The sequence below is a fragment of the Arvicanthis niloticus genome, chromosome 18 (assembly GCF_011762505.2).
Source record: "Arvicanthis niloticus isolate mArvNil1 chromosome 18, mArvNil1.pat.X, whole genome shotgun sequence".
Lineage (NCBI taxonomy): Eukaryota > Metazoa > Chordata > Mammalia > Rodentia > Muridae > Arvicanthis > Arvicanthis niloticus.
The window spans coordinates 11659707-11783127 of record NC_047675.1 but is presented as its reverse complement, the minus strand read 5'-3'; the positions used below and the strand labels follow the sequence as shown (position 1 = coordinate 11783127).

Below are 123421 nucleotides of genomic sequence, written 5' to 3'. Positions count from 1 at the left end.
CCCCAGGATGGAATAAACTGTGGTGGCACAGGCCTGTAAGTGCAACACTGCAGATGTGAAGAGAACATCAGAAATTCAGGGTCATTCCCAACAACACAGTGAGTTCAAGGCCAGCCTGGTCCACTGAGACCCTGTGTCAATAAATCATCTCTAAAAACTGTCCTTATTACTGTCTAAAATCTGTGTTGATGGTGTTTATGGGCTCCTGAGTTTGAAAACTCCTTCCCAGGAGTATGATCAGATTCTGACAAGTTCCCTGGGTAGCCCACTCAGAAGGAAGACCCTAAGGCCCCCAGCCTCCCCTCACCCTGTCTACCCCTTCCCATGGGGTCTGTCTTTGCCCCAGCATGTTCAATATGGAGGCCCTGACTGACTATCCTACCCTGCAGATGGGGGCCGTGCAGGCCTTCCAGACGACTTCTTCCTGCTGGGTGACCTTGGCAAGCAGCTCTTCGCTCTAAGCCTCAGTTCTTCCATCTGAGAAATGGAAAGTAGTTGTCACTGTCATTGTGGCTAGGCTGTGGGGATTTTGCTCTCTTTTAACCCCTCTTTGTAGCCTGGGCTGTCCTATAGACCAGGCTAGCCTCGAACTCACAGAGATCCACCCTCCTCTACCCCCCAAGTGCTGGGATCAAAGGCTTGTGCCACCACCTCCAGGCTAGGGGGCTTTATTCTTTTCTTTCTCCTCCCTTTCTTCCTTCTCCTCCTTCTGTTATAGAAGATGGAATCCTGGACCTCTCTGTGTAAGGCAGCACTTTATCACAGAATGCACCCCAGCCACAACAGTGCCTCCCTTTTTTTTTTATTTTACTTACTTTGGTCTGTGTGTGTAAGTGTGTGCACTGCCACAGTTCATGTGGATGTCAGGTGACAACTTGTAGGATTTGGTTTCCCCTTTGATCTTTTCAGATCTCGGGATCAAACCCTGTCAGGCTTGATAGCATGTTTATGGGCTGAGCCATTTTGCTGGGACCAAAGCAGCGGCTTCTTGAGCCCAGCTATGTCCCACAAAAACGCATCATGAGGGAGTCGAAGATAACTTAGCAGGTTAAGAGAGAGGCCTTGCTGCTAGGGGACCTGACCCCCTCTGTCCCCATGGGTACATGTGATGCACAGACATCTATGTGGGCAAAACATCGAAACACATAAGATAGAAATAAGTAAAGGTCACAAAAAGATTTTTTAAATAGTTTGAAAGGAGGACTAGTGAGCTGGCTCAGGTAGAGACCAAGTAAAAGAACTAAACTGACCCCACCACCTTGCCTCTGACCCCTGCAAACACAGTCATGTGATATAATAATAAATACACCATTTTTAAAATAATACAATAGGAAAATAATTAGTATAAAAGTAGTAGTATGCATGGGTTAAAGACATCATGCTAGGCTTGTCCTATTTTGTTATTGTTTATTTAGATTTTTTTTTGTTCCTTTGTTTGTTTGAGACAGGGTTTCTCTGTGTAACAACCCTGGCTGTCCTGGAACTCCCACTGTAGACCAGCCTGACCTTGAATTCACAGAGATCCAACTGCCTCTGCCTCCTGAGTCGGATTAAAGGTGTGTGCCACCATTATCAGGTTAAGAATTTATTTTTATGTTATGTGTATAGGTGTTTTGTCTCTATGAATGTCTGTGCTTCATGTGTATGCCTGGTGCCTTGGAGGCCAGAAGAGGATGTGACATCCCCTGGAGCTAGAGTTATAGGCAGTTGTTGTGCTGGGAATTCAGCTGGGGTCCTCCAGAAGAGCAGTTGGTGCTCTTAACTCTGAGCTTCCTCTCCCACCCCCTTCTTTTTCTTTTCTTTTGTTTTGAAATAGATCTCAACATGTATCCTAGGCTGCCACTGGAATTGTGACGCTTGTGGCTCAGCCACATGAGTTCCAGGATGACAGCCACACACTATCACACCAAGCTTTCTAAAAATGCTTTTAAATTTGTTGTTTTTGTTATGGTGGCAGGGCATGCGTGTACCACAGCACACGTGTAGATCAGATGACACCTGTAAGAGTCAGTTCTCTCCTACTATGTAGGTTGCAGGAGTTGAACTCAGGTCCCCTGGGTTGGTGGTGATCACCTTTACCCACTATGACAGTAGTTCCCAATCTGTGTGCTGTGGTTCTCCTCCCACCCACCCCCACCCCCGGCAAACCTCTATCTCCAAAAATATTTACATTATTATTCATAACAGTAGCAAAAATTAGGGTTATGAAGTAGCAACAAAAATAATTTTATGGCGTTGAGGGCCATCATAACATAAACTGTATTAAAGGCCACAGCACTGGGAAGGTTGACAGCTGCTGTGTTAACTCAACTCACCTTACTCTAAAAAGTATAAAAACAACATCAATAAAATAAATAAATAAATAAAAAATCCTCTAGGCCAGGCATGATGGTGGCAGACGCCTTTAATCCCAGCATTTGGGAGGCAGAGGCAGGTAGATCTCTGTAAGTGAGTTTGTCCAGGACAGTGTGGGCTATGTTAAAGATTTCAATTTTTGTGCTGATTAGTTGGGTTTTTTTTTTCTATTTTATTTTTTTGTCAACTTGACACTGTAAAGCCCACTCGAAAAAGAACTCACGATCCCCAGAGAACTGCAGACGCACCCCAAATCACTCACGAGAAACACAACTTGATGCAATCGCATGAGGTTTACTGGCTAGCCAGGGCTGTCTTCCCAAAAGCCCACGCAGGGGCAGAGATTCAGCCCCAAACCAAAAGAATTTTACAGCTTTTAAGGGGGAATTTACAAACCAGGTGGGGGTGGAGTTAGGGAAGAGGGAAGGCTGAGAGTGGAGTTAGGGAAGGGGGAAGGAGGGGGAACAGGTCACTAGGTCATCGATACATTTGATCTCAAATTCTTAAGATGGATGGTATGTCGCTTTATAATTGGCTATTTCGAACTAGTTTCACACTATATATCATGAGCTCCAGTTCAAGGGGGTCAGGCTAATCTCGAACTTTTAGCATCCTGGCACCAACTGTCTCAGGGTTGTTAGTTCAAAGCTCAGCCAGGCTAATCTCGGGCCCATAGCATCCTGACACCATACATCTTAGGGTTTGTTTAGTTAGGGCCATCTGTTCAAATGGTCAGCTAATTTCCTGGGACTGAGGCGACACAGTGTTTGACTTACAGGTTTTTATGTCTTTGCTTTTAAGAGTAGGGTTCAGGGGATCAACTTATGATTTTTCTATCTTTCAACACAAGCTAGGAAACAGGAACTTCAACTGAGAAAATGCCTTCATCAGACTGGCCGCTCAACACGTCTGTGGGAGCATTTCTTGGTTAATGCTTGATCTGGGAAGACCCACCCTCTGTGGGTAGAGCCATCCATCCCTGGGCTGGGAAGCCATGGGGAGCAAAGCCCTGAGGAGCACCCTTCTGTGCTCTCTCTTCAGTTCCTGCCTCCAGGTTCCTGCTTTATGTGTCTGCCCTGGTTTCCTTCAATGGTTGACTATGATCAGGACATGTAAGGCAAATAAGAAGCACTCTCCACCCTGAGTTGCTTTTGGTTATGGTCTTTAACAAAGCTATAGAAAGCTAGGACAAGCAAAGTGGCACACATTTTTAATCCCAGTACTCAGGAGGCAGAGGCAGGTGGATCTCTGAGTTCAAGGTCAGCCTGGTCTACAGAGTGCTTTCCAGGACAGCCACAGCTACATAGTAAGACCCTGTCTCAAAACACACAAACAGAAAACCAAAATAAAGAAACAAAGAAACCTAGGAGGACATTCCTGCTGTTGTTGAGACAGGGTCCTGCTGAGGATATAGGATCCCATGGAGCTGGAGTCATAGAGTCGGTGTACCATGTGGGTTCTGGGAATCAAACTCAAGTCTTCTGGGACCCATTGGCCAGTGCTCTTAACCTCTGAGCCATCTCTCCAGTTCCTCCATTGTGTTCCCCACCAAACCCCCCCCTACAACATAGCCCCACTTGAGCAGCCCTGTTTCAAGGGTTCACAGACTACTTACTAGTGGCTATTAGTTGCCACTATGGGGAGGGGCCTATCCAAAATCAACTAGTGGGCCAGTACCAGCGAGTACAGTCTGAGGCCTGGAGCAGGAGACGAGTGAGTTCCTAGTCCACTTCTGGGGATCAGGTTGGATTTTTCCTGCTTTGAGAATCCTGAACACGAAATGGAATCACAGCTAGGTCAGCTGGTTTTTCTTTTAACACCCACTGTATGCTGGGCGCTGTTCTGCGTGCTGACTTGTCTCCCCATGGACATACACACTTGATCCATGGAGATCAGAGTTCAGAGAGACATTTGACAACCTCCTTACCCTGATATATCAGAGTTCTGGAGAATGAGGCAAGAGGATCTTCAATCAGACTAACCCGGGTTACATAATGAGAGAAGGGGTGGGGGAGCTTCAGAGGTAGTGCTGGTGGGGCGTCGAATCCTGGACTAGATGAATAAATGATGCTGGGGAGGCCGCGAGGGTAGGAAAGCACAGGGTTCCCTTAGGTCATGGGGGTGGGATGGGGGAAAGTGACGAATATGGTGAGTGGCTTCCGCACTGTGGAAAATATAAGCTGAGTCGGGGGGAAAAAACCGACTCGAGGTGGGGGATTTGACATGCATTAAGTCCAACTTAATGAAACTGCCACTCTCGTGGGTCGAAATGGGCAATTTCACGTTCATTCCACAAAGCTCGCAGCTCAAGAGGAACTCTTAAAGTTTACAGCCCACAAGCGCATTGCCAGGAAGGCTGTGCTGCCCCCAGTCGGCTCTTAAAGCATCCAAACTGTACCAGTCGCCAAGAGAGGTTACATGAGTTTCTAGGGTCACACAGCCCAGAGAGAGTCAACCCCGGCCCGGAGGCGGCCGGAAGCGACCCTCCGTAAACAAAGCCGTGTGTAGGCGCAGCCCCAGCCGCCAGGTTCGTGGGCCGGCCCATAGGGGCGGGGAAGGAATGTTGTGAATGAACATGAGACCGCCCCGAAACTCCTCACAAGGCCGAGCCGCGGGGTCCCCTCGCTTTGATTGGCTCATACCGCCCCGTGATGGACAGCGACTCTTCTTGCGATCTCTTATTGGATGGCACAGAAAAGACGGACGTGGAGGTTGTCTAATGAACAGCGGCTTCTTGGAGGCGGGTCTTCAAAGTCAGCCAATGGCAAGGGAGAAGTAGGGCGGTGGGGGCGGGGCCTCGGCTGAGGAGGCAGCGGCTGCTAAGACGGCTTCATTGTTGTGAAGAGTCTTAAAGGGGCCGCGTCGTCCGGCCGGCTCGGCCGGATGGAGCCCCCGGCGGCCAAGCGCAGCCGGGGCTGCCCGGCGGCGGACGAGCCCGGGACTGGGGCCCGTCGCAGTCGCCCCGAGCCGTTGCTGGACCTCAGCGCCAAGCGGGTGGCCGAGAGCTGGGCCTTCGAGCAGGTAAGGCCCCGGCCTGCCCCAGGCCTCACACTTCGCCCCCTCCCCAGCAACCAGCCCCACCCCCCCACCCCCGTCCCCGCACCCCGAGTCTGTCTGCCCGCGACCCTCCCGGTCCCTATTCAGACCTCTTTTCTTCCCCAAGAGAGACACCAGCCCAGAGACCCACACTGCTCCATTCCTGCCTTAGGGTTTCCCTGTCCCACCCTCCAGGAAGAAGACCCCGTCTCTCCTGGGCCTATACATGACACCCCTCTATCCCTGTGCTCCAGCTTCCAGAGTCCACCAGTCCTCTCCAGATCCCCCGACTGTGGGACAAGAGGCAGGGTCACTGAGGGAAGGGCTTGTGCCCCTCCTCCACCCTTCCCCCTCCCTCCAACTATTCCAGAGCTAAGACTGGGATACATAGGCAGAGGCTCCTGGAACCCCTACTCTGTGACTTGTGGGTGGAGCCCTGAAAATCCCCTCTCCCTGTCTTAGGGCCCCCCAAGAAGATGGGAAGGGGCGGAGGCTCCTTTCAGCCCCATACAGCTGTCTTAGTCTGACTTTGAGGGTGTTCTTTGCCCCACAACTCTTCCTGAGTTAGGATGGATGGGTTTGGACTGACCGTGGACTAAGCAGGCTCTGATTCATGACCGGAAAATCCCTCCTTAGTCATCTGACAACTGTCAGGAGCCTAATCACTGACTCCCCCTTCTCATAGAAACCTGGGTAGGGCCTCTCTGCTGTTCACCCTGTGTGAATGCACAGAATAACCCTAAAACTGGCTTCAGGACTCACACAGAGCTGCCTTGGCCCAGCCAGGTGCTAGGAAAACTCTGGAAAGCTTCTGGAGCCCTTTGGGAGTTGTTCTCACTTTGAGGAAACTGGGGCACAGAGAGGTTGAGAAACTTGCCCAAGGTCACCCAGCCAGTCACTAGCCAACTCAGATTGGATCACAGCCTTAAATGCTGGTTCTATTCCTTGAAGTCTACAGGGGATGGCAGGTCAGCCCTTCCCTCCATGAGGCTTTTCTCAGGGGAGGAACACGTTGGGGGTGGGGGGATACCCAGGGTGGAACTGATCTTGGGAGTTTGAGCTCTTTGGTTTAGGGATATTGAAGCACTGAGTTCATTTCATCTCTACTATAGTAGTACTGACCCCTCAGGTTCTAAGACTGTCACTCTGACCCCTCAAGCTCTGAGGATGTGACAGTGATCCAGTTCTGTGGTTTCAGCATCTTGTGTTCCTGTGAAGATAAGATGCCATCTCCATAAGGGGCTTAACAGAGGGAAGGCTAGGAACTCACGTCCTTGGTCATTCTTACAGTCCTGTCCAACTTATTCTTGCCCTGCACAGAGCCTGAGCTTAGAAGGGTTTTACCCCAGACCCCTGGGACCTGCCAGTAAACACTTCTAGAGTGCTAACTACAAGCCGGGCACTATTGTAAATAAATATTATTGTATTGAAAAGTATTTTGTTGCTGGGAGTTTCACTGTGTCACCCAACTGGTGTTGAACTAGTTGGCACAAGTACAGCCTCCCTAGTAGTTGGGATTTCGAGGTGCGTGCGCCACCATGCATGGCTCACTTGTTCATATTTTATCCTCCCAACCTCCATAGGATGGTCGGTTGTCGCACTGCTACTTTATACTTGGGAAGACAGACTCAGGGAAGTCAGGTGGTGTCCAAGGTTGTGCTGTTTATAAACCGCACAGCCAGGATTCTATCCCAGGTTTCTAACCCACCAGCGCTTCCCACAGGTGGAGGAACGGTTCTCCCGGGTGCCAGAGCCAGTTCAGAAGCGCATTGTGTTCTGGTCTTTTCCACGAAGTGAGCGAGAGATCTGTATGTACTCATCACTTGGCTACCAGCCCCCAGAAGGCGAGCAGGACAACCGGGTACCATTCACCCGTGGGCTGCACCTGCTACAGAGTGGGGCTGTGGATCGAGTGCTACAAGTGGGTGAGTGAGCACCCACCCTGGGGAGGCATGGAGACGGGGAGGGGGAGGCTGGAGGCTGGAGGTGGGCCAGGGACCGGGAAGCTTCCAAGCACCAGCTCTGAGGCCCGGGTGTGGTTGAGTGAGATACCATGGCATTCTGCAGGTACAGCACTGCAGAGGCAGGGGCAGGTGATGAGAGGCCAGCCTGAGCTTACATAGTAAGATCCTGTTTCAATGGGGGCAGAAAAAAATGTACTGAAGATAGGGATATGGTAGACCTCAGAGAACAGGACTTAGGGGAGACTCAGGGAGAGGAAGGTGAGGCAGAAAGTAGGGGTACAGAAGACCAGGCATTGGCAGGAAGACCCAGGTAAGAGAAGAAGAGAGGGGTGGAGCTAGTGCTGGATCCCAGACTGGGGGTTGCTGTAGGGATTGAGACATGGCTGACAACTCTAGAGTTTGTGCTTTCAGCTGGAGGGAGACAGGATGAGCTGACGGTGAAGAATGCCAGGCAGCTGAGCTGATGAATGAAAGAAAATGTGGAGAAACATGGAGGAAGCAGGGTCCCAGGGAGAGCCAGTTCCTGACCCCACACTGAGGGCATCTGTGATGTGGGGGCATACAAAGCCAAGGGATAAGTCATGTGAAGGCTGGATATGGTGGCACACAGTTATAACCCCAGTGCTTAGGAGGCGGCACCGGAGGGTCTCAAGGTCATGACCAGCCTGACTAAACAGTGAACCCTGCTTTGAAAACCAAAACAGTCTTAGTGTGATGGCATGTGCCTAAGATAGAGGTAGATGGATCTCTGTGAGGGCCAGGCCAGCTAAGGCTTCATAGTGAGACCCTGTCTCAACAACAAATAGAATGATCACAAGACTCAGGTAGAAGCTGGTCACACAACTTTCTGGGAGAGTTTGAGGCTTAGGCAGCCATGTGCTGGGAGAGATTGTGATCAAAGGTGTGTGGCCATGTGTAGAACAGTAGAGTGACTATAGTTGACAAAAATTTATTGTGTATTTTATAAAGAAGTAAAAGGAAGAAGTTGGAAGCTTCCAAACACAGAAATAATCACTGTTGAAGGAGCAGGAAAAGCCAGTTACCTGTTCTGATCACTGTGTGCCGTATTGAGTTACCGCACCATGCACCATGAATGTGTACAATTACTGTGTGCTGATGAGGAAAATGACAGCAAAATAAACAAGTGTCAGGCCATGGGGGCGGGCTCAGACCTCAGGCAGCGGATCCTGGAGAGAATGCTCACATCTGGGGTCAGCTCTGAGAGCTGGTGTCGCACATCAGGGGCCTCAGCAAGGCTGAGGAGCAAACATTGCAGCTAGAGGAGAAAACAGACTCTGAACCCCAGGCAGTGCACCCAGTAGTTCTGAAATAGAAGAAAAGAAAAGGACCAGAAAAGGCTGGATTTGGGAAACAGGGAGGAGGGTGAAGAAAGACCTCAGATGCTAGCATTGAATATGGAAAAGGACCAGTAGTGATTGAGCCAAAACATGAGTCAGACTTTGTCCTTGGCTTTCCATGATAGCTAGTCATGGCTCAGCTAGGGTGACCCTGCTTGGCAGCCTCTGTACCCCTTTTCCTGGGCATAACCTAGTCATAGGCCCCATGGGCACCCCTGGTATGAGGAAGCCATGCCTTGTATGACACAGGTTGCATCAGGCTGCCCAACCAGTCGGATGAGCCTGACAGACACCCAGGACTGCCCAGGACTTGCTCCATCATCCCCTTGCCCTCAAGTGCCACAGACCTTCGGTATGTTCTTAGGAAGTTCAGAGCTTCTAGAGCTGTTGTAGCCATAGCAACCCAGGGGCTGGTGAAAGCATTTCAAGCATTGTGTCTGTGTTGATAACACTGTTTATTGATCATTAGAATAAGGACAGCAGCAGGGGAGATGGCTCATTTGGTAAAGTGCCTGCAGTTCAAGCACGAGGACCTAGGTTCAGTTGCCCAGCATCCATGTGCAGTGTTACATGTCTGTGCCACAGCACTAAGAATGGGAGGATCTCTGTGGCTAGCTGGCTAGCCTAGCCAAGGGACTAACTTCATGTTCAAGGAAAGAACGTGCCTCAAAGAATAAGGTGAAGGCCCAGCATAGTTGCTCACTGTCTTTCTGCTCAGATGGCAGAGTATCCTGGGAATCAGAAGCCCAGGAACCATAAAGCTCTGGGGGGAAAAGATGTGCCAGTGGAAGGGCATCCTGAGACATGGGAGCCCAGGAGCCACGCAGCTCTGAGGTGGGACAGTGTCCCAAGGGACGGGCATCCTGAGACATGGGGGCCCAGGAGCCACGCAGCTCTGAGAGGAAGCCTCCTCAGCAGAGGTGCTGCAGCTCCCAGGGAGGGGGCTGAGCTGAGGAGCCCAGGAGCCTCAGCCATGCTCCACTGGTTTGCTTCTTCCCTTCTTCCCTCCTTCTCTTCACTGCTTCTTTTCTTCCTGGCTTCTTCTGATGAGAGAGTTACACCAGGCAGGAAACCTCCTGAAAGAGATTTATTGGAGGGTCCATGTGTGGATGGATGAACCCAGAGATGGCTGCTCTAGTCCCAGGAGCAGACAACAGGGAACTGAACAAAGGGCAGGGCTATAGGATTTCTGAAGTGGTGGCACTTTTCAGGGAAGAAGTTTCCAGATTGAGGATTGGTGGGATTTCAAGTCCTGAGCTTGGGGAGCTCAAGAATTGATGGGTTCTCCTGTTCAGGCCTTGGTGGGTTCTCCTGTTCAAGGATTGGTGGGTTTTTGTGGGAAGATCAGGAGTTAGTGGATTTTCCTGCTCAAGGATTAGAGCCTTTTTTTTCACCCTGTTTTCACTGCATCAAGCTCGTGGGTTAAGGTGGGAAGTCCTTCTGGGCCACAGGCAGCTTTGGCTGAGTAGCCATCTCTGTGGAGTTGCTTAGGGAGGCTAGGGAGGAGGTGCTGCCACCGTGGACAGCTCCTGCGTGGTGTTTCAGGAAGGTCTCTAGCTGAGACAGGAAAGAAGGTGGTCATTGTGACAGCTCTGGAGGGAAAGCTTCTGCTGGGGGGCAGGGGGGGGAAGGAGATGTGTCACCGTGGACAGCTCCTGTGACTGCTGTATACTGAAGAGCTATAGTGTGCTGCCATTTCGACAGGAGGCGCCATTTTGACAGCTCCTGTCTGGACATCTTACCCTGGCTGTAGGCTGGGACAGGAAAAGGGGGCCAGATGCTGTGTCGATGACTCTTGTAGAGTGCCACTGAGGGACTTTACTCACACCTTTAATTCTGTCACTCAGGAGGCAGAGACAGGCATATCTCTGTGAGTTTGAGGCCAGCTTGGTCTAAATGGCCTGTTTCAGGACACTCAAGGCTACACTGAGAAACCCTGTCTCAAAAACCAAAGGTAAATAAAGAAGGTGAAGAACAACTGAGGCAATCTCCAAAAAAGAGCAGGGGTTTGTCTGGGGCTCAACTTTACCAAGCCATTCTAACTGCTTGTGAGTAATTCATTTAGTTATTAGAACGGCATGAGGAGATCACTGTTACTGTGTATGAACAGATGGTGAAACCAAGGCATGAATAGGTTGATTTGCACTGGGTTTCTCAGCAGGACTGAGCATCAAGATCTTGCTGGGTTGATGCAGTCTCCTTGGTGTGTGTTCTGTCTTAGGGTTCCACCTGAGTGGGAATGTCCGAGAACTGGGGGGCCCGGGGGAGCCTGAACAGCTCTACCACGTCTCCATCAGCTTTGACCGCTGTAAGATCACATCTGTGAGCTGTGGCTGTGACAACCGGGACCTCTTCTACTGCGCCCATGTGGTGGCACTGTCACTGTACCGCATCCGCCATGCGCGCCAGGTGGAGCTGCGGCTACCCATCTCCGAGACCCTGTCACAGATGAACCGAGACCAGCTTCAGAAGTTTGTGCAGTATCTCATCAGTGCACACCACACTGAGGTGCTACCAACCGCCCAGCGTCTTGCTGATGAGATCCTCCTGCTGGGCTCTGAGATCAACCTGGTTCATGGTGAGTAGGGGAAGGAGGGGCCGTGATGCAGAAGCAAGCAGAGTGGGTACCATCACGCCCCACTTGGGGAGGGCTTACACACCGAGAGAGGCATATCCTGAGGTGTCTGACCCCAGGCACCTGAGCAGTTAGAAATAGAGACGTCGTGGTGGCAATGGCCTGTCATCTCAGGACTGGGGAGGCTGAGGTGGATTGAAATTCACATAGTGCCACCCTGTCTCATGTTGAGAGAAAAGGGGGGGCGGAGGGAGGGAGAAAGGAAGTGGGGGGGCCGGGAGAAAGGGAGTAGGCAAGAGTAGAAGGGTCAGTCCCAGGGTGAGATATCCTATGTGGAGTCCCAGGGTAAAGGCTTAAAGGTGACTATCATGATGAGTTACGGATGAGGTGTGGAGTCCAGGAGGTGTTGGGAGAAGGGTCTGCTGCTGGCTTGTTTGGCTAAAATGGTAGAAAGGTAACAGTAGTGGACGGGAGCTAGCTCGGGTCATGGGATGCTGGGATTCCAGGAGGTGATGATGCATCACTAGGTGGGATGAGCTGATGGGTAGCTCCATACGGTGCGGTGCTGGGGACTGATCGCTAGAAGGGCAGCTGGAGAGAGATGGCCTGCACAGGACATTTTGAAAGGCCAGTGGGGCACACACCTTTAATCCCAGCACTCAGGGAGGCTGAGGCAAGTGGATCGCTGTGAGTTCGAGGCTACCCTGGTCTACATAGTGAGTTCCAGGACAGCCAGAACTACAGAGTGAGACCCTGTCTTTAAAAAAACAAAAGAAAGACAGACAGACAGACCAGTAGGTGCACACACCAGGGACCGATGGGTAGGCATTCTGGGAGGAGGTGTAGGAGTGGTGGGTTTGAGGGAAGCATGTTTGTAAGAGTACCTCAGTGAGTGACAGTGCAGTTGATCAGTAGATGAATCTAGGCTAGATGTTTTGAGTGGCAAGACAAGAGGGTGCACAGGTGGAGCCATAGGATGAGTACCCACACTGTAGGTGGGTTGGAGGCAAGACTGGTGAACTAGGCCATACAAGGCATGTGGGTGTGGAGGAACTGGTGTGGAGATGAGGAGATGGAGAGAAACCGGCTTACGGGTGGGTGCTGTCTGGTAAGATGATGGAGGAGGAAGTGGAGGAGTGCCTGGTGTTTAGTGGAAGATGAATGGATCATACAGTTTCCATAGACAAATGGACTGAGTGCCTGACTACATGAATGAAGGGGCTCGTAGTGTTCAGGACTAATATGTGGATGGACAGATGGAATCGTGGAATATTAGGTGGATGAAGGGAACGGTGGATCGATGGTTGGACAAATGGATGGGTGATGAGTTGATAGGTGGATTGCTGGTGTGATGGGGTTGCTTATTGATCAGATGGGATAGATTATTGATTTAAGAATGGCCAGAGGAAGGGTGGACACTTTCTCTCACACTCTGCATGTGTCTGTTCACCCGCAGGTGCCCCAGATCCCACGGCGGGTGCAGGCACAGAAGATGCCAACTGCTGGCATCTGGATGAGGAGCAGATCCAAGAGCAGGTGAAGCAGCTGCTGTCCAACGGTGGCCACTATGGGGCCAGCCAGCAGCTGCGGTCCATGTTCAGCAAGGTGCCAAGGCTGGGGACGGGCAGAGCAGGGGTCCCGTATGCTCTTCCCTTTCTTACTACTGCTCCTCTGCACAGGTGCGGGAGATGCTTCGGGCACGCGACTCCAACGGGGCACGCATGCTAATCCTCATGACCGAGCAGTTCCTGCAGGACCCTCGCCTGGCCCTGTGGCGGCAGCAGGGTGCCGGCATGACAGACAAGTGCCGGCAGCTGTGGGACGAGCTGGGTAAGGCCAGACCCTGGCTCCCATTCATAGCGTGTGTGCCCCGTCTCTCCTCCACCTAACATGACGAAGCACTCCCAACATGCCAGCCACCCTGTTGGGTGCTGGAACTCCCAGAGAGGACAAAACACAAAACTCTGGCTCTCCTGGGATTAATATCCAGTAGTGAGGCTCATGATTAATGTTATGTGTTTAGGGCTGGAGCTAGAACTCAGTGGTTACTGGCTTGCCTCGCATGCATGAAACCCTGAGTTCCAGCTCCAGCAAATGTGGCTGAGTATGTCCATGGTAGATGGGAGGATCCATGCTTATGTAGATGGCTAAGTGCTACACAGCTTTGTCCCACGGTGTCCTGGGAAAATTGGTCCCAGATCCTCCAAGGCACAGACATCTGGGATGCCCAACACCCTGACATAAAACCAGCCAGTGCTACAGAGAATCTATACATACCCTGTTCGGTTTGGTTTGCTTTGATTCAGGGTCTCATTATAGCTCAGGCTGACCTCAGGCTCACGGGGTTGCTAGGGATGACCCTGCGTTCCTGGCCTTTCCTCCTCTGCTTCCCAAGTCCGGAGGGGTCACCCCCACAGATGGCTGGATTAATGGATTGGTTGATTGACTGATCGAGGCAGAAAATAGAACCCCAGGTTTTCCTAAGCATGCACTGCACCCCGAGCTGGGACTCGCTAGGTCCTTGGTCTTCTCAGAGTCACCTCCCGCTGAGTTAAAGTACAAGGTCGGGGCCTCAGAAATAGTCGTCACTGTATTGTTTGAAGAATAATAAGAAAAAGATGGCTGCTCCTATCCAGTAAAGACATAGTTTTTTGTTTCTGTTTTTGTTTTTTAAAGTCCTTTCAATTCAATCCATGGTTCATGGAATCAGCAGATGCTGGCTCCTCTAATGTAGGGCTGAGGACTTTAGGTAGGCTACACCACAACTCACAGTTTCACAAAACTACATAGTGTCTTCAGCTTTGTTGGGCCCCACCAGTGTAGCAGAGAAGCAGCCAGACCTGTGTCCTATCGGGTGGGGTGTAGCCAGTGGTTGTATGTCTGTGTGTTGGGAACAAGGCCTCAGGGTGGTCCGCAGCACCATATGTGCACAGTTACAGTACACGTGGGAAGTTTATAATAAGACATAGCTATGGACACTTCCTGTTTTTAGACAGTCTTGCTCTGTATAGCCCAGGCTGGCTCAGTTCTGCCTAGTGCTTAGTTATAGGCCTGTGCAACCTGTAGCTACTCAGGTTTTTTTGAACTTTGTATTATTTGCACAAATCACAAAATAACCTTTTTTCTTTTTAATATTTTCCTCACCATTCAAAAATGTGAAAATATGGGGGGGGGTAACTGGAAATACCCATAATACTAGCACCTTGGAGGCTGAGACAGAAGAGTGATAAGTTCCGGGCTAACCTGGACTACAGAGTGAGACTCTGCCTCAAAACAAGAGCAAAGACAAACCTTTTTTTTTTTTTTTTTTTTTTTTTTTTTTTTCGAGACAGGGTTTCTCTGTGTAGTCCTGACTGTCCTGGAACTCACTCTGCAGAGCAGGCTGGCCTCGAACTCAGAAATCCGCCTGCCTCTGCCTCCCAAGTGCTGGGATTAAAGGCGTGCACCACCACCGCCCGGCCGGCAAAGACAAATCTTAACAGTCACTTGAAGAGAGATCGCAAGGGAAAAGTAAAGCCGGGTTGTGGATCGAATTTACCGAATGGACAGTATTTTGCCCATTGGCTGCTGTGCCCTGTGTCAGATGACAAAAGGCAGAGTGGAAAAGAAGAAAGAAACAATACAAAATCCCACTAGCACAAACAGGCTTGAATCCTGACTTCCAGTTCACATGCAGTGTGACCTAGAGCAAGTAGAGTCTTTGTCACACTTCAGTTCCCCAGCCCCCAAGCTAACATTTGTTTATGTTGTGTGCATATGTGTGGGCATTCCATAGTGCCCATGTGTAGGTCAGAGAACAACTTTGTGGAGTTCTCTTCTTCTGTGTGCATCCAAGGGACTGAGCTTGAGTTATCAGTCTTAACAGCAAGCACTTTTACCCACTCTGCCCTCTCACGAGCCCTGTTTTCTTTCCTTACCATAATATGAGGAGACCCTGAGCTGTACCCATGTTCAGGCAGCGTGCCCAGGCTGCAGCAGCGGCTTGTCAGCCTGTGTTAGTGATGTTGGCCTGAATACTGAGTCTCTGTCTGCTCTTCAGGGGCTTTGTGGGTCTGTGTCATTTTGAGCCCGCACTGCAAACCAGACGAGCGGTCAGGCTGGCTCCAGCTGCTTGCCACGTGGGACAAGCTAGATGTGTGCCCACTGGAAGAAGGCAACTATTCCTTGGACATCCCCAGCCTACAGCCTGCTCTAACCTCTAGGACAGGTAGGAAGGGGCCCTACTATCTGTTTCCAACAAAACCATCACCACTTGTACCAACTGTAGTGTAGCCTTCTGTCACTGCACTGTGTCCCAGGAGAGAGGGTGAGAGAGATGAGAGGGCTAGCCAGAGGGGGCAAGTACCTAGGGCAAGAGTAATGACATCGTAAGGACATGAGATGCATGCTTACTGGGCCTCCTGCTAGGATAGGGACCCAGCGGGAGGGCCATGATGTGAGTGTGGGCGAGACAAGTAAAAGAGGAGATGGAAGAGAGATGAGAGGTCAGGGAAGAGCAAAGAGACGGACAGAGGCGAGAAGGAAGGGACATCTCGCACCTGTGTGTCAGCACCGTAACAGATGGCAGCCCCACTTTCCTTTTGAAGATTTGCTTCAAGAACTCACATCCATTGCCTGCCTAGGGTGAAACCCGGGGTTGGCACTTGGCGGGAGAAGCTGGCTCCAGTTTGACCGCCAGTACCAGCATTACCACATTGAGCATATCTCCTGCAGGCTCAGAGGATGAAGAGGAGGTGGCAGCCACCAGCCCCCGCCGGACAGTTTTCAGCCGAGCACTGCAGGCTGGAGAGTTGCACTGGAATGACAACCACCTACAGAGGATCCTGGCCAGTGATTCCTGTGGCCCCAGCCTCACTGGCAGTGTGGGAGGTGACAAGCCAACCTTTGACCCTCAGGGCCACCCCATCTGGCTGGGTGAACCTTTTCCTACTGCCTGTGCACGGGTAGATACCTTGCGTGCCCACGGTTATCCCCACAAGGCTCTACGGCTGGCATGTGCCATAATTAACACACTGCGGCTGCAGCGGCGACACCAGCTTGAGAGCTACAAGCAGCAGAGAAAAGGTGAGTGGGGACATAGGAGCCCAAGGCACCACCAGCCCCGTGAGGGTCTGTGAACTGCTACCTCAAGGCAGAAAGGACTCTATCATAGAAAAGCACTGGGTGGTGGGTCAGGTGCAGTTCTGCCTTGGGTCTCCAGAGAAGGCTCAGAAGAGAGAGGGATTGGGTTAAACTGTTAGCAGCCATGTCCAGCTCTAGGGCAAGTTCCCAAGAGACACCACAGTGTGCCTCCGGAACCTCAGTTTGCACCTTGCAGTGGCCACCCCTCCTCATAGGGCCATTGCCTCAGAATAATGATGGCATTCCTTCTGCTCATCCACATGTCATACAAGGCAGGCTGGTTAATGTAGAGGCTTCCAGACCCTGGAGTAGGCAGGTTTCCACTCCATGACCCTCAAGATACGCTTTGCAGGGTAGAGAGAGAGAAGTTAGAAGACTGAATTGTTTGATATAGAATTTGCTCACTTTAAACATGGGCAACAAATTGAGTTGTATTTCAAATACATAACCGTGGGTGAAGGGTGTGGTTTATTAGTAGGGTGCTTGCTAGCGTCCATTTTCTACCTCAGCACTGTATAAGGCAGGCATCACTGTGCCTCTTACCCTCGCCTTCAGGAAGTGGAGGCCAGAGAATCAGAACTTCAAGGTCAGAGGTCAAGGACCATTGAGACCATGTGAGACCCCGTCTCGAATATAGATAGATAGATAGATAGATAGATAGATAGATAGATAGATAGATTAAAACAGGTCTGGGAAGTGGCTTAGTAAAGTGCTGGCAGTCAAGTGTGAGCATCTGAGGTCTGAGTTTGCATACCCTGTTAGCCACATGAAAGCTGGGCATGTTGCTGTCCTCTGGTGCTAGGAGTTGAAGATGGCAGATCACAGGGCATTGCTGGCAGCAAGTCAGGCTCCAGGACTGAAGTTTCACTGAAGAGCTCCTATAAGGAAAGATATAGGTGGAGGGGGACTCCCGACCCTGAACTTTATCCTCAATACATGCATGGGGCATGCACACATGTGCACATGCATACACCACATGGACACAAATCAATACACCAGTCACACTGATCAAAAGGAAAGATGCTGTGTCTAAATCCGGGGGCAGAAGGAAGGCACTGGCTGAGTTCTTGCAGGGAAGCTGATGAAGCTGAGGTGTAAGGGAAGAACAGGCTCTAGAGTGGTGGAGTCAGGAAATCTCCAGGTACCTCACAGTGCTGGCAGAGCTCAGGCAAGGTGCATTGTTCCAAGATCAGTGGGGGTCAGCGGGCGAGCAGCCCCCAGGCCACTCAGGTGTCCATCATAGAACTTCCATATTGCCCCTTGGGAGGCCTCACCGCCTTTGAGCTTGGCTGCAGAGATGGGCAGGGGTTAGGGCTGGAAGAAGAGAGTACTGCCTTGCATGTTGCGGGAAGATGAGGCGGCTCACAGGCTGGCAGGAGGTGTTGGGAGACTGGTGACTGGATGGGAGGGGAGGCATCCAGAGCTTGGGTGGGTGGCTGGATAGAGCCCACCTCTTCCCATCTGCAGAACTGCTCCAGAAAGGTGCTACTGGTGTCACAAGCACTGAAGGTTGGGTGGGCCATCCCCTGGATCCCATTGGCTGCCTCTGCAGAGCACTGCTGGAGGCCTGTCGCCTGGAGGAGGAGCCTCACTCTCTTTTCCCAGGTACCCACCCTGAAAACCCTTGCAGGAGGGCCGGCACGGAACTCTCTTGGGCAGATATTGCCCTAGCAGGCCAGTGCGTGAAGTGAGGGGGATGAGAGAGTTGGGACTCTCTCTGTGAACCTCTCTCCACTTCTGTCACCAAGCTTGGGGCCAAGACAGGAGGGTAATGGGCTAGACCTCAGCAGTGTGGATGTGTTTTCCCCAGACTCAGCCCCAGAGAAGCGAAAGCTGGCCTACCAGCACGTGCCGGTGCCGGGGAGCCCTGGAGAGTCCTACCTGGCGCTAGCACTGGAAGTGGCGCTCCTGGGACTAGGGCAGCAGCGGGCTCTGCCGGAGGGATTGTACGCCCAGGACAAAGTGGTGCGCAATGAAGAGCAGCTGCTGGCCCTGCTGGAGGAGGTGGAGCTAGACGAGCGGCTGGTGCAAGTGCTGCGAAAGCAGGCTGGGCTGCTGCTAGAAGGTGAGCCCACTCTCGGCCTACCCTATAGCCCTGTGGGAACCAGGTATGAGGCTTTGCCGCCTGGCCTCAGTCTACTACTCCGCGGTCCAAAGATGCTATGACCTGTCAACCCAGCACATTGTAAACCCCGCCCCATATCCTAGCCCCGCCCACGGCCTAGCCCTATTGGCTCTTTTCTAAGTCTTTCCCCCAACTCCCACCCCGCTCCCACCCCATCCCCCATTGCTAGAACGAGGGCAGGTGCACCTCATCCTGTATTCTCGTTCTCCCTCACTACGCCGTGTTGCCTAGGGACCCTTCTTTTCTTCTGCTCCTCCACATGGATTTGGAGCGCAGGGATAGCGGAGAGTGAACTCACCCTGTCTCTGTAGGAGGCCCTTTCAGTGGCTTTGGAGAAGTGATTTTCCGGGAGAGCGTACCCATGCACACCTGTGCCCGATACTTGTTCACTGCGCTGCTGCCCCACGACCCAGATCTGGCCTTCCGCCTGGCGCTCCGAGCCATGAGGTAAGGGTGGGAGAAGGGAGTAAGAGGCTAGGAGTCCCACCTCCAAGCCGGGTCTCAGTCTTAATGGGGCCTCCACGGCCCATGCAAAAGGGTGTGTGTTTACTGTTAACTGGAATGTATAATACGGTAAACTTGAGCATGATTAACACTAGGGATCTCAGACAAGCTCACGGTGCAGGCTTTTTCTCGGAGGGTTTGTCCTAGCCTACCTGAGGCTCAGTGGAGACTTGGGTAGCTGTTTTCCTGCGCTGTGGCTATGACTCAGCAGTATTACAGTTGCCCGGATGTTCTAAGGTTGGGGTCAGCGCCCAGCAGTGCCCATGTAACATAGGTGTTTTGTCAGCAGTTATATTTCTATTCGTGTTTAAAATACTTATAGGTTAGTGTCAGCATTAAGTCATTCAACAAATGCTTCTGCCCTAACTGGACAAGATAGTGTGCTATTGGTTGCAAATGCAGCACAAACAACTCAGGTGGAGCCAAGGTGCAGACAAGGACGGCCTCGTGCCGGTGGTGTTCCTGGGCATAGGGAGAAGAGAACAGAGAGAGGAGGGTCTTGGGCAGAAACCTGCAACTTCCCATGTGGGCTTTGAGGGAACCTGGCAGACAATCTTAAGCTAGTGGAGGGAGGAGACAGCCTGTGTGGGAGCTACGGGCACGGAGCTGGCCTGGCCAGCAGAACCTGGTTGGCTCTCTGAGAACACACTGGTCCCCAGAGCATCTGCAGGAGGGGGGGTGTCCTGTCCCCTTCTGTGGTAGGGTCTGTGAAGGAAATGTAGCTTCTGAGCTCCCCATGGGTCTGTGGTTGGAGCCAGCTAGAGGATGGCCTAGTACAGGGGGTATACACCCACACACAGCTCCTCCCAGTCACAGACTGGCCAATTCCCAGGATATCTAAATGTCTGGTCCTCTCTAGTGAGGTTTAGTTTTGTTTTGAAGCAGAGTGTCATATAGCTTAGGCTGGCCTCAAACTCTCTATGTAGCCAAGGCTGACCTTGAACTCATGATTCTTCTGTCTACACCTGGTATTATAGACATGCAGCACCACACTTGGCTAAATACATTTTCTCCCTCTTTCTTTCTCTTTCTCTTTGTCCTTTTTTGAGAGACAGGGTTACTCTATGTAGCCCTGCTGGCCTGGAACTCACTCTATAGACCAGGCTAGCCTCCAACTCAGAGATCCACCTGCCTCAGCCTCCTGTGTGCTGGGACTAATGACACACATCACCACACCTGGCTTAAATACATTTTCTTGTCTTGTTTGTTTGTTTTTTGTTTTCCAGACACAGTTTCTCTATGTAGCTATGGCTGTCCTGGAACTTCCTCTGTAGACCAGGCTGCCCTTGAACTCACAGGGATTCACCTGCCTCTGCCTCCTAAGTGCTGGGATTAAAGGTGTGTGCCACCACTGCCAGGTCGAAGTGCATTTTCTTAATGGTGATAAAGACATGGAAGTGTACTTGACCCGTGATCCAGCTTTCCAGCTCTCAGCCCCGCCCCACAGCAGAAACGCTAATGTACTCAGTGTCCCATCCGTCCCTTTTAGAAGGTCCCCACTGTGTGTCTTTTCTCTCTCTCTTTTTTGGGGTGGGTTCTTTCTGTGCAGACTGGCCTGAAATTCTTTTAAGTAGTTTCTTTTTTAAAATTTATTTATTTATTTTTACTTTGTATGTATTGGTGTCTTGCCTGCATGTCTGTGTGAGGGTGTCAGAGGCTCTGAAGGTAGAGTGAGACAGTTGTGAGCTGCCATATGGGCGCTGGGAATTGAACCCAGGTCCTGTAGAAGAGCGGCCCCTGGCCTGAGACTCTCAACCTGCTGGGGCAGATGTGGGCCACCATGCCTGGCTCACTATCTGCTCCCACTCCTGTTCATGACTGAAGTACTGTGGTGTTTCTCCTTGTGCCTGGCTTATCTCAGCAAACGTCCAACCATGGAGCTGCACCTGGTGGTATTTCATTCCTTCTGCGGTTGAAAGTATTCCTTTGTGTGCAGGTGTTACATTTTCCATACCATTCATTGTGTTCACGTGTATTGACTGTCACATTGTGGCCATTGGGAATTGGGGTATAGTATGTAGCAAGCACCCAGTCTGTTTAACGCACTGATTTACTGTGGACATGTACCCAGCAGTGAGCTTGCTGGGTTGAGCATAGGCTGAGCATATATGTGCATATGTACTTGCATGTGTGGAGGGTGCTTCTGTTTTTAGTCTCCAAGGAACTTCAGAACTTCTGCTTTCTGTGACAGTTGTACTAACTCACATGGCAACCATATATAAGCTTCTGTTTTCTTGTTTGTTTTTGGAGCAGTGGACCAAGTGCAAGGCACTGTGTTTATTAGGCAGCACTCTACTACTGAGCTCAGAGCCAGGCCTCAGGTTCTCCTTCCTCTCCACCCTTACCAGGATGTGTGTATCTTCTCTGCGTGATAGTAGCCATTAAATCCCAGCCATGTTGTTGTTGTTGTTATGGTGCTGGGAATGGAACCCACGGCCTTTGGCATGCCAGACTCTACAAACTGAGCCTGGCCCCCAGCACCTCACTGGGAGATCCTACATGGGGACAGAAGGCAATAGTGACAGCTCACTCTGTGTTTTCTTCTCCCCCCCCCCCCCAGGCTGCCTGTACTAGAGACAACATTCCCAGCTGGAGAAGCTCACCCCAACCCACTGGACTCCATCATGAGTAACCGCTTCCCCCGTTGGTTCATCCTTGGCCACCTGGAGACCCGCCAGTGTGAGCTAGCCTCCACTATGTTGACCGCTGCCAAAGGTGAGGGCAGTGACAGCTGTCCTCCAGTGTCCTGGTGTCCCCTCCCCCCCCCCGACTTCCTCTCTGTCCCGCTTCCATTTCCCAACCTTACTCATCCTTCACTTCTTTGCTGTTTTTGTTCTAGTTTTCTTTCTGTTTTAGGTTTCATTTATTCATGTATATAAGTGTTTACTTGAATGTTTGTCTGTGCACCATGGACCTATGGAGGGAAGCATCCGATCTCTTGGATAGAATTACACACAGTAGTGAGCTTCATTGTGGGTTCTAGACATGGCTTGGATCAAACTCTGGTCCTCTGCAAGAACAGCAGTGCCACTAACCTCTGAGCTGTCTCTCCAGCCTGTTTTTAAGACACGGTCTCACAGTGACTCCCAGGCTTGTCTGCACTGCATGTTCTACGAAGAAGATGTATAATCAGCTAGCCAGGACATGGGGCTCAGTGGTAGAGACCCTGTTTAGCATGTTTGAATCCCTGAGCTCCCCAGCACCACAAAAACAAACAGGTGGCCTGGGGGACAATGGCTCATTTGGTAAAGCACTTGCCACACAAGCATGAGAGAGGACCTGAGTTCAGTCCCCAGAGTCCATAAAAAGATGTGCATAAAAGTAGGTACCCTGCCTTTAATACCAGCTCCTGGGAGGCAGATGCAGATGAAAGCATATGTCAGTGAGTTTGAGGTCATCCTGATATACATAGTAAGTTTCAAGCTGGACAGATCTACATAGTGAGACCGTGTCTCTGAAGTAGAATTAAAAAGGCTGGTGTGGCATACACTTGTCACTCTAGCACTGGGGAAGTAACACAGAGAACCCTCAGGTCGGCCAGCTGCCCAGTCTTGCCTTCATTGTGAACTCTATGCCAGTGAGAAACTGTCTCAAAAAATGCTGGGGGCAGGCTGGAGGGGTGGCCCAGTGGTTAAGAGCACTGTCTACTCTTACAGAGGACCAGAGTTCAGTTCCTAGCACCTATGTATTGACTCACAACCATCTGTAACTCTAGTTCCAGGAGACCCAACACATTCTTCTGGACTCTGCAGGCACCAGACAAAACACCATACACATAAAAATAAAATAATACTGTTTTCTTACAAGCTGGCCAGTGCCTGAGGAATAATACTCTGACTTGACTCTGTATATACATGCATGTATATACTCATGTCTACACTCACGCGCACACACATAAAGCTGTCAGACAACACATAAGGAGAAGATCACCATGCACAAAGGAAGAGGGTACTGGTGTCACATGGGACACTAAAGCCTTGTCATTTTTCCTGTGGTGCTGAGGGTGGGACCCGGGTCTTGTGTAAGCTAGGCCGCACTCTGCCACGGAGCCATGCTCCCTGCTGGAGCGTAAACACACACATATGAGGGCAGAGCTGTGCTCGGCTGCAGTAACACAGTAACACAAGCTGGGCGGCTTAAGTGTGATTCTCATAGATTAAGAGGCCAGAATCCAAGATGAAGGTGTCAGAAGGGTTGGTTGGCAGTGAGGGCTCCCTTCTTGACTTTCGCGTACTATCCTCACTAAGTGGAGGTGGTGGGAGAGGGAAGGAAACAGAAAGTTCTTCCTTGTCTCTGACAAGGGTGCTCAACCCCTCCCAGGGCCGCAGCCTCTGACCTCATCTGAGCCAGCTGTCCAGCCCATCATGGGCTTCCAACAGAAGAGTTTGGGAAAAGGGGACACAGTTCAATCCACACCATCTTTCAAAACCATTTGAGGCAGAAGGATATAGCCAGTGCAGAGGCCCTGAGGCTAGGTCGCAGCTGTGATATCTGAGGAACCAGATGATTGGTGGGGGTCGGGGTACAGCTCAGAGTCCCTGCCCAGAATCCTCCAGGCCGGAGTGTGACGCGTTAGGTTAGGGCACTAACCTACCATGTGATGCCCTGGGTTCCATTCCCAACTCTGTGAAGTTATGACAGTGATAAACAGAAGACTCATGTGCCTGGAGCGGAGTGGGGGGAGTGTAGACTCTATCGCAGCGGTGATAATTTGAGCAAAGCCAGCATATAGACACATGATTAACACACACAATGTCAGTCTATCCCCTAGCCCTGCGGACACAGAGGAAACAGCTATGCAGTTATGCAGCCTCTTAGAGCTCCTTCTTTGCAGAAGCATTGCTGAGTTCCTGCCATATACAGGAGGTCCTGTGTGCAGGATTGCTGTGCCGACTCCAACTGTAAACTCTATTACTCTTTCTGCCCAGGAGATACCAAGTGGCTGCATGCAGTTCTGGGCTCCGTCCAGCAAAACATCCACTCCCCAGCCCTGCTCTTCAAGTTGGCACAGGATGCCTGCAAGACAGCCACGCCAGCCAATGCCCCACCAGACACCATGCTGCTGGGCATCGCCTTGGAGCTCGGCCTGCAGGTATTCCAGCTAGAACCACCAGGAGGGGGCTGTGGCCTGGGCTGGCTGAATGGGAACCCTGCCCCTGGGGCAAAGGCTGACATAGAAGTTACACCTCTGAGGTCAGAGCTATAGACCAAAATTGAGGCGATAAGAGATCTCTGTAGGTCTGATGCTTGTGAATGGGACCCATCTCCAGGACTGTGATTGAAGCTAGTGGAGGGGTCACATGAGGGGCCAGAAGAGGGGCTAAGAATGCTGGTAGAATGCTTGATAACAGGCACTAAGCCCTGGGTTTCAGCCTCAGCACCACGTAAGCTAGGTGTGTTCTAGCATTCGGGAGATGTAGGCAGGAAGATCAGAAATTCAGGGTGAACCTTGGCTACATAGAGAGTTGGAGGCTAGCCTGAGCTATTTGAGACCTTGTCTCAAAAATAAATAAACCCATAAAAAAATGAAAGCAGCCCAGCCCAGATGGCGGGTGTGACTGCAGGGCTACAGGAGGTTGTACTAGGTCCTCTGTTCCATCCCCAGTAAGAAAAGAAAGTGACAGATAGAGTTGTGGCTGCCTCTTGGTGCTATGGTTAAAATAAAAACCATGAGGCTAGAGAGAGATCTCAGCAGTTAAAAATGATTGCTTTTCCAGAAGGCCCATGATCCAACACCCACATGGCAGCTGACTCCAGTATCGGGATCTGGTGTCCTTTTCTTGCTTCTGCTACTACACAGATGTAGTGAACAGACCTAGGTGGAGACAGAACACCCATACACATTAAATATAGACAAACAAAGTAAGGACCCTGAGTGCGGCAGACTCAGCCAATAAGGAACGCCCTGGGACTGGGCATGCAGTCAGGCTAGGAAGGGCTAGGAAGGCTTCCTGGGGTTGAGCCTTGTAAGCAAGAGCTATAGCTCAGCATCATTTCCTGCAATGGCAAGGCTGAGGCCAGCCTTGTGCCTTCCATTTATAGACCAGGCTGCCCTTGAACTCAGAGACCCTCCTGCCTCTCCCTCTCAGATGCTGGGATTAAAGGCATGTGCCAAAGCCAAAAATGTTAAAAGCAACACCTTGGATAGCTCCTGAGTAACGCACCTACTGTTGCTGTCTGACCCCCACATGCAGGCACACTGTGGACATGAGGCATATACATGCCACGGAAGAGATGGTGTAGGACAACTCACACAGTAGGACTACTCATTTCCAGACCTTCATAGCTCTAGGGATCGGTGAGGGGACAACGAGACTGGAGAGGAGAGACCAGAGTGGGGGCTCACAGAGGCAGATTCAGGGCTGGGCCTCGGGACAGGCAGACATGTAAGAGGTTTCTTAAGGTTGCTAGTCACAGAGGGTGGGGGCTGAAGTTCTGACTTGAGGTATGGAACTTTCCAGAATGAGAGCCTGGTTGGTTTGTTATAAGTATGACTTTAGTGAGCCTTAGGTCCCAGCAATGCTGAGAGCCCCAGCTGTGTCACCTTCATTTTCACAGTACTGCCATACAATAGATCCTTCTCTTTAAGGATTTATTTTTCATTTATTTATTTATTTATTTTGGTTTTTCTCTGTGTCGCCCTGGCTGTCCTGTAACTCACTCTGTAGACCAGGCTGGCTTCAAACTCAGAAATCCTCCTGCCTCTGCCTCCCAAGTGCTGGGATTAAAGGCGTGTGCCACCACCACCCGGCTAAAGATTTATTTTGTGTGTGTGTGTGTGTGTGTGTGTGTGTGTGTGTGTGTGTGTGTGTTTGTGTTTATATGCACATGTACAAGCAGGTACTCAAGAAAGCCAGAAAAGAGGGTCTCCCTTGAAGCTGGAGCTGGGACATGGGTGCTGGAGCTGAGCGTGAGTCCTTGGGAAGAGGGACATAAGCGTCTGAAGCTCTGAGCCATCTCCCTCACCCCTGATCTGTGTTTTACATGGACGCTGGGGTCACACCCGGGTTTCCATGCTGGCCTGAGCCACCTTCACAGTTGTTGTTTTTTCCTCCATGGTTTTTCGAGACAGGGTCTCTCTGTGTAGCTCTGGCTGTCCTGGAACTCACTCTGTAGACCAGGCTGGTCTTGAACTCAGAGATCTGCTGGCATCCGCCTCCCAAGTGCTGGGACTAAAGTCGTTTGCCATCACTCCACATTCATTTTTTAAAGATTTTATTTTTAATTTTGTGTGAAGATGTGTACGTGTGAGAGAGGACTTGTGTGTGGATTTGTGCCTACATGTGCGGGTGCCCTCAGAGGCGTTGGATCCCCTGGAGCTGGAGTTCAAGGTGGTTATGAGTTGCCTACCTTGAGTGCTGGGAACCACACTCCCACCCTTTGCAAGAGCAGCAAGTGCTCATAATCACTGAGCATCTCCCAGCACCTCCTCCCATTCTGTGTTTTTATCCCTATTCCTTGGAGCCAGAAACTGAGGCCAAAGATGCCTCACCCAGCTCTGGCATTAGCTCTGCCTCCAGCCTCCTAGGTCCTGAGCCACCAGCCATAGCAGGACGCTGAGGACCCCCTTCCCTTTCCCTCCAGGTGATGCGGATGACACTGAACACGATGACTTGGCGGCGCAGGGAGATGGTTCGCTGGCTGGTTAGCTGTGCCACGGAGATTGGTAAGTACCTGGAGGGGCCGGTGAGGAAATCAGACAGGCACCAGAACAACTGGCCCTGCCTGGCATACTGGGCAGCCCAGCACTCAGGAGGCAGAGGCAGGCGAACCTATAGACTGAGACCTGCCTGGCCTACATAGTGTAGGACAGCTAAGGCTTCATAGTAAAACTCTGCTTCAAAGCAAACAGATAAAAGCAAAATGAAAGCAGGCCCTTCCTTCCCTGTTACCAGCTCTAGGGCAGCCTGGGAGGGAACATCAGGTGGCGTGGATGGAGGTGCAGTCTGGTGGATGGTCAGCCTGACGTAGTTAGAGTCCAGGGAGGCTCGAGATGCTGGCCACCCCCAGGGCTTCCCCTCAGTCCACCCATTCTTGCTTCTTTGAAAAGGGGGAAATTTTCCATCCAGACAATGGCGGTGCACCTGGAATCCGAGCACTGGGAGGAGCCCGTCTCAGGACTCCATGGGCTAGAGCTGCGGCTCAGCGGGGGTAGAAAAAAGGTTGGGTGTAGTTCATTTGACAGAGTGCGGGTCTAGTGTGCACCAGGCCCTGTTCCCTCTGGACATGGTGGTCATGACTAACCCCGCACTGGGGAGGCTGAGGCAGGAAGACCAGAAATTGATCTTTAGCTATGTAGTAAGTTTGAGGGAAGCCTGAGCTATGTAAGAGCTTTCTGGTTTTTTTTATTATTAATTAATCAATTAATTTTATATGCATGGGTTTTTGCCTTCATGTATATCTGTGTGCCACATGTATACTTGTCAAGCCCAGATGATCCCTTCAAGTTATGAATGGTTGTAAGTCACCACGTGGGTGCAGGAATCCAACCCAAGCCCTCTGAAAGGGCAGCCAGTACTCTTAACCACTAAGCATCTCTCCAGCCCCATGAGGCCTTGTCTTTATAAACAAAAACAAAAAACAACTGGGCATGATGACCCACCCTTGTTATCCCAGCTCTTGAGAGGCAGAGGCAGTGGGGTCTCTGAGTTTGAAGCCAAGTGGGGCTACACAGTAAGATTAACCTTCCCCAAAAACACTTGGGCATGGTGAACCCGGGAGGATGCAGTCAGTGGTTGTAGGGTGGGAGGGGAAATGGCAGGGTCTCGCTGCACAGACACACACTCTGCCCGGCCCCCTCTCCTCACGCAGGCCCACCAGCACTGATGAACGTCATGAAGAACTGGTTCTCCTTGTTCACCCCAGTGGAGGCAGTCACCATCGTGGCAGTGACAGGCACCACCCATGCCACTTTGCTGCGACTGCAACTAGACACGGCTGGGCGGGAGGAGCTCTGGGCCTGTGCCCGCACCTTGGCACTCCAGTGCGCCATGAAGGATCCCCAGAATTGCGCCTTGCCAGCCCTGACGCTGTGTGAAAAGAACCATGCAGCTTTCGAGGCTGCCTACCAGATTGTGCTGGACGCTGCCGCTGGGGGCCTCGGCCACGCCCACCTCTTCACGGTTGCACGGTACATGGAGCATCGAGGCCTGCCTCTGCGGGCCTACAAGCTGGCCACACTAGCCTTGGCGCAACTCAGCATCGCCTTCAACCAAGACAGCCACCCCGCAGTCAACGACGTGCTGTGGGCCTGCTCACTCAGCCACTCGCTGGGGCGGCACGAGCTGTCGGCCATCGTCCCTCTCATCATCCGCAGCGTCCACTGCGCACCCATGCTCTCCGACATCCTGCGGCGCTGGACTCTCTCAGCACCTGGGCTGGGCCCACTGGGGGCCCGCAGGGCTACCAAACCACTCGGGACTGACAGAGCGCCGCTTTGCCAGCTGCTGGATGCTGCAGTGGCCGCGTACATAACCACCAGCCACTCTCGCCTCACCCACATCAGCCCGCGTCACTATGGCGACTTCATTGAGTTCCTGGGCAAAGCTCGAGAGACCTTCCTTCTGGCTCCAGACGGGCACCTCCAGTTCGCACAGTTCTTAGAGAACCTTAAACAGACCTACAAGGGGAAGAAGAAGTTGATGCTGTTGGTTCGGGAGCGGTTTGGCTGAGGGACTGCAGAAACCTGGGAGCATGGGGGTCCCCTGGCCCGCCTTCCTCAAACAGGAGGCCTGTGGCTACTTCCAGTTAAGTCACAGAGATGGGAGTCAGAGGGTGATGCCATTCCAAGTGTGTGCCTAGGAGTATGCAGACAAATGGGAGATCTGAGGATCCGAAGCCATACTGCTAACTAGACCCCTGCAGGGAGTGGGAGCCGGGCACCTGACACGTGAGAAGTGGCCTGGCTCTCCCAGACTTACCGCGTTAGCTGGGACTTCCCAGAGAAAGGCTGGGGCACAATGAAGTTAGTCCTCAGATTCAGTGCAGCATACACTCCAGAGCCCGGCCAGGTGCCTGGGCACTTGACATCAGGGTAGTTAAGTCCCACTGTGTGTCTCCCCCCCCAGCTCAGGGCTACTGTCCCACTGCCCTGGGTCCCCAGCCCAAGCCTCCCAGCACAAATGCCTCACCCCCACTGAAGGATATTAAGAGGCCTTGGGCCTCTGCCACATACCTCACCCCCAAATACCCTTGTCAAGCCAGGGCCTATCTTCTCTTGGGCACCAAGGTCACAGGGTAGGCTGGGGACAGCTCTCTGCTGGCCAGACCCCACCACTAGTAACTGGATACACAACTCAGGAACCCGGCTGCCCTCCAGCCTGTAGCGGGAGGCACAGGCAGATAGCCAGGGACCCCGTCCTGTCTTCCTCTTGCTTTACACCTCCGTTTGTTTCCCCATTTCTGCATCTCTCAAGTCCCAGCTACTGACGGAAGCCTTCTTTTATCCCAGGCCTTAGCCAAGGAGCAAAAAAAGGGAGAGCCTCCACCCAAAATGAACCTGTCTTCTCTCTTGTAAGGAAAAAGTTGGCATCATTTTGTAACTTTTTTTCTTATTTATTGAATCCCATACTGTATTCTCCACCCCACCCCCTTTCTCTCTCTCTTTTTTTTTTTTTTTAAAAAAGATTGAACATAACTTCTTTTTAACTGTGAGACTGAGTTGCATTACCACACAAACACGCAGCGCCAGGGCTACCTACCACCTGCTTCATTAACCAAAAAAATTTCCATCTTGGTTTTTGGGCACAGAGTGGAACAGAGGAGCTGCTGGTTTCTTCCAGTGGCATTATGGTGACACAAAGAGCCACCTCTTGCTGGCAGCTTTACTGCTTTACCATTTGCATGTCAATCTCTGCAAGTCAGGAGGCTTATAATGCCCAAACCTACAGACTAGGTTTTAGGAAAGTGCGCCCAGATTGCACTGCCTTGACATCGCAGGCAATGGCCACCAGGGGGCGTGTGGCTCCAGACAACGTCATTCGGAGCTCAGGAGGTCGCGCCAGGTACGGAGGGCAGCTGGGGACGCCTGTGTCCCAAGTGACCTGCCCATTGCACTTTTGGGTTTGGATGACGCTCCCATTCCTTGGATGGATTTATCCAGGGAATGGCTAGGGTTTTCTTCTCGTTCTCGGGTCCTTTGTGTCCTTTAGCTGCGTCTGACTGCGTCATTGTCGAGGACAGTTCTGGAGGCCCTGTGTGTGTGTTACTTCTGTGGGGCGCTGCAGTGCGCGCGAGCTCGGGCGGGCACCAAGGGAGCTGGCCATGACCATGAGTATGGCCATAGTCCACAGTTCGGGCCTCTGCTTAAGGGAACCAATCGGAGGCGACCCGCCTCTCAGGCCCTTCTGGCATGCTCACGTACGTGTGTGTGTGTGTCTGTCTGTGTGTCTGTGTGTCTGTGTGTCTGTGTGTGTCTGTGTCTGTGTCTGTGTGTCTGTGTGTCTGTGCGCGCGCGCGCGCCACGCAAAGCCCTGGCATCTTGTCGGCCAGTGCATCCCAGCATATGCAGAGTACATTCTTGGAACATACTCCCTCACGGAACTGGGGTGCCACACAGGTTTGCCAGTCAGTGCCACCCCGTTAGGCCTAGTGTCTTCTTCATATCACACCTCAGACCAAAATTCTTTTCTACAGTTCATACTCATACATCCCAGGCCTGGGTTATCCCTCCAGTTCAAGCCTCCACCAAATGTCACCTGCTCAGGATCTTCAGGTTGCAGGACACTTCTAACCACAGAAATATATTTACACCTTCCTAGAAGCAGGTGGAGCAGGGTTGAGGATAGGCACAAGTTAGGAACCCAGGGTATGGTATAGTGGTGCAGCTGGTATCCCCAAACCCCAGACACTGAAGGTGAGTTGATTCAAGATCAGCCTGGTCTACACAGAGACCCTGTCTCACAGTAAGAGACATGGAAAAGCCGCAGTACATGTGGGAAGCAGAATGAAGAGACATCAGACCTTAAAGAATGAATCTGGGGAGTTTTTATTTAATTGGAAAACACAACATTTAATACAAGGATCAAGCCCTGTCCCTGCACCCAAGCTTCCATTTGCCCCTGCCCAGAGTGGGGATTGGACACCAGATGGTCTGGGAAGTGTGACTCAGCCCCATGCCAACTGGTCAGCCTCGGTCTCATTTGTGGGTAGTAGGCAACTTTTTAACTTCCAAGCCTGGAGAATACTCCAACAGGCTCAGCATGGGCTGGGGACTGGGGGTGGATCCGATCGTATCCTTAGGGCCTGTGTGGACCTTGCTCCCTGCCTCACTGTCACTAGCAGAAAGCTGCAGGCCGCACGGGAGTGCTCGACACACTGGATCAGGTCAGTGCCTTGTTGCGGAAGCTGGGAGTTGGCATTTAACCGTCAAAAGGCCTAAAACAGCTTCCTCTTGGGTAACTGACTTCAAAGATGGTATGTGTAAGGGGGTGGTGCCTAAGCCCCACCAGACTTAGGAGAAGAAGGGCCTTCAGGCCCTGAGGGGACACAACTGGCTTTTTAACGATTTTCCCCACTCATCCATCTGTCCTTTTGGGGAACCACAGAAATCTCAAAGTGTGGCCATATGGGGTGGACCCCCAGATGCAGGCTTAGAGGAAGAGCCTCCAGCAGATAACTGGGCCTAGGTGGGACTAATTAATTACCCCACTGTTTCCAGGTCTCGTTCATAGCAGGGTTGCCAGCTCCTAGGGGGCTGGACTCCTGTTCCTGCTGAACTGAGCCAGTGCACTGGAATCAACTGTTTCAGCTCAGTAGGCACAGGAGGCGGAGCCCAGGGAGAGGCAGAGCCCTCCCAGTCAGGAGGCAGAGCAGGGTGGGCAGCAAGGGGTCCAGGGGGCGGAACTTAGCCACTGTGAACACGACTTTGCTGTGGACCTTGCTCACAAGCAGCTAAGCCCTGCTCCTCAGGCCGGAGGTCAAGATGCTTCTGTTACCCAGTACCTAAGATAAAAACATCCTTGACAACAGGAGCCCCCAAGGCAGAGCACAGGGTCAGTTGGAAATCCCTGGCAATGTGATTTGTGACTGGCATCAAATCCCATCCCCAGGAACCCCAGCCGGCCGAGGCACAGTGAGGGGACAGCAGATGGGACCGGAATGTAGCACCTACAGGAGAAAAAGAGGAGAGAGAATGAGATTGGAACATTCCTGCTTGCCTGACTATCTTCATTTATTTCAGGCAGGGACTCACATAGCTGCAGCAGTTTCTGAACGCATCAGTTCTTCCTTCCTCTACCTCTGGAGTCTAGGATTATAGGTACACCTCACCACACCCAGTTTAAGCGGTGCTGGGGACAGAACCTAAACTCGGCTTACTGAACCACACCCCAGCCCTCCTCTGCTTCCAAAACGGAAGAAGCCTCCCCCAAAAGAGGTGCATCATCAGTAGGGAGGGTGGAGTGAGCCAGTTGGATGCTGGACACACAGGAGTGCTCCAGCCCCAGCCCTTCAAAGTTGGAGGTGCCAGAAAGCCCTAATAGGCCAAAGAGGCTGCAGCTCCTTCTCGGCTGCTTTCCACTGCTTCTGTCCCCACCCACAGTCCTGAGCCCAAAGCAGGCCAAATGGGGCCATGGAGAGAGGAAGCTGAGGGAGGTGGGCGGTTGGAGGGAGGAAGTGACCTCACCCCAGCTGGCGCCACTTCCTAGAAGCCTGAAGGGCAGAAGGAAACTCCAGGGCCTCCCACCTCAGCCCTCTCCTCCACAGCCAGCTCACCACGACATACCCCACCCCCACCCCACACAACCCAGGGCCCAAGCAAGAAGCAGCCTGATCCACGCCAACAACAATACCTCAGTAAAGTTTCAGTCCCTGCTCCTCAGGTTTCCCAAAGGACTTCCAAACCTCAGTTTCCCCATCTGTAAACAGGCTACAACAGATGCAGTTGATGGCTCAAGTTTATCTCAACATTAAGGAGACTGAGGCAGGAAGGTTGCCAAGAATCAAATCAAAGGCCTGTGTAAGCGACATAATGAGTTTTAGGCCTAACTGGGCTACAGTTTGAGACCCCAGTCTCAAAGAAAAAGAAGAAATGAAAAACAACCACAAAAAAAACAAACCTAAGACGTTCTACTAGGAAAGCCAGTGAAAATTTACTGAGAAGTTATTTGGCACTCAGTACCAGCGTAAGCCACAAAATTTAGGGCCTACCCAATGTAGAATAGCTTCCTGCATGCCAATAAAAGTTTTCAGGGGCCACCAAGATGATCCAGCAAGTAAACATACTTGCCATGGAGCCCAATGCCCTAAGCTCAAACTCCAAGAACCACAAAGTAGAAAAGCATACCAACCCTTCTTTGCCAGTCATCCTCTGATCTCTGCACTTGTGAACACACACACACACACACACACACACACACACACACAATTTTTAAAAACTGTTTTAAAGAATTTCAGTGTTGGAGAGCTGGCTCAGCAGTTAAGAGCCACTGCTGCTCTTGCAGAGGACGAAGGTTTCTTTCCCAGAACCTACAGGACAAGCACAACGTTCTGTATCTCCTTTTCCAAGAGCTTTGGTGCCCCCTGCTGGCCTCTGTGGGTACCAGGCACACGTATAGTGCATATATATACATGTAAGCAAACATTCACAAACATACAATAAAAATAAGCAAGAGTCAGGAGTGCTGGTGCACACTGCTAGCACTTGAAAGGCAAAGCACGTACCTCTGTGAGTTCAAGGCCAGCTTAGCCTATAAGGGGTTTCAGATAAAGTGTGTACTGCTCTTGCAGCTGACCTGAGTTTGGTTCTTGGCATCTATCACAAGTGCCTGTAAACTCCAGCTTCCTGGAATTTCACTCCCTCTCTGGTCTCTGAGGGCACCACACTGATGTACACAAACCCACACAAAGACAAGACAACACACACAATCTTCTTTACAAAATGTCAGGGTCTGCAGTGATAGGTCAATCAATAAAGTGGCTATCATGTAAGCTGTCCCCAGGCATGGTACTTCACACTTGCAATTCCAGTAGTGGGGAGGAGAAGCTCCAAGACACCTCACCAGCTCCACATCCCAGTAAGATACTGTCTCTGAGAAAACAGGGTCAGGGCTGGAGAGACAACTTGCTGCTCTTTCAGAGGACCTGAGTTGAGTTGCCAGCACCTACATACTGGCTCACAATTATCTGTAACTCCTGTTCCAGGAGATTCAATGTCTTCCACCTTTGAGGACATCAGACACACACAATCCTGAGAAACTACACTTGACGTTGCACTCCGTACACTGCACACACAGGGGAAGGAGAGTGAACTTTTCAGACAGCAGGGCCAGGTTTTATATAAGCCCTACAGTGGCGCATACCTGTGATCCCAGCTTCGAGGACAGAAGCAGGAAGATCTAAGTGAGTTTGAGGTCAGCCTGGACTACATATGAGGCCCTTTCTAAAGGGGAAAAAAAGGGAAAGGGAGAGAAAGGGTTTGGCTCAGGGAACTCTGGAGCTTGTCAGCCTGCCTGCCTGCATGTGACCATGCGGCTTCTTTGCTGGTTGACTCTGAGAAAGAACACTGCTCTGTGACACAGTCTCTATCTGCAAAAGAGCAATAATGGATGATTTCAGAGCCTGATATGATGGGACATGATAGCAGACTGCAGACTTGTAATCCCTGCATCTAGGATGGAGGTAAAAAGATCTCAATATAGAGGCCAGCCTGGTCTCAAAGGCAAAGGGTTAGAGATGGCTCAGGGGTTAAGAGCCCTGGCTACTCTTCTGGGGGTTTCAAGCTCAATACCCAGCACCTACATAGCGGCTAACAACTATCTCCAACTTTAGTTCTAGGAAATTTGACACATTTTTCTGGATGCTGCAGACACCAGACAAACATGCAGACAAAACACCTACACACAAAAATAAGTTTTAATTAAAAAAAAAAAAAAAAAGCAACAAAAGGTAAGGCCCGATGGCAACTCCTGGCCTAGCACACTGGCTGGGCTGGGCTTCACCCCCCAGTACCGTATCAAGTGTGGTGGTTTATACACAAATCCCAGCATTCAGGAGGTAGAAATGGAAGGCTAAGAAATTCAAGGTGGTGGAGCATGTCTTTAATCCCAGCTCTCCAAAGGCAGAGGCAGGTGTGTCTCAGGGAGTTCAAGGCCAGCCTGGTCAACAGAGAGAGTTCCAGGATAGCCAGGGCTACACAGAGAAACTCAGTCTAGGAAAAACAAAATTAAAATAAAACAAGAAATTTGTCTACAGAGCAAGCTGCAGGGCAACCTGGGATACACGAGACTCTAAAAAAGACAAGTTCAGGGCTGGACAGATTGCACATTGCTCTTCCAGAGAACCTGAATTTGGTTCCAAGGCTCACAAATGCCTGTGGCTCCAGCTGCATCGGATGTGGCGCCCTCTTCTGGACTCTGTAGGCACCTACACATACAGGCACATATCCAACACATAACCAAAAATAAAAACAAATCTTAAAAAGAAAGAAAATCCCTACTTCTTAAGTAATTGGAAGAGTCCCTGGGTGACATCAAGGACAGAAGCATGCTGTCATATCAGGCAGTGACAGGCAGGACAGTGGATACTAATGTCTAGATCTGGCATTACTGATGTCTGAGCAATAAGGATTGAGATATCCTGCTGCGTCTTCCCGAATACACACGTACGTGTACACACACACACACACACACACACACACACACACACTACCCCTCCTTCCCAACAAGCCCCAACCCCAGCCCACCTCTGTCTCTTTGGGGTCTGGGGGCAGTCCAGGGCTGCAGGCTGACCAGCCTCCCCAGTCACCTCCGGAAGTGAGACAGCATATTCCTCCCAGGGACCAGAACGGGAAGGGCGGCCATTTGGCCAGGCTGGTTTCCTGTGGGGTTTCCCCTACAAAGAGCCCAAGGCTGCGGCCAAGGCCACTCCCACCCTCACACACACCAGAGGTCTGTCTGCCGTGGAGGGGCATTACCACGCAGGTGCCCAGGAACTGGGACACCCTGTACCAAGGTTTGTGACTCTCAGTCTCACAGGGGGACTCAAAGGGACAGAAGTCCTGGAACTGGAGGGCTTGAAGAGCAGGGCGGGGGCCTTGGGCTGTGGCATCCCGGTCGGTATTAGGACACACAGTCTACAAGCCTTCCGCATCCCTAGAGGACCCACAGTGAACCCCAAGAAGGAACCAGGGCAGAGGCCCTCCGGTCGTCCCCAACCCTGATCCCCAAATACTTTCCACTCTCGCGAAGCAGCGAGGATCGGAAAATACCAAGGGCTGCAGGCTCCGCCCAGCCCCGCCCCCGCCCCAGTCACCAGCGCTCGCTAATGGCCCAGACTCTTCCCAGGAGCTGGGCGGCTGGGTTGGGGCCAACCCGACCTGCGGCGCAGATGCCTGCCCTCCACGCCCGTCCCCACGCAGGGACCAGACAACCCGCCCGGGTTGGGGGGCAGGGCATAGACAAGTGGGTGGGCCTAGTGCCTAGCCGCGAGTGGAGGGGGCGCAGGAAGGGGTGAGGGAGGGCTGAATCACTTGGTATAAATAGGGAAAGACGACAGCCACGTCCCACCCTCGCTGCCCGCCAGCCACACAGTCCAACAACCAGATCCCTCACTCCATTTCTTAACATTCTTTTTGCGGTGCTGGGTTCCCCTCAAACCGATCAGCGTCCCCAGGATGAAGTTCATCCCAGGTCCTGGCCTGGCCTGGCCTGGGACAGGAGATAGGAACGCTGACCTCCATCACCCAATGTCTTCTGGAAGGCTTTGGCTCACTTCCCCTCAACTCTGCAAAACTTCCAGGAAGCAGCTAGGCATTGAGGCATGTCTGTTAGTCTACCTACCATTCAGGAGGCTGAGCCAGGAGGATTGCCATGTGTTCAAGACCACAGCGGGCTATGAAATGAGAATGTGTCTCAACCCCCAAAATGGATTGTGGGTAGAGAGTGCTTGACTATTTTGCAGGAAGCATGGAGTCAGTGGGTCCCATCTTAAAGCACAAACCCTTCATCACAAGCAATCCTAGCTCTTAGGAATTCAAGGTCATCCCGGACTACTTATCCATTCCAGGCCAGCATGGACTACATGACATTAGGTCATGCCTCAAATTTTTTTATTAATAGATTGATCATTATTATGATTCCCAGGCCCAAAGTTTAGGGTTCCAGAGCCCCCCAAGAATACTTGTGGTCGAATGAACCCAGCCCTGGAAGGGCACACAGGAGACAAGCGGGAGGTAGCAACAGGCACTCCAAATTTGCTCCCCTCAGCCCCTCGAGGACGGTGTGCCCATCCTGCCACCCAGCCCTGCTCTGCCCAGGGCCACAGCTCGGTAGCCACACCCAGGGTGGCGCCAGCTCTAGCTCCAGAAGCCCGGAGGCAAGGCGCCGCTTGAGTGTGACTCAGCCATGCCCGGCATGGTGCTGTCCTTCCCCACCCAAGAATTCTCACGCCCACGCCACCACCCTCAATCCTTCCCCATGACCAGCTAGGAAGACACACTTCCATGTCCACTGAGGACATTCAACAGCAGGATATGTAGAGACCTGAACACCCTACAGGGGACTAGAGGGGACAGGGAGTGCTCTGTTCCACTGCATCTCCAAATGTTCCCATTCACAGATGGAAAAACTGAGGCGGCAGCGGAGACATTCCCGATAACGTCTACACTCTCTCCATAAAGAAAAGGCCGCCTGAGCTGGAGTTGGCGGTTCATGTCCAAACCCTAGCGCTTGAGAATTGCAGGAAAGAGAATGCGGAGCTCAAGACCGATATTGGTTTCATGGCAAGTTTGAGGCTAGCCCAGACTACAAGAAACCCTGTCTCTGTCAACTAAAAAAGGGGTGGAGATGTAGCTCAAAGAGCAAAGTGTTTGCCTGGCACGCACAGGCCCAGAGTTCAATCAACAGGACCATAGAAGCCCGAGCTGGTGTGGGCCTGTGACCCCAGCACTCAGGTGCGGGGACAGGAGGATCAGAAGTTTGAGGCTAGCCTGGGTTACATCAGACTCTGACTCAGAAAGCAAAAGTGACGAGCCCGATGCTGCTATGGGAACAGGGTAGGTATGGTGCTGCATCCTGTCATCCCAGCACTCAGGAAACTGAGGCAGGAGCATTGCAGTGAGTGAGTCCCATGCCAACCTCAGCCACATCAGCTCTAAGTCGGCCTATGCTCCACTGAGACCCTCCTGATCCCACACAGACCTGTTTCAAGGAAGCACAGAAGGACAGGGCTAGCTGGGGCCTGCTGGGAACATCTGGCCTCCACTTGCAACAGGCATAGGGTGGCCCATGGCATGGGGGTGCCTCATGGGGCATCTGCCTTGGCTGCCTTTCTCCAGCAAGTAAGAATCTGCCAAGCTCAGAGGCCGGGCCAGCACAGACAGGCCCGACCCCCTGGACACGCCCTGTCACGCATATGCGCCGCGTGCCAGCCCTGGGCTGGGCCCACAGCTATTTTAAGGCCCCCTGCTAGGTCCTCAAGCAAGGCCTGTCCAGTCGAGGGGTCTTAAGGATGCTCTTGGGGACCCCCTCCCCCAGCAAGGACAGAGAGCTGTGATGCTCCTCGGGGCATGGGCCCGGTGAAGGATCCTCCCTTCCCAGCACTGTGGTGGTGTGAACACATGTGCCCAGGCTGGCCCAGGCACAGTGCGTGGGTGAGCGGCCAGGGCGAGCCCGCATCACCTAGCCTGGAAGCCTGCGCACCTGCCGGGCGTGCCGGCTTTGAGCTGGGCTGGCTGGGGCAGCCTCGGGGCCAGGGTCGTCCAGCCCCCAGACTTACCTTCTCAGGCCACCCTGCCAGAGGCGGGCAGCTGCTGCAGGCTGGGAAGGGGACAGACAGGTTCAGGGAGCCAAGGCACTTCCTAGACACTCTGATGGCCAGTGGGGCCTGGCCAGGCTGGAAGGTCACGCACAGCTGAGGGGTTCGGTGGCCTGCAAATCTAGAGGTCAGTCTGGGGCTAGCACAAGACAGCAGCAGGCCTCTCGTCAAGACCAAGGGCTGTGGCCTCGGCGCTGCACCACGCCGGGGTCAGGCCTTCGGGCCCCGCGAGTCTACCTGCTGTCGCCCGCAGCCAGATCCACTTCTTGCCTCCCGGGCCAGGCGGTCACGGCCCCCTCTCTGCTCCCCGGCCCGCGCGGGAAAGTTGTCGCCGCCCGCGCCCCGCGAGTCTCTCCCGGGTCGGACCCCAATTCCCCGCGGGGGAGGGGAGCCCGGCTGCGCGCGGGCGAGACGACGCCGGCCGCGCCCCACCCCGCCGGCCGGCCCAGATCGCCTTTAAAACCTCCGCGTCTCCTCCCCCCACGGCCGGGCAGGGGGCGGGCGCGGGGCGGGGCGGGCGCCGCCGTCATGTGCCCCCGAGGCGGCCCGCCCCACGCTTACTCGTCTGTCCCCCAACTCAGGCCCAACTTTCTCCATATCCGGAATGGGCATGGGCCTGGGTACTCTGGGGGGCGGGGGGCGGGGGTCTTGCCAAACAGGAATCTTCACTTCTACAACACCTTCTCCAGTCTAGGAAGTCCCTCCTTTTCTCTCACCCAATCCTCTCTTGCTGCTGTGGGCAAGACTTTCTGATTCTAGGCTAGGTGATCCCTGAGTCTGCGCCCTTCCCGTTTCTGGGCTTCCCAGCACCCTCCCCCACCCACCCACCAGGGACCTCTGGGAGACCCCACAGCCATGGACATATCCCTAAGAAAGAGCCCCCTCCCCCAACTCCATCCTTCCCTTTTTCTGTGCATGTCTCTCCCTCTTCATCCTTAGGCCTCCCCTCCGCCATCAGGAACACGGTGGCATTGTTCCCCTGGACGGGCCCTGCCTCAGGGCCTGGCCTGGTGCCCAGGTAGGGGGCCGGGAACAAAACCCAGCCAAGGAGGGGCAGGGTGCCCTCTGTGGCCCCGCCAACCTCCTTGGGCATGTCGGACTGCTACTTGGCCCTCTGTGGGGCAGAACAGAGGCGGGTGGACCCCAGCCCACATTGAACACCACAGCACGGGCTGGGCCTTCCCAGAACTGGGTGGTTACTGCTGTAAGGGCAGGTTTCCCAACCACTCCCAACATTTCCATATACTGCCACGGAGTCCCCATCCTGTGGGGGAGAAGGGGACGCCTCCCCTTTGAATAGGTGTACCAGGGGTGACCTGGTACATGCCAGGTAGAGCAAAGGACGGACAGGTAGCCTCTGCTCACTTCTCCGACTCAGGACACAACCGGCGAGTGGTTCAGTCCAACGCTCTCTGGAACTTTGGGGTGAGCGTGGGATGAAGCCCCACCAAGTCATCACCCCAGAGGCCCAAGTCTTGGGGACTCTGCAGCTTCCTTCCCATGTGGGGCCCAACAGGCAGGCTGGCCCAGAGTGCAGGATCTGACAGGTTGGGGCAGGAGGGGAAAGAGGCCCACCCCGTTGGGGCCCCAGGGGAGGATTTGAAGTGGCACAGAATTCTCCAACTGAGGGTAAGCCCTGGAAGATGGGAGAGCCGGCCTCATGGCCCCCTGAGCAGTTGAAATGAGGACAAAAGAGTTAGGTTCTGAGCTTGTAAGCCCAACACTCCAGAGGCTGAGGCAGGAGAATCACAGGTTGAAGGCCAGCCTGGGCTATATGGTGAGTTTGAGGACAGCCTGGGCTATATGAGCTGCCTCAAAAATGAGCGAGCAGAGCTTTAGAGGGAGGGAGGGAGAAAGGGAGGAAGGAAGGAAGACAGACAGACAGTCAGAGCACACAGGTCCAAGACCATGCATGGGGTTCCCCTGGTGTCCTGTGTACACACAGAAGTTCACTGGGGCACAGGCCAATCTCTGGGGTCCTCTCTCTGCCCCTGGGGACCTCAACACCGTTCCCTCAAACACAAATTGCCAAAGTCTCATCTGTTTTCTGAAGACAATTGTTTTTTCTTTCCATTTGGTTATGTTGAGACAGTCTCACTGTGTAGCCCAGGGTCCACTGGTTAGGATGCATGATCCTCCTGCCTCAGTTTCCCCAATACTGAGATGAATGATGTGCACCATCACATGTGCACCATTCACCAGTGAGTGAACTGGTGTGAACTGGGTCAGCCTAGCTCATGCAACTGCTCCCCAAACCAGGGACAGGCCCCCAGTACCCTTGACCCTCACTATCTGACCCCAGTATCTGCCCTAGCCCAAAGACAAGAGCCAGCAGGATCTCAGCTCACTAAACTTAGCTATTGACTTTTGATCACAGGAGAAAATGGAGAGGTCCAGGACAGAGTGAGACACACACAGGTACATACATACATACATACATGAATGTGTATACACACACGTGTACACACACACAGAGCTGGTTCTGTCATGCTCTGCCCTACAGGAAGTGGAACATCTTAGATCCCGCCAGGTTGGTGGAGTGGGGGAGAGCTGTGTCAAGGGACCCTGTCAGGTCTGAAGGTCGCCCCACAGGTCACCCGGGCACACACGCAGAGCGCCCAGGGGGCCCCATGGCAACGCCACACAGAGACATCAAACAGGGAGGCCCCACGTCACTGCGGTTAGGGAGGCTCCTCCCCACTGGCTGGCGGCTAGCTCCTCAGGCCGTCAGGCAGCCCGCCTCCTGTCGCCGTGGCGACCGACTGTGTTATGGACTGTCCCGGGCCCACCAGATCCCTGCCCCCTCGCTGGGGCACTGCCGCTCCCCCGCATCCGGGGAGGGCTCCCAGCTCTGTCATCCAGCTGCCGGTATGGGGCCTAGTGTCGGGCAGAGTGGCCTGCCATTTGCGGCTTAGAGGGGTCCCCTGGAGATGAACAGCGTTGCCAGAGTTTCTAGAGGGCTAGGTTGCCATGCGTGGTCCCTGGATAAGTAGCTACCAGGGCACTGTTGGGATGAGTGACACACGAGTGGCCCTAAGGATAGGTAGTTACCAGTTGGGGTGGGTGACACAGGAGTGGCCCCAGGATGAGTAGTTACCAGGGTGCTGTTGGGGTGAGTGACACAGGGGTGGCCCCAAGGATAGGTAGTTACCAGTTGGGGTGGGTGACATAGGAGTGACCCTAGGTTAGGTAGTTACCAGGGCGCTTTGGGATGGGTGACACATGAATGGCCCATGGGATAGGCAGTTACTAAGGCGCTGTTGGGGTAGGTGACACAGGAGTGGCCCCAGGATGTGTAGTTACCAGGGCGCTGTTGGGATGGGTGACACAGGAGAGCCCTGGTGTGGGTAGTTACCAAGGCGCTGTTGGGTTGGGTGACACAGGAGTGGTCCCAGGCCTAGCCCAGCACCAGGGCTGACGTGAAGCCCTGGCAGGGGGAAGGAGGGGCTCAAGATGTCAAATTTGGTTGTGGGCGGCTGCGAGAAGCTGGAGCGCACAGGGTTAAAGAGCGCCTTTCTCGGGGTCTCCCCTCCTCAACACCCCCTCCCTTCCGGGGGATTTCGGGCCCCAGCCCCTCTGACGTCAGTGGGGTTGCTATGGCAACCGCCCGACTTTCCCAAATAAAATTACTGCGGGCGAGCAAAGTTTCCTGGAGTCGGCTGCGGAGTAAACAATGGCAGGGGCGGGGCTCGGCGCGGGGGTCCCGAGGCCGGAGCTGGGGATCCCTGTCCCAGGCCTCTGGGAGATGGGTCCGGACTAGGGAACTGAGTGGACGCCCGGGCCGCTCCCACGCGTGCACTTCCTGTCGCCGGCTGCGGGAGGAGGTAAAACGAGCAGGCAACAACCTGAGCAGGGATAGGGAGGACCAGGCCCGCCTTACCCGCCAAAGCCATCACCCACGTACTTAAAAACTAGTGATAACCCGTTTCTCACTCCCGGGCCTCACCTAACCTGTAAAATGGGAACAGATTCCCTTCCATTGGCTGCTGCCAGGTGCAAGGAGGAACCCCAAATTTTGGCCAAAGCCAATTAAATGACTTTGGCTCCTGGTGTGCTTAGTACCCGCCTCCCAACTGGGGTTTCCAGACCACAAAGCATGTAGTTGCATTTGATTTCAAAGTACACGGTGGAATTTTTGCTTCGCTGGTCGGGAAGGGCGTGTTTGGAAGACAGGGTCTCCTGATGTAGCCCAGGCTGGAACTCAATACAGTACATAGCTTAGATTACCCTAAAACCCCTGGCAGTTATCCTTAGCCTTCCAAGTGGTGGAGTTACAGGCCCAACCACAGTATTGTTTTAGGTCAGCTTTTTTTTTTTTTATTAAGTATGTAAATGTGAATCTGGCCCAAAGATTTAATCCCAGCACTTGGGAGGCAGAAGAAGCAAGCTGATCTCTGTGAGTTCAGTTCAAGACCAGCCTGGTTTGCAGAGCGAGTTCCAGGACAGCCAGAGCTATATCATGGGTCAATTTTGAAGAAACAGCAATATCAAGAAAATATGTAACTATGTCCCGTGTAATATATTAAACAAACACAAAAAGTTATACTAAGGGCTGGAGAGATGGCTCAGTGGTTAAGAGCACTGACTCTTCTTCCAGAGGTCCTGAGTTCAATTCCCAGCAACCACATGGTGACTCACAACCATCTGTAATGGGGTCTGTTGCCCTCTTCTGAAGAGACCAATGGTGACTACATAAAATTAAAAAATAAAAAGCTTTTTTAAAAAAGTTATACTAAGCTGGGCGGTGGTGGTGCACGCCTTTAATCCCAGCACTTGGGAGGCAGAGGCAGGTGGATTTCTGAGTTCGAGGCCATCCTGGTCTACAGAGTGAGTTCCAGGACAGCCAGGGCTACACAGAGAAACCCTGTCTCAAAAACCAAATAAAATAAATAAATAAATAAATAAATAAATAAATAAATAAAAATAAAAAAGTTATACTAAACCAACTCAGTCTGTATCTTAAATTCAAATCTAACTGGAAGAGCTTTTGTGTTGTTTTAATTAATGCAGTTTTTGAGACAGGGTCTCACTATGCAAACCTGGCTATCCTGGAACTCACTCTGTAGACCAGGCTAGCCTTGAACTTCAGAGATCCATTCGCCTCTGCCTCCTAAGTGCTGACATTAAAGGTGTGTGCCATCATGCCCAGCATGAATTTTTATTTACTTAATTCATTTAATTTATTTAGGTTTTTCGAAACTGGGTTTCTGTGTGTAGCCCCCGTAGTAGAACTCACTCTGTAGACTAGGCTGGCCCAGAACTCACAAAGATCCTCCTTCCTCTGCCTTCTGAGTGGTGGGATCAAGAGAGTGTGCCACCACCACCTGGTTCAGCATTAATTAAAAAAAAAATTTTTTTTTATTGCCAGGTGGTGATGGCATACACCTTTAATCCCCAGCACTCAAGAAGCAGAGGCAGGAGACTTTTTGTGAGTTCAAGGCCAGCCTGGTCTATAGAGCAAGTTTTAGGACAACCAGAACTACATAGAGAGACTCTGTTTCAAAAAAACTATAGGTAGATAGATATAGATATATAGTGCATGTATATGTGTATGAGTGTGTGTGAGTGTATGTGAGTGTGTGTGAGTGTATGAGTGTGTTTGTGTGTGAGTGTGTCTATGTGTGTTTGTATGTATGAGTGTGTGTGTATGAGTGTGTGTGTGTGTGTGTGTATGTGTGTGTGTGTGCAGGGGCAAGTGGAGGCTAGAAGAGCCTCTGCCTCTCTAGCGCTGAAGTTGACAGCTGGCTGTGCCATCACAGGCAGGTGCTTAGATGCTTGGGTCCCTGGCACCCAACAACCTGCAGCTTCCCACTCCTCCCAGATCCCTCTGCCCTTCCTTCTCAAAAAAATTGTGGAATCTAGTCCTGATTCTCTTCTCCCTTCTCTCTTCTCTCTTCTCTCTTCTCTCTTCTCTTCTCTTCTCTCTCTCTCTTCTCTCTTCTCTCTCTCTCTCTCTCTCTCTCTCACACACACACACACACACACACACATTCCTCAGCCACACACCTCTTAATCTTAATAATAATAATAATTATTATTATTATTAATTAATAAGGGCATTCGCCTTTCACACCTCTGCCCTGGCAGCTACCAGAGTTTTGTTATAATACTGATTTTTGAGTGTTGTGGGCTTGTTTTGAGACAGGATCTCATGTACCCCAGGCTGGCCTCAGACAGGGAGAATCTTGAACTTCTGACCCTCTGCCTCCATCCACCGTCTGTATGTACAGGCTCAGCATATACCAAGCAAGCCCTCTGCCAACTGAGCCATGTCCCAGCCCTGCCTCGGCTTCCCAGATTCTGAGGTTACAGGCGGGCACCACCATGCACTAACTAAACATTACTTTTTATTTCAAGTGGAAGTTGAGACAAGATTTTGCTGTGTAGTCTAGACTTGATGCAACTCACTAGACAGCTAAGGCTGACCTTAAACATGAAGCAATCCTCCTGCCTCTGCCTCTCAGAGTGACAGGTTTGCAGGCATGCAACATCATGATGTAGCTGAATATTTTTTCATTTCTTTCTTTTTTTTAAGAGTTTTGGTTTTTTTTGTTGTTGTTGTTTTGTTTTGTTTTTAAGTATATGTGGTGCTGGAGAGATGGTTCTGGGTTAAGAGCACACCTGCCTGTAATTCTAGTTCCTGGGGATTGAGATATTCTCTTTTGACTTCCAAACAGGGTGTACATACATACATACATACATACATACATACATACATACATGCAGGCAAAACACTCATACATATAAAATAAATAAATCTAAAATTTAGAGATTAACATTATGAGTGTATGTGGGTGGGAATGTGTGCACAAGAATGCAGTTTCCTCAAAGGCCAGAAGGGGGCATCACATCTCTTGGAAGTGGAGCTACAAGCAGTTGTGAGCCACCAGTCATAAGTGTTCTCAGATCCCCTGTAAGAGTAACAAATGCTCCTAACTACTGAGCCATCTCTTCTCAGGCAGTGGTCATATCCCTACAGAAGGTCAGGTGAGCATATAATAGTGCTGGGAGCCTCAAGTAAGAGGATTGGCACTGGTTCTTAGAGATCTCTCTCTCTCTCTCTCTCTCTCTCTCTCTCTCTCTCTGTCTGTCTGTCTGTCTGTCTCCTCGGGGAAGGTGGCAGCATAGGAAGTGTTTAACTGTCTGTGTCCAGAGCTAAACGCAGTACCCAGTTCCAGTGTGGACTTGGCTTTCATGCCCCCACACGAGAAGATTCCAGACATAACAGTTCTCAGATCACCTACCTGGGATTCTGTCCTGCATCCTCAGGAGATGCCAGTGCTTTAAGGCTATCTCTCATTTCAAACCAGGAAGGTTCAGGCCCATCACAGGTATGTAGTAAACAATACATTAGCTCCTGAGCCAAACAGAATGGCTCAGGTGTGTAATCCCAAATCCGGTGGAGGCAGGAGGATCAGGAATTAGAAGTTATCCTTGGCTACATAGCGAGTTCCAGGTTAGCCTGTAATACAAGAAATCCTGTCTAATCAAGCAACCTCCACTCCCCTTCCCTCTTCAAAAATAAAACCAAGAACAATGTTCTTGTTAATGACAGATGTCAAACACCAGCCTAGAACCTGGAAGTTTAGCAAAAACAGAAACACTTCTGTGGCCGACTTTGGACTGCCATCCCTACCCAAGCAGGCTGCTTCTAGGAGAGCTGCTTAGACTGTTGAGGTCCAGTTCTCATCGGCCTTTCTATGGGCATACGGAGGTGAGTCTAATTTGAGAACTCGATTGTTCTCACACCGGAACCAGAACACAGAAGTCTCCCTTAACCTTCTGCACACATCGGGACTGCAGGCCCGATCTGAACCCCGACGTGGGGAAAATCACCAGGGGAGCACCCCTGCCTAGATCCTGTCGTGGCTAGAGGCTCGAACCCCGGCCGAGGGATGCTGGCGGCGCCGTTGCCGGGCAACACGCTGTTTGTTGGCGCGGGGGCGGGGCAGGCGGTGACTCATCGCGGCGTGACGCGGACGGACGGGCGCCGGTCGGGCTGGCCGGCAGCCCAGGGCTGGCGGCGACGAGAGGACTGCGGCGGGGGCGCAGCCGGGCAGGCCTGGGCTTTGGCTGTTGCCTCAGTTTACCTTTTATATGAGTAAAATGGAGACCTCGTTTTAGGAGTAACCTGCTCTGGTGCCTCCACAGACCGCTTTGAGTCTATTGCCTGCAGAGTTCTGCAGCCTCAGTTTCCCCACTTATTAAAGGAGGCAGGAAGAGGCTACCTCCGGACCGGTTTGAGAATTCTATGTATCAAAAGTGAGTCAAAGGCTAGCACACCCCAAGAGCCCAACCCATTGCCACAAGGAGGGGCAGGGTGTAGGTGCTGTCTATGGTTGTACCCGGCAACACAAGGCAGTCAGAGCCACGCGGGCACTCCCAGAAGTGAGTGTGGGTCATAGGCTGGAGTAGTTGCCATGGAAGTGACTGTAAAGGACACTTGTGGAAGCTGGAGCCTGCAGCACCTGCTGCGGGTGGCGTCCGGAGGGGGCCTGGGCGTGAGTCATTGCCCAGCAATGAGGCTGAGTCATAGGGCGGGGTCCCCCGGCACCTCCCCCCATCAGCCGCTCCTACAAAGGACCTTTGAGAAGAGCTCCTCATCCCCACCCAACCCCAAGGCCCTCTCTGGTCTTAGTTGTGGGACTAAGACACTGTGGGCTGCCCCCAGGAGCCTGGCCTGGGCCTGGGTATCTGCCGTATATATGAAAAGTCACCATCGGTGGCCTGGCACCCACAGGGAGGGGGCTTCCTGGCCCCTGCGTCACTGCCAGGACAGCAGGGGATCATTTTCTCAGGGCCCAAGCACACAACTGGCTAATTGAGTCAGGCTGTCTAAGGCCCGAAGAGAAGGTCCCCCCCCCCCCTCCAGTTTTCCAGGACCACTCACTCCAGCCTGAGAAGGGCCTTCTCTCCCAGGGGTGATACAGATAAGTATACCAGGCCTGGGAACACCCAGAGGCCTCCACATGGGTGCAAGATTTAAGAAGGGGCCAAGCATGGGACACATACCTCTAGTCCTAGTACTCAGGCAGGTGGCTCCCACTTTGTTCAAAGCCAGCCTGATCTACATATTGAATGCCAACCCGCCAAGGATGCAGAATAAGATTCCCATGGGGTGCCTGGAGAGAGCTCGTTAGCCTCTCTTCTTTCAGAGGACCCAGGTTCAATTCCCAGCACCCACATGGCTGCTCACCACCATCCATAACTCCAGCTCCAGAGACTGAATCATTCTCTTAGACATGCACACAGGCAAAGCACCCACACATAATAAATAAAGAAATGAATACAGAAAATTTAAAAAGAGGTTTAATAAAACATTTTTTAAAAGTTGATCATGGTGGGGGTTTTTTGTTTTGTTAAGGTCTGTGCATACTAACTCAAATTTATAATCCACTTGGGAGGCAGAGTCAGGTGCATCTCTGTGAGTTCAAGGCCAGCCTAATCTAATAAAGAGAAAGTTCCAGGACAGCCAAGGCTGGCTACATGGACAGAAAGGGGATGGCAGAGTGTTTATTTTATGTGTATTGGAACTTTTCTGCATGAGTTGAACGCAGGACCTCTGGAAGGACAGCACCTGCTCTTAATTGCTGAGTCATGTCTCCAGCCCCAACTGGGTCTGGTGGCAACAAAACTGGTTTAAACAAAAGCTATATGGAAGTAAAATTCATGATGCTCTAGGCCTTTAATGCCAGCGCTTGAGAGGCAGAAGCAAGCCGATCTCTAACTTTGAGGCTAGCCTGGTCTACATACCCAGCTCTAGGCCAGTCAGAGCTACACAGCATACCTACCTTTAAAAAGGAAGAAAGGGCCGGGCGGTGATGGCGTGGTGGCCCACGCCTTTAATCCCAGCACTTGGGAGGCAGAGGCAGGCAGATTTCTGAGTTTGAGCCAGCCTGGTCTACAGAGTGAGTTCCAGGACAGCCAGGGATACACAGAGAAACTCTGTCTTGAAAACAAACAAACAAACAAAAAAACAAAAAAAAAATAAAAAAAAGGAAGAAAGAGAAAGGTTGCTCATCACCACTATATTCCCAGTACCACATGGTAGGAAGAGAGAACTAGTTCCCAAAAGTTCCCTCTGACCTCCACTTGTGTTCCTTGACATGCTGGCTGTACCCCCCCAATAAATAAATATTTAAAAACAGGTCACACAGCACTAAGTTGATAATTAGTGTGTTGAGATGTACTAGGACATAGATGTGGGCAGAACATCCCCGCCTTGTGTTCTTTTACTTTACTGGTTTATTTGGTTGCTGGTGAGGCCTCAGCTTACAAACTGTTCTTACAGAGGGCTGAGCTCTGCCTGGCACTGAGGACCCTCAGCTCATGGTAGCCTATAGCTCCGGCCCCAAGGGCGCTGATAGCCTCTTCTGGCCTCCATGGGCACTGTGTTCATGTGTGCATACCTCCCGTGTACATACAGCGTGTTTGTACATACAGAAATCTTTGCTGAAGTGGTGGCACACGCCTTTAAACACTGGTACCTGGGAGGCAGAGGCAGGTGGATCTCTGTGAGTTCAAAGCCAGCCTGGTCTAAGTAGGGCGTTCTAGGACAGTTAAAGCAACACAAAGAAAATCCTGTCTGGGGAAAAAAAAAAAAGAAAAAAGAAAAAAAGAAAAGACAAGAGGAAACTTTTGAGACAAGCTCTAACCAAGTTTCCCAGGCTGGCCTGAAACTCACTTTTTAACTTTTTAGTTCAGATTGACTTTGAACTCTGAAGTCTTCTGCCTCAGCCTCCCTGGCAGCTGGGATTCTGGACATGCACTAATGTCTGGCTTAGTGTCCACATTTTTCTGTGGAAAGCGAAATGGAGCAGTTCTTAGGCAGGAGGCGCTGACATGAAAGGGTGTAGCCACAGTAAATCCCTGGATTCCATCCCTGCCCCCACGGAAGGAAGGGAGGGAGGGAGAGAAATCCCCAAGGAAGCCAGTCCTGAAGTTTCCAGTGAGGACAGGATGTGAAGCAGCACCAAGGAGCCACAGGACTATGGATGGGACCCTAAGGCTTGGCTTGCTAGCCCTGTTGCCACTAGACATGTGATCACCAATTGCTTGAAATTCTGATAAACGGCTGGACATTTTAGGGGTTCAGGAAGGAGGATCAGGAGTCAGAGGTAAACCTGGCTCCCATAGTAAAATACTTTCTCAAGAACTAAACAGATCACCCTTAGGTGGTGGCGAATGCCTTTGATCCCAGCACTGAGGAGGCAGAGGCAGGTGGATCTCTGAGTTCAAGGCCAGCCTGGTCTACGGAGCTAGTGCCAGGACAGCCAAGGCTACACAGAGAAACTCTGTCTTGAAAAACAAAACAAACAAAAACAACCCTGACAAAAGGAAAATAACTTTAGTGCTATAGAAAGTATAAATTTCAGTGTATATTACATGGTGTCTCAATGCACCTGTCTAAAAAGTAACAGCTGGGCTGAGGAGAGAGGGTAAGGTCATTCCCCTGATGATGTGCATTATCCCCAAGACCTAGAAGATGGGAGGAGACCTCTGAAAGCTGTCCTCTGACCTCTGCAAGCCCACACTCTCTCAACGGCCCAGTGCCCACAGCCCATTCTTGGCTGTTCAGTCCTCCAGTCTCTTTCCCACACTTCCTTGTGTCCCCCAGAGCTCTCAGAGCAGCAAACTTCACAAAACTGTCTGCTGCATGCCTGCGTCTGTCCCAGGGATGCGGGCAGGTTTCACATTTGTTCTGTCCCGGGTGACTATGGATCCTGAGGGTTCAGCAATTGCTCTTAAGGACACAGCAGGACCAGAGTCCTTGCCCTGAAGGGTTGGGGCTCCTGCTCAATGGTAGGCTTGCCTAGCAAGCATGAGGCCAAGGTTCAATCCCTGGTCAGGAAAAACAAAACAAAAGCAAACCCTTGACTTGGAGGAGATGATACATGGTTACAGCAGACAAGAGGCAGCTGAGACAGAGTTCAAGGGCAGCCTGGGCTACTCCAGACAGCAGGTTGGAAGTTGAAAAGGATGAAGGGGGAAAGAAGGAAAAAGAGAAGACGGTGAGAAAGGAGAGGAGTCTAGAGAGAGAGGAGAGAGCTCTGCCATAAAGGACCAACACAAGGACCCATATAAAAAGGAGACTTGGGCCTGTGAGAAATGACTCAGTAGGTAAAAGGCACTGGCATCACTCCTGGTGTCCCGAGTTCCATCTTCAAGAGGGGAAGGAGGGACACAACTTTTGCAAGGTGTCCTCTGAATACATACACATGTAAGAAAAGATTTTAAAGAGCCTCACCATGTAACCTTGGCTTGCTCAGAACTTGCTATGTGACCAGGATGATTTCAAACTTAAGAGATTCACCTGTCTCTGTCTCCAGAGTGCTGGAACTAAAGGAAATTATAGAAAAGAAACAATCATAGCAGCTGCGTTAGCGGCACGGTGCATGGATGTGATGGCAACTTGGGGAAGTGGAGACAAAAGGACATCTGGGGCTCCCCGAAAGCTAGCCAAACCTAAGAGGAACCCCAGGTCTCACTGTGGTCAAAAGCTTAGGGGTAGATGTAGCGGTGTGGGCCTTCGGTCCAGCTCTACGGGCATACAGACCCCTGGCGGAAGGAACAGCTTATGCCAAGGTCGTGTTCAGCTTAAGGCCTGACAGCAGGACAGAGAGAAATGGGGGCAATGGAGAAAGTTAGGGCCGGCAGGGTCCGGGTGAACAGTACATGGCCTCGTGCAAGTAAGTCCTTCAGTTCTGAGGAGCAGCTTTAAGTGGTCCTAGCGCCCTCTGGTGGCTACGAGAAACAGCCGGAGAGGGCAAGAACAGGCAGGTAGCAAATGATCTTTGTCCACGAGAAATGATACGAGGGACATGGTGAAGGCTCTGGAAGGAAGCAGGATTCGAGATGTATACACAGGAAACAGAAAACCGAACCTGAAAATTCGCTGCACCTTTCTAAAGGTTTTGGTCTCTGCAGCTGGGCGCATGGTGCTGCCGTAACTGCAGACAGCGCAGGTGGCAGAATCTGGCTCAAGAATCCATGGTCAGCATCCTTCTAGCCCTACGTGTCGCTGCCCGAGCCCCACAGGGGTGCAGAGAAAGCAGCCCCTTACTTTCCGGATGTTTTCTAAGTGTGCGAGCCGCATGCTTTTGAGCACCCGTGAGCGACGCCCAGAGCTGCCGACTCAGGGACTCTGGGATGCTGAAACCAGGGCGGTCACATTTGGGTCCCCAAGGAGACCCAAAGGCTGGGAAGCTCGGAGAACATAATCGGGAAGAACCGGAGACTTCGGGAGAGCGACGCAGGCACGGGCTTGCCTGCGGTTCCCTTTCTGTCCTGAGCTCCTGAGGGGATGATACCGGAATGTAGACTGGTCACCTGGCTAGCAGTCAGAAATTCTCTCTCCGGACATTAACCAGTTCCGGAATGCATAGGCGCCTGTCTAGGTCCAGTGAATACACTACAGGAAGAGAAAGCAGAGGTTCCGGGAGAGGTCTTAGAGTGAGCCTGGAGCAGATGTTACTTCTCGGGGTGAGGTGGGGTTATTTCGGAAGAGCCTTTTCATCATTTTAGCGCTGGAGGGTAGGGGGACTTCCCAGATTGGGCGGGAGGTCGAGGCAGAGTCCTCATTTGCGGTGGGAAAGCTCACTGAAGGGCAGCCTGACCCAAAAACAGAGCGCTGGAGTCTGCTGCCCCCTACAGGACGCTAAGCAGGCAGGAAACCCCAACCGGGAAAAGGACAGAAAAACACAGAATCCTTGCCTGCTGTCACTGTATCGCCTAGGGCAAGAGGCTTGCCTCTCTGCGACCCAGCGGTCCACCTGTGAACAGGACAATATCCCCTTCAGTGACTTTGCTGGTTTGACACTGACATGTCAGTCTTTGTAGATCTGAGGGAAAATCCAAAATGATGTTGAGAAACCTGTCCCAGAGTTGTCTCTCCAAATTGAGAGATACGTTGTGAGTAAACGGGAGAGGAAGGAACAGGCGCTATGTATCCCAAAGCCACACTCCCAGGTTGAGCATGGCAGCAATGCCCAGAATCCCAGCACTTGGGAAGTGGAGGTGGCAGATCAGAGGTTCAAGTTCAGTCTTGACTTCGTGGAGTGGGGCGTAGGAAAGACACACAGAGGCATTAACATTGATTGCTATTACATGTTTTATTTTAAAATTTATTCATTTATTTCATGTATGATTGCCCTGCTGCATGTACACCTGCATGCCAGAAGAGAGCATCAGATCCCATTACAGATGGTTGTGAGCCACCATGTGGTTGCTGGGGTTTGAACTCCGGACCTCTGAAAGAGCAGTTAGTGATCTTAACCACGGAGCCATCTCTCCAGCCCCAGTGTTTTGTTTTTATTGTTTATTTTGATTTTGTCTGGACAGGGTTTCTCTGTAGACCTGTCTGGCCTCAAAACTCAGGGATCTGCCTGCCTCCCCAGTGCGGAGACTAAAGGTGAGCAGCACCAGCCAGCCAGCCAGCTGGTTTTTGTTTTTTATTTTCTTTGAGACAGAGTTTCATGTAGCTCAGACTCAATGTAGCCAAGGATGACCTGGGTCTGATCCTCTTACCTCCATTTCCAAATTGCTGCACCACCATGCTTTTATGCTGTGCTAGGATGGAACCCAGCACAGATGGGCTTCTGCGTGCTGGTTAAACGCTCGCTCCACCAACTCGAGCCACATCCTCAACCCACAAATTACAATGCATTCCCATTTATTTCCTTGCATTCGCTTTACTCTCCACCCCAGGGGATTTTCCTGGGCCAGTTGAGACTTGTGTAAGTAGGCAGATGTCTGGAAGCTTATCAAGGAGAAACTGAGGCAGGAATGCAGTAGGGAGTTAAACGAAGGCAGGCAATGGCCTAGACCCCCAGTGCTGCGGCCCCACAAAGGTAAAGGCCTGGTTTGAGGAGAACTAAAGTCTTCAGCCCCGGGACTGGGGTACATGCACCGCGGTACATGCAGTGGAATTTGTTGGCTCAGCCCCAGGCTGGTTTGACCTTTTCCTCTAAGCTGAAGCTGTGCAGGACTAGGTATGTTTGGGAGCACTCGGGGGTCTGTGTGAAGATTCGGAGGGGCTCAGCCAGCGCTCTCTTCCTGTGTGGTGCTCCGGGTAGCTGCCACTTTGGGGTTCTGCATATGCATCTCTGCCAGATCTGGAGTCCTCTTACCCCTGTATGTGCCCCATCCCAGGAGGAGCTTGCACAAGACAGTGTGTGTGTGTGTGTGTGTGTGTGTGTGTGTGTGTTTGCCCCAACCTCCCAGAAGCAAGTGTTAGGTGCCTGTCTACGATGTGATGTGATCCTGCTTCTCCACAGTAACCATGAAAGGCTGAGGTGTGTGGTTGTGTACCCATTCGTTATGAGTGCCGGAGAGTGTGTCTGGTGGTCCCTGTGGACATGCTCTGTTTGGTTTTTTGTTTTGAGACAGCACCTACAGCTCAGGTTTGTCTCAAACTCACTCTGTAGTCCAGGCTGGCTTGGAACCCCTATACTCCCGCTTCAGCCTCCTGATTCCAGCGTTACCCGTGTGTGGACGAGCTCACCATCTGTGTTCTGTTCCTTAATCCTTGGGTTTTCCTAGGCTGTGCCCTGGGTTGTGTGTACATGGTGGGGTGTGATCTGTGAACCTGGGCTCTGGCTAGGCATATTCAGTTCTAAGAACATTCCGTGCTGTCCCTCAGAGAGGCGTCTGCCGCTCCCAGGTGTCCCTACGTGTGTGGCCGCCACCCCCTTCGTCCGGCGGGCGTACGCCCCAAGGCCCCCCGCGCACCTTCCCTGTCTGTGGCCCGCGTGCCTTTGTGCGCGCGTGCTCCCGCTGCGCCTGGAGGGCTGCATGCAACCCAGGTCCCTGCCCGCGCCCCGAGTCCCCCTCGAGCTGCAGCCTGGAGCGCGAGGGCTTGCAGGCGGCCCGGGGCGCGCACGGCCGCAGCTGGACCCACCGGCCGGTGCCGCGCGGGGGCCTCGGGGGCGCGGGCGCGTGGCCGCGGGTTCGAACCGCTCGGTCCCTTCCCGCGCGGGCGGCCGGGTGGGCTCCCGGACCCCGGCGGAGCGGAGGGCGATGCGGCGGCGGAGACGAGGTGAGCGCGGGCCGGGGCGGGGGGCGCACCTGCCGGTCACGGCCACGGCCGAGGCCTCCATTGTTCCTGGCTGTGCGGCCCGGGACGCCGCCTGCACCCGGCCGCGGCCGCGAGCGCCTGGGCCAGGCCGACCGGGGCGCTTTGTTCTCGGGGCGCGGGGCGGGAGGCCGCCTCCGGCCGGGGGCACGGACCGCGTCTGCATGGTGATCGCGGGGGACAAGGTTTGCCGACTGGATCCCACCCTCCAAAAGTAGCCGCAGAAAGAAAAGATGGCCCCGATCACTCTGCTGAGAATCGCTAGCTTTAAAGCGAGCGGGCGCCTTTCCCGGGGACCTCGCCCCTGCGGGCATGCATGCTGGGGCTGGGGGCTGCAGAAGACACTTCTTGGGTTAACTGGGGGCTGAGAAAGTACCCCCACCACACTTGGCTTCCCCCGTTTCCTTCCCACCCATCCCCCACCGCTCACAGCCGCACTTGCCAAACCAAAATTAGTCTCAAGTCATCAGACAAAGTCCTAAAAGACACCCGGCATGACACAGACACACACTATCCCATTAGTCATCTCATTTCCTAAGCACACAGTCAACCACAACACTGACACCCGTGCACACACTGCACCCACAAAGGCCGGGAAAATATCCCTGCAAAGGAACAGTCACCAGTGGAGGTGGCAAAATGTAGAGACACACTGGTGATGCCCACCCTCACCTGGTCACTCATGCATCCAGAATAACTGGCAACCACCACGAGGGCAGGACAGTCCCTGTAGTAACTTGGTTTGAAAACACAGTTCCAAATAAAAGACACCCCTCATGAGCTCAAAGCAGGTCTCAGCCATCCTGACACAGAGACTTCAGAACACAGGTGAGCATGTTGACACAGATACCCATAGAGACAGTCAGTCACTCATGACTCCTTATGGAGCTGGACCTGGTGACACAGGACTGTCCTCCTAGCCCTTGGGAGGGTGAGACAAGAGTATGGGAAGCTCAAAGCCTACTTGAGTTTCAGAGTGGACCTGAGGCCTTCCTGGGCAATTTAGAGACTCTGTTTAAAAAAAAAAAAGCAGCGCCCAGGTGTGACGGAGCACCCCTTTAATCTCACCGACTTGGGAGGCAGAAGCAAGCAGATACCTTGAGTTCCTGGCCAGCCTGGTCTACATAGTGAGTTCCAGGCCAATCTATTGGGGAACACTATCTCAAACAGCGAACAAACAAACCTACACAAAAATCAAAAGTGAACTGGGGATGGGTGGTGCTTAATGGTAAAGTACTTTGCTGACCTGGCATGATTTCAGGGTCCTGGGGTTTGATGCTCAAAGTCAAAACAAACAATAAAAAATGGAATTTACAGTCACCTACCTTAATGCTTTCCTTATGCACACGGATAACTGAGACACTAATGGTCACTTGCATATACAGATACATAGAGATACATAGATCCACAGGGAGAGGACACTCAGAGGTGTCCAAAACTCAATTTTTTGTTATTGTCGTTAACTGAAACTGTCTCAGTATGTAGAGCCCTGTCTGGACTGAAAGTCACTATTGCATAGACCAGGTTGGCCTCAAATTCAGAGATCTGCCTGCCTCAGCCTCTTGAGTTCTGGGATTAAAGTCATTCAACACCATGCCCAGCCTACTTTTCTTTCTTTTTTTTTTTTTTTAAAGTTTGGCCTGCTTCTGCCAGGTTCAGAGGTGATGGGTTCTACAACCACCGTGTCCAGCAACAGCAACACTTGCTTATTGAACAGTTATCATGGGACACACCTGTGACTCACAGTGAATTCCCTGCCTTAACAGAGCTGATATTTGAGTGGGGCTGGGCCTGAAGGATGCCATCCTCATCGGCTGACAGACTATAGTCACCCAGTTACTCTTGACAAACCCCTGACACCCATACATACATCTGTGCACACATAGACATGCAATTAGACAGTGAGCTTGACACACCCACCTACAGTGTTGACATCCACACATAAACAAGCCCACAAGATTGGCATATACGCACTAACACACTAGTGGCACCACCCACTATGGCACACCCCTCTAGATTCACCTCACCTCCCTCTGAGCTCCCTTTAGCAGCAGCAGAGTAGTTTAGAGCAGACCCCACCCTCCACATATAGCAGACAAATGAGTTTGTGCAGACAGTCCACCTTGATGCATACCAGGACCACTCTGCCCCTTGAGCTAAAGAAGTTAGTTCAGAGGAGTATCTGGAGTTCCCATCAGACCCTCATCATAGCCCCCAACCCAGAAGCCAGACCCCTCTCATCTGTAGTCCTGGCCTCACATCTAGCCAGCCTAGAAATTTTGGGCTTCTGGCTCACCCACTGTACCTAGGCTGGGTAAGGTGCAAGAGTTCCTGTCTGAGGCCCCACCATGAAAGTCCTGAGTATATGGGAAGTCCTTGAGGAGTTTAGGAGAGAAGGGTGGGTATCTCAGAAGCCATGTAAGTATGGGAAAAAATAAATAAATAAAAGCTCTAGCCGGCCTGGGCCACCAGTAATGGGCTGATTTCCTGGCCCTTCCTACCCTTCCCTTCTGCCCAGCTGACTTACACACAGGCATTGCACGCTGAACACTGCAAACCACAGGGAACAATACAGGAGCCTATCTATTACTTGATGGTAGAGCTCGCCCCATCTGGCTGGGATTGGCATTTCACCTCAACCTGACCTCTAGGATATGAGCCAGCTGCTCAGAGAGAGCTTGGGGCAGGACCCACCTAGGTCATTCCCAAGCAGAACTTCCCGCTGCGGTGCCCCGGCTTCAGGACTTAGGGTTGGGGGATGGGAGGAGAGAGTTTCCCACCCTTACACTAAGGGACTTCAAAGTCAGACTTCCCGCCCAAGCACTCTAGGCCGACAGACACAGGGCGGGAAGTAAGTGATCAGTCTCCAGCTGCGGGAATTCAGGTCAAGAGTGTGGTCTTCACACACCAGTAGGCTTAGCTGCCAACCACCTCGAGGAGCCGCACCGGGAAGAAGAGGGACAGACACACCGGGAGGGTGCTGGCAGACCCAGACAGGCGACCCCCGCTGACAAAGGGCAGGCTAGCGCAGACAGACACGGAGGGCGGGAAGCCCGCACCACGCCTGCAGACAAAGAGACAGGAGGGGGTGGGGCCTGGCGCCTCCGCCACGCCACGCCCTCCCCCGCCCCCGCGCCAGACTCCCACTGGCAGGCTGTCCTGCTGGGAATACCCCTAACAGACACTTCCCATTATGTAAGGACAAAAATCAGCGTTCAGCAGGGAAAGAAAGCGAAGTGGACTTACACAATAAAAAAGGGGTGTCTGCAGGGTGACCAGCCTTGCCCAGAGTGTCCCGTGTGCCTCATAATCATCCATTTTAGCTTTCAGGAACCCCCTAAAAACTGTTTTGAACTCCGAGCAGGCCCTTCCCCAGGGGTACAGTGGTGGTCTGTGCAAAGCCCCTGTGCCCAGGTCACCTTCCTCTGACCAGTCTAGACCTTTAGGGGGCTGCTGGCCACATAATACGGGCCCCTGGGGCTGGGAATATGACCAGTTGACTGCCCTGGATGAGGAAGCAGGGTAGGGGCTCTCCTAGGAGGTGTGCTTCCCTAGTCTTGCTAGAACCAGGGGTCTGGTTTAGGTCTGCAGGTAGGGGTGGACCTTAGAAGGAGCTGAACTTCTAGGGAACTTTTGGGGGTGCACTGAGGTGCTAGACAGGGTAGGACTTAAGCTCTCAGGTGATTGGGTTTGGAGGCAGATATCTAGAAGGGCTGGCTTGTAGGAGGGTGGTAGGGGACCCTGCTAGAGGCCTGAACTGAGGGCAAGTCTGTGGTGGCGGCCTGTACTACATAGGCTGGTGCTACTCCTGCAGAAGTTTCACACAAGCATTGTACACTGAGTGTTCCTGATCTGTCATGTGTGACCTCAGGAAATAGAGGGTCACCTCTTCCTTTTTGAGGTGTCCTGAGCTCAGTTAAAGCAAAAAGTTAGCAGATGAGTCACCTCCCAGACAAAGACTGTGTGTGTGTGTGGGGGGGGGGCAGAAAAGTCTACATTGTATTGAAAGCCTTATTTATCTCAAGTTTGTGGGAAAAGCCCTGTTACATTGTATCCAAGTAACTTGTTTACGGCCCAGTTGCCCTATACACAGCCCAGGCCAGAACCTGGTGGCTACCAGACTTCCCAGAGTGGTGGGTAGAATCTCCCCGCTGTGTGTTCTTCTGGCCTTAGTCTTTCCAACTGACCAGTGAGGGGACTCTGCATCTCTCAGGACTGCTCTGGAGGATTTTCTGTTTTTATCACAGTACATAGCCCGCATCAGGAATTCACTCTTCAGCTTGGCTTGGCCTGTAACTTGCTATAGCTGTCCCAACCCTCAGACTCCAGAGATGAGTCCAGGTGAGATGTCAGTCGTGAATGCGTCCCTTGAATAAAGGACATGAATTGAGACAGGCACATTGTTGCCTCTGTCACAGGGGCTGCGTTTTTTACATTATGGTTTGTGTTTGTGTGCTTCTCCTGTGTCTCCAAAAAAAAAAAAAAAAAAAAAAAAAAAAAAAAACTGATGGCTGATTTTGTGAGTCAGAGGGGCCCTGGTTTCTCCATCACCCCACATGCTCTCTGCCTCGCTGGCCTACTCCCCACTCCAGTTACCCAAGAACTTGCCAAGGGTTTGGGGGAACATTCAACCTGTCGGTGAGTTTGGGCAGCTCAGACAAACCATCGACCGTTGAGTGGACCCCGAGGCCTGGAACTGCCACCCGTCTACCCCACCCCATCCCCACCATACAGACCCATGAGAGCCCCAGGCAGCATCCCCTGCCTCCTGCCTCCGGCCACAGCAAAGGTCACAATTAACATTCATTGTTGTCGGTGGGTTGTGAGGAGGAGGCCAGACCCACCGGGGGATGAATGTCACTGTGGCTGGGCCAAACAACCCTCTGAGGGATGGGAAAGAGGACAAAACCTTTTAGGTTCAGCTTGTCACTTGCTCCCCTTAAGGAGATAGGACTGGTATCTGGGACCTTGATGGGATGACTGGAATTAGGAAATAAATCCTGGAGGGTTAGGTGTTGGGGAGATCATAAAGTGGGGTCTCTGAGAGGATAATGTCTGCTTAGTGATGTTCTGGAGTGGGTGAATCGGGAGATGAACATGTGACAGACACATGGGCAGGTGGATGGATGAGTGGGATGAAGTCTGCCATGCAGGGGTGACTCCAGACCAGGCACATGTTACTTTTGGAGCTCAGTATGTGGCCTCCTTTGACAGGTGTCAGATTGGGGAGCTGGCACCCGCTGGGAGATGTCAGTGCAGTCTGCCTTCCTGTGCTTGAGGGCTCTTTCCCTCTGCATTCCTAGGCCCCAGCCTTGAGGCTTCTGAGCTAACTGGGGGAGGAAGAGTTGGGAACTCCACTTCCTAAGGTCTCAAACCCAGGATAAACAGCTGAGGTGTCTGTTCCTATATCAGAGCTGAAGCTGCAGGCTGCCATGTTCTCCCAGCATCCCTCAGTCCTTACCTGTTACATGGTCCTCCTGGCTGACATACCTTGCCCCTTACCCTGAACTTCTCTAGCCAAGGAACTAGGCTGGGCTTTCCCTTCCCCCAGCTTCTCTGATTCATATACAGCCCAACCATTTTGGATACATGATCCTTTTTTTTTTTTTTCTTTTCTTTTTTCTTGTGCCCCTTTCCTTTCATGGCCTGGTTCAGTCTGCTGATATGTCCACTCTGGTGTCTCCGAGGTGTCTCGGCCTCTGCGTGTAATTGTCCTTTTTATCTAAAAAACAAAACCAAAAACACCACCACCTCTCCTCTACCTTTTGGGAGCAGTCCTTGTTTGCTTTTGACTGCAGGACTGAAGTGTGTATTTTACATATCAAAGCAGACCTGGCTTCCAGGTTCTCCCAGCAACCCTCAGTCCCTACCTTTTTTTTCTTCCTTCCCTCCTTTCTTTAATTCACATCTCAAGACTAAGTTCTCCGGGACATGAAAGTCCCTTAGTAAAACCAGAACTTAGTTGTCACTTCCCCAGCCCCACCACCATCAGGCCTCCTTCCTAGGTATTGGGATTGTTGCATTCCCTTATCTAACAAGAACTCAAGACCACATGACACCCCCACCTCCTCATCCCCCACCCCCTGCCTTAGGGAAGAGAGGAAAAAAAATTAGTAAATCACCCAGTGTTTAGCCCTGGAGCAGAATTCTTAGCCATCCACCTACCTCTGCACCTACCCGCCAGCAGGGGTTGACCTCCCACAGGAAGCGGGAGGAGACCCTGGGGAAGCCTGGGGGTTCAATGGCTCCAGTCTGCATCTGGCAACCTTCAGCCCACACAAACACTATATACCCCCTGGGCAGGTGTGTAAGAAGCCCCCAGTGACAATGAGGGACCCCCCCAGAGCCTGCCTGCTCCACCCTTTCACACCCCCTCAAAGTAAAAGAGAAGCAGCCAGAGAAGCCTGAGCTTCAGGGTAGGAGGGAGCCAGGTTGTGTTTCTTCTCTGCTCTTCTGCCCAGCCATGGGGACTTTCAATCTTTGGACAGATTACCTAGGTCTGGCAAGATTGGTTGGGGCTCTGCATGAGGAAGAGGAGCCTGATGTCAGGCTGGACCCCAAACCAGAGCCCAAGCCAAGCTCAGAAAGCCAGCAAGCCAGCAAGGAATCTTCAGCAGCTCCTGAACGCTTATGTTCATTCTGCAAACACAATGGCGAGTCCCGTGCAATCTATCAGTCCCATGTCCTGAAGGATGAGGCAGGGCGGGTACTGTGTCCCATCTTGCGGGATTATGTGTGTCCCCAGTGTGGGGCCACTCAGGAGCACGCCCACACTCGACGCTTCTGCCCACTCACCGGCCAGGGCTACACTTCTGTCTACTGCTACGCCACCCGGAATTCTGCAGGCAAAAAGCTGACCCGGCCTGACAAAGCAAAGACACAGGATGCTGGCCACCGCCTTGGAGGAGAAGCAGCAGCAGGTGTCTATGCAGGTGGTTTAGGGATTGGGTGGAAAAGGAACCTAATCTAGGGTCTCAGCATTTGGGGTGTTTAAATGTATTTAATGTCAGTGTCTTAGAAACTAAGGAACCCACAGTGTAGAGCCAAGAGCATGGAGGGGGTACATTTGCTTTGTTGCACAGGATAGTAAAGATATTGTGGAGTGGGTACATGGTGATCTCTGATTCTACCTGAGGGTCAGGAGTTGTGAAATTTGAGGGAAGCTTTATAGTCCTTTCTGAACCCTGAACTCATTTGTTCATTTGCCAAGTAATATTTCATGTCTGCCACTGGGTGCTGGGTCAGCAGTGAAGAAGTTAGGAGAGTGGCTGTTAAAACAGTGCTGAATGGGGGAGCACTTGGCTCAAATGAGGGGTCCCAGAAAGGCTTCCTGAAGAAGGTGATTTCTAGCAGTCTTAATTCCCTCAGTTTGGGGGGTGAGGGGTGGGAAATGTGACTGGATATGGTTCTGTGTTATGGGGTGGCTAGAAGTCATTGGATCTTTGGATGTCACTTTTGGAAATTTGTAGGTAGGGTATAGCGTTTATGAGACCCAGAGATTGCTTCTCTGTCAGTACCATAAAAAATAAGTTTGGGGTGCCAGCAAGATGACTTGGTAAGTGAAGAGTCTGCCTCTAACCCTGAGGACCCAAGTTTGTTCCTGAAATCCATGTAGTGGAAGGAAGAGAACTGACTTCAAGTTGTCCTCTGACCTCCAAACACACAAAGGGGGTGGAAAAGTGCACGGGCATAGGATATAGGACACAGGGAGAGGGCAAGGGTTCATCAGAATTCTAGCAGAAGCATCAGACCAGGACCAAGGGATTCCAGAGCCCCAGGAAGATAGCTGCCATGGGCCTCAAGGCCCAGCTCCCAGCCAGCAGGTAGGAGGGTGAGGAAGATTGGGGGGACTGTAGTAGGACCTTATTAAAAAAACTCGCTTGGTGGGTCTGTATTGTTAAGGTGAGGGTCCTCCCCATTTCCCCAACAAATGCAGAGCGGGGACCCCCATCCAAAGCATGCATACCTGAAACAAAGCATGCCTGAAGCTAAAAGGTTTTTAAAGGTTTTATGTATGGGGTGGTTTGCCTTTCTGTCTGTCCCCAAGCGCCTCAGAAGAGAGTATCAGATCCCTGGAACTTCTATAGATGGTTGTGAGCCACCCAATGGGTGCTAGAAATTGAACCCCAGTCCTCCAGAAAAGCAGCCACCATTCTTAACCACTGACTCCAGCCCTGTTAAGTTGTCCATGCGGATGGACCACAGGGCCAGGATCTCAAATGTAAGCGTCAACAGCTGGGCGGCGGCACCCCAATGCAGGGTGTCCTGGTGTTTCCTATTTCTTAAATCTTTTTTTAGAGAGTTATGTTTCTTTAACACACACACACACACACAGGAATTACAGAATCAATTCTTTCTTTCCGCTGTGTGGTCCTGGGGACAGTGGTCTGGCTTGGCCACAAGCTAGCTCCCTTATATCCGCTAAGCCACATCACCAGTCCTTAAGAGTTGGAGATAACTTTATTTCATGTGCGTAGGTGTTCTGCTTGTATGCATGTATGTGTGTATGCACCACCTGTCAACAGTCCAGAAGACACTATGTGAAACCCTGAACTGTGTCACTGCTGGCTGGGAGTGGCATGGGTCCTCTGTGGAAGTACTAGTATTCTCACCTGCCGATTTTGTTTTGTTTTCATCTTTTATTACTTTTTTTGAGACAACACTTCATTTTGTAGCTCAGGCTGCCCTGTATCACCATACAAAATACAGGATGGCAGGTACTTGCAGGCCTCACGTCTGTAAGGCTACAAGAGGAAAACCAAAAGTTTGTGGGTGTTGCACTGAAGGTGACTCAGACAGTCAGCCGGCTGCCTTGCCTGGCTGGCTGTTGGCTGTGTGTTGCCTCCCTGAATAGTCTGGGCACTCCAGGAGGGTGGCTATGGGCTGGGTGGCTCCCTTAATTTTCCAGTGGAACTCTAGTTAGAGGCCGATTATCTGCAGGTGAGGATCCATTCTGCCAAGTGTTTTGTTGTTGAGGACTCTCTGAGTCCTCTGAGCGGACTTGAATCTGCTTGTCTCCCTATTGCTGGGACAGACATGAGCCACAGTGCCCACGTTTTCGAGTTGTATGGTCCGATGCTGGGGATGGAACCCAGGGCCTTCTGCATGCTGCACCACAGCCAAATCCCTCCCAGTGAGGTCTCAGGGACTCAGCCCCCAAGCCGGCAATGAGGAGTCACAGCAGTGACGGTCTCTGAATTCCGAAGCAGCAGCAACACCTCCCTAGTAGTTGAGGGTGCCCTCGCTTGCATACTGTCACAGCAAGCTGAGCACTGCGTTCTGAAAGGGATGTAAGGTTCCTAGCAGCCTGGTGGGGGACACCACCTTCACTTGAGTAGTATTTCTTTTGCTCAACTCTGGGTCTCAGGAGGACAACCCCAGGTGTGGCCGCCAGGTGGCGAAGCAGCCCGTGAGGCCCTAGATGCCACCATGGGGACCTCGCTCAGCCATCTGAGCACTCAGCATTTCTCTCCTCTGCTTTCAACTTCCAGGTTCCAAAAGTGGCAGGAAGCCCCCTGGACCTTCACCCTCGGCCTACTGTCCCTCCACTACGGCCTAGGAGCTTGGAGTGGGGAGGACCATGGTGGTACCGTTGCCAAGGGTCTGGACACAGGCATGCTGGAGACTGGACCTTGCTTAGGATTGAGGCTGGCCACAGTCTTGTCAGAGATCACCTTCCCCCACCCGGCCCTGCTTGTGTTGCCTCAGTGTCCAATAAATGTTAAGGAATGGAGCCTGTTTTGTGACAAGGTGGTATGAATCTGGCTGGCAGGGACATCTCTACTCTACAGATGACATCCTTACTCTGTCACCTCCCACCTGACAATGGGCTCACCTGTGGGAGCTGAATCAGGAGCAGGCACCATTAGGCCAGCTGTGAGGTACCTAAACTCCCAGCCACCCACTGCATACTGATATGCAAAATGGGGGCTCCCCTTGTACTGAAGGTACACAGGACTTAAGAAACCAAGTCAGCCCCTCCCTTGGTGCTATAGGCTGGCACAAAGGGCAGTGGCGGGCTTGATTGGGGGTGGGGCTATACTTTCCACATCATTACCCATCTGCCTCCTGCAGCTCTATGTGTCCTTCAGGGAAACTGAGGAAAGTATTTTTACCCTCAGCCCACATTCTTGCTCCTAGCCTAGGGTGGGCTGGGAGCCAAGGAGGAGGAAGGCAACAGGAGGAGGACTCCTTAGTAGCTCCGAGTCTCAGTGGCACTGGGATAACGGCTCCTTGGAAAAGCCAGACCATCAACCAGAGTCTGAGCCCTAGTATGGGGGTGGGCTAGGTGGGCTTAGGGACAGCTGTTCCTTCTAGCTAGGACCTAGCCTGTCTCACAGCTTCCTAACACGGGGTTCTCCTATGCAGTAGCTGAGATGGGGAGGCCTAAGCCAACCCAGGTATGTGTTTCTGCGAGTAGGATGCCTCCCCCTGGCACAGACAAACATTGTCGTGTCCAGAGGCATGTGAGAAGGCAGGTGGGTGATCAGAGCTCATTGCTAGGCAGTAGACAGGGACCTCCCTCTGCATAGGGACCTTGGCTGTAACAACCCCGGGGAGGCTTTGTGTCCTATAACCTGTGTGTACATGTGTTCCGGCAGCCCTGCTGTAGCAGGAGTGGTCTATGGGCAGGACAGAACAGAAGGCACAGGAACATGTCCAGCACAGCTGAGATCAGAAGCTCAGGGCTGCATCGTTTATTCCCTGCCTTCCCAAAACATGGAGAGCGTGGGGGGAAGGATGGGCAGATGAACAGAGGCCACCTCTTCCCTCCAGAAACAAACTCAAAGACAACTGCAGCTTAGCTCAGGAGCCTAGGCACCCAAACCTGGATGAGCATCTGGGGCCAGGCCATGCTCTGTCAGATGGCTTCCTAAAGCTCAGGTGCCCTGTTGCATGGGAGTAATCCTGACCCTGGCCAAGTGGCCACCCTCAGCCTCCTGCATATGGAGCCATGGTAAGCTGACTCCCACAGGCTGCAGCAGCTTACAAGTCCCTCCAGCCCTGATCCCCTCGAGCAAGGCTCCCCAACCCCTTTGTCAGGTAAGGCAGAGACTTGGTCTTCCTGCGCTTGAAGGCTTCCAGGTCCCGGTGGGCGCTCATAATCAGCCGGCTGTTGAAGAAAGAGAAACAGGGCGAAACTGGCTGTGCCCCACTACTGCATCAGACCCTGTCTCAGCCATCCTGCCAGGTGGCTCCTCAGGTGCACAGACGGCAGGTGCAGGCACATATTGCTCTATGAACATGTAGGCTAAAGCTGTCGATCAAGATCCCACTGCACAGATGCTGAGGTGGAACAGCGATAGCCTGGGCTGGGGCTATAGTACTCCCTGCCCCCCAGCCCCTGTAATGCTGCCTCAGTTTCTACTCTGTATCATATCCCTCTGGCAACTTGAGCTGCCCTTACTTGAGACTGGAGAGCTCTACCACGAGGCCTCGCACCGTGTCTGTTGCATCCTGCATCTTGTAGGTCTCCTGGGCCCAGGTTCCCACATGAGAGCTGTCAGGAAATGGGGAAGAAAGGGTGGCCTAACTGCCCAGGATGAGCAACCATTCCTTGTGTTGGAAGGGCTTCTCTGTAATGTCCTGCCCATTCCCCACCCGAATATGCCACACCAGGGCTAGTGCCGTGCCTTCCTTGGCCCTCCCCAATAATGGCACCACCTGTCCTCACCTGGCCCCTGGCCCTTTCTATTGTCTCTGCTCAAAACACTGAATTCCTGACCATTCTTCTAGTGCCTCTGAGGACTCTGGAATATTCTTTTCCAGTTTGTCTTTATGGTCACATTTTAACTCTGTGGACTGTCCCTTTCTCAACACTTGGTCATTTGATGCTAATTTGCTCCCTAAGATCACTACCACTCAAAACAGTCTGAAGGGGACACGCCACAGCGTCCCCTGAAGGGGTGTGCAGCCTGTGTGTACAGGCAGGAGAGGAGCCCGGTCAGCTCTGGCTAACAGGTGGCCTTCTCTGAGCTTCTTATACTCAGGAGCCCTGGCACCTAATGGTGGCTGCTTGTCTGGCTCTTAGCTTGCCTCAAGTTACACTCAGCCTCAGGCTACCAACTGGACTCTAGGACCCAATCTGGGGGCTCCTGCTTACCAATAGGAAACTGAAATACTTCCCACTAACTGGGTAACAGCTAACCTGCTTCTGGTACACTGAAGGAAGAAACTGACACACGGGGCAGGAATGTGTTGATGGCTGGCAGAGGGATATATGTTACAGAGCAGGAGGCTACAAGAGGGGAAAGGAAGAAAGGAGGTCAGGTTGGCATCCTAGCCTCCTTTATGCTTGCCTGATGGAAACAGAAACTTGGCAGTAAATCATTGATAAGTCTTCAGAGACACAGGTTCAAGGAGGGAAGGCTGTGAGGAGAAAGGGTAGGCCAGAGTTCCTGGGGTATCTGTCCAGAGCCAGAGTTGAGGGCAGCCTCAAGACTGTTTCTGACCACAGTTCCCTTTCCTCCTTTGACACCAGTTCATGTGACTCAGGAACACCCAGGCTCCTCCTCTTAGGACACCCTTATCCAAAGAAGCTAGACCTGATCAAGGTGCTGCCCAGCTCCCAAGGACAGGTCCTTCCTTTGGGTGTAAACCATGGGCCACCTGAGTTTCCAGGAACATATGGTTCATGGTGGTTCAAAAGACAAGGCAACCTCCCATTCTGGATTGAAGACTGGGAAGCCTACCTGGGCTGAGGTTTGGCCACCGCCTTTGGGGATCCTCCAATGGCATATGAACTGGGGACAGGCCAGCCAAGGTCTGGCATATTCCCTGAAGGAAAACCCTGGAAGGAGTAGGAACAGTGTATGAATCACCCAGCCTGGCAGAGGGAAGCAGCCACAGCAGCCAAGACTTCACTCTAACTGAGCTTTCTACAGAGGAAGCATGATGGCAGCAAGAGGCTCCAGACACAGCTGCTCTGTTGTCCTTTCTTGTCCTTGCAACAGGCTGCTATGCATTGTGGGATACACTAGTGCATTTTATCCCAATCACTGTGAAAGTTCTCAGAGTATCTTAAAGATCCTGGAGCAAAGCTGGGTGCAACGGTGTATGCCTTTAACCCCAGCACTTGTAAGGCAGAGGAAGGCAGATCTGTGAGTTCAAGGACAGCCTGATTTAGAGAGTTCTAGGATGTCAGGCGGTGGTGGTGCACGCCTTTAATCCCAGCACTTGGGAGGCAGAGACAGGCAGATTTCTGAGTTCGAGGCCAGCCTGGTCTACAGAGTGAGTTCCAGGACAGCCAGGGCTACACAGAGAAACCCTGTCTCAAAAAGCCAAAAAAAAAAAAAAAAAAAAAAAAAGAGAGAGAGAGAGAGAGAGAGAGAGAGAGAGAGAGAGAGAGTGAGTGAGTTAGTTCTAGGACAGCCAAGACTATATAATATACTGAGACCTTGAAACAAAAATATGACCAGGCAAGGCAGTGCACGCCTGTAGTTCTAGCAAGTAACTTGAGGGGCTGGAGCAGGACTGACGTTTGTGAGTCTGGGGCCAGCCTCCTGATTTCAGACTACCCTGTGTGAGTGCCATAATTAAGTCTGAGATCCTGCCTCCTTAGAAGATCCTGGAGCCAGGACACAGAACTGGCACCTGGAAGACTAGGAGGACATTGGGGGTTTGAGGTCAGTGTGGCCTGCAAAGTGAGACTGTCTCAGGACCCAAGTGGCAGCAGCTGAAAGGAGGCGATGTTACCTGCCTAAGGCATTAAGTGTCCTATATGGGAAAGAGTCTGGCATGGGAATTAGTGAGGCTGGTGCTATAGACCTGGGAGGATCCTTTGAGCCCAGCCAGGGCAACCTTGCCTGACCCATCTACAGTCAAATGAAATCTGGTGCTCACAGTTGCCCATCTGATGGCATCGCTCAGCTGTGGGGCACTGTATTTGACAGAAGGGGCTATGGCACTGGAAGGCCTGAAAGCCTCAGCCCCTAGGAAGGACCAAAAATATCTGTCTTTCCCCAAGGACTAGGGATAGAGCCCAGGGCCTCAATCATGCCATTCAGCCATGCCAGCTGCACCAGCCTCAGACCAACACCAAATTCCTGGTAGGAGAGCACTGTACAAGTCAGACCATCACTGTAGAGTGACTTACAGGCATGTCTTCCTGAAATGGCTATGTGGCTGAGTGTGAGATCAGCAGGGGACCCTGTTCTGATCATAGGTGTCCCTGTGTTGGGAGATACAGCCTCCGCCATCTAGCTGAATGGTCTTCCTAAATTGCCCTCCCATGGGAAACATGTTCAGTGGCTAGGTCACCCTGACTTGTTCAGGAATGCCTGGTGTCAAAGCTAACGGCTCCCAGGCTGGTGCTGCCTGTTGAGTACGACATAGGCTGTGCTAGGTTCCTGTGATCCTGATAGGTTTTATTTACAAAGATGGAATAAACCCAGGCCTCTCACAAGGATGGAAAAGCATGCCAGGATGGAACCCATGGTCTTGAAGCATGGTTGCTTGCCTATTTCTTGGATTGAACACTAGGCAAAATTCTTTGCTTGCATTGAGGGGTTGTGTCTTATGAAAAGCTTCCCTCAAAGTGATAAAATGGACCAATAAGTATCTCAGCAGAAGCCAGTTGTGGAAAAAAAAAAAAAAAGAAGAAGCCAGTTGTGGTGCAGGGTGAAATATTGGCTCTTTGGGAGAATACTCTCGCGGCTTGCTGGAAGCCACCCAACGGAGATGTGAGTCTACCACAGGCTCCTCCTCTCCAGCAGGCGCCTACCCTCCTTCAGCCCCAGTACTATATACACTGTAGGAGAGAGCTGCCTAGTTTCAGGGTCTGGCAGTACAGCCTTTTGTCAGATCAAGTGCAGCAACAGAGAGCAGGGCTGCTTTCTCCCAGGGGTGGGACTGACAGGTAACCTTGAAGGCTGACCTAGGCTCAGTGGCCCAGGTCTGCTTTCTCCCAGGGGTGGGACTGACAGGTAACCTTGAAGGCTGACCTAGGCTCAGAGGCCCAGGTCACATCTGGGCAGTTGTGGATGAACAAGACCCTTAGGAACTACAACACAAAGCACATCTACTCATGTGTCTGCAGGAAGATCAGTCAAGATTCCTAGCAAGTCTCAAGGGTGAGGGCTCTTTCGAGTTCAGCAGTGAGCACTCTTTCCTCTGTCAGATGTAAGGACACTGGCTTCTTCGGGTGTGTTGATACTGGCCAGCCAAGGGCAGATTCTGGGTATGGGTGGCACATATGAAGGCTCTAGTTACAGGTAGGGAGGCCCCAGACTGAGAGCTTCCTGCCTGTCCCTGTCCCTGTCCCTGTCCTATATAGTTCCTTAGCAGCCTCACAGGCCAGGCCCATGCAGATAGCAATCAGCTATGCCTTTGAGGGAAACTAGGCTCCACCTTGCCCAAAGCTGCTGGGATTCCCTACCCTCAGACACCTATGTTGTGTAAATAAAGTGTCAGACACATTATCCCCATCTTGTCACCTTAACAGTGACAGGGGTGTCTGCTGAGTACAGAGAAGGTCTTACCTGCTCCATGTTGGTGGCATCCAGGGCATCCTGTATCTGGCTGTCAGGCAGGAAGTCTAGTTCCATTGCTGGCGACTCCTGCCATGCAGCCTGATCTCTGGGACTGGGAGCTGGCTGCTGCTGCCCTGGCACGTGTACAGGAATACCTGGGCTGCTGTGGTCCTTGGTGGTCTGGGGAGGGTCACTAACTGTACAAGTGTGCTCTAGCTGAGAGGAGGTATGAGGGCACAGACTGAGGCCCTCCAAGTCTTGATCGCAAGTTAGGCCACTTAACTCCACCACCTCTTGATTCATGGGCTGTGCTAGTAAAGGTGGCATTCCTATACCCCCTGGCAACTGTCCCTCAGAGCCAGGGTCCTTGGTCTTGACCACTAGACACATTTCCTGAGATATATGGCCTGAATCTCCAGCTTCCACCATGGGCTCTTGTTTCACAGGAACTGCAGCCTCAGTGAAGCTTGCCAGGGTGTCACCAGGAGACCTCTCTTCCCACCTGGCCTCCTCTCTGCCTGCTGTGGTCTCCTCAGCAAGAGGTGTATAACCCAGCAGAGTCCCACTGCAGCCCCCATCAGGGATCTGCCCATCCGGAGAGCACACCAGCCTGGTGACCTCTGGAGCCCTTTGCTGCAGCACAGAGGGATCTAAGCTTGCTTCTGTAATGACACTGTCCATAAGAGAGGCACCCGCTGGGCCGCTGGAGCTGGGTGCTGCGGCTGTGCTGCTGAGAGTATGTGTGGGGACAGAGAGGTCTTGAGCCACAGACCAGGTCTTTAGGCATGGTATGGTGGGGTCTGAGGCAGGAACTAATACTGAAGTGTAGAGGATGTCCTCTCCTTCTTGGGATTCCCCAGAATGCTGAGCCCCTGCTTCCCCTCCTTGGGCTCCTCCTTCCTGTGGTGCTCTGCTGTCTGTCTCCCTGCTTTCAGCAGCATCATCTGACAGGGGTCTTTCCTGGCTACTACTATCTTGAACTGTAGCTATCTCAAAGCCATTGTTCCCCAGGCTTCCGGTATCTAGTGAGATGGTCCTCTCCTTTGAGAGGGTACCATCTGGCTGTGTCTGGTCTTCTGGTCTTCTGGCATCATGGAGAGGGAACCTCAGGGACTCTCTCTGTGGCTGGCTTCCTGCTTCGAGGGCACCCAGCTCTGGCCTGGTTTCCTGTGGAAATAGAAGATTCAGCCCTGGCCTTAGATAAACAAGCACTCTGAAGAACTTTTCTAGTTGAGGACCCTGTCCTCAAGATCAGATAGCTGCACCCACCACTATGTATCGTAGTGAGCTCGAGAAGCTGCTAGGCAGAACTCTGTGCAAAGACAGGAGGACAGGAAGTACACAGGCCCCTCCTCTTATGGGTCCTTCCCTGCCAGCACCAAGCACTCAGGATCTCAGAGTATAAAAATCCAGGCGGGAGGCCGTGGGGTGACTCCATAATAGAGCACTTGCCTAGCTACCCAGCGAGCCAATGAAGGGTTTAAAAGCTCTGCCACCAGCTGGCCCAGTGGTGCAACTCATCAGCTTATTATAGCATGTGTGTGTTTGTGTATGTATGTGTGTCTGTGCAGGTACACGCACACATGTTCCATGATGTACATATGGAAGCCAGAGGACAACTTGTTGGAGTTTCTCCTCCTGTGTGAATCCTCAGATTGTCAGATCTGGTGACATATGCCTTTACTGGCTAATCCATCTCACCAGCCCCTTATCAACTTAGTAAGATATACCAGAGCCAGTGAGATGGCTCAACAGGTGGAGATGGCACTTTCTGTCATACTTAGTGGCCTGAGTTTGATCCCTGGCATTCACATGGTGAAAAAAACAGACTACAGAGTTGCTTTCTTCTACATCACACTGCGGCAGAGGTACACTCACACACATACACATACATATAGGTAATAAATACATCATTAAACAAAAACAGCTGGCATAGGGCTGGAATTGGTGGCACACATAAATCATCACATTTAGAGGCTGAGGAAGACATCCAGAGTTTGAAGGCTGGTCTGGAGCACAAAGTGAGATTCTGTCTCAAAACCCCAACGATGGTGAAAACAGAGGTTCTCTTTTGTGAGGTCTCTCTAGTCAGGTTGTCACAAATGCTACAGGATGTTCCCATTTACTCCCACCTTCCAGTGTGGACACCCTGTGTTGCTCAGGTATGACATCCGGGCCTGGATGCAAGTCTGGTGAAGCTCTACCTTGCAGCTGCAGCAGCACACACCTGTAACTCAGCACTTGGGAGGCGGAGGCAGGAGAATCAGAAGGGCAGGTTTAGCTATAGTTGACCCAACAGTCTCTCCCTCTAGAAACTGCCACATGATGAGGAAGCTAAGCACCTGGCATCAGTGACCTTCCGCTCAGGCTGCTCTTGTTCTGTAGACCTTGGTTTTTGAAACTGGGTCTCCCTGTGCAGCCTGACTGGCTTGGAGCTTGATACAAAGACCAAGCTGGTGCAAACTCAAAACACATGCCTCTGCTTCCCAAGTGAGAATATCTTTTAAAATGTTTATTATTACTGTTATGTGTATGATTGTGTGATATATGATTGTGAATGTGTGTGAATGATGTGTGTATGACTTGTTTATGTGTGTATGTGATGTATACATATGAATCTGATGTATGCTGTATATTATGTGTATATGGTATATGTATGCCATGTGTCATGTGATATATATGGTATGTATGTCTGTGTATGTGGTGTACGTGTATGATGTGAGGGGTATAGGAGAAACTGCAAGCATGACCTGGTGCCAGCCTCCTTGGCACTCTGCACTTGTAAATAAAAAGCATGGCACATCACATTCCTGAAGTCAGAACACTGAATTTTGAGGTACTGTGAGTAGACAATAGCTGGCCTGCAGACAGGTTAGCACCCTCCCTCCACATGTCCTATAATGTCCTTCCACATAGAGACCCTGGTGACATGAGTACTCACTGTTCAATCCAAGGTAATGTGCTAACCAGTCAGTCAGTAGGCTTCCACTGTATGAGTGGTTGCTCGTGTGCAATAAAGCAGACGTTTATCCCCACATCCTTTACAGATCCGTGAGCATTGCTGTCTTGTCAGGGGATGTCCCAGTGATTATAGCAGCAGGGCACACACTACGGACTACTTTGTGGAGTGGGTTCTTGCCTTTCTCCTTTTTATGGATTCTGTAGATTGAACTCAGGTTGTCAAACTTATGTAGCCAACACTGTTACAGACTGAGCCATCTTGCTAGCCCGTAAGCTGGACTTTTTGCTGTTTAAGATATGCTGTCACTGTGTAGCACAGGATAGCCTTGAACTCAAGATTTTCCTGCCTTAGACTCCTAAATGCTACGATTTTAAGTATATGACATTGTGCCTAACGATACCTGGTTTTTTGTTTGTTTGTTTTGTTTTGTTGTCATTTGTTTTTAAAAATAGCTGTGTTTGGCTGGAGAGAAGGCTCAGCTGTTAAGAGCACTGAATGCTCTTCCAGAGGACCCCAGTTCAGTTTCCAGCAACCACATAGCAGCTCACAACTGCCTGTAACTCTTAAGGTCTGACACTCTCACACAGACATACAGGCAGGCAAAACACTAGTACACATAAAATAAAAATAAAGTATTAAAAAATAGCTGTGTTCCATCTCTCCCATGCTCTATCCATTCTGTTTTTAACACCTGTCACTCACCAGCCTGCCCTAACTCTACAGTCTCAAGCCCCAACCTCCTCTCCCATAAGACTAGTTCTCATGAAGCCCAACCTGATATCAAGAGCTGGTATATAGCTCAGGATAGCCTTGAACTCTGATCTTCCCATTTCTTAGGAAGCTAAGAGCTGGGATTTCAGGCAAGCACCATCATTCAGCTTATGCAGTGTTGGAGATGATGACCCAAGCTTCCTGCATGCTAAGCAAGTACCTTACTAAACATCCCCAGCTCCAATAATCTCTTATTTTTGGGTGCTGAGACAGAACCCAGGGTCTTGTACTAGCTATGCAAGTGCTCAACTACTGAGCCATTCCCCAGCCCAAACATGCATCCACTGAAGGTTCCTTGGAGTGTTCCTTCCCAGCTAGGTGCTACTACTGCAGAGGCCCCACTTTCCTCCAACGGCATGTGCCATAAGTGACATTGTCAATCCCAGGATTCATGGTGGCAAGGGCAATCCCAAGACTCTTGAGGGCTGGAGAGATAGCCTTGTGTAAACTATTTTTGCAGAGGACCTGAATTTGATTCCCAGCACCCATTCAGGGAGCTCACAACTACCTACAACTGACCTCTGATGGTGCATGCACGCACGCATGCACACACATACACGTTTTATTTTATATGTATGTGTATAATACGGCCATTTTCCCTGCACCACTGTATGTGCACCACTTTTATAACTGGTTCCCTAGGAGGTCAGAAGAGGGATCATATCCTTTGGAACCAGAGTTACAGAACATTGTGAGCTGCCATGAGGGTGTTGGGAATTGAATCTAGATTCTCTGGAAAAGCAGCCAGTGCTTTTAACTGCTGAACCATCTTTCCATCCTCCAAATTCTTTTAAAAGGCTCCTGACTTGTACAGAAGCCCCCAAGAAGCAGAGGAGGCTCTCAGAGAAAAGATACTCCGTTTCTGAATTTGAGACGATTTCCATGCAAGCTGCATGTCATGGTACACTCAGAGGTCTCAGATGTGAGGCTTAGCAAGCAGTACATACCAGACAGACAGCTGGAGAACTCAAGGAAGACCAAGGTTGACCGGCAGGAACAGCCAACCTAGGGAAGGCTCTTACCTGGCTTGTAGTACAGCTCTCTGGATCCTCTTCCCTTGCCTTGGCTTTTCTAGTTATTGTCTTCTTTGGTTTGGCAAACTGAGGGACAAACTTCCCCACTGAGTTCTGTAAAAGAGACACAAGAACAGAGCAGCAATGTGAAAGAACGGGGTCTCAGAAAGAGCAGTCCTAGGGATGGAACTGCCCCTGCATGCTAGGAAGCATTTTCCCACTCAGGTACAGACCGGCCCTTATTTTTGCTTTTTCTTCAGACTAGGTCTATCTATGTAGCTCTGGCTGTCTTGGAGCTCACTACATAGTCCAGGCTGCCTCTACCTCCTGAGTTCTGGGACTAAAGGTATATGTCACCATGTCCAGCTCTTCCTTACTTTAAGGTTTCTCCCCCATACCCCTGGATTTCTAGTTCTGAGATGAGATTTCATATAGATTAGGCTGGCCTTGATCTTGATATATAGCTGAAGGTGACTTTGAATTCCTTCAATTCCTGATCCTCCCATACTCTCCAACCTTACTTACCCTGTTTACTTACATTTATTTATTTATCTATTTATTTATTTATTTATTTATTTTATTGTTTTTTTGAGACAAAGGTTTCTCTGTGTAGCACTGACTGGCCTAGAATTAGCAGTTCTATAGACCAAGTTGTCCTTGAACTCACAGAGATCCTCCTGCCACTGTCTGCCGAGTGCTGGGATTAAAGGTATATACTACTACTGCCTAGCTCCTTACCCTGTTTCTTGAGACAATGTCTTATTCTGTGGCCAAGACTAGTCTAGAATTCATTATGTAGTCCAGGCTGGCCTTGAACTCAGAGAGTCACCTGCCTCTGTTTCTTAAATTCTTGTAGTCTCACAAACACAGTTGTCTTCTATCCCTTTATGTCCCTGCAGCCCTGTGGGCAGTGAGGTGCCACTGGCCATGAACAGGATATAGAACTTAAAACAGGAGGCTCACCTGGGAAGGAGGCAGGGGGACCAGCTCTCTTGGTGATCCTGGGAGGTCAGAAGCAGCTCCTGTGTCCTCCACTGGGCAGCTGGGTGGAAAGAAGCCAAGGAGGACTCAAGTCCTTCCAGATGTCATTACATACTGTACATACTGAGACAAAGCAGGTCAGCAGTGCCGCTCTAGCAGTGGAGCCTAGTATGCAAGGCTAGGAGTTCTAGTCCCCAGCACGCGCGCGTGCGCGCGCACACACACACACACACACACACACACACAAAGGTAAGGAAAGGAGGGACGGTAGGAGGAAAAAGAAAATCCTAACCAGGCATGGTGGTGTATACTTGTAATCCCATACTCAGAAGGCAGAGGCAGGCAGATCTCTGTGAGTTCAAAGCCTGCCTAGTCTATATAGCAAGTTCCAGGCCAGCCAGGATTATGTTGTAAGACTGTGTCTCAAAGTAAATAAAATATCTTTTAGGTGCTGGGGTAATCCAGGAGAACACTGTCATGAGGGCTGGATTCCATCCCAGTCCTGAAAGTTGTACACTGCAGTCATTTGGGTAGCTTCTGGACACTGGCAAGCTTCCGCCCACATTTTAAGTTGTTGGTGTTTTATATTGGTTTTCTTTTCTGTGACATTTTCTGTATGTGTGGTATTTCTTAGTGAAACTTATATTAAAAAAAAAAAAATAGCTCAAGGATCCTGCCCCCAACTCCTCTGGTCTTTGTAGATGGTAGGCCACACAGCAGTGCCATCTCTACTGGCCTAGAAATGAACAGAGGATTCCATTTCTGTGCCTTTTGGGGAGGAAGGATTAGGTGACATGTGGCTCACACAAGTCTGAGGAATCAACATTTGTGGCTTCACAGTGCCACTGTTAGCAAGATTGTTACGACCTGAAATTAGACAGACATACATACAGAGCAGCTGTGGTGGGTGAGCACACTCGGTTTTTTAATTCATTAAATGTGATCACCTCGGTTACAATGTCATCCCCAAAGATGTCAGCCACCAGTCATTGTTTCTCCTAGTTCCATTTTCCTTCCTTCCTTTTGGAGATAAGGTCTTACTGTGTAACCCAGCTGACCTCAAACTAACAGAAATCTACCTGCTCTAAGGCATATGTCACTATGACTGGCCAGTTTTTCTTATACATGTGTGTACATACATGTGGGTGCATGCATGTAGAATCCAAAGGACAACCTAAGGTGTCATCCTCAAAACACTGAGACAGTCTCTCACTGGCCTAGAGCTCACTGATTAGGCTAGACTGGATGGCCAATGAGCCCCATGGAACCACATCTCCTAGCTCCCCAGCCCTGGGACTACAAGAGGACACTACCACACTGAGACTTTTCACACAGGTTCTGCAGATAGAACTCAGGTCTTTGTGCTTGTGAAACAAGTTCCTTACCACCTGAGCTATCTATCTTCCCAACTTCTTTTAGTAGTGTGGTTGAGACTGAGACTGAATTGATGTTATCTGTGACCTTTCTCCAGGAAAGAGAACCATGAGAAACAAGACCTGAGCCAGGGCCCCAGAAAGGGTTGTAGTAGTGGCTGGTCATCCTGGACCACTAGTCTTTTCCCATGGGCTTGCTGTGAATGACTGAAGAGGGAGAATCCTGCTGGAGAGTTCTGAGCCACCTACCTGGAAGCTGTGGGTTGTGGTTCCCCACCACCTGGCTCTACAGAGGGAGCAGGTTCTGAGTTGTCTTCCAACTCTCTGGAGTGGAGTGAATGGACCATCGTGGAGCTCTGGGGGCTTCCATGGGAGTCTCTCAGCCGTGGTTTCTTAGAAGGTTTTGAGGGATGAAGGCTGTCCCCTAGTTTAGAGAGGGAAGTAAGGGGCAGAGATGCAATCAAGCTCAGCATAGCTGCCAGCTTAGCACAACAGGACCACAGCTGGACTAGGTGAGTGGGTCTGTGATGAGGGCAAGGCCAGTTCTGATGCTCACCTAGTGATGGGAAAATGGGAGGGAGCCACACTCAAGATGCAGGGCCCATTTCCTTATGTGGCCCTACAATTAGATTCTTTTTCTTTTCTGTTGAGATGGGTGGGATCTTACCCTGTGGCTATGAACTTTCCATCCTGCTACCTCAGCTTCCAAAATACAGGAATGAACAGGTGACCTGAAGCTCACATGTGCTTCACCAACAGAACCAGTACCCTGGCTTGATCTATAGTTTGGCTATGACTGAGATAGAATAGTTTGCTTTTTTAATTTTATTTTATGTGAATGGGTATTTCATCTACATGTATGTCTGTGTCCATGTGTGGAACCTGCAGGGGCCAGAAGAGAGCATCAGATCCTCTGACACTGGAATTACAGACACTTGTGAACCCTATATGGGAGATGGAATTGAACCCAGGTGTGTACACACACACACACACACACACAATTGAACCCAGGTGTGTACACACACACACACACACACTGACACCCAGGTGTGTACACACACACACACAGAAGAGCAGAGCATCCTCCAGCTCCTGAGATTAAATCTTGAAGCAGTTTGGCTCCAAGTCACATGGGACAAGTGGGACCAAGCCATCTTTCCCCTGGGAGAAGTGTGGCAAGTCTCAGATCAAATGGTGGTGCCATGTATGAGGTCCCCATAAGCCTCCACTTCCTACCATGGCTTTCCTTTTCACATGACAGTGGTTCTGCTGGCATCAGTTTCTGAGGCATCAGTCATCTCTTGTCTCCCTACAACTGAGCTACATGTGAACAGAGTTCATTCTTTTCTTGCTTCCTCTGCTTTGCCTAGAGAAATGTACAGAACAGCACTGATGCTCAGTACTCCAAAGAGATAGCTAAATACACACGGAAGCCAGGTGTGGTGGCACATGCCCTTAGTCCCACCACTTGGGAGACTGAGGTAGAAAGATTTCAAGTTTGAGGCTATCCTGGATCAAATGAGACCCTGTTTCAAGAAACTAAGCTTCTAGAACATATCCTCACCAGGCATAGACAATGAAACCTGGAGTCCACAAGCTGCCCTGGACAACTGCAGAATATCTCTTGGAAAAAGTAGGGCCACAGGTACAGGAGGCCTCTTGGTCCCTTATGTCTTGTCATGCTCTTCTATGTCACTCAGGGCAACAAGGGATGTCCTTTACTGTCCTTGGCAGCCTAAAACTTATGAAGTATTTTCTTCCTTCACTTTAAGGAGTGATCCCCTTGCCTGGCCCTTTCAAAGTAGCATATGCCACCACACCCTGTATTATGCATGCTATGTGTAGGCATGAATAAAATTCTCCCTGCCAGTACTGGAGAAAGAACGTAGAGAACATCACACAGACTCACAGACTATGTATGTGTGTATATATGTGTATGCAGGGCCTCACATAAGCTAAGTAGGCAAGAGGTCTACCAAGGAACTACTACTTTTTAAATTTTTTTAAAATGATTTTTTTAAAGATTTATTTGTTTTATGTATGCGAGTACACTGTAGCTGTCTTCAGACACACCAGGAAGAGGGCATCAGATCCCATTACAGATGGTTGTGAGCCACCATGTGGTTGCTAGGAATTAAACTCGGGACCTCTGAAAGAGCAGTCAGTGCTCTTAACCAAGGAGCTATTTCTCCAGCCCCTTTTTAAATTTCTGAGGTAGGATCTTACACAAGTTGCCTAGGCTGACCTCGAACTCTGTAGCCCAGGCAAGATCTAGCTGTCAGTTTTTTTTCTTTAGACTTCTCACTTAGAGAGTGCAGCCCTGTGCCACCAGCCCTGGCTTGAATATCCATTTTCTGAAGGAAGGATACTTACTTACACAGAAACCATCAATCATGACCGAGCTCTCAGATCTAGCCCCATTCTAAGCCTGTGTTCAAAGAACACAGCAAGTGTACATTCTATTAAGTCACACGCGCACACTCCTAAGATCTGGTGTTTTATAAGGAGATTAGAGGCAAAATGCTTCCATGATGCCACTCTTCTTCATTTCCTCAGACAAGGTCTGTTTCTGTAGTCCAGGCTGGCCCTGAGCTGGTGCTCTTCTTACTTCAGTTTTCCCAGTGCAGGGATGATAAGGGCACCATCACACTAAAACCTGTGGTGCCATTTTCCAGGCAAGAAAGCTGTGGCCATGAACCAAGAACAAAATTTGGTTCAGCTCCAGTGCTTACGCGTTTGAGAGTCTTTTGTCCATTCACAGAGTGCCTACTATATGTTGGGCTTCTTCTAGGCAAGCAGAACAAAACAGAAGAACAACCCACAATATGAATGTAAGAGCCATCCTGATGGTGGTGGCACACGCCTTTAATCCCAGCACTTGGGAGGCAGAGGCAGGTGGATTTCTGAGTTCGAGGCCAGCCTGGTCTACAGAGTGAGTTCCAGGACAGCCAGGGCTACACGGAGAAACCCTGTCTCGGAAAAAAAAAAAAAAAAAAAAAAAAACCCAAACAAACAAACAAACAAAAAAGATGAATGTAAGAGCCAGGGACTGTGGCGTCCACCTGAGACCCGGCTCTGGAGAAAGGCAGATCCCTGGAGCATGTTGGCCCAACTGGTGAGCTCCAGGCCAGTGAGAGAGCCTGACTCAGAAAATAAAGTGGAGATGACTGAAGACGACACCTGACATGGACTTCTGGCCTCTGTATGCACAGGCACCCACAAATGCACATACACTACACCTACATGCACAGACATCAACACAGAACCATCCAACACTGCTAGGATGGAACTAAAGACCCGGGCCGTGTCAAGAAGGGCTGTGTTGCTAAGCTATGCCCCAACCTTCCAGCGTTTTCTTTTCTGCTCCTCTGTTGCTGTGCACCCGCTGAGCAGTCTCCATGACACACACTGACCTAAACCCTGTGGGTGCCCAGGGCTACTGGTGTCTCCCATCTTCTGCTCACACTCTCGCCAGGCCCTCCTCCCATAGGTGCCTGCTCTAAACAGCACTGTGGCCCAGGACATTCTCCAGGATGTTTGTGCTTCCACCTCTCACTCTGCCACAAAAGGCAAAAATAAATAGCTTTGCTTGGCTGGTTGGTTGCCTGAGATTGATCCCAAACACCGGCTTGCTTGGCTGATTCAATGGACATTTGTACCAAAATAAAAGGCGAAGCATCAGCAGCCGTGAACAGTACTGTCTATGATCAGTCTCCCAGAGGACTGATTCAAATGAAATACGGCAGAACCTCATGTTCCACACCAAAACAAAGGCCTGTTTTCACCTGCCAGAACCGTCTTCCTACTTGTGCACCCCATATGGGGAGACCACAGAAAGAGGTCCCTAGGGCTATGCAGTCCAAGGCCAAGAGAGGTAACCTGCCATGGTCCTCAGAACATGGTCCCAGCTATCCTCAGTTTTCTCCTTGAAAGTGAGAGAAATCCCTGTGCCTCTAAGTAGCCTGGGCGCTCTGCACAGAACAAGTATGAGCTGTTGATCACTTCTGTCTCACTGAGGGAAAAGGAGTATGATTCCTACTTCCTCCTTCATGGTCAGGGTGGGGACATACCCTTAATACCACCAGAGGTAGGAGAGTCTGCATATTGAGCACCAGTGAGCTACACAGTAAGATCTTGTCTCACGAATGAATGAATGAATGAATGAATGAATGAATAGTTCAGCCACCCCCAGGAAGGACAGCGCTTTTAAGTTTCAAGTTCCTTACCGTGTTACAGGAAAGCTGCAGTGCCTCATGTAACACTGGGTGTTTCAAAGCTACTGCGGTCAGCAGGCCTGCAGTTGTAGCACAAACCCTCGTCTGACTGGACTACATAAAAGTGACGATAATAAACAAACCAGACCGACCAACCTACAAACAGCATAGGGTGCTGGTCTACAACTCTTCTGCTCTTTTCAAAGGGGGGCCTGGGTTGGGTTCCCAGCACCCATGTCAACTGCCTGTAATTCCAACTCCAGGGGATTCATTCTCTTTTGTATGCATGCTTTAAGTTTTTGGTTTTTACCTAGGAAGCTTTCTTTTCTTTCTTTTGGGGGAGTGGGCAACAGGCACTTATGCAGCTAAGCTGGCCAGACTCACTGTGTAGCTGAGGATGATCTTGACCTTCTGACCCTTCTGCCTCCAGGTCCCCAGCACTGAGGTCACAGCTGCCCACTGCCCCTCCTTGTTTATGTGGTACTGGAGCTAGAATACAGAGCTTCATGGGTTACACAAGCACTCTACCAAGTGAGCTGGGCTTGTTATTATTTTCAAATGATTTTTTTTTTTTTTTTTTTTTTTTGTTTTTCGAGACAGGGTTTCTCTGTGTAGCCCTGGCTGTCCTGAACTCACTCTGTAGACCAGGCTGGCCTCGAACTCAGAAATCCTGCCTGCCTCTGCCTCCCAAGTGCTGGGATTAAAGGCGTGTGCCACCACTGCCCGGCTCAAATGAAATTTTTTATTATTATTTGATACCAAGGCCTTTCTTACATATACCAGACAAATGTTCCACCATTCAGCGATACTCCTGGGTTCTCAAGGGAAAAATTTTTACATTGTTTGTCAATCAGTGAGCCCATTGTGATATACTGGGAACTCCAAAACAGAACTGAAGCTGGGTGGAGGTGGTGATGGTGGTGCAAGCCTTTAATCCCAGTACTCAAGAGGCAGAGGCAGGTGGATCTCTGTGAGTTCTAAGTCAGCCTGGTCTACAGAGCAAGTTCCAGGACAACCAGGGCTACACAGTGAAATTCTGTATCAAAAACCAACCAACCAACCAACTAACAACAACAAACCAGAATTGGTAAATCAGGATTAGAGGTGTGTCCTTTTGGAGGTTTCAAAAGCCCATGTCAGGCTAGTCTCCATGTCTTTCTCTTCTCCCCTGCTCCCTGCCACCTTCTCTGGGCCTGCTGCCTGTGGATAAGATGTAAGTTCTCAGCTACTGCTCAATGCCACAATGCCTTACTGTTGCTGTGCTCCCATCACGATGGACATGGACTCACTCTTTGGAACTGTGAGCTGGCCCCCAGTTACATGCTTCCTAAATTGCTTTGGCCATGGTGACCCCTCACAGCAATGGAACAGTGACTAAGACAGTTCCTTCTCCACCCACCTAGAGCTTGCCAAGTAAGCTAGGCTAGCTGACCATCAAGTTCCAAGGATCTACCTGTCTCTGCTCCTCCACCAATGCTGAGATTACAAGCATGTGTCACCACATCTTGCTTTTACATGAGCTGTGGGAACTGAACTCATGTCTTCATGGTCACAAGGTTACTTTATCAACTGAGCAATCCCTCATTCCCTAAAAAGTGAGTTCTATTTTATTGTTTGATTTAAAATGTTAATGTTTTATATTATGTCATAAATGTCATGGCACTTAATTATGGTGAATCCATTTACTAATTTTTTTAATGCGTAACCGATTATTAATTATAATAGAAGACATGAGAAGGGGTACAACCTCTCAAAATCCCCATGTCCTAGGCCACTCGGGCATCAAGGTCTCACTGAACCTTTGCTAAACCAGCTGGTGTGAGAAATGGTGGCCTCTCAAGGGAGCAGGGAAAGGAGACAGAGCCTGGGCTCCCTAAATTCACTCAGAATCCAGGGAGAGGAACAGAGGAGGAGTGCAAGTTCAGGGCGGCCGGGGGGGGGGGGGGGCAGTAATGGGAAAACCACAGCACAACCAAGAAATGGTGAACCCCAAATTTTTAGTTTTAAGGGGGAAAATGCATCTTTCTCCAATAACCACATACACTATCGCCAAACAAAATCTCGGGCACATATATACACAGGTGATAAACAGCTTAGGACGTCAGGAACTAGGTGCATCCCCTGCCTCATGATAGGGCACAGAGATAATGGAGTGAGGTAGTAGCTGCTTGGTGGCAGTCTAGGTAGAGGGGACCTACAGACAGTAGTGGATTTTATTATTGTTTAGGTAGAGCAAGGTCAACAGGTCATGAGATAGCTACCCTTGGAGACACTATCAGTCATAGTTCACATGGGCAGGGAGCTACAGTGACACCCATGAACACACCAGAGTCAGTCAGAAGACAGACCAAGCGGTGCCTTTATCTGGCTTTTGTGCTAGGGGTAAATCACAGCGGTAGAGCACTTGCCTCAGAGCATGAGGACCTGGCTTCATCCCAGCGCTGCAGAACATAAAATAAACCAAGGTAGGCACATTTGCCTACTTGCAATTGCACTCACTTTTGCCTACTTGCACATTTGCCTACTTGCAATTGCACTCACTTACTTAATCGGGAACTGAGGTACAGACTGTTATCCACAATTATAGTGAACAGAGTCACATACCAAAATAATATGGCATTAGCCCTCAGCAGGAATCATCTCTGAGGTGGTTACATTTCTGAAAGCTAAAGTGGGAAAACCTTTTTGTCCCCTAGCCTTGGGACCAGAGGCTAGGGGAAATACTAGAAAGTTCATTTTTTTTCTGTAACCTTTCTCCATAATTTGTTATTCTTACTAGCCTGTACTAAAGTTTCACTATCTCTGAAGGTGCTCAAGGCTGTCCTATTAGTGCTTTGATGAGAAGCAGCAATTAAGAAGTGCTATGGAGAGCTAGGTGTGGCGGTGGTATTGTGGTCTCAGCTACTTAGACAGTTAAGGTAAGAGAGTCACCTGAGCCCAGGAGGAATTCAGGGTCAGTCTGAGCAAGATAATGTGTGGGAGGGAGTACATGTGTGCAGGCCAGAACACGATGCCCTACGTCCTTCTTCAGGAGCCTTCCACCTTGTGGAGTGTGTGTGTGTGTGTTTGTGTGTGTGTGTTCACCTGCATGTGTATGCCAGTGCTTTTGCCTGAGCCTAAGTGAACATGTGGAGTCAGAGGTCAATATTAGGCATCTTTCTTTATCTGTATCTTCTAAAAAAAATTTTGTTTGTATGGGTACTTTGCCTGCATGTATGTGTGTGCAGCATACGCTCACCCATTAGAGGCCAGAAGAGGGTGTGGAGCTGGAATTACAAAATGGTTGTGAGCTTCCATGTGGGTTCTAGGACATGAACTTGGGTCCTTTGAAAAAGCAGTTATTAATCTTAACCCCTAAACCATCTCTTCAGCCCTACATCTTGTTGAGATAAGATCTCTCACTGAACCTGGAGGTCCCTGTTGTGTTTAGATTAGCTGTCTCCACTCCCCATATCTCCAGTGCTGAGGTGCTGACAGGCACCACCACACCCAGCTTGTATGTGACTACTGGGAGTCCAAACTCAAGTTCTCATTTCACATAGCAAGCACTGAACTCACCCAGACATTTCCCCAGCCCCCTCCTTGTTTTATGAGGGTCTCTCACTGACCTGAATCTTGCCAAGTAGGCTAGACTTGTTTACCAGCAAGTCATTGGGATTACAAACAAGGGCCAACCATGCCTGGCATTTTAAACATGGTTCTGGCATTGGGGCTTGGGTCCTCATACATATTTGGAAAACACTTTACTGTCACCTCTGCAGCCCCATATGGAGATCCTATTTACAAAACAAACACCCGGGCTTGGTGCCACAGGCCTATCACCCTGGAACTTGGAAAGCTGAGGCAGGAGGATCACAAACTCAAAGGCAGCCTGGGGTACATTATGTCTTAGTTAGGATTTCTATTGTTGGGATAAAAACCTATAAAGCTATGAACAAAAGCAAGTCAAGGAAGAAAGAGTTATTCCACTTACACTTTTACATCATAGTTCATCATCAGAGAAAGTCAGGGCAGGAACTTCAGGAACTCTTAGTACTGGCTAGGGAAGAATGCTGCTTGCTGGTTTTTGCCCCACAGCTAACTGCTTTCTAATATAATTTAGGACTACTTGCCTCCAGACGGCATGCCCACAAGGAGCTGGACCCACCCACATCAGTCATTAATCAAGAAAATGTACTACAGACTTGCCTACAGGCAAATCTTTTGGATGCATTTTCCCAATTGGGAGACCTTTTTCCCAAATGGAAACTGACATAAAACTAGTCAGCATACATGGCAAGAATCCCCTCCCCAACATAAAAAACAAAACAATGTCAACTTGGGTCAGAGGTGTAGTTTCATGGTAGAGTGTTTTATCGTGCAGGAAGCCCTGTGTTCCATGCCCAGTATCTCAAATAATTAAGTAAATATTTAAAAAGCCAAGTTGAGGCCAGCACTCTGGAGGCAGAGGCAGGTGTATCTCTGTGAGTTTGGGGCCTGATCTACAGGGCTAGTTCTAGGACAGCCGGGGCTATACAGAAACCCTGCCTGGATATAAATAAGTAAATGAATGAATGAGTGAATGAATGAATAAATAAATAAATAGCCAATTTGAATAAACCAAATACCTGAGTTCCGCTGCTTCTTCTTATTCATTTTATCTTTCCCTGAGAAGTCTGAAAACAACAAACAAACTCTCCAGTTGATGCCCGCACTGTATGTCCCCTGTACCCAGTGGTCTCCCTCCTCCACTGGGCCCATCTGGCAGCCTGATGAGGGGAGTCAGCTGGTCTCCAGCAGGACACTGGGTGGGACACCAGGTCATAGCCATCTTGGGACCATGGCCAGGTAGACGTGCACACCCTTTCCCTGTGTGAAGGATCGATCTTGCCCTCATGGTCTCTGCTCTAGTCTCTGGGTTGGAGACAACTGTTTCTCCCCCACCCCCGCATAAAGCTTAATTATCTGGGACGTGGGGTACTTGGGAGCTTTTGAGAGGTCTCTGGAGACCCACCAAAGTCACGGAAGGCTTTAGGAGGGCTACCTCGCGTCAGGAGTGGCTTCCGGCCAGTGTCTTCAGACTGTGGGACCCAAGGCAAGCCAGAACCAACCTGGGCTACAGTAGTAATGAAAGTTGCTCTGTCTTTAGTCGGGACGAGATCAACTTGGATCTGATGGGGAATAAGTCGCCTAAGTCACTGGCGTGATGTTTTGAGAAAATGCCCACATAGGCAGTCACGGGGACCACGCGGCTAACTGGCGGTGGCGGTGGGAGACAGGAAGGCCTGACACTGTGGAGTCGACTCCTGGAGACTCGCGCCACAGAGGGACAACAAGAACACCCACAACCGAACTCACTCCACCACAAAGCCTGTCAGAATGAGGTGCGGCTGTGAGGAGCCACGGCCCTCAGGACGTCACGCTGCCGCGCCCTCACACCTGCAGCCCGCCGTCTCTTTCCTACGCACGCGCAGTAACCGACTCCGCGCCTTACGCATGCTCCATCTTCCCTCCGCGCCACTTCACGCCAGGCGCGTGCGCAATCACGCAGTGGCTGCCGGGAATTGTAGTTTACTTACAGAGAGCCCGAGAATCCAGTGACCGCGCTCCCGAAGGCCAAGGCGGAAGCTGGGCAGCCCAAACTCGAGAATCCCGGGGGCCGGGCGCAGAGGTGGGACTCGGGGCTCAGGAAGAGCGCGAGCTCTGAGACCCGACTTCGGTGAAGCGGCAAGGCAAGGCAAAGGTGCGGGGGCTGGTAGTCCGGGCTTCGAGCCTGGAAGATGCACAAGAGGAATGGACCCCAGGCACCCCCGGGCCGAGGTGCTGTCACCGCCCGCCAGGTGAGTGTGTGCCCCTCTGCCACCTAGGGATACCTGCCCACCCTTCCTCAGAGTCTCTCCCCACCTTTCCTCACACTCGCTGAGAGTGCCCCACCCCCAGAAAAGCCTGGTCTTCGCCACCAGGTGAACCCTGGTCGTCGCCCCGCCCCCGAGGTGAGGCTCGCTCCAGAGGAGTATGGCCTACTGGTCTGGGCCATCCAGCTTCTGGCTTCCCACCTCGGTTTCGGGGAACACCTGTTGCTGCAGCACTTCCAACCAGGAAGGGAAAGCAATCAGACCGGCTTTTCAGGCCTTTGCATCAACTGAGTCAGGCCACACGCTACATCCATTGTACAGATGAAGACACTGAGGATCAGGGAGGTGAAAACATCTAACCAAGGTCATAAGAATGAACAACCTGGCCAGACAGAAATGTCAATCCAGAGGTGTACAGGAAAACCTACAGGACTGTGGCCCAGCGCCATACTCCCAGATTAAGAGCCTGTGGAAGCTTGATTTGTCCTATCTTTGAACCAGGGATCCCAGGGCCTAGCGCTATGCTCAGGTTCCCTCCTGACTTTGGTACATTTGACTGAATATATTTGTAGCTCTGAGCCTCAGTTTTCCCACCTGTGGAATGGAAGCCTGAAGAGTCCTTACAAGACAGTTGTAAAGGCTGACTGAGATTATTTATGGAAAATGCTGGAACATAATGCTTAATCATTATTCCCAGTAGGTAAAGCCACGCATAATTACTAAGCCTTGGCCGATTTGGACCTACAGAAAGGGTAATTTCATGTAACTCATCATATTCTGTTGGTCATTAGCCAAAACAGAAGGGCAGGTCTACAGAAAAGACCCAGTTTCGGCTTTGCCGTCAGCATCATGACTTTCATTTTTAAATTTTTTTCCTTGCCATGCTGGGGATGGAACCCATGGCTTTGCACATGCCAGGGTTAGGGTTAGCACTTTAACACTGAGTGCACCTTCCATTCCTACACTGGTGCGTTCTTGGCAGGTTCTCTGCTGCTGAGGAGCCATGTGCTCAAAGGACAGTGTTGTCTGCCTCAGCCTCCTGGCTTTACTCTGAGAGATTTGGTCCCAGCAATCCGTATGGACTCTCTGGATCTGTCCTGACCACCCGGGGCTGAGTGGTACATGGAAGGTCTAATTGGACCATGTTTGTTCCCATAGCTTGGTCTGCTGGTTGACTTCTCCCCGGACGGCCTGATGATCCCAGAGGATGGGGTAAATGATGAGGAACTGGAGGCCGAATTCCTGGCTTTGGTGGGGGGTCAGCCCCAGGCCCTAGAGAAGCTGAAAGGCAAAGGTAAGAAATGCACAGCAGCATACTGGGGAAGGACTCTGAAACTTTCGCTGTGAGCAGTTCTTGGCTGGGTTGGACATGGGGCAAGAAAACAAAAGACCTACCTTCCTGGAGTCTAGGCTCTGGGTGACAGTGTTAGGGGCAGCTGCGGGTGGAGCTGTCTTTTCCAATCTGTCTCACATTTGGGGGGCAGGGTGTGCGTACTTGCGTGTATGCTACATGTTTGCAGACACACATGGAAGCCAGCAGAGTATGTCAGATTCCCCAGAGCTGAAGTTCCAAGTAGTAACTTCATGTGGGTGCTGAGAACCAAGCTCAGGTCCTCTATAAGAGCAGTGTGTCCTCTTAACGATCAAGCCGTCTTCCCGGCTCCTTGGTTTTGCGCTTTATGTGAGTGACTTTTACTAGTCACAGAACTAGTTCTCTGCCCTAAGCAGAGAAATGCTTGGTATTTGAAAGCATAGATGGTAAGTGCATGGAAAGTAGCCTGTGTTAGGTCTGTTGGTCACCAGTTCATTGTGCACTAATAAACATACAGTAAATCTTTAGGTAGAAGCACACAGAAGGCAAGGTTGTAGGTTATTAGTTAATAAAACCATGACCAGAGAACCAGCAAGATGGCTCAGTGGCCAAAGAAGTCTGTGCCGAGCTGTCCTGGCCAGCAGGGCATTAAACAGGGGTGGGGGTGGGGAATCACCTGAAAGAGAAGATGGGGGACAGGCACACAAAGAGTCACGGCTTGTCTATAGGCTGATCAAACCATAATTTTTACTTTTTCACACGGGTTATATACACAAAAAGGCAGGATGTGGGGAAGGGGATGACACAGCTAGGTGAAGCTTCAGGGGACAGGTCACTATGACTCCGCCTATGATTCACTTGTCTCCTTATCTAGGTTGGTACTATTCCACAAAGGTTACCTATCTACAGGGTCTATGACAACTTAGGCTTGGCAACTTTTCACCAAAGTTGCTTGTTTACAATATCTGTTTCAGTGTTTTTCCACAGAGACCCAAAGTCTGCTAAGACTTTGTATTAGCAGGCGTGTATGTCAGGCCTATGGCTGATTCTAGGCCTTTGGTGTATAAGCAGGGCTGCCCCTGACACAGCCTGACTACCCTGGGTTCAATCCCTGAGGTTCGCTTCATGAGACCTGTGTGGTTGAAGGAGAACTGACCCTAGAAAGTTGTCCTCTGACCTCTCTCTACAAGTGTGCTGTAGCACACAAATGTTCACCTATGCATGTGCACATACACAAATACTAAGTAAATGAAAAATACGGCCTTGGTTGTATTTCCCAGTTTTGACGATTCACCTCATATAGAACTTCACAGAATACCGTTTCCTTAAACACACACACACGATGCCATGAACACAGACCCCTCTTGATTCATGCTTTGATTTTCTGTTTTCACCTACTCAGATCCAGTGTGGCGGTAATGAAATGGTGAACTTCCAGAGTCACTGATAAGCCAGATTTCACAATGTTCTGAGTGCCAGGATAGCCCTCCTACCCACTACAGCATGAGTCATCTTCCTGTCCAGAGTATCCATGCTGTATCTGCACACTAGAGCACACTGCTGTCGTCTGGCTTATCTGATGAAGCAGTACTGTAGCCTTTATTTTACCTGGTTATGGCCCCAGGCACAAGAGTGTGGACACAAAGAAGGTGCTGGGGCACAAGCCTGAGGAGGAAGGTGCTGTTATCTGTGGACGAGGCAGGGACAGCTGTATGCTTTGCTGCTCCAAGAATTTAGTTCACCTTTAGTTCTACCTGGGAGGAAGTGTTAAGTTATCTCTATCCTGAAGCCAAGGAGCTGGAGTAACTTGCTCAAGGTCATACAGTGAGACCGTTGCAGAGCTGAGGTTCCAGCGTGTGACGTGTGGCAGCAGAGCTGAGCCTAGATAAGGAAGAAATGTGTGCTCGGAGGGCGGGTTGGCAGATGGAGGATGGAAGATGATATCAGGAGAAAAGGGCTTCAGGACAGTGGGGTGCCACGGTGCTCAGGGAAGGGGATCTGTTCTCTTGCTTGCTATGCTGTTCTTTGGGGCCCTGGGAGGATCCTGCTCTAGCTGGAGCTTCTTTCTGCCTCCAGGTCCCCTGCCAATGGAAGCCATTGAGAAGATGGCCCGGCTCTGCATGAGAGACCTAGATGAGGACGAGGAGGGGACAGACGAGGATGATGTGGAGGCTGACGAGGACCTGCTGGTGAGCACAGGGCCAGGACAGGCTGTACCATGCCAGTGCCCTGTCCAGCAGCCTAAGCAGCCTCGACTTCCTACCCTGGCCATGTATCCCTGCAGGCAGAGCTAAATGAGGTCCTTGGAGAAGAAAAGAAGGCTGTGGAGCCCCTGACGCCTGTGGCCCAGGTATACCTTCCATAAGCCACTCGTACACACACAACCAGAGTTCAAGGGCCACCCTTCCCCTGTTCTACACGTGACCTTTGGCACAAGTGACATATTACCTCTGGACTGTGATATCTCTATCTTGTTGGGTGGGAAAGATTGGTCCAAGGGAAACCTGTCTTCATACTCTGAAGGGTTGGCTAGGGCAGCCTAAGTGGGTTCAACACCCAGATTGTCCCCCAACCCTCCTGTAGCCGAAGCCTTCAGGCCCCAACCCAGGAATAGAGGCCACACTGCAGGAGAGGCTAGCCCTCTACCAGTCTGCAGTGGAGAGTGCCAGGCAAGCTGGGGACAGTGCCAAGATGCGACGCTATGACCGGGGCCTCAAGGTAAGCAGGAAAAGGGCAGGGTGCTGGGACCCTCCCTGGACCCCAGGAGCACCCCAGGAGCACGGAGCACCGAGCTCACATGTGATCTCAGACTCACGTCACATCCTCTTTCAGACGCTGGAAAACCTGCTGGTCTCTGCAAAGAAAGGCAACACCATCAATGAAGCAGACATTCCACCACCTGTAGCCTCAGGGAAGGGACCAGCAGCAGTGCAGAGCCATACCCTCACTGCTTCCCACCTGGCTCCTGTAAGCTCGCCAGCCCCAGAGTCCAGCATCACATTGGAGGCCCCATCTACCACTACACCAAACTCTGCTAAACCCCAGCTACCCCCAGGTAAATGGTGGATGATACAGGGTCTACGTGGGCTCTTCAGAGACCTTAAAATATGGGCTGTGCATACAATGGACTACTATTTAGCCATAAAAAGGAATTAACTTTTTATCATGTGCTCTAGCATGGAAGAACCATGAGGAAATTTTGGTTTTTTGGTTTGTTTGTTTTTTTTTTTTTTGTTTTTTTTTTTTTTTTTTTTTTTTTTTTTGAGACCAAGTTTCTCTGTGAATAGCTCAGTTTGTCCTGGAAGTTACTCTGTAGACTAGGCTTGCCTCAGACTCACAGAGCTCCACCTGTCTCTGCCTACTGAGTGCTGGGATTAAAGGTGTGTGCCAGCACTGCCCGACTTTTTTATTTTTGTTTTTTTGTTGCTTGTTTTTATGAGGACATGATGTCCAGTGAAGAAGCTATAAGAAAGAGACACTAATTCCAGTCTTAGGAGGGAGGGTCCCAGGGCTGTCAGATCCATGAGGATAGAAAGTAGAATGGCAGGTGGCCTGCTGGGGAGATGACAGGATGTGAGCATTTAATAGAGGTGAAGTTTTAATCTGGGGAACTAAATTATCAGTGGTGAGGGAGGCGTCCCTGAGGCACGTAAAGGTGGACAGAGAGAGCCAGCTGCACAGAACCGTCAGTCATGTGACCTCCACATGCACAATAATAACAAAATTGTTTAAACCTTTTTTGAGACAGGGTCTCACTATGCAGCCCTGGCTGTTCTAGACTGCACTGTGTAGACCAGGCTGGCTGTGCATTCACAGATCTCCCTGACTCCGAGAACTCAGAGTAAAGATAGGTCCTACCATCCCCACCCAACAGAAAACAACAGAAAAAAAAAAAGAAAAAGAAAAACACTGTTAAGTAAGTTTTATGTGTTTTACTGTAAATTACAAAATAAGAAATAGGGTTGGACATGCTGGCACGTGCCTTTAATCCCAGGACTTGGAAGGCAGAGCACTTTTGAGTTTCCAGGCCAGCCTGGTCTATATAGCAAACCAGGCCATATAATAAAATCGTGTCTCAAAAAAAAAGGAAGACAGAAAGAAGTACGGAGCCGGAGCTGGCTGGGGTTCTCAGCACTAGCTGCCCTTACAGAGGATACAGGCTTGATTTCCAGCACTCAGGTCAGGGTCAAAACCATCTGGAATTCCAGGCCCCCGGGGCACCAGGCACACAGTGCTGATCTATAGACACACCCACAGGCAAGTCATTCAGACACATAAAAATAGATAAATCTCTTTAGGGATTTGAAAATAAGAAGTAAATGTTGGGGCTAGAGAGTTGCTAGCAGTTACGAGCATTTATTACTCTTGAAGAGGACCCAGGTTAGGTTCCCAACTCCCACATGGTGGCTTGATTCCAGTGTCAAAGGAACTGATACCCTCTCTGGCCTCCAAGGCCACCAGGCAAGCAAAACACTCATGCACAATAAATCCAAAAATGTTTATTAAAGTAAATGTTGATGAGTTTCCAGTCATTTTTGAGTGGGTTTTTTTTTGTTTTGTTTTTGTTTTTCGAGACAAGGTTTCTCTGTGTAGCCCTGGCTGTCCTGGAACTCACTCTGTAGACCAGGATGGCCTCGAACTCAGAAATCCGCCTGCCTCTGCCTCCCAAGTGCTGGGATTAAAGGCGTGCGCCACCACCGCCCGGCTGAGTGTATATTTTTTAATTGGGAGCGAGGACTTATGTGCCATGGCACATGTCACAGTCGGAGGGTAGCCCTTGGGAGTCAGTTCTCACAGTCTATGTGGGCCCCAGAAATCAAACTCCGGCCCCCAGTGGTAGCAGGAGCTGCCTGCTGTACCTTCTGGTCAGAAGGATGACGTCAGGGCGTTACCTGGTGGCCATGCAGTTGCCAGGCTTGTGTGAGGTTTTTGTTCCGTCAGCTCCCCAGCCACACCAGTGCTACAAAGGAGAAATGCTGACATTGGTTATCGCTGTGATGCTGACATTGGTTATCGTTGTGATGCTGATGTTGGTTATCGCTGTGATGCTGACGTTGTTATCTCTGTGATGCTCATGCTGTAAGGTGCTGTGACCGACAGCCTCAGCTCCTCTTTAAATTTAAGATGAAAGCTGATAGATTGCAAGGGTACAAGTCCCCACTGGGCTTTCACGAATCCTGAAAAGGGACACTGTAGCGTCCCCGAACCTCCAGGCCTAGGAAAATGTCCCTCGTGCCACTTGGCAGAAAACATGCCTTGGAGCCTCAGCTTCCCGTCTATAGAATGGGCTCAGAGCTTGGCTGTGAGAATCAAATGGGCATTTGTGGAGCAAGCTTAGCCCAGGCTTCCTGTGTGCTGCTCTTCTTCCTAGATCCCTGCAGCCCCCTAGCCCGGTTGCAGAGCCTTCAGCATGAATACAAACTGGCTGCCCTCCGTGCCAAGCATCAGGATGACACTGCTACAGCCACCAGGCACTTGAGAGTGGCTAAGGTGGGTCTCGGCCCACACAGGGCCTGCTGTCAGAGAGAACCAGAGGCGGAGTGCAGGCTCCCTTCCTAGCTCCTCTAGACAGACAGCTGCTCCTGTTAGAGCCTTGGCCGCCATCCTCTGCCTACTATCAGTATCTCAGTATGGTAGACCATGGGTTGGTAGCCCCAGGGAGGGGACAGTCTTCTGCCATAGAGCAGGGTATAGAACGCCTTCTGGGGTCCTGGGAGCCCCCCTCTACCCATCTCATTCTTTCTCCAGAGCTTTGACCCTGTCTTGGAGGCCCTGAGCCGTGGGGAACTGGTGGACCTGTCCCGCCTGCCCCCTCCACCTGGTGAGGACCTGACCCATGCCCTTCCTACTCCTACTGTTGACTTTGCTGCTGCCCAAGGTAATCAAGCCCCTCACTGAACTGTACTCTGTCTCCAGACCAGCTGTCCCCAGAGGCCCCCTTGCCAGCAGCCCAACCTCCAACTCCTGCCTCAACACTCACCAGGCCAGGTAGGCTGCTGAGATCCTCTGAGGTGGGCAGACTGGGCCAGTACCGCATTTCCCTCGCCCCTTAACATGTTTCTCACCTTTTCTGGCCCAGAGGTTCCCCAACCCCCAAAGAACCTCCTGGAGGCTTTGGAGCAGCGAATGGAGCGTTATCACATGGCTGCAGCCCAGGCCAAGGCCAAGGGTGACCAGCGGAAGGCACGCATGCACGAGCGAATTGTCAAGGTGTGTAGGGGGCCAGAGAAATGCTCCCAGGAGCTCTCTCAGGGCCTCCTGACACCTCTGTGCCCTGCAGCAATACCAAGACGCCATTCGAGCCCACAAGGCAGGCCGAGCTGTGGATGTGGCAGAGCTGCCAGTGCCCCCAGGTAGGTTGTACCTCTAGGTAGGCCCCACCCCAAGTATGCTTCCCCAGGTAAGTTCTGTCCTAGGGCAGCCTCTCCATCCCCCTCCTTCCACCTCTTGGCCTTTTGTTGGTCTGTTCCCGCTTACGGGTCTCTCATGCAGCCATGTTTGTGCACTCAGGAACTTTGCAGACTTCTTAACCAGAATGGAGTGAGTCATGACAGCACTGTTTGCGTCAGAGATACTGGAAAGTTCTCAGTCAGGAGGTTGTTTGGAGCTTGTTCTGTCTTCTGACTGTCCCTTTCCCTCCCTCCTCCATTCTGTTCACTCCTGCCAGGGCCTCCATAGAATAGAAACCTCGAAGTTCTCAGCTGCCCACATTTCCCCTCTGTACTGGGGGCCCCTCTCCCAGCTGAGGCCCCCTCAGTCTGTCAGGATCTGCCCAAGCCCCAGGTGCACAAGAGAAGCCAGCACCATGGCAATGAGCAGCAGCCTGGCGGCGCTCTGCAGCTCCTGCTCTCAGATCAGCTCAGACTCAGGGTGGGCTGGAGGGTCCAGAGCAGTGGTACGGCACTCCCCTAGCATGCACAAAGCTAGGCTCCAGCTTTGGTGTACAGATAGCAGTAGGATGTCATGACACATACCTGTAATCCCAGAACTTGGGAGGCTGAGGCAGAGGGATAGCATGCTCAAGGCCAACCTGAGCTACATAGTGAAGCTGTTCAGAAAACCAACAAAAAGAAAGGCCTGGAAATCCTTCGTGGGCGGAGGGGTCAATGGCCTCCGACAGTGGGGGCACTGACCAGGCCACTCTGCCGCCCAGGCTTCCCCCCAATTCAAGGCTTGGAGTCTGCAGAGCCTTCTCAGCAGAGCCTGGTGGGAGTCCTGGAAACTGCCATGAAGCTTGCCAACCATGATGAAGGTTCAGATGACGAAGAGGAGGAGACTCCTAAGAAGGTGCAAGGGGGTCAGGGCTGAGGTGGGGAGGGACAATGGGAGAACGACCTGGGAAGCCTGGCCAAAGCAGGAGTGACCAGCCTCGTACCATTGGCCTGCCACCTCTTGGCTGTGGGGCTCTGGTCCAGCTTTGTTGCTCCCTGGGCCTTAGTCCTTTCATCTGCAGAATGGGCAGAGCACAGGCTAGCCTCCCTGTACAGAGCTCTTGCAGAGAAGAAGTGGAAACAGGACCATAGAATGTTTAGTGCTTAGGATGAGGTAGGCATACCTCATACCTGTGGTCTCAGCCCTGGGGAGGCGGAGGCAGAAAGACCTGGAGTTGAGTGTCAGCTTTCACTACATTGTGAGTTTGAGGCCAGCCTGAACACACAAGACCTGTTGAAGGCAGAGATAGGTTCTTGGTTTGGGGTTCTGACACCTGGGAATGAGTCATTGTTGGCACTGGGGACGATCTGACCTTTCTCTATACCTCTGCAGCAGAACACCCCTGCCGCCTCCACAACCCAGCTCAAGTCCTCGCCCTCCAGGGCGCCTCCATCAGGACCAGCCCCAGCAGGCAAAGCTGCCCCCAAGGGCACCTCCACCAGGGGTAAGTACCTTACTTGCCCTGGCTACGAAGGCCAACCTGACCCCAGTGGGTTGGGCAGCCCTACTGAGGCTTTTTCATCTTTAGCCCAGCAGCAGCTGGCCTTCCTAGAGGGCCGTAAGAAGCAGCTCCTGCAGGCCGCCCTGCGAGCCAAGCAAAAGAATGACGTAGAGGGCGCCAAGATGCATCTGCGCCAGGCCAAAGGGCTAGAGCCCATGCTAGAAGCCTCTCGCAATGGACTGCCTGTGGACATTGCCAAGGTGAGGCCTCTGTACCTATGCGTACTGCCCGTGGTCCCCTTAGCAGCCATGTGACCTAGAATGTATTGGCTATCATTTATACTAAGCTGCTGTGACAACTAGGCCCTTGGAAAGACAACAGCTGAAAGGAGATTGTTGCTTCTTGCATGTCAGGACAGCCCGGGCTCTACAACACGGTGCCTGTGGGGCCCGCGATCCTTCCATGTTTGAGCTTTTCATCTTCTTAGGGTCTTGTCCTGGTCCACATGATCTAAATGGATCACTGACCCATTGCCTCACATCCATGGAAAGGGTGAAGCAAAAAGGACAGAGTGGCTTAAAGGAGTCATTGTAGGACCTGGGAACACCCTGACCTCTCTCTGTTCTTCTAAAGCAAACACTCCTGTCTCCAGAACCCATCCTTTTGCTTGACTCTCATTGGCTAAAGCTAGCCATGTGGCTAGCTGCAGAGTGTTCTGGGGCGGCAGTTTCTTGTGGGACCGATGCTGTGTGCCATCACTAGAGAAGAGACTCGAGTCTCTGGAGACAGTTAACAGAGTGTGCCACTTTGGGTAGGACTGTTCACTCCAAGCATTATTTTTGTCTTTGGAGACACAAAGTCATTCCCACCTCAAAGTCAAGCAGGATCATGGGACCCCTTGTATAACAGCAACATGACAGAAAATCTGTGTGGAGCACATACTGGGTCCTGGGGACATAATGTTGAGCAAAATAAAACAAATACCCCCACCTCTACAGGGCACACATTCTAGCTAGGGAGACCACAGTGACACGCTGGTAAATCCAGAAATTTGCTGTGGCCCATGGTCTTGATCTGCCTCCCTCCTTCTTTCCCTCTGTCCTTAGACACCCAGCCATGTCTAGCCGCAGGGCCTTTGCATACTCTTCTCCCCCTGGAGTGCTCCCCCAGTGCTCATTGGGATCACTCCCTCTTAAATCTGTACACAGGCAAGCCTTGGCTTCACTGTATCCCTGCTAGCCTCCGACTTTCAGTTCTGCTCTCTCTTATGTGCTGACATCACCATTGTGTGCCACAGTGCTTGGCTGTCTGTTTGCTGCTGCATCTCCAGTCCCCAGCCACAGAGCAGGGCCTACACACATGTACAGGGCAGCACAGACAGGGGCTGGGGTGCCCAAAAGATGGTTTTGTTGTGTCGGTGTGAATTGAGGGGAGACCCCACACAGGAGATAGAGTAATGGGCAGGGACGATGACAGCCCCAGAGGAGCTGTTCTGGTGGGCCTGTAGGCCTGTGCCTACCAGCCTCATCCTCCACAGGTGCCACCTGCTCCTGTCAACAAGGACGATTTTGTGCTGGTGCAGCGGCCTGGCCCGGGCTTGTCTCAGGAGGCTGTGCGTCGCTATGGGGAGCTTACCAAGCTTCTGAGACAGCAACATGAAGTAAGGCCTCACCAATGACCCTGTCCCTGTCCCCTGTGCTGGCCTCCTGGCCTCTCTCTCACCCTCCACTTCTCTCCCTGCAGATGTGTCTAAACCACTCCACACAGTTCACCCACCTGGGCAACATTGCTGAAACCATTAAGTAAGTGCTGCCTCGCTGGGACCTGCACTGCCAGTCCCACTGGCCAGGGTCCTGAGCAGTGCCTTCTCAACAGGTTCGAGAAGCTGGCAGAAGACTGTAAGCGGAGCATGGACACCTTAAAACAAGCCTTCGCCCGTAGTCTGCCCACACCTGCAGCCCGCTTTGAGCAACGGACCTTCAGTGTCATCAAGTAGGACCCAAGCCCCTGGCTGGGGTGATGCTGGGAGGGAGTGACGCCCTGGAAGCTGTGGCAGGACTTGATTGTGACCAAGGGTGAATGGCTGGTGGGAACACAGGCATCTAAAGGCTCTAGGCGGGCATGAGCCGCTGTAGTGGCTAGGGCCCTTGCTGGCACTTGACAGATACCCAGAAAATAATAGTAAATGAAAGGAAGATGCTGTGGGCGGCTCAGCTGCTAGAATCCATGCCCACCAGTGCATGAGGTCCTGGGTCCCAGGACCTCATAAACCAGATCCCAGCCCCGAGGAAGTGGAGGCAGGAGGATCAGAAATTCAAGGCCAGCCTTCATACATGAGTTTGAGGCCAGCCCATGCTACATGAGACTTTGCCTCAAAAGTAAAGGATCCTCTAGCAACCAGAGTCCTGGCTGACACTTAGTAGGACTCCAAGAATATAGTGTAAAGAGCAAATGCTGCCAAGTACACAGTAGATTCTCAAAACTGGCAAGTAAGGGCCAGGGAAGTAAGTCAGCAAGGAAAGGGACATGTGTGTTCACGTACACACGGTACACACAGAAGCAGATAGAAGTAGGTACCATGTAAACATGTGAACACTGAACAGGGAGCCCAGTGGTCAGGCAAGGGAATGCCTGACTCTGCAGCCTGATGGTGAGATCTGGAGGGTCCCTACTCACTGAGGGAAGTGACAACTCCAGGCTGGGGCTGAGGTGCCTGCCTCTGTTTCCCCCTACTGAAAGGATCTTCCCAGACTTGAGCAACAACGACATGCTCCTGTTTATCGTGAAGGGCATCAACTTGCCCACACCCACAGGTGAGGAGGCAGCCCTGAAGAAAGGGTGGGCTGGTCTCTCTACCTAGGTCTGACCCTTGTCTACCCACAGGGCTGTCCCCCAGTGACTTGGATGCCTTCGTCCGCTTCGACTTCCCTTACCCTAATGTGGTAGGTACAGTCTTTAAGTGGGTGTGGACCAAGAAGCCAGGCAAGTGGAAGCCCACATCTGGCCTGCGTCCTGATCACTCCCGCCTCCTCCCTGATACAGGAAGAAGCTCAGAAAGACAAGACCAGTGTGATCAAAAACACAGACTCCCCTGGTGAGTCACCTTGTCTTCTGCAGAAGATAACCCAAAACTAGGGCCACAGTGGGAATCTACCTCAGAGGTATTCACTAGCATGCACAAGCCCTGGACTCCCAACCCCAGGCCCTCAAAAAAAAAAAAAAGGACTGAGAGGAGAAGATGGGTCAGTGGGGTGAAGCAACTGCAGGGCAAGCAGAAGGGCGTGAATTTGAATCCCCGGATCTGACTTAGAACCAGCGCAGCAACATGGCTCTACAGTCCCATACTCCTGCAGTAAGGAGGAGACAGGAGAGCTTGTGGGCCACGTGAGGTGCATGGCAACCAGTGAGACCTTGTCTCAAACAAGGTGGAAAGTGGAGACTGACACCCGAGGTTGTGCTGTAACCCCCCTCATGAACATACATACAGAGCTTGCACACACAAAGTAAAAGCCAGTGCACACTCCTGCTCCCAGCTGCTTCCCTTCTTCCCTCCTTTCCTGCGTAGAGTTCAAGGAGCAGTTCAAACTCTGCATCAACCGTGGCCACCGTGGCTTCCGAAGGGCCATCCAGACCAAGGGCATCAAGTTCGAAGTGCTGCACAAGGGGTGAGCCAGGGATCATCACAGGTTCTGGGCTCCAGGGGAGTGGAGCAGTATGCTACCCATCACACCTTCCTCCACACAGGGGGCTCTTCAAGACGGACAGGGTGCTAGGTACAGCCCAGCTGAAGCTGGATATGTTAGAAACAGCTTGTGAAGTCCATGAGATCCTGGAGGTAAGCTGGCAAGCAAACTTTGAGTACTCTGGTGTGTTACTGGAGTCATCCCTGGCATCCCTCAGGGCCCCTGTTGAGGATGCCACCCTTGCCCATACCTACTCTCATTCCTACCTAGGTTTTGGATGGCCGCCGGCCCACAGGGGGGAGGCTTGAGGTGATGGTTCGCATCCGGGAGCCACTGACAGCCCAGCAGTTGGAGACTACAACTGAGAGGTGGCTGGTCATTGATCACATCCCAACAGCTGTGCCCACTGTGAGTCCCTGCCTCTCAGTCACCTCTGGGAGTAGGACTAGGGTCAGGGACTCGGTACTCATTGGACTGACTCTACCAAAACAGGTCACTGGGCCCAAAGCAAAGGTTCCTCTCATACCTGCGTCTTCAAGGGAAGCAGGCAACAGGTAAGTCTGGGCTGTGCCACACGGATGTCTGAGTTTCTTGTGTAGCCCCCATCACGTACCCCGGACCATCGCCCACCTGACTCAGAGCCGTGCTTGACACCCTTCTCTTGGGGGATTCAGTTTACAAGCCTCCATTTGATCTTTAAGACCTTTTGTGATCTGACCATTGTCAACATATCCAGCCTCCTGTCTTCACTCTTATCCTTTCTTCTGTCTCTGTCCCTCACTGATGTCCCCTGCCTCCCCTTACTGAGTGCCGGGTTGACAGGCAGACCCCAGAACCTCGGATATCAGGTCTACCCTTCCTGGTCTCCGGATGTCTTGAGGCCTGAGTTTCCCATGGCCCCACTCACCCTGTGCCTCTGCCCACTGACCCCTCCTTTGGATCCCCACCACTTCCTCTGTAGCCCCTCATCCCCTCTCTGCCCTGCAGATCAGCGCGGCCCCTGCATAGCCTTAGTGTGCTGGCCTTTGACCAAGAGCGGCTAGAAAGGAAGGTAGGTGCCTGCCCTGCTGGGCTCAGTGGGGTGGGCTGTAGGGTTGGGCTCCAGATTGGCTCACAGCCCCCTTTGTACCCTCCAGATCCTGGCCCTGAGGCAGGCACGCCGGCCTGTGCCTCCAGAAGTGGCCCAGCAGTACCAGGACGTAGTACAGCGTAGCCAGTGGCAGAGGGCACAGCTTGAGCAGGGCGGTGCTGCCTTCCGCAGGGGTAGGGGCAGAAATGGGGCTGGGAAGGGGGGGTGTATTTGGTGAGGGAGGGACTGTAAAAGTGTGTGTCTGGAGAGGGAGGGTCAAGAAGGGGCTGAAGAGAGGCCTGTCTGGTAAGAGGTGTGTACAGTGGGCAGGGAACGGAGAATCCCCATTGTATGGGTGATAGTAGTGGCCAAGCAGCTGCCTGGCCCTGACCCCCACTTCCACTTCTCAAGAGTACGCAAGCCATCTGGAGCGCCAGCTGCACTTCTACACAGAGGCTGCCCGGCGCCTTGGCTATGATGGAAGCAGGGTAAGCTGGACCTGTGTGGTGGTTACTGAGTTAGAGGGTCAGGGTCATCCTAGACTGTCAACCAATCACCTCTTCCCCTAGGAGGCTGCGAAGGAGGCATTGTACCGTCGGAACCTGGTGGAGAGCGAGGTAAGTGGCTACAGAGGTGGGGGTCATATGCGGGGGTTGGTTCCCTGACCCCTCGTGTCTCCCCAGCTGCAGCGGCTCCGCAGGTGAGGCCCATCCTGGACTACAGACCCCACAGCCCAGCGCCAGGCCAAGCTCCAGGCCCTGAACAGACAAGCAGACAATCAGCGGACAGTTGGTTCTGGACTCACCCTGTCCAGGCCCCCAGCCCCAGGGGCATTGGGACAGCACTGTCACCCCAGCCTGGCTGGTTGGGCCTTGGAGAGTCCTGTTGCACATCCAGGCACATCTGGAGCAAGGAGGGTAGCTGGGACAAGCCCAGAGGGCCTTGCAAGCACTTTACTTCCTGCCTCTCCCATTGTTAACCCCACAGCCCTCTCCAAAGATACCTCTGAGGCTGTCCAGCTCAGCTGACTCCCTAGGGACTGTGCTGACCCAGCTGCTCCTCCCTCCCAGGGCCATCACAGAATGAACAGCCAAGGCCACACCTGCCTCAGCTTTTGTCTTTTTTTCCTTGGTGTGCTCCCTACTCCACCCTCCCAGTGGCTGGCTTAGGCCTCCCCACTCAGTCCAGTTCCCTGGAAAGGCTTGGGTGAGCCCATGGCTTGGGCCTTTCGGGCATACACAGTAAGGCTGGGCCCTGCAGGACACTACTTGGTGGCCCAGGTGTCTGCTTCAGGTCTCCCACACCGTTCACAGCCCATAGGACCAAACTGACTTCCTATCACAGAGCTTTGTCTCTCCACTTAGCAATGTGGGGAAGAGATGGGTCGGTCCCCTGTGAACATAAGAGGTACCTGCTTTATTCCCCATCACCATCTGTGGTGGAGGGTGTAGTCTGTACTCAGAATGTTCTGTCAGCACGCTTCCTGCTTTAGCCCCAACCCTCTCCCATAGGAGACACCTGCTCCTACTGTGTTGGCCAGCTCTGAGCAGGACAGGCTCAGCCTCTAAAGCCCCAACTGAGAACTTTTTTAGTCCACAGTCCATCAGAACTCAGGCCAGAGCCAATTTGCAACCCTGCCCCCAACCCCCAAGGGCTCAGGGCTCCTTGCCCTTGTGTGGCAGCTGGACTAGGACCTGCTCCGGGTTTTCTGCAGTGTCTACCACACGTAGGTATGCAAGCCCCTGGAAGGCCTCGGCTGCGATGCTTGTCACATGAAGCCTGTTAGCCCTGTGCAGCAGAGAGGTGGGGACATTAGGGCAGTGACAGGAGAGCTACTGTCATCATCCCCACCCCCCTGCCCCTCACCTGAGAAAGAGGGCACGCAGGTGGGGGGTGCTGAGGAAGGCCTCTGGGCCCACATGACTGATACGGTTAGCCTGCAGGTGTAGCTCCTCCAGGGCCTCAGGCAGATCAGGGGGCACAAAAGATAGCTCATTGTGGCTCAAGTCCAGTACCTGACAGACACACAACAGGATGGCAGGCTCAGGGCCTGAGAACTAAGAGCTTCCGGCCCCTCTCCTCCGGTCTTCTGCCTCTTCCCTGCCTGGCGCTGGCCTCTAAATCCTTGTTCAACAGTGGTTACCAAATCCCTTCACTCCACAGAGATCAGCCAAGCTGATCTCTGTGGAGTGTTTTACAATGGGCGGGGTGTAGAGACAGAAGCCTGCCTGCCTGCCTGAGCAAGACAAGGACGTGAAGGTGGTCCCTCACATCCTCACTCACACCCTTCGGTTTTTTCTTTTCTTCCATTCCCTCTGCCACCTTTTTTTCTTTCCATAGCCTCAGCTGGCTTCAAATTCAAGCTTTCTCCCTCAGCCTCCCTATGCTGTGCAGCCAGCCCTGTTCCCACACCTGGCTCTGGTCCTCACCAGCTACCACACTGTTACCTTCTGTGGTCACCCAGATGGCCTCTAACTAGGATGTTTGGGGTCAGAGAGGGATAAAGCCCTGTCTCTGTCTCGTGCCCAGCTGGGTTGCCAGAACCCAGAGGCCACAGTCGCTGGGTAGAACGGAGAAGTGCTCAGAATTCAGCTGGGGACTTAACAGCCACAGCCTGCACAGGGTCTGTTCCAACCATCTCAGGCTGCCCGCTCGGGACTCTCTGGCATGCCTTGGCTCAGAGCTGGGCCAACGGTGGGATGGAGAAGACCATTTTGTAGTTAGACCCCTGACCTGCAGTGCCTGCAGCTCGTGCCAGGTGCCAGGCTCAATGTCGCCCACGCGGAGCCGGTTGTGCGCCAAACTCAGCTCCCGCAACTTATTCAGGCCGGCGAGCTGCTCTGGCTCCAGGGTCCGCAGTTGATTGCGTTGTAGTCTCAGCGAGCGCAAACTGGTGGGCAGGCCGTCGGGCAGCCGGGTCAACTGGTTACCGGCCAGGTCCAAGCTGCGCAAGGCGCGCAGGCGGCGGAAGGCGCCGGGATGCAAGTGTGCGCTGGTCAGGCGATTGTAGGCCAGGTTGAGCTCGGCCAAGGCTCGCGCGGAGACCAGATCCCGTGCACCCAAGGTGGCCACGCGGTTGTGAGGCATCACCAGGGCCTGCAAGCGGCGGGGCAATGCGGGAGGCACATGCTCCAGCCTGTTGCCATAGAGGTGCAACGTGTGCAGGGCTCGCAGTGGCCTCAGCGTCCCTGCAGGCAGCGCCGAGGCCCCCAGCTTATTGTGCTGCAGCAGCAGGTAGCGCAGACCCCTTGCTCTATGCAGCCTTACAGCGTCCACATGCTGGATGCAGTTGCGACCCAGGTGTAATATGGTCAGAGTTCCCGGCAGACCCTCGGGTACTGTGGCCAGCTGGTTGTGAGACAGGTCCAGGTACTCAAGGCTGCTCAGCTTGCTGATGGGAGAGAGGAGTGACGGAATGGTCACTTCAAGAAGGAGATCCCGTAAATCTTACCAGGAAGTAAAAGAAATGGTTTTAGGACTCCTTTAAACTGGAAATTTCACATTGAAAGTGATGTAGCAACAAAGCTGGGTTGATATGATATAGAAGAAATATATATATGGCAGCTCAGAATGGCCATAGGTATAAGTATGGAATCCCAGAATTCATGAGGGGAGCTAAGAAGATTGTGAGTCCCATGCCAGCTAGAATCTTTAAAAAAAAAAAAAAAAAAAAAAAAAAAAAAAAAAAAATTAGGGTCAGGCTGGAGAGATGGCTCAGCAGTCTAGAGCACTGGCCCAGGGTTCACTTCCCAGGACCCACATGGCTGCTGTCAAGTAGGAGGTCACTGGTCGCTGTCCTCTTACAGCCTTCCTGTTCCTTCAGGTACTGCACACATGATACACAGACATCCATCAGGCGCAAACATTCATAAACATAAGTAAATTAAGCTGAGAGTTGTGGCTTACATCCTCAGCCCCAGCAATCAAGAGGCAGAGGCAGGCAGAGCTGAACGAGTTGGAGGCCAGTCTGGTCTACATAAATCCCAGGGCACCCATGGCTACATAGAGAGACCCTGTCATAGAAACAAAACAAAAAACTGGGGGGCCGGGGAAGGGGAAAGGCTGCACACCTTTAATCCCATCACTCTGAAGGGAGATCACTCTGAAGAGAGGCAGAGGCAGACCCATCTCTGAGTTTGAGCCCAGCCTGGTCTGCAGAGTGAGTTCTAGGACAACCAAGGCTATACAGAGAAATCCTTTCTTGATAAACCATAACAAACAAATCAAAACCCATAAGCACTGAGGTTCAGCTCAGAGCTCCTGCTTACCTGTCGAGAATGCTGTAGGGAGAAACTGGGGTGTGGCCAGATGGTAAACTTGTTTTGTTTCCTGGCATATGTGAAAACCTGGACTTTATCTCTCTACCACAAAACCCCTAACTATTGGGTAATAGAACCTCAAGAAAATGTAGCAGGGGACAAGGACACCTGTCAAACATGGCAGCATATTATAACACCTTTTATGACAGGCAGGGCAGCTGGATGTGCACCAGGTACTCACTAAATGAAGTGCTAGATTGGGAATCCTATAGGAGGGGAGGGGATACCCAGCACAGGGCTGCAGAGTGCCTACCTGAAGGTAGCTGCATCCAGGCCACTGTCTGTCAGCTGATTGTGCTGGAGATACAGCTCACGGAGTTGGGTCTGGAGACTCAGTGCTCCTCTGGGCACCTTGGAGATTAGATTGTTCTGCAGGAGGGAGTCGAGAAAGAGATAGAGGGTCATGGACAGCCAGGGAAGCCACAGAAGGCTCTGGAGCAAGAGCGTGGCTGGGAGCTTGCCTTGCCTGTGCAAAGGAGTGGAAGTTTTTGTCTGTTTGTTTGTTTGTTTGTTTGATGATTTTCCTAACATCTAGAATTCTGGGAAGCAGTTGAAAGGATGGAAAAAGGGTCTGGAGAGATGGCTTGTCCAGAGATCATCTGACAGTTGATCCTGAGTTCAATTCTCAGCAACCACATGGTGGCTCACAACCATCTATAACGTGATCTGATGCCCTCTTCTGGCTTGCAGGTGCACATGCAGATAGAGCACTCATACATAAAATAATAAATCTAAGGAAGAAAGGAAAAGGAGCAGGTGGAGAAGTCCCACAGGCTACAGGTAAGAGACCTAGGACCAGGCATGTGTGTGCTGTTATAGATAGGAAACCTACCTGCAGGTGAAGCCGCTCCAGGGAGGCTGGCAAGCTGGGTGGTAGGGAGCTGAGCTGGTTGCTGGAAAGACTCAAGGTAGTAATAGCCTCTGACCCATGGAAAGAGTTAGGTGGTAACCCGGTGTTCTTCAGTCTGTTGTTGTGGAGGTACACAGACCTGAGGAGAGCTGGGCTGCAGCCGCCAGCCTACGCATGTGCACACCACCCTCCCCCATGCTGTTGCCCCTCAACTCCAGCTGGGGTCACCAACAGCTCCTGTCTGAGAGTAAAAGTCGTGTGGGTGTATTTGTGTGTGTATGTGCATGTGTGAGTGCATGCATACATGTGCGCATGCGTGAGTGTGTGTGTGTGTGTGTGTGTGTGTGTGTGTGTGTGTGTGTGTTTAACTCCCCATGCAGAGCTGAAGACCCTTTGACCTCATTTTAGGGACATAGTCTCCCAAACTGAGCTAATGCCTCAGACCTCCAAAAACTGACCTGAGCTCTCTTTGACACCGCCCCTCCCAGCACAGGGCAAGCCCCAGGATCTCCAGAACAGAGCCCAGCCTTTTCTTACTCCCGACCCCCACTGCACAGTTATGCCTCAGACCCGCCAAAACCAGGCTGCGCCCCGGTTTTCCTTTTGCAGGGCCATGTACATGCTGCCCTGGACAGGCCTGTTTCCCCTTGGCCTCTGGGAGCAGGATCCTGGAATCAAAGGCTGGGGGCGGAGTCAGGGCTAAAACTACCGGAGTGCAGGCTTCTCCCCAAAGGTGAGAGGAAAGATCTCCACCACTTCATTGGCAGCCAGATCGGCGACACGCAGGGAGCGTGGCAGGAACTGGGGCGTGACAGAAAGCTGCAAGGTCAACAGCGTCTGGTCCTGGTGCCCGGTTTCCTGTCTCCCCACCCCCACCCCCAGGTCGTGCTCGCTCGCCGGGTGACCCCAACCAGGCTGTGACCCCTTAGGGATACAGGCTCACCTTGTTGTGGGCCACATAGAAGTTCTCTAGCTGGGTGAGAGACTCAAAGGCCTCATCAGGCAGGCCTGGGTGGGAGCACAGGGGCAAAGGATGAGGGGACCAGCGTTCTAGCAACCCCATTCTTAAGGCTAGGGACTAGCATAGATTCCTAGGCTCTACCCCAACCCCCACATCCTGTCCTTACTCAAAAGCCACAGCCACCACCATCCCCCACCCCTCGAAATTCCACCGTGCTCAGCAGTTGTGGAAACCCCCAAGAGCTGGCCACAACTGGCAAACAGCGGATGTGGAGAGGGGTTGGGACCTGGTTGTTCCTAGCTTGAGGCCCTCACCCTCGGAGGAGATGAAGTTGCTATGCAGGTCCAGGGTGCGCAAGCCACTGAGCCGAGATAGCTCATTGTAGGGCAGCTCCTGAAGGTGGTTGTTCTGTGGGGTAAAGACATTCACACCAAGGCCTGTCTCTTGCTCCTCAACTTGTAACCTGGAGGTGTAGCCCAGTGGCAGAGTACTTGCTTGGCATCCACAAGGCAAGCCCTGGGTTCATCCTTACTATCTCCAGAGAGAAGAGGAAGAGGAGGAGAAAAGAAAACATTCCATTCCTTGACCCCAAACAACCTTGAGACTTGGCGAGGCACGGGGCCCTTTACTGCACCACCCAACAAACCACAGGATTACCCTGCGCCTGAAGCCACACGGGCTGCTGATCTTGAACCTGGTCTCTGACACTCCTCTAGCCTTTCCTAACACCCCAACACAGGGCCTCACTGTGCAGTGAAGGATGGCCTCCAGCTTGCATCCTTAGAGCTGGGGCCACCACAACAGACTCTGATCTCAACCCCCAACACCCTTTTGTCCCAAACCATCCTAAAGTATTCCTGTGACCTCCAACATCACAACTATCGACCCAGAGCTTTGTAGCCTTGGCTGTATAGCTCTATAGACCAGGCTGGCTTTGAACTCACAGAGGTCTGCCTTCCTCTGCCTCCCAAGTGCTGGGATTAAAAGTGAGTGCCACCATCATGCAGGTGAACTCAGTGTTTTTGACGAAAACAACTTTACTCCTAAGATACTGAAACTCCATTCTCTGGGCACATAATGCTTCTACATCTGGCACTGGCCTGGCTTAGCAGACCCAGAGCAAGGCCAGGTTCAGCCCTGGCATGTGGACTGCCCACATGAATCCAGTGTGAGCCCTGTGCCTCCCTCTCAGATCCCTAGCCCTTACCTGCAAGGAGAGGTGCCTAGCAGCTCTGGGGACATTGTCTGGGAACACCCTCAGGTCCAGACCAGCACAGTCCACTGTGTCGTCTCGGGGACAGGAGCAGCGCCAAGGACAGGGCCTCGGCAGGGGCTGTGAGCTGTCACCCAAGTGTGGGAAGGCAGGGTCCTCCATGTGTGCTGCCGGCCACTTCAGCATCAGGAACAGCAGTAGCAGCTCTTGAGACCTCTGGAGTAAAGCGAGGGGTCAGAAAGTCACCTGGTGATGAGTTCCCTTCTGCAAGGCAGGCTTAGCCACTTAGCCAGTGGACAGAACCAGGCAGGGGATGGGCAGATCCACCCTCAGACCCTCCCTGCCCCTGCCCTCCTTACCATAGTCAGCCCTGCTGTGCCTCGCCAAGCATTCACTTCCTCCAATGTCTGCTGTGACTACAGCTGCCCTCCATCTCTCAGCATAGAGCGCGAACACACACACACACACACACAGAGACCTATACCACAGGGCCTGAGAAGATGACTGTCCCTTTCCCCTCCCTGAAGAGGGCAGGCCGAGGGCTGGATCGGGTGGCAAGGCCCATCTAGCCCATCCCTCCCTCGTTCCCTGCCTGCTCCAATCACCTCAGCTCCACTCTCAGAACCTCAGGCCGCCTGAACTGAGCCTCAGCCATGAGGAATGCTTGAGGAAAAGCTGAGATTCACCCTATCTGGTATTTGGTCTGACCACAGAGAGGAAGGGGGTGCCAATGGATGGGGCAGCCATTAGAGTTGCCAAGGAGATGAAGGCAGCCAGGAGGGATCAAGGGAGGATTGGACTTCTGTTCTCATGCCTGGCTCGCAGCCACTGCCCACTCCCCAAATAGTCAGGACTCCAGAAAAGAAATTAATGTAAGGGAGGCTGAAGCTGGTGGCTGTCCATGTGACTGGGTGCCGGCCTGCCTGTCTGAACCTGGACTATATACCTCAGCTTCCCTTTTTGTAACTGGTCATGGTTGTCTCACCTTCCAGGAACCCTGTAGAGTTCAATATGCTAATGTAACTAAGAGAACAGCATGTTGTAGGCACAGGCCTAAAATCCCAGGGCTTAGGGAGACTCAGGCGGGAGGATACCGATGAGGAGGTACTGGCTGCATTAGAGCCTGCCTCAAAAACAAGGGATGTGTCAAATGTATATGAAAGAGGCCTTTTCCTCAAAGAGGAAACACCGGGGGAGGGGGGCAGGAGAGGTGCTTCAGAGGGTAAGAGCAGATGGCTGCTGTCCCAAAGGATATGAGTTCGGTTCCCAGTGCTCACGGAACTGGAGCTCCTGGGGATCCAAGCAGGTAGTCCTAGCCTATAAGAAAGATAGCCACGCTGGAGGGGGAGCCAGTCAGCCAGCAGGCAGCCTTCCTCTACAGCGCCTACTAAAGCTCCTGATTCCGTTCCTGCCCCAACCTCCCTCAGCAGCGAATTGTGAGCAGCAATGAAGTGAACCTTATTCTACCTTAGAGACAGAAAAGAAACCAGAACTCCCAAGAAGTTCTAAAGGAGACTTGGACGTTGGAGGGCTCGGAGGGAGGGCTCGGCGGTTAAGAGCAGCCGTGAGGACCAGGGTTCAATTCCAGCACCCATGTGACAGCTCACATCTGTCTATAACTCCAATTCCAGTGGATCTGACACCTTCACACAGACATAACTGCAGTCAAAACACCAAGGAACATAAGATAAAAATAAATTATGAAAAAAACTTAGAAGTCGAATCAGGGGTGATGGGATGCACCCTTAATGCTAAGCACTCAGAAGGCAAAGGCAGTGGATCTTTGAGTTCAAGACCACCCCTATTTCTACCGTCTTGTGCTGGGCTCACAGGTATCCTTGAGAATAGAAGGCTCCCCACATTTCTGATCACAAGACACATTCCAGAGAATAGTTGTCAGCATGGCCCAAATACATGTGGATCCAGTCAGAGATTACAGTACTGTACAGTATGACAGGCCACACTTTCTGTCCTCTGAATCACTAACCAGACATGGAAAACAGGCCCAGGGCACAAGCGAAAGGCACATGGAATTAGAAATTATAATTCCTCTCCACACCCAGCTTGTATACCAGTAATTTGCTTGTTCTTTCTTTCTTTCTTTCTTTCTTTCTTTCTTTCTTTCTTTCTTTCTTCTTTCTCTCTTTCTTTCTTTGAGACAAGGTCTAGGGTAATCCAGTGTCTCAGTTAAGGTTTCTGTTGCTGTGATAAACACCATGATCAAAAGCAAGCTGGGGAGAAAAGGGTTTTTTCCGCCTCACAACTCTTAGATTATATTCTATCACTGAAAGAATTCAAGGCAGGAACTCAAGGCAGAAACCTGGCGGCAGGAAGTGATAAAGGATCCGTGGAGGAGTGCAGAATGCTACTTCCTGCCTTGACTCTCATGGCTTGCTTAGTCTGTTTTCTTATACAACCCACAACCAACTGTTCAGAGTCAGAGCTGCCTAACCCTCCAGACCAATCTGACAGGTGTGTTCTCAATTAAGAGTCCCCTTTCTTGAATAACTCTAGCTTCTGTAATGAAACTAAGCAGCACACCCAGGCTAGCCTGGAACTCAGTATGTAGCTCAGGATGGACTGCTGGGATTCTAGGTGTACACTATCATACCTGGCTAACTTAGCGCTGGCCAGCCACAACTTTAGACTTTCCATTTTTAGATTTTATTTTAATGTGTATGAGCGTTTTCCCTACACGACTTGTAGGTAGCTTGCCATCAAAGCAGTTTTTTTTGTTTGTTTGTTTTGTTTTTTGTTTTTTGTTTTTCCCAGTCAGTGTGGCTGTTCTGAGTCTTCTGATCAGGACATACTGTTAGTATTCTGTCTAAACTCCACCTCCACAGTTACCTGGCAACTGCCAGGTAGGCCTGATCCACTATAAAAGGGGCTGCTTGCCCCCTCCTCAGTCTCTTACTCTTACTCTTATTCTCTTACTCTCTCTCTCTTACCCTCTTGCCTCTCTGTCCCCTCCCCCCTTCCCCTCTCTCCACGTGGTCATGGCCGGCCTCCACTTCTCTTCTCTCTTATCCTTCCACCTTCCTCTCCCCACCTTTGCCCTATCTCCTGAATAAACCTCCCCCCTCTTGGAACCGTATGGTCTGGAGTGGTCTGTTCTGAACTGCGGTCGGACTTTTCTTAAAACAACTAACACATACTGCTTGTATATAGCCTTGGGGAAGGAGGGGCTTGCCCATCTGTTAGTACAAGCTACATGAGACCCTAACTCAGAAAAACAAAAAACAAAGAACAAACCAGAGCTAGGTGGTGGTAGCACAGGCCTTTAATCCCAGAAGCATTCTGGAGGCAGATGTAGGCAGAGCTCTGAGTTCAAGGCCAGCCTGGTCTACACAGTAAGTTCCAGGATAGCCAGGGTTACACAGAGAAAACATGTCTGAAAAACAAACAAAATAAAACAAAGCCCCCCCCAAACAATAACAACAACAGCAGCAACAACAAATCAGGCTGGCAAGGGGTTTAGTAGGTCAAGGCATTTATTGTCAAGCCTGACAATTTGAGTTCAATCCCTTGTCCCCGACAGCCAATTCCTGCAAGGTGGTCTTGGGCCTCTACATGGGGACATGGAACATACACACCCATACTTATATACAAATAACAACAACAACAACAAACCTATGCTCTGTGGATTTTTTGAGGTTAATTTTTATTGTTTTTAATTGTGTAAATTAAATGTGCACGTGTCCACGTGCCCATAGGGACTCTGGCCCAAAGTTTGGAGTTACAGGCTGTTCTGAGCCACCTTGACATGGTTGTTGGGGATTGAACTGCAGTCTTTTGGGGGGAGCAATGCATGATGCTAACCACTGAGCTGCCTCTCCAGCTCTGTGTGCTGTGTGATTTACACAAGAAAGGGAAGAGAAGCCTGGGGAAAGAGGGGTGAACTTTGGCAAAGGGCGAGAGGGTCATCTCGCTGCAGAAGGCAGGTGTGAGGGATGTGGGGAAGGCAGATACAGGGGTGGGTGGCTTGCAGGCCCACCTCTGGCATCACAGAGGACAGTTAGACGACTCCTAGGAAAGACCAGAAGCAAAATGTTACAAAGCACACAGACGTTAACTAGCACACACTCTGGATTGGCATGCTGACTCAGTGGGTCAAGACCATGGCCTGAGGACCAGAGTTCAGTCCTTGGGGGTCTACGTGATGGAAGAAGAGAAGTGACTTACAAATTGCCCTCTGAGCACACACATGCCTCCTGGCACATGCACACTTACACAAACACACAGAAAAAACATGTAATAAAACCTTCTTCTTGCATATGGTCTGGGGGCAGGAGAAATGACTCAGCAGTTTTGAGCACCTGCTGCTTTCCCGGAGGTGTCCCGTGCAGCAGCTCACTGTGATCTAATGCCTTCTGACCTCCACAGGTACCAGGCACATACATATGCACACAAAACACTCATACACAAAAATAAATAAATCTTGCTGCTGGTGGTGGTTATGTTTCAAGGCAGGGTGCCTCTGTGTGGCCCTGGCTCTCCTGGAACTTGTTCTGTAGACCAGGCTGGCCTCGAACTCAGAGACCCTCTGCCTCTGCCTCCTGGGTGCTAGAACTTAAGGCTTGTGCAAACACATTTAACTCGAAATAAATAAATCCTAAAAAGTTTCTAGAAGTTTGATCTATCATAGGGTTGGGTTCAGCAAAGAGCCTACTCACCATGTGTGTGGTTAAGGTCCATCCCCTGAACCACAAAATAAAGTATGCCTTTTTTCAATAATTTATTTATTTTTAGTCACTTTACATCAGGATGAAAACCCCCCTCCCTTCTCTCCTCCCAGTACCACCCTTATAAAGTGTATGACTGCCATACACTGGGCTTTCGGTTTGTTGATCAAATGGATTGATTGCCTGGTTGATTGAGACAGGCTCTCACTATATAGTCCATTCTGGCTTGGAACTCCTGATTCTCCTGCCCCAGCCCGCTGAGGATGGATGGTACAGGTAGGAGCCACCACAATAGAGTCTTGCTGAGTTTTAAATGATGTTTTTCAATGAGAAAAACTGAGGACCTGGGAGAACAGGATTCCAGGCAGATTAGGCCCATCGAGGATCTGAGGATCCGCCTTCAGGCTCACAGACATAATGTCCTATTGTGCCAGAAAGGTTAAATGAATTCCTCAGGGTTCCGGTTCTTACAGGAACTGTCTTAAATCCATTTCACCCTGTATCGGTGAATTTTAGCTAACAGCTTTGGTGGCTCCTAGCAGGCTGAAAACCACCTCTCCAGAAGCAATCTGGATTCTCGAATGAAAGACACACACACACACACACACCAGTTAATTTTAATATGCTTTGACTAGCTCAAAGGCTGGCAGGCAGGCTAGCATATATTTCCCTCCAGTACTCCTGGCTCAACACCTTTTAAATCTGTGTTTTATCTTTGTTGTCCCATTACCTTCTGGCAGCCCCTCCCATAGGGCTGCTTTTACTTTCCACCTACATTTTGGATGAATATTCTTCTGCAGTTCGAAATCTGATCCCTCTTCCTCTGAGACATCTCTCTTTTTCCTTCCTTTCTCCCTGTTCTTAGTCCTCACAAATCTAAAGGTCCTGCCTCAGTCTACCTGCCCAGTCATTGGCCATTGGCTCTTATTGATGGATCAAAAACCAATTGCAGACAAGACTCTTCACCGTATGGACATGCAGATTCCTGATTTTGGGGGGCCGGATTAATTCAAAGCATTAGAACCCATCCCCAACATCATTGCTATACCAGAACACCAGAGGCTGGGTAATTTCTAGAGATAAGAGGTTCTGGATGCCAAAATTCTAAGGTCAGGCAGTTCATCTGCTAAGCATTAAGTGAGGGCCCTGTGCCACATCGAGTACTAGTGGCCACAAGAGAAAAGGAGGCTGGGTATCCAAGGCAGCTCATCAATCAGTTCTTGTGAGTAAAACACTCCTGGCAATCGGGGAATGGAAGCTTAAATGTCTCAATGCCTACTTTTAATGATGGTTCTTAAATGCTTTAACCCCCCCTTCTAGCCCACCGCCCACCTGAGGTAGTAGAAAAGAAAAGTTATCATGCTATGGGGAAGTGGACCTGTTTAAAAATGGTTCTTTGGAGCAAATCCCATCTGAGTTGTCAGGAAAGCAGCGGTTCAGTTCACAGGTCAGCAGCAGCGGCAGCAGCTCAATCACTTCATGGATACACTAGCAGTCCAGTTCAGTAGAGTCAGGATAGCAGCAGTGGTGGCAGGACCTAGCAGAGACAGGCAGGCCTCAGTCAAATCTACACCAGTCAGCAGGAGGGACCAGGACCACCAGGAATAACAGGAGAAGTTCCCGGCTGTGCCTCTCTCAGCGAAGCTGACATCAGCAGACACAAGAGCAAGAAGCATTGCACAGCTTGCTCTACAAGCAAGCCCCTCTCACATTCCACTGAGTCCTGTTTATACAACCTCCAAACATCATGTGTCCTCCACGGGTCTTGCCTCACCACTCATCTTGCCTTCGCATGTAAATCTGTCTTAGTAAAACTCCACATGGGTCTGTACCAGCTGACAACACTGCCAGTCAGCTGCAGTCCTTGGAAGCGGCAGGAAGCCGCAGCACACCACCAGAAGGTTTTTGGTGCATTTCTCTCTGTGGAGTCATGATAAATGGAGCTCAACCATGCAATGTAAGACAGTTGAGTTGTTAGTGAAGAATCCTTCATCATGTGTCCTTTCACATGCTTGCTTTAGCAAAACATCACCTGTGTCCACTTCAGGAAAACATTCCTTCACGTGTCTGCCCCAGCAAAACCCCATCTGACACAACTGACTTTCCAAAGAACCCTTAAGTTTCCACTTCAACCCTATCTCCTAAAAGCTTCTTAAAGTTCCCAACAACTCTCAATGCTGCTCCTGGAGACCAACTATGCATGTGTACACACATGTGTATACATGTGAGTAGGTATGTGTGTAGTTTAAATGAGAATGGTCCCCACAGGCTCATATTTTTGAATATTTGGTCCCCAGTTGATGGAACTGTTTGAGAAGGATTAGGAGGTGTGGCTTTGTCGGAGGAGGTGTGTCACTGGGGTGGGCTTTGAGATTCCCAAATACTCAGTGCTCTCTGCCTCCTGTTTGTGTATCAAGATGTAAACTCTCAGCTGCTGCTCCAGTGCCTGCCACCATGTCTTTGCCCTGCTGTCATAGACTCTAATACACTGACACCATAAGCACAATCTGTTTTATGAGTTGCCTTGGTCATAGTGTCTTTTCACAGTACAAAACTGAGATAATGTGTGTGTAGGAATACATGTGTGTGTGTGGTATATGTGTATTCATATATGGAAATGTGTATGTGTGATAGTAAGCATATGTGTATTCCTGTGTGTGTAAATACACATGTGTGTATATGTATGTGGTTATGCATGTGGATATTCATGTGTATGTGTGTGTGTGTGTGTTTGCATGTGTTTGCATGTGTATAGGAATATGCAAGAATAGGATGTAGGAATCCAGTGAAGCAGTGAGTAAATGTGTTTTGTTTGGAAAAGAGTACAGCCATGTCAAGCACCTCATTGTCTCAGAGCCTTGAGAATGGCAAAGTCTTTCCCGGGGAAAGATGAGAGAAATGGCAAAGCCTTCCTCCACTCTGAGTGCAGATGTTGACAGTGTATGCAGAAAATGCCCACTGTGGTTTTCTCACCCAGTCTCTCCTTGAAGACTTGCTCCTACCAGGATTAGCTAGATCAGCCTCCTTGTTCAGCTGTATATAAGAACCCCATCTTGTTTATCTGCATGCAATAAACATGCTGAGTTCCAAGGTATTACAGCTTCTCCATCTGAGAATCATGCAAGACATGTGTGTGTACATGTACATGCATGTACATATGTATATCTGCGTATTTATGTATGTGTGCATCATTATGCATGTATGTGGGTATATGTGTGGGGACATACATGCACATATGAACGTGTATGAGTGTGTGAATGTGGAGTGTATGAATGTGTATGGGAATGCATGAGGGGTAAGCATGTCTGTACACGTGCATGTGGAGGCTAAATGCCAACCTCAGCTGTCATTTCTTAGGAGACAAGGTCTTATCATTGGCCTGGAGCTTATTGAGTAAGCCAGGCTGGCCAACCAGTGAGCACCAGGGATCCACCTGCCTCTGCCTCCCTTGAGCTAGGCTGACAAATTTGGACCCACACACCCGGCTTTTTACGTGGTTTGAAGGCTGAACTCAGGTTTTCCTGTTTGTGTTGCATGGGCTTTGACTACAGAGCCACTCCCAGACAGACACTGAGCCACAAGTTCAAAAACCCACAAAAGCAAAACTCGAGGGTTTGGGAGTCACGCGTGAAGTCAGGAGAACACATTGGATACACCTCCAACATCCCAATGGTGCGGCACACTTTAATGAGACACCGAGGGTGTATCTTTTTGGGAATTAGGATACATTTTTATTTGGATAGTCTCAAGCAGATGCTACTGTAACTGGCAAGGAACACACCTGAGGGAAGGCTGATCACATGAAGCATTAGTAAGGAGGTGGTGCATTGTGGGGAATCAAGCCATGCTGTTTTACAGGTGGGGAGGGGGGTTGCACAGTCCCTGGAGTGCACAGCAGGGCTCCATTCCAGGGCACTGTATGGATGGATTAGGACCTGATACCCAAAGATGAGGTGTGCTCAATACACTGTCAACTCAATTAGCTTCAATTTATGATAGATTTGTCTGGACGCAATCCTAAAGTAAGGGAAACCACTGAGTGTGTGTGCAGGTGCATGCATTTTGCAGGCACCTGTGTGTGTGCGTGCTTGTGTGCATGCACGTGTGCGTGTGTGTGCGCATGTGTGCCTCTGTGTGTGCATGTGCCTGCACGTGTGTGTGTGTGTGTGTGTGTGTGTGTGTGTGTGTGTGTGGTGTTGGTAGTGGTGTTGGTTCTGGAGAGTCCTCCAGTCTGATGCACTCCAGGCGAGTGCTTCTGCCACTGAGATACATGTAATTTTAATTTTTAAAAAATCTGTTTTTAATGATGGTTTTAAAATGCTTTAATTGGCTGGGCAGTGGTGGCGCATTCCTTTAATCCCAGCACTTGAGAGGCAGAGGCAGGTGGATTTCTGAGTTGGAGGCCAGCCTGGTCTACAGAGTGAGTTCCAGGACAGCCAGGGCTATACAGAGAAACTCTGTTTGAACGCCCCCCCCAAAAAAGGTAGTGACAGCTTGATCTGTTAGTAAACACTTGATGAATATACCTGCAGTCTAGTTTGGTAGAGTTGGGAACAGCCAGGCTTCATCTGAAACATCACGAGTCAGCAGCAGTGACCAGGACTGTCAGGGATGCCAGGAGAGGTTTTATGTCCTACCTCTTTCAGCATTGTGCAGTTAGCTCTGCAAACAAGCCCCTCTTACAGTCTGTTGAGTCTTTTTGATACTTTCTCTAAACATCACATGTCTCCTATGGGTGTCATCCTACCATGGGTCTTATGTGAGTCTGTCTCAGTTGACATCATTCTGCCAATAGGCCCAAGTCCTCAGACGCCGCAAGAAGCCACCAGTACACCAGCAGAGGTTTTTTGTTGCGTATCTCTCTATGGAGTCCCAATAAAAAGAGTTCAACTATGTGTTGGTAAGGCGGATCAATACATGAGTACTGTTAGTGACGAATCTTCCATCTCGTGTTCCTTCATGTGCTTGCTTTAGTAGCACATCCTTTCACCTGTGTCTGCCTCATCGAAACGTTCCTTCACGTGTCTGCTTTAGCAAAACACCATCTGACATAGCTTACTTTCCAAAAAAAAAAAAAAAAACCCTTATGTTTCCACCTCAGATACACCTTAGCCCAGTTGGCTGGTTTACACTGCATTTGGGTTATTATGTATCCATGGTCCTGGGTGTATAAACAAGCAGGCTGAGCCAGCCAGGGGGCAGCTTCTGCACCAGTTCTTCCCTCTCTGACTAACTTCCCTCAGTGATAGGCTGTGACCTGAGAGTTGTAAGATGAAATAAACCCTTTGCTCCCCAAGTTGCTTTTGGTCATGGTGTTTATCACAGCAACAGAAACTGGAAGACAAGACTAGTCAGGGATACAGGTAGCAACTTGTACTTACACCTAGCACTGAGCGCTATGGCAATCTTGTGAGACTAAGTAAGCCCTTAGCTGGCAGGATCTGGTGCGGACTCCAGACAGATTGGGTTAAACGTAGGTTATGGATGTGAACTTGGATTATAAGGAACCTAATACCTTAGTGTGTGCTCTGCATGGGATACAGCTAGAATTTATACTTCAAGATCTCGTGTGCTAAAATTCCTTTTTTGAGATGTTAGTCAAGTGGTGGTAGCACACACCTTTAATCTCAGCACCTGGAAGGCAGAGGGAGGTGGATCTCTGTGAGTTCGAGGCCAGCCTGGTCTACAGAGTGAGTTCCAGGATGGCCATGGCTACACAGAGAAACCCTGTCTCCAAATAAAGAGAAAAAGAAAAGAAAAGAAAAGGAAAGGAAAGGAAAGGAAAGGAAAGAAAAGAAGCCAGCTGCTCTAGCACTCCAGCTGCGGTGTGTGTTCTATCAGTAAACTGGCATATGCTGCCTGAGTTCACAGAGACACTGGCTCTGTTCCCCAAGCTACCACTCCTAACTCAGACCCAAACATTTCTGTTAAGTACCCTCAAAAGCCTCTTGTCTGGGAACAGACTGCCCTCTTCCCCAACTCTGCAACTGCAGGGAGAGAACACCAAGACAGGCAGAGTGGAAACACTATGTCCTTGAGATAGGTCAGAAGGTGAAGCCGATTCCAACAGCGGTCACTATATAAAACTGCTTGGGGGGGTGGGGGGGTGGGAGGAGCTGCAAGCTATGGAGAGAAAGTTCGAGGAGAAGCCCCATCCACCCCTCTGAATTAGCATAGGGTCAAAAGTGCCATTAGATTTCCTTAGAGACGCTCAGTTCCCAGCATAATGTCACTGCTACCTGAAACAAAACGACCAGAGAAATAGCTGAGACAACGGGTCCTCGCCCTCAGCCACCTGCCTCCAAAGCTTACATCTTAAAAGCTTACATGAAGGTGTATAACAAATGTCCTTAAAAACAAAAAGCCATGTATAATTCCATAAAATCTCGCTTGCTTGCTTGCTCCAACTTGTGGTTTTAGAGAATAAATTGAGATAGTCAATTAGACCCAGAATGAGGCCTTTTAGGGATGATGCTGGCTTTGGTCCACCGATGGCATCTTTTCTCTTCAATTCTCACTGATGTCAGGATGCTTGTTCCAGGAAGATTCCTATACCACATCCATCCACTCATCCATCAAACCATACACCCATCCCTCCACTCACCAAAGCATCCATTCATCCATCCACCTACCAATCTATCATCTGTGTATCTATTATCAGACTAACACCATTATTTATTATTTCACTATGACTTAGTAAACTTTTTTTTTTTTTTTTTTTTTTTTTTTTTTGGTTGTTTTGAGACAGGGTTTCTCTGTGTAGCCCTGGCTGTCCTGGAACTCACTCTGTTCCAGGCTGGCCTCGAACTCAGAAATCCACCTGCCTCTGCCTCCCAAGTGCTGGGATTAAAGGCGTGCGCCACCACTGCCTGGCATGACTTAGTAAACTTATACAAAGGCCATAGCCAGATGCCTTTGGATGACAGAACTGCCAGCTAAGCCAGCCTCTGGGTTGTTTTTCTTTTATTACATATATATCAGTGTGCAATATAGTGTGTGCACGTGTATGTGTGTGTGCATGTGTGTGCCACAGTGGGCTTGTGAAGCTTGGAGGGAAACTTGTAGAAGTCGGTTCTGACCACATGGATTCAAGAGGTTGAATGCTTTTCTTTTTCTTTTTCTTTTTCTCTTTTCTTTTCTCTTCTCTCTTCCCTTCCCTCCTCTCTCTCTCTCTCTCTCTTTCTTCCTCCCTCCCTCCCTCCCTCCTTCCCTTCCTTCCTTCCTTCCTTCCTTTCTTTTTGAGACAGGGTTTCTCTATGTAGTCCTGATTGTCCTTGAACTCACTATGTAGACCAGGCTAGCCTCAAACTCACAGAGCTCTTTCTGTCTCTACCTCCTGAGTGCTGGGATTAAAGGTAAGCACCACCATGTCCAACAGTCCTCAAGTTTTTATTTGGAAACCAGTTTACCTTTATCTAAGATTTGCAAAGATGTAGAGGGGCATTCTTGTGCTGAATGTAGTGGGTATGTATCATCTGTAGTCCCAGAACCTGGAAGGCTGATCATTGAGAGTTTGAGTCGAGAGAGAGAGAGAGAGAGAGAGAGAGAGAGAGAGAGAAGTCTCCCCTCCTCTGTGTGTGTGTTATGGATATGTTCACATGTGGACAATGTAGAGAGAATATTTTGTGTATTGTATGGATTCATCATCTGTCAGTTAAAAAGCCTATGGCCTATGGCTTAGGCAGGAAATAGAAGGTGGAACATCCAGGAGACAGAGAGAATTCTGGGATAGAGCCAGGTGTAAGATCTGCCCAGGGAAGATGTGAAGAGATGGCCACACAGTACCTGAGCACAGGTAACCAGCCACGTGGCAGAATGTGGGTTAAAACAATTGGGTTATCTAAGATATAATCTACTCAGGGAAGAGCCTAGCTCTATGACCAAGTTATTTGTAAATATATTTTGAGTTTGAGTCTTATTTCTGAGAGCATAGGGCTGGGAGGAAGAACCAGGCCAAACATCTACAGGAGGATGCTGGGTGTCATTCTCCACAGTGCACTTCCTTATTATCTGAGACAAGGTCACCGGGCGGTGGTGGCGCACGCCTTTAATCCCAGCACTTGGGAGGCAGAGGCAGGTGGATTTCTGAGTTCGAGGCCAGCCTGGTCTACAGAGTGAGTTCCAGGACAGCCAGGACTATACAGAGAAACCCTGTCTCAAAAACCAAAAAAAAAAAAAAAAAAAAAAAAAAAAAAAAAAAAAAAAAAAAAGAGAGAGAGAGAGAGAGAGAGAGAGAGAGAGAGAGTCTCACTGAACCAAAAATTAGCCAGTCCAGTGGACTCCCAGGATCTGCTTGTCATTGACCCCAACACTAGTGTTATAGGCATGTACGGCCATTCCTGGCTTTTACATAGGTGCTGAGGAACCAAACCCAGGTCCCCATGCCTTTGCAGCAAGCTCTCTTATCCACTGAGCCACTGGAGAGAGTTGTTATATATACCCATCACTGTTCCTGACAGTTCACTGTTAGTGTTCAGCAACTACAGGCCCAGATACCAATGTGAGACAGACTGTTTAGTATCTCAGGAGGCTGTTTGTGGGGAGCCTGCCTGACAGGTTAGTTCTGGCAGCAGCAAGCTCAGCTGGAAGCTGGGTGTGGTATAACACCCTTGCAGTCTAGACACTTTGGAAGGTGAAGCAGGAGGATCAGAAGTTCAAGACCAGCCTTGGTTTCACAGTGAGTTGGAGGTCAGCCTGAGATATATAAGACTGTCTCGAAACACAGAAATGAATGAACAAACAGACAGACAAATAAACAAACAAACACATATCAAGCAGTTCATGGAGGCCAATGCCTATAATCCCAGCACTTGGAAGTAGAACAAAGAATCAGAAATTCACCATCAAGAGCTCCAAACAAAAACAACTAAACCTACAGAGACTAACTGACCCCCTGACAAGAGTATCTGTGACCTTTATTGGCAGCAGAATGAAGAACTGAGGAAGGCAAGAAGGCAATTCAGCACACAACTCAGTAGCCAGTGTTGGTTCAAACCCGGGGGTCTGACCCCAGTGGCTTATCTTAGGCATATTTAAGCACAGCACCATCTGGTGAAAACTATTCTTGTGATAATTAACTCAATCCGAATGTACAACAAAATATCCCTAAATCTTTTTGAGAAACAAAGTGTTGGGAGCCGACTTTAGCAGAAAGCGGCTAGATCAACTTTGCAGCCATCTGGAACCATATACCCTGACGAAAGATTTGGTTTTCAATAGCCTACAACAGCTGAAGCACACTTTGATATCCCACATATTTTGTGTTGCTGCTTACTGCCCCCAGCTGCAAGGTGCACGTGGTGGCCACGCCTGCAAGGTATTGCAGTTCACGTGCTGTCCACGTGCTATCTACACCATACATGCCTTTAAGGCACACGTGCTATCCACGCCTGCAAGGCATTGCGGTGCACGTGCTGTCCACGCTATAGACGCCTGTAAGGCTTACGTCATATCAACACCTGCAAGGCACGTGGTATCCACGCGCCTACAAGGCACATGGCAAAAGCCTATAAATAGCTCAAAATTCCCTTCAATAAACGAGACTTGATCAGAATCTCTGTCTTGTCTCCATTCTTCGCGTCTCTTCCCCTTTATCCCCACTCTCTCTCTCGCTAGACCCTGACCCTCGGACCGGAACGGGCAGTACGGGAAGCAACAGTTTGGCGCCCAACGTGGGGCTCCAGTTAGAGCAACAGTTTGGTGCCCAAGCGTGGGGGGTTCGTGACAGTTTGGCACTCAACAAGAGGCAGCGGGAACGAGAGACCCAGTGAGGGACTTTACAGAAGAAGGATCTGTTGGTTGCCACAGGAAGCTGCCGCATTGAGAAAGGTAAGAAAAATGGGACAAGAAATTAGTCAACCTGAATCCAAATCTCTGTTTTGGTTTGTTTCGAGAAAGGTAATGAAAATGGGACAAGAAATTTGTCAGCTTGAATTCAACTCTCTGTTTTGGTTTTGTTTGCTGCTCACATATGTTAATT

General features: G+C 51.1%; 5 protein-coding genes across 29 annotated transcripts; 3 read left to right on the top strand and 2 right to left on the bottom strand.

Annotated features, from left to right (window-relative positions):
- The first annotated feature begins 5171 nt into the window (after window positions 1-5171).
- Zswim4 (zinc finger SWIM-type containing 4) lies at window positions 5172-29674 on the top strand. Its single transcript, XM_034522805.2, has 14 exons — window positions 5172-5376; window positions 7115-7316; window positions 10935-11291; window positions 12745-12893; window positions 12968-13118; window positions 15328-15495; window positions 16002-16352; window positions 17877-18014; window positions 18220-18474; window positions 18846-18981; window positions 21599-21753; window positions 23967-24130; window positions 26623-26704; window positions 27850-29674. Exons 1-14 carry the CDS (start codon window positions 5239-5241, stop codon window positions 28707-28709), a joined length of 3306 nt encoding a protein of 1101 aa, XP_034378696.1. The 5' UTR covers window positions 5172-5238; the 3' UTR covers window positions 28710-29674.
- A 25328-nt stretch (window positions 29675-55002) lies between these two features.
- On the top strand, window positions 55003-64595 carry Nanos3 (nanos C2HC-type zinc finger 3). Its single transcript, XM_076915515.1, has one exon. It carries the CDS (start codon window positions 61326-61328, stop codon window positions 61830-61832), a length of 507 nt encoding a protein of 168 aa, XP_076771630.1. The 5' UTR covers window positions 55003-61325; the 3' UTR covers window positions 61833-64595.
- A 949-nt stretch (window positions 64596-65544) lies between these two features.
- On the bottom strand, window positions 65545-87344 carry Brme1 (break repair meiotic recombinase recruitment factor 1). 20 transcript variants are annotated; one of them, XM_076915500.1, is made up of 11 exons: window positions 86737-87157; window positions 86254-86301; window positions 82031-82135; window positions 77682-77856; window positions 76042-76120; window positions 75088-75192; window positions 70342-71499; window positions 67555-67652; window positions 67011-67100; window positions 66270-66362; window positions 65545-65975 (listed from the first exon to the last, which is right to left on the bottom strand). In XM_076915500.1, the coding sequence occupies exons 2-11, from the start codon at window positions 86279-86281 to the stop codon at window positions 65849-65851; spliced, it is 2058 nt and encodes a 685-aa protein (XP_076771615.1). In that variant the 5' UTR covers window positions 86282-86301; window positions 86737-87157; the 3' UTR covers window positions 65545-65848. The 20 variants fall into 20 exon arrangements, with proteins under 20 accessions (XP_076771615.1, XP_076771614.1, XP_076771616.1 ...); XM_076915499.1 differs by having other exon boundaries at window positions 86670-87134; XM_076915501.1 differs by having other exon boundaries at window positions 86984-87100.
- Cc2d1a (coiled-coil and C2 domain containing 1A) lies at window positions 87196-102516 on the top strand. 2 transcript variants are annotated; one of them, XM_034522521.2, is made up of 29 exons: window positions 87196-87465; window positions 88639-88774; window positions 90869-90981; window positions 91077-91142; window positions 91376-91510; window positions 91625-91847; window positions 94164-94282; window positions 94541-94613; window positions 94709-94780; window positions 94872-95002; window positions 95073-95145; window positions 95946-96079; window positions 96557-96668; window positions 96753-96925; window positions 98203-98325; window positions 98409-98467; window positions 98541-98657; window positions 99405-99478; window positions 99549-99607; window positions 99708-99759; window positions 100231-100330; window positions 100410-100500; window positions 100619-100756; window positions 100841-100902; window positions 101336-101399; window positions 101485-101611; window positions 101829-101905; window positions 101987-102034; window positions 102101-102516. In XM_034522521.2, exons 1-29 carry the CDS (start codon window positions 87406-87408, stop codon window positions 102119-102121), a joined length of 2832 nt encoding a protein of 943 aa, XP_034378412.1. In that variant the 5' UTR covers window positions 87196-87405; the 3' UTR covers window positions 102122-102516. The 2 variants fall into 2 exon arrangements, with proteins under 2 accessions (XP_034378412.1, XP_034378413.1); XM_034522522.2 differs by having other exon boundaries at window positions 96560-96668; window positions 102101-102319.
- Window positions 102517-102812: 296 nt separating this feature from the next.
- Window positions 102813-109369, bottom strand: Podnl1 (podocan like 1). Of its 5 annotated transcripts, none has more exons than XM_034522108.2 (10): window positions 109120-109369; window positions 108755-108976; window positions 107862-107955; window positions 107530-107594; window positions 107296-107405; window positions 106569-106725; window positions 105990-106105; window positions 104151-104808; window positions 103284-103432; window positions 102813-103205 (listed from the first exon to the last, which is right to left on the bottom strand). In XM_034522108.2, exons 1-10 carry the CDS (start codon window positions 109120-109122, stop codon window positions 103073-103075), a joined length of 1707 nt encoding a protein of 568 aa, XP_034377999.1. In that variant the 5' UTR covers window positions 109123-109369; the 3' UTR covers window positions 102813-103072. The 5 variants fall into 5 exon arrangements, with proteins under 5 accessions (XP_034377999.1, XP_034378001.1, XP_076771628.1 ...); XM_034522110.2 differs by having other exon boundaries at window positions 106569-106701; XM_076915513.1 differs by having other exon boundaries at window positions 106569-106701; window positions 107296-107387.
- Window positions 109370-123421: the final 14052 nt, after the last annotated feature.

Bases quoted from the DNA above. Each gene is read 5' to 3' on its own strand.
- Nanos3 (XM_076915515.1), top strand. From the start codon at position 61,326: ATGGGGACTTTCAATCTTTGGACAGATTACCTAGGTCTGGCAAGATTG.
- Zswim4 (XM_034522805.2), top strand. From the start codon at position 5,239: ATGGAGCCCCCGGCGGCCAAGCGCAGCCGGGGCTGCCCGGCGGCGGAC. The intron at 15,496-16,001 runs GTAGGAAGGGGC...TATCTCCTGCAG, and splicing joins TGCTCTAACCTCTAGGACAG to GCTCAGAGGATGAAGAGGAG. The intron at 18,015-18,219 runs GTACCCACCCTG...TGTTTTCCCCAG, and splicing joins GCCTCACTCTCTTTTCCCAG to ACTCAGCCCCAGAGAAGCGA.
- Cc2d1a (XM_034522521.2), top strand. From the start codon at position 87,406: ATGCACAAGAGGAATGGACCCCAGGCACCCCCGGGCCGAGGTGCTGTC. The intron at 101,400-101,484 runs GTAGGTGCCTGC...TGTACCCTCCAG, and splicing joins AAGAGCGGCTAGAAAGGAAG to ATCCTGGCCCTGAGGCAGGC. The intron at 101,612-101,828 runs GTAGGGGCAGAA...CCACTTCTCAAG, and splicing joins CGGTGCTGCCTTCCGCAGGG to AGTACGCAAGCCATCTGGAG.
- Brme1 (XM_076915495.1), bottom strand. From the start codon at position 86,386: ATGGGCCCAGTGGAGGAGGGAGACCACTGGGTACAGGGGACATACAGT. The intron at 82,136-86,253 runs GTATTTGGTTTA...TCTGTATTCTAG, and splicing joins GAAGAAGCAGCGGAACTCAG to CTCCAGTACCACATAAACAA. The intron at 71,500-75,087 runs GTAAGAGCCTTC...CTATTTCCACAG, and splicing joins AGAGCTGTACTACAAGCCAG to GAAACCAGGCCAGAGCTGGG.
- Podnl1 (XM_034522108.2), bottom strand. The intron at 104,809-105,989 runs GTAGGCACTCTG...CTCTCCCATCAG, and splicing joins CTGGATGCAGCTACCTTCAG to CAAGCTGAGCAGCCTTGAGT. The intron at 103,206-103,283 runs GTGAGGGGCAGG...TCTGCTGCACAG, and splicing joins CTGCGTGCCCTCTTTCTCAG to GGCTAACAGGCTTCATGTGA.